At 37.1% G+C, this 134,644-nt stretch overlaps 1 protein-coding gene across 3 annotated transcripts; it reads right to left on the bottom strand.

Annotated features, from left to right (window-relative positions):
* Positions 1-13,424: 13,424 nt before the first annotated feature.
* Positions 13,425-107,975, bottom strand: LOC145980653 (cilia- and flagella-associated protein 61-like). Of its 3 annotated transcripts, none has more exons than XM_083113703.1 (26): positions 107,862-107,975; positions 91,484-91,602; positions 88,267-88,395; positions 85,952-86,086; positions 81,558-81,718; positions 80,293-80,416; positions 78,789-78,921; positions 67,111-67,280; positions 59,948-60,165; positions 58,676-58,772; positions 56,866-56,977; positions 54,726-54,796; positions 52,583-52,768; positions 42,546-42,762; positions 41,039-41,295; positions 38,266-38,460; positions 35,575-35,712; positions 33,981-34,093; positions 30,330-30,472; positions 25,334-25,535; positions 24,524-24,693; positions 21,619-21,819; positions 20,360-20,467; positions 18,663-18,857; positions 14,872-14,937; positions 13,425-13,775 (listed from the first exon to the last, which is right to left on the bottom strand). In XM_083113703.1, exons 2-26 carry the CDS (start codon positions 91,504-91,506, stop codon positions 13,581-13,583), a joined length of 3,759 nt encoding a protein of 1,252 aa, XP_082969829.1. In that variant the 5' UTR covers positions 91,507-91,602; positions 107,862-107,975; the 3' UTR covers positions 13,425-13,580. The 3 variants fall into 3 exon arrangements, with proteins under 3 accessions (XP_082969829.1, XP_082969830.1, XP_082969831.1); XM_083113704.1 differs by having other exon boundaries at positions 107,908-107,966; XM_083113705.1 differs by lacking the exons at positions 81,558-81,718; positions 88,267-88,395; positions 91,484-91,602; positions 107,862-107,975 and having other exon boundaries at positions 85,952-86,008.
* Between the last annotated feature and the right edge of the window lie 26,669 nt (positions 107,976-134,644).

Here is a 134,644-nt window from a genome sequence, read left to right as displayed (position 1 = left end):
ACCCAACTGATATTTTTTATTAAGCATAGAATTTTGATTTGGACCCCAGGAAATCTTATATAATAAACAACAACAAAAAATGCCAAATCAAAAATATTGTAATCAATGCAATAAGAATATAACCAGCCCCAATTGGGCCAGGCACCAAAAGAATTGTAATCCAGACAAATGCAGAACTCCCACAAAAATATGCCCTAAATGCCATAGAAAATATAGTCTGGAATATTTCTCATATAAACATAAAGGTACTTGTTCTGCACAGTCATCAACATTGCCCCCACAACCATCTACATCTGGTCTGAAAAGGAAGCATGAAACACCTGTTAATGCTGGACCAGCAAAGCAGCCACGCTATGCACCACCTATCCATAGCAGTTTTAATGGCCAACTTAGGGATCACCGGTTTGTACCAGAGCCAAAATGTGACATTAAGAATTTTTTGAACAGTATAAATCCAGATGTCCAGGCAATTCTAAATGCACAAAATGGCTCTTATAAGCTGTCCCTCAAATTGTTTACACAATATAAGAAGCCAAATGGCACAAAATTTACACAGCCCCACATAACAGAAACTGTACCGGTATATCCAAATGCAAATTCAGACAAAATAATAAGCAGTTTGATAGATCAATTGAATATTAAACACTCTGAATTTGCTGGAAAAGAGTCTGGATGGAGCCTATGTGGTTCTTCACACAAGTTATATATTAATATTTCTGAATTCAACCCATTACAAGGATCTACATATTTGCCTTTACCTGCCAATATTAAAAACAAAAGAGCCGTGGTTAACATAGAAAATAATGATGAGAAATGCTTTTTGTGGTGTATTTTAGCTGCTTTGTATCCAGTTTTAAGGGATCCTGAGAGAATAAGTTATTATATACAGCATGAACATGATTTTGATGAAGCAATGGAGGGTTTAGAATATCCAATGTCTGTTCAGAATATTGATAAATTTGAAAAAAAGGCCAGGGATATTAATGGTAAACAATTATCTATTAATGTATTTATTTGTTCTACTGGCCGTGGCAATTGCTTGATAGCACCTCTCAGAATCAGTACATTTGATGATGATTCTGCTGTTCCGATTGATCTGCTCTTAATTGAAGGGGATGATACACACCATTATACTCTGATACAAAATCTTGAAGCTTTAGTCAGAACACAACTAGACAAATTTAATAGAACATTTAAGTTGTGCCGAAGATGTTTAACTGTATTTGATGGTCAAAAAATGGTAAATGGGGTTCGGGAAAAAAATGCAGAAATTGCTAAAAACAAGTTAATTGAACATTTAAAATACTGTGGGAATCATAAACCTGTTCATATGCTTATGCCTAACCCAAGTGAAAATGCCAAATTCAAAAAATTTGAAGCCTTGTTGGAACACCCAGCATATATAGTCTGTGATTTTGAATCAAATCTCAAACCCCTTGCATTCTGCAGCCCAGATCCTGATGAATCTTCAATTACATCATACCAGCTACATGAACCTTCTAGTTTTTATTATGTTGTTGTACAGGATGGTGTTGTTAGTAAAGAATATTTATACATCGGAGCAGATGCCATCAAAGAATTTGCACATAGAATAGAAAATGAGTGCCATGACATAGCATCTAATGTCTTATTAAAATCAAAACCCATGTTGCCTTTAACAGAGAAACAGATTGAAGATTTCAACAATACTGAAAAATGCCCGGTATGTGATTCTAAATTTTCAGATACAAATATCAAGGTACATCACCATTCTCATACAGATGGTAAATTCTTAATGGCCCTGTGTAATAGCTGTAATATTAAGATCCAGAGACCAAAATTTGTCCCTATATTTTGCCATGGTGCATCCAATTATGATTTTCATCATTTGATCAGGTACGAGGGGTTTGACAAGCAGAATTTAAATATTTTAGCTGAAAATAATGAAAAATATATTGCCATTAGCAAAATAATTAAAGTTAATAGTGTTCCTATTCACTTAAGATTTCTTGATTCATACAGAATTCTGTCTGCTAGCCTGGCTACACTGGCAACTCAATTATCTGATGATCAATTCAAAATCACATGTGCTTTGTTTCCAAATCAGGACCTGAAATTAATTAGGCGGAAGGGTGTATATCCATATGATTATGTTACAGATTTTTCTAAATTTGATGAGTGTTCTCTGCCACCACAACAAGAGTTTTACAGCAAAATCAGAGCATCTGGAATTACTGATGATGATTATCACCATGCCCAGTTGATGTGGAGCAACTTAAAATGCCAGACATTTGGTGATTATCACAAGGCATATTTAAAACTTGATGTGACCCTCTTAGCTGATATACTTCAGGCATTTAGAAAATCTTCCATGCAAAATTATAAGCTGGATCCAATGTATTTTTACAGTGCTCCGGGCCTAGCATGGTCTGCAATGTTTTTAAACACTAAAATGCAATTGGATCTGATCCAGGATCAAGATATGTATCTGTTTATGGAACAATGTATAAGAGGAGGCATGGTGCAATGTTCTCAGAGATATGCCAGAGCAAATAACAAATATATTCCTGATTATGATCCAGCACTGCCATCAAATTATATACTGTATGTAGATGCCAACAGCCTCTATGGTTATGCCATGATGAAAAAACTGCCATATGCAGGGCTTGAGTGGGTCGAAGATTTCAATATTGAAGATCTTCAGGATTTTGATGACAGTGACTACGGCCTGTTCTTAGAAGTTGATCTGACAATTCCTGATGATTTACACAACACATTTTCTGATCTGCCCCCAATTCCTGAGGTTGAGTGCTCACCTGGCTCTAAACAGAAGAAACTGATGATGACTCTAGAGCCGAAACAGAATTATGTCTTATATTACAAAAACCTCCAGTTCCTGATGCATCATGGTGTTCAAGTGACCAAAATTGGCAAAGTCTTAAGGTTCAGGCACTCAAGATGGTTGAAGCCATATATTGATACAAACACAGTGCTTCGAACATCTGCAATGAGCCAATTTGATAAGACCTTGTTTAAATTGATGGTCAATTCTGTGTATGGCAAAACAATAGAAAATGTCAGAAAACATATTGATGTTAAAATAATTACTGACCCCAGCCGGAGCAAAAAATTGATTGCAAAGCCCAACTTCAATTACAGAAGAATTTATGATGAGAATATGGCACTTTTCAACATGAAAAAAAGATTAAGTTTGATAAGCCTATTTATGTAGGGGCTGTGATATTGGAATTGGCCAAATTACACATGTTAAAATTGTATTATGATGTGTTGAAGCCTTTTTATAATGATCGTGTAAAACTGATGTACATGGACACAGATAGTTTTGTTCTTGATATTCAAACAGAAGATGTTTATCAAGATATAACACAGCCTGAATTGTTTAAATATTTTGATACCACTGAACATTCAAAAATTAAACCCCACAACAAAAAGGTGCCTGGCAAGTTAAAAGATGAGACACTTGGTGATGTTATTGTGGCATTTGCTGGGTTAAGGGCCAAGATGTACAGTTTTGAAACATGTAGTGGCGCTGTTGCCAAAAAGGCCAAGGGCATTGGCAGAGTAACTGTTGACAAAGAGCTTGAATTTGAAGATTACAAAAATTGCCTCAAATTATGTAGCACAATCAGAACATCAGAATCCAGAATTCAGAGTGTGGATCACTTGTTGACTACAAATATTGTAAGAAAAGTGGCTCTGGATCCACATGATAAGAGATGCATTTTATCATGTGGCTTACATACTCTACCATGGGGTCATTGTGATTTGAAAAGTGGCAAACAATGCCCAATTACAGAGCATGATTTGAAATAAATAAACATGCCTATGAACTTATTTGGGTTCAAAAAACAGGCTATTATGGACCTGTCAACACCAGCACCCTCTTCTGATATAATATCTAAACTAAGTGCTTTGTTAATTATTCATCTGAACAGCATACTTACAGATGTTGATGGTGAAACAGGTAAAACATTGTACATATTTAACAATAATTTAAATCATTACCAATTACCTGTAGGTGGTCAATTACAATTTATTACAACCCCCGAGGGTAATGTCAAGATTTCAATAGGCAAAAATATTTACAGGATAAAGCACTCAAACATGATTTCTGGCACTGTATATACTGTTTCTGCTGGTGACTGCTTATATATTGAGGTCCCGGGATCATATGACAAGCTTATACCTTTTCTTATAGAATTAAGAATTAGATATTCAATAATAAATAACCACTAAATCAAAATGCCTAATGATATATTTGGCCATACAAGGCATGAAGATCACAGTGATGAGATTCTGATGCTTGATGTCAGAGTCAAGAAATTAAGAAGTGATTTACAAGCTTTACAAACCACACTCAATGCCAGTCTTCAACTAGAAATTACAAATTTACAATCACAATGCATGGACCCTCTTCTTAAAATTGATTCTGAACTCAAATTGCTGCTTCAAAAATATACTGACTTGGCCACATTGGATAATTTTCAAAGTTTAGAAGAAGCTGTAGCAGCTCTTCAAGCCAAATTTAAGACCCAGGCCACCAACTCTGAGCAATTGAAACAGCAATTGGAAGAGCAGATAAATAATGTCCAGACACAGCTCCAAACAATTGTCAAAAGCATAAAATCACAAGAAGATTTTGATCTAGTGATTTCCACTCTAAAAGAACAGATTCAATCACTCCAGATACCTAATCTGGACCCCTTGAACAATGCCATAGCCGAGGTTAAAGAAAAAATTGAGACACTTGAAAATTTTATGAACAACTTGCCATCTTCTGATGCTTTGAGTGCAATAACTCGGAGTGTTGCCAACATTAAGCTGCAACTTGAAACATATGAAGATTTTGGAAAAATTCAAAGTACCATAACCCATCTTGAGGGTACAATAGCAGCAGTGCAAAGTGATTTGACAAATGTACAAGAATCTCTAGAATCCCGCCTGCCTGGTATTGTAGACACACTTGTCAGTGTCCAGCAACAGATCACAAAGCTTGAAAACCTCAACACTGAATCTGAGCTATCTCATTTTCATCACTTGATCGATGATATCCAAACAAAACTTGAAATTTTACAACAATCAACACCCACTCAGGCAGATATAGCCCTGCTCCAAAATGCTATGCAAAATGTGGCTGATGCTTCTGAATTAAATAATGTGAAATTGGCACTTGAATCTTTGCAAAATACTGTAAAAAATCTGCCTACATCACAGGAACTTAAAAATATTAAGAGAGCAGTGAATCGCATATTGAAATCAGAAGATATCAAGAATATCCAGACAGAGATCAAACAACTTACTCAGACAGTGGCCACTCTACCAACTAATCAACATATTAATGAACTGCATGCCCTGTTTGAGGATATCAGAAGACAGGTCCATGATCTTACTGCTCAAAATTCAAAATTGGCAGTTATTGAAAATTTGCAACAAATTGTAGCTAATATCAAGCAACAGCTAGGGACCATGGAATCCAATCAAGCAAATGCTCTGTCTGTTTTTGCCACCCAGCTTCAATAGATTGTGCAACAATACAAGAAACTTGTTGTGGACATAAAAATCAAGCCAGGCCATGATGATGTTGTTAGGACCATCAATGAGCACCTTGAATCTGTAACAAGCAGATTGCTTACAGGAGAAAAAGAAATAACCGGCATAATTGAGAATCCAAAACATACAGTAATTCTTGAATTGTACAGCATCCCCAACAAAGAATATGATTCACCATTTACACCAGGTGGCAAAATATATATGCTGTCCCCTGCTCAATTTTATTACCAGTTTTTTGTTGGGGGCACACTGAGACCAATCAAGATCAAATATTGGCTACAACCACAGGCACACCACTACCCCACCTTATCAATAACAAATGCTGACAACAAACCAAAAATCACCAGTGTAGAGTTAGAGGATTTTACAGATCCCAATACATTAGAAACATCTTCTGCTGAAGATGATGGCTCTCTGGAATTTTATATACAAATAGGAGACAAACTGTATTTAGAAAATCCTGTAGTATCAGCTGCTGAACACCCCATAGTTGCAATATTCTTGTTTACATACTATGTCTAGAAAAATTATTGTTGATGAATTACACAGACAAGCCAGACATAATTATAAGAGACTGCCAGTAGTCACAAAAGGCATAGATGATTTATGGCAGAGTGACTTGATTGAGATGGCAAGTGGACAGCTGAAAAACTTAGACAAAATCAACAAGGGCTACAAGTATCTACTTACTGTAATAGACACATTTTCAAAATTTGCCTGGGCTGTGCCACTCAAATCCAAGACTGGAAAATGTGTTACAGAAGCCTTCAGGACAATCATCAATCAGAGTGGAAGATCACCACGCTATTTGCAAACAGATAATGGCAAAGAATTTTATAATTCTGTGTTCCAACAATTTATTAAAAGCCAGTCAATAAAACATTACTCGAGTTACAGTGATCTCAAAGCCTCAATTGTAGAGAGATTCAACAAAACCCTAAAAAATCTTATGTATAAACAATTTACACTTCAAGGTAATTATAAATGGCTTAATATTCTTCCAGAACTTCTACATAAATATAACAACTCTGTCCATTCCACAATCAACATGAAACCCTCTGAAGTAACTTCATCTGATGAGCAAAAATTGATCAGAACTGTTTATTATCCTAGATACCAGCCAACAACAAGAAAAGCCAAATACAAGGTGGGTGATCAAGTAAGAATCAGCAAATATAAGCACTTATTCAAAAGAGGCTTTACAAGAAACTGGAGCACTGAATTATTTACAGTGGTTCAAGTTAAACCTGGGACCCTTAACACATATATAATAAAAGATCACCGAGGAGAAATTCTCAAAGGCCGGTTCTATGAAGAAGAACTCAACAAAACTAAACAGCCTGACACATATCTCATACAAAAAATTATAATATTAGATGTCTTATTGTTGGGCCATCAGCTTGTGGTAAAACTACACTAATGATTGATAATTTTTTATTGGCACCCAACTGGTTACACTGGAAAAACAGGCACTTGTATGTTTTCTCTAAGAGCTTGGAACAATTAAAATATCAGCAGCTGATGAAGCTATATGATGGATTGGATATAGCCACTTTTGAATCAGATGTTAAGCCACTTCATGAATGTCTCGATAATTCTGTTGTTGTGTTTGATGACATTATACTGGATAATCAAAACAAGGTTAGAAATTTCTTTACACAGGGCCGACACAAAAACATTGATTGCTTCTACCTGGCACAGACTTTTTCTAAAATACCGAAGCAGCTGATCCGAGACAACAGCAATTTTATATGTGTGTTTCATCAAGATCATACCAACCTCAAACACATACATGATGAATATGCAGGTGGGGACTTGAGCTACATTGATTTTTCCAAGTTTTGCAGTAGGTGCTGGAACCAGGACAGTTATGGGTTTGTCACAATTGATATGACAAGAAAACCCAATAGTGGCAAATACAGAAATAAAATCAACAATTTTCTAGACATTGAAACATATATAAATAACCATGAAAAGGCCAATTATTGATGATCTTAAATTAAGAGATTATCTTGTAAAAAAGATTTAAGGGATGGAAATCAGAGAACCGAGGAATTTATGAACAACACAAACAAACAGAACAGCCTATTATTGATGCTATTAGTGAATTAGGTAAAAATATCAAAACTGTTACAGAGCAAAATCAAAATTTGATCACAGAGCTTGTACCTGTAGCTGCAAGGAACATATTAGATTATCCAATCACCCCACTTTCTAGTATTCATACACCTAGTCCTGTTGCTCCTCGAAGAATTGAAGCTACTCAGGATCCTATTGAATTGGGTCTTCTTGCTCAAAAATATTTAAGCACACCTAAAGACAACAAAGATGAGGTCTTTGGCTTATATGCTGACACAGAGCGTGATGGTAGCATCATACATAGAATTGGCAATTTCAGAGTAACATTTATGGGAGATGATCTCATTGTATATTCAGAATCTCATCTTGGAGAAAAAGGTGGTTTTGTTAAATATCCTGGCACACCTGGATTGTGGGAACTGATGACTAGGAAAAGGCCTGGCAGCTATACAGATCAAGATTATGAGCATTCCAAAGAAATATTAATAAAATCAGATGCTCTATACCAGAACAATGATCCCACACAAAAAAGAGTCAAGTCTAGCAGTGGAGCAAAATACAACAATTTAATCAAGCCCATATGGTCACAGATCAAGACAGGCAGTGGAATCAAACAATACAACACCCTGCCTAAAGAATTTGTGTGGGTTGATGATGTCAGGAAACTTGTAGATAGGTTATTGGTGATAGCTGGGGAGGAAAATGCTGGCAACCACAATTTTTACAATGAAAAGGTTGGAATTATGGACATGATAAGCACAAAATTGTCTAATTTTATAGTGAATGACACTAAGGGGATTGGATATCTTATAAAAATTATTAATACTCTACCACCTAAATTTTGGAATATTTCTGAGGGTCGGGGGTTGGTTAATGACATTATAAACAAGCTGCCATTTGAACTACACATTCCAGGCTATCAGTATTGTGGTCCCGGTACAAAATTGGACCATACAGGGTGGCTCAATAAGTCACTTAACACCCCCGGTACAAGGCCACTGCAGCGCGCAACATGAAAATGGTGATGACCAATCTTTATCAGGCCAAGGGGGAACCACATTGACGCCACCCACACGGTCGGCGGCCATCTTGATGTCCGCCATCTTAAATTCAACTTCAGAATTTTAAATGGGAAGGGGGTCGTGCGACATATCAAAATGGGCTAGAATTTCACGAGAAATGCAATGGTGAAGGTTTTTTCGACGTATCTTTAACCAGTAAAAAGTTATGACTGAATTCTTGTACCAATTAGCTCCTTTTCGAGGTGTTAGAAAAATGCCTTAAAATTTGTTTAGCCCATCGGTAATGCATCGAGATCAAAGTGACGTCTAGGGAGAGAAGTTCGCATGCCATTGCACATTATTTTAATCGGATACATCCATGAAGAGCTGCTCATTATGAATGGTTGTCGCGAACAATTACCAGTGTGACGCTTCCATTGAATTAAAAGTCCTTCACAGTGACAAGGCTAATGTTTATGTTCAGAAGGAAGTTTATAAACAGAATATTCGATGCTTTTTATCTGATAACCCATTTTCGACAGATCAAAGCTGAATGGTTAGTGTTGGTAAGTTAATGGTGTGACGTGCTGTGTGGAACACGATTGGTTAGTCAATTTTCCATCAACGGAACCTTAAATGCTTAGGGCTACTTGGATTTGTTAAATAAACAGATTTTTTCATCCTTGCTTATGGAAGAAGGTACTTTTTACATAGTTTGTTCAATAGGGAAGAACACCAGAACACTTATGGGAACGTTATGAACCTGTTTTTGTCCAAAGTTAGTTATCAGATGACAAGGGTCGCATATTCTGTTTATGAACTTCCTTCTGAACATAAACATTAGCCTTGTCACTGTGAAGGACTTTTAATTCAATGGAAGCGTCACACTGTAAATTGTTCGCGACAACCATTTATAATGCGCAGCTCTTCATGGATGTATCCGATTAAAATCGTGTGCAATGGCATGCGAACTTCTCTCCCTAGACGTCACTTTGATCTCGATGCATTACCGATGCGCTAAACAAATTTTAAGGCATTTTTCTAACACCTCGAAAAGGAGCTAATTGGTACAAGAATTCAGTCATAACTTTTTACTGGTTAAAGATACGTCGAAAAACCCTTCACCATTGCATTTCTCGTGAAATTCTAGCCCATTTTGATATGTCGCACGACCCCCTTCCCATTTAAAATTCTGAAGTTGAATTCAAGATGGCAGACATCAAGATGGCCGCCGACCGTGTGGGTGGCATCAATGTGGTTCCCCCTTGGCCTGATAAAGATTGGTCATCGCCAATTTCAAATTCCATGCCGCAGTGGCCTTGTACTGAGGGTGTTAAGTGACTTATTGAGCCACCCTGTAGATTAAACAGAGGTGATCCTGGTGTTAATCCCCTAGATGCTGCTTGTAGAGACCATGACATAGCATACAACACACATTCTGATCTTGACAAGAGACATGTTGCAGACAAGAAATTAGAAGAGGCTGCATTTGGTAGATTTGTAAGCAAAGATGCTTCTTTAAGTGAAAAAATAGCAGCATTGGGGACCACCATAGCTATGAACACCAAACAAAAACTGGGGTGGGGGTTGTGAATATATATATAATAAACCTACAATGAAGGCCAAGGGTGTTATGTATCAAATACCTTATGCAGGTCTTAAATCTCTTAAACTATTGATAGTCTTTTAACCAAAAAGCAGCGCAAAAAAAAAGCTCTTGTATTGCCAAGGGCCATGGTATGAAATTGTTGCTTAGTACCCCCCAATTAAAAAAATTACAGCAATCCAGGAAAAAATCACTTGGGGCTGTTGGGAGTTTGGCTGGGGGATCAGCTGCCATAGCAAAAACAGTAATAGATGCCAAGAAAAATAGAGCAGAATTAGATGAATTGAAGCGCCATAACCTGGCCATGGAGAAACAAGGCAAAGGTGTTAAGAGAGCCATGAATAAGTTTAAAAAAAACAAGAGCCGCTTACAAACCAAGATATTGAAGCTTTAATCAAGCCACTGGGCATCAAAAATTTTAGAGGTGTGTACATGTCTGATTCTTTACCAGAACAACCACTCAACAAAGAGTGTGGCATTGTTAATTTGGATAAGTACAAAAATCAGGGCACTCACTGGATTTGTTATCTTAAATATTTAAAAGATGAGGCATTTGTGTTTGATTCATTTGGAGGTGTTCCACCTGAAAATTTAGTAAAATATCTAAAATCAGCTAATCTTTATTACAATAATGCCCGTGTTCAAAACTTCAAAGATGTTAATTGTGGACATTTGTGTTTATCTGTTCTTAGATATATGTCTCAAATAAATAAACCATCAATTGAAAATTTTCAAAAGGCCCTGTGGTATTTAAAACATCATGGGGGTATTCCATCTCACCAGCCAAAATTCAATATTGAAACTCAAATTACATGATGATATAGTGTATCCCAAAACAATAGCTCTCAGAGCATTTTATGGCATGTACTTGATCCCTAATATTACACACCACAACAACAAAATTGCAGTAGGGGATCAAAAAATTGTGATCACTCCAGGGCAATAATAATCTGTCCACTCTAAATGCTCAATTACCCAGAGGTATAGTATTAACTCAAAATTCTGTCACTCACAGAGTAGAGATTGTATCTGCTACAGAAACAGTGGATCTGGGTACTATAGGAGAGCTGTTAGGCTTTGAGAACAACACAAAACTTGAAGCGGCCATCAAACACACTGCTATTAATATACCTAAATTCTTAGCCATAGAGACTCTGAATATTCAGTTTAATGTGGCCGAGGGTATGATCACCAAATCAAATGGCATAGGCACTCACAAACAAACTGGCATCATTGCAACATTTAAACCTAATTCTGAATTTATGGAGCCAATCATCTACACTCCATCACCAACATTATATTTTCCTGTGTGCCATAACAGAATAGATTACATTGAGTTGATGGTCACTAATGAAAAAGAAGAATTAGTTGATTTTGCTGGAGCCACAACAACTGATATCATAGAAATTAATATTTAAATAAAAATACATACAAAAAAAATGGAAAATATTGAGAGTTATGAGCTACAATCATTCCCCCCAAACAGGAGGACATTTGCAAATTTAAATCAACCCAACACAGAAATTGAGGTTGATCTTGATGTAGGGGATGGCTTTATACACCCCCACAGAGCAGATCTATACATCAAATTTGATGTTGTAAAGCTCGATGGTACAGATTATCCGGCAAATTCAAATATAAGATTGGTAGACAATTTTGTGCCGCATCTGTTCTCTGAAATTGAGATCAGAAAACATGGTGTTGTTATAAACAGAGTGGATTATCCTGGCATTACCTCCACAGCTTTGGCCACACTAAAATTATCCAAAACCGAGGCTTCTTACTACAAAATAGGTGGATTTGAGGCTGGTGATAAAATTATATCTAAGAGCCAGACAGTGCTGTTCCCTATGCGCCTGTTGCCAGGATTCTTCTCAGATTACAAAGATATTATGTGGAAGGGTGGTTTAAGAATTACATTTAGAAGAGCTGCCAATGATAATAATGCTTTGATGAGGTACAGTACATTAAACTCTACAGGGGAAGCTATGCCTAATACCCTACCTGATGAGGGCAAATGCCTTATTCAGACTATGGAGCTAAGAATCCCGGTTGTTGAATATGAAGCCAGTTATGCTCTTAAATACAAAGCAGATATTCTAAAAAAACCACAAATTCCTTTACAATTTTATACATATCAATGTGTACAGAAGCCTGCCACTGGTACTTATTATGAGTTTGATGCTACAAATTCATTCTCCAGTATACAATATGACATGCCGGATTTTGTGGTGGTACTGTTTCAGACTGGAAGACACAATAATCAAGAAAAAAATTCAAGTAGATTTGATAACTGCAACATCAAGAACATATATCTTAAAAATGGCAGAAATGAGGTATTCCCTAGAGAAAATTATAATTTAGACATGTCCAAGGATGATTTCCTTAAATTATATGAAGCATTTACAGCATACAAAAGGGTCACTACTGGCAATATCGACATGTATTACACACCAGATGAATTCAAAGCACAGAGACCCATGTTTGTCATCAACACTTCAAAAAGAAAACAAGTTGTGGTTAATGACAGGACAAACATTAAAATTATCTGTGAATTCCACGATACACTCCCTGATGACACCATATGTAGTGTTATTCTTATAGGGGAAAAATCATATGTTTATGATGTAAGAAATGAGAGAGTCACAGAGCAATTCTAGAAGGCCTCTGCATATTGCACAAGTTGAGCCTGGTGTATAATTAAACTTAAACCGGAAGTAAATATGTGTGTGTGTGTGTGTGTGTGTGTGTGTGGGTGTAGGTGGGTGTGTATGTGGGTGGGTGTGGGTGAGGGTGGCTTAGTTTTAGGTGTAGCCAAAAAAAATATCAAGAGGGGCATATTTTTAACAAGCTTATGGACAACAATCTGACAGAAGTGCCTTTTGTAAGTGTGGACAAATCAATCTGAGGGGGCTCATCATTTCACAGGAACTTCCCGAGGGCATTTTTACAAAAATCTTGGATTAGACGGAGTACCACACTTGAGCAAAAAGCTCATATGGGCATGTTGAGCAAGTTTTAAGTGTAGCCAAATCTGCCTGAGGGGGGTTCATCATTTCTCGTCCTGGTTGTAGCATCAATTACACTACTAATATTTGCTAATTAACTTTAATTTACTGTCTAAAAGGAAAATTTCAGAGTAATAAAAACACATATACTTTATTTGAGTCACGATTAAAGATGCATATCTAAATTTTACATAAAAAAGTTTGTGCTATGTTCAATCATAAAAATATATTATAATATGTTTATTCATTTACAAAATTTAAAAAGAAAACAGAATAGATTATTTTGTACTTGTAATAAATATAATTTATATCTGTTTTTGTTACAGATGATTTTTTTTAAAATTCCGGTTCATCATATAATGGACTCTTGCCGAATTTTGCCGTAATCTCCTTCATTTTATCAGGCTGCATATACATTGGTAAGTGCAATACATTATCATGGAGATACTTTAAAAAATGTTCTTCTATTTTGGATATTACTTTGCTGTTTCTAATTAGTTTTTCACATTTTTTATGTTCCTCTGGGCCAAACTGAAAAACAGAATACATTATTATTTTTGTACTTTGTGGTATGCAAGAACTTTTGGACAAGGCTTTCGCAGAACTCTGAACACCTTGAATTAGGAATTGGTGAATAATTATTATTTCATTGGTATATATATATTGATAATGGCATATTGGAACAGGTGTTCTTGAGTTTCCAGCCAGGTTAAATCGGCATTAGCTTCCAACGTTTCGAGTACATATGTTGATCTCATCATTGCATCATCATTCCTTGAAGATGAGAGCAATGTATGCACTCAAAACATTGGAAGCTAACGCCGATTTAACCTGGCTGGTAACTCGAGAAAACCTGTTTGAATCGCGTCGCCAGGAAAGCTACAATTCCAATGGCATATTGGTAAACTTGGCAACAAGTTTTACCAGAGTGTACAGAAATTCAATATTCTTAATATTGTTGTTTCTACAGTAAGGGGGGGGGGGTGTTGTGCAAAATTTACAAGCTGGGGTTTGATATCCTCCCTAAGTATGTTGACACATTTTCTTTATGTTATTGAAATGTGAGAGAGTTTGAGTAACAGTTGTGATACTCTTTAAATAAAAGCAAACTAGCTGATTGCTGGACATTGCCTGGGTATTTATTTATCCCAATCTTCTATTAGACAGGAATATAATGAATCCTAACTATAGTGTAAAATGAACTTGGAGTTGAACGGCATTGGGAGTGTCACTATTCATCTCAGCGACCCCAAAAACTATGGACTCCACACTAATGTCAGTCGTTTTACATGTCACCCCTTCCCACCCACACCCCTAGGGGTGCCAGGGGTGTCTTGGAGTTGAATGGCATTGGGAGTGTCACTATTCATCTCAGCAACCCCGAAAACTATGGATTCCACACTAATATTGATCGTTTTAAATTATTTTTACATGTCACCCCCTTCCTACCCCCACCCCTAGGGGTGTCTTACCCCCACTTCATTTCTTTCCATATTGCAAGTGATACGTGTACCAAGTTTGGTTGAAATTGCTCCAGGCGTTCGAGAGTTATGCCGGAACAAACATACACACACACACACACATCCATTTTTATATATATAGATACAGTAGATAGATAAATATTTACCTTCTTCCGCGTTGACTTTTCAAGAACTGCATTCAGTTCTGAATATAATAACACTCCTTCAGATATCTGAAAAATGAAAGCAAATTTTTACAATCTGGAAAACCTGTATTTGGCTAAAAAGGTAACAATCTGTAAAATGTGCTCGTATTTACTTACGTTTTTTTCATAATGCATAAGAAAACAGTTATTTTTGGAATCTCTCTTTTCAATAGAAAACATGCATTTGCATAGAAATCCTCAATTGTAGTTATGACATTTAAAGTTTTCTGGCAGTTGTCCATGTTATCACATTTCACTTGCTTACAAAAATTTTTACAAAGCTCCTTAACCTTTTCACTGCTACGGACTTTCTCAATTGTAATATGCTGTGCTAACTACCTTTTATATTTTAACAGTTTAATTTGTATCATTTTTCCCTTTCAATTTTAACGATTTTAGAGTGTTTCAACAAACAAAAACTGCTAAAAGGTTGTACATATTATTATTTAGCACCAAAAAAAAATACACACATAATACACATAGGTAACTATATAAACGTGTATATATTTTTTGTAAGAACTTTTTTTGTATATGAAATCACTGTATTATTATAAATGTATGTACAAGAAACTGTATCATAAAAGGAAGCACTGCCAAAAATTTGTTGGGAAACAAATTAACATTTATCTATCTAATATACACATAACAATACACACATAATATACACATAATGTTAATAGTTTTTCAAAGTGTGGTATTTTTCAAAGCACGGTACTACACAAAGTGCGACATTACATTTTTTGGCAGTTATAACGAGACTCTTTTCTCTTCTTGGGTTCTATAGTCGAATTGGCACACACATGACATTTTCTGGTAGTTCTTTCTTCTTTTCTGTAGCTGGAACTAATGTCAAAAAACGGGTGTATCAGGATCATCAATATCACTGTTCTCATCTGATTCAGCATGTAAATCATTGTCTGACTCATCACTTTCGTCATTTGTAATAAATTCGGCAATTTCAGCATCGGTAAGATCACTCATACTTGCGTGACTAGAAGCCATTGCAAACAATAATAATGCACAAAGTATACAAAACAATGACCGTTCTCACTATAGATGGTGGTAGTTATCAACAACAAGTTTCACAAACTCACATGGCAATTCTACAACTCAATAAACATAGGCTAATCTGTAGGACCAGTATACTCGCCCATAGCAGAGCTTAGAGGTTTCAGTATACATGAACATAGTTGCTTTGTACCTCCCAAGATGGCAGTAGCTATCAGTGATCAACAAATTTGAACCTGCATTGTGCTGAAGCCAATCTAAAAATAGCGAACTAGTTGGGCGAGTATACTCGTCTGTAGCATATGAGTGTATTATTGCTTGGACGAGTATACTCGCCGGTATCAGTGAAAGAGTTAAATAAAATTATTTTGTTCAGAATTTACCAGGTAGCACTCAAGAGACAAGAATCTCCAGGTTTAAATCTTGCACATATACAATTTTTTTCATTCATTTGTTCACTCAGCCCAGAGTTGGGTAAGACACCCAAAAGAACCTTTACTGTATTTTCGAAAGAATACTTTCACACAATAAGAACACATAATGTTTACATAATTATCACAGCCATTCTCTGAAATGCTTGGTTCATGTAGGGTGACCATACGTCCTGTTTTGACCGGGACAGGACAGGCGTGTCCCGGTCGTCCCGTCCATATTATTAAAAAAATACTATTTGTCCCGTTTTATAAAGGTCTAGGAGTTATCTTGAAAACCAAGTCTAAATTTGAGAGACATTTTATGCCAAAAAAGATGTTTTGTATATACAAAACAATATGTCTTCCGTTATTTGAAGAGCAGTGAATAAGCATGCAGTTTCTTTATGGAATTGCAACAAGAATTAAATTTCCTCCATTTTGACACAAACTGAAAATAAAAATGTAGTGTTGTGTGTCTGATATATGGGGTAAGGTTTTCGGGGAGTTTTATGAACAGTTGGTGAAGAATAAAGCTGTTCTCAAGAAGATTGGTTCTTCTGATAAATACTTCTGGCATTCCTCAATTAACGTAGGACTACCATCAAAGGTTAATCAGAAAGGACAAGAAATACTATTAAGTCACACTGAGATTATAATAATTAATACCTTTTGACAACAAGAGATTATATTTCATTCATTGTTTATGATGTATCATGTATGTGATCCATAACAATATGTTAATAATAACCAGTGCTCGAAAAATCTTCATCAGAGCTAGGCGCCAGCTCTGAAAATCAGGTGCCAGGAAAACCACTTACTAGAAATTGTGCATACTATAAGAAGTTGAGCAACACCGTATTCAAAACATCGCTAAATCATGTGAGAAAGCAGAAAATTAGGGGTTGGGGAACAAAGAGCAAGGAATAGTTACTGATTCTATGAAATGTTCAAAACCTTGATAAAAAAAATCATTTTCTAACTTACGCTGTATTGCAATTTGAACTTAGAATCTTCAAAATTTCATACATGCAAACTTAAAAGAACGGCAATATTACATCAAAAGATCACAGTCGCCAGGCTGAAATTTTAGTCGCCATGGCGACCTAGTGACTGATTTTTCGAGCCCTGATAATAACAATAATTTTATAATTAGGAGGCCCAACCAATTTTTTCAGAAAAAAAGGGGGGGTAAACCGATCTCCTTGCGATGTCCTGTTTTTGGATCCAAACATTATGGTCACCCTAGTTTCATGGTGTAACAACACACATTTGTTGAAACTGGTAGCAGATAAAAGGTGGGTGGCGGGGCTCATCTTCCCCTCCTCCTACACCAGATGCCACTCCCTCAGGGTGTAATTGACAATATGATGTATGCCTCTACATACGCTGCTCACAGTGCAAAACTAACCTTAGATGTAGATTTCTCTGAATTGAATATTGAATACATTTCAGTACTTCTAAGGTTTTCAAGCAAAAATACAAAATATACATGGGTACAAATAAATATTATGATCAGAAATTTCAAGTTTGAAACTGAATTTTTTGCAGAAGACACGAATTTTCTATAAATGTACAACGTGCATTCACTTTATTATTGTTTTTCCCACGTTGATATGACTTGACCTAAATACTACAAATTTTCCTGTTCCTTTCCTTTAATTTTTTTTTGGGTTTCTATTCACCATTTCATGTGGAATTCGAAGAAATGTGAAACTCTATTTCACATTAAAGCATATCTTCTCCTGGCTGATAAATCCTTCAGTTCTGAATTTGCCAGAGTAATGCAAATAAAGTAATATTAAAAAGACCTTTACAAATACTTGTGAATTTTGAACGTGTTACAAGTGTAAGTATGAAAAAGTAATATATTACTTGCACCATGTTCTTCCCCAACTCTGGTTGATTGATTAATTTGGCTTATTTAACTTTGCTTTACTGCCACTTTTGGCTAATTGTGAAGATAAAGATGAGTAATGATATGTTGAAATTTGATGAAGAGATGCTAAAAATGATCACCCATGCCCAGGCTGGGATAATGCCAATGGTCCCAGGCTCGAATCCCATCCTGGGAATGGGTGTTCTTTGTGAGTGTCCCTTCATTAATTTCATCATATCATCTTCTTCGTCACGATTGGCCAAAGGTGGCAGGGAAGCGATGATAAATAGCAACAATCATATCAAATGGAAACTCGGACCCCTGCCATTGTAGCATGCTGTGGTAACCACTCTCCCATGGAGGTCACCCTCAACTCTGGTTCAGCCATTGTTTCCTGTATCATAAAATACCCAGATAATGTAAGAATATACTGAAAATAACAAATAAATACTTACCTCTTGATTTGCGAACAGCTCAAGGTTGCTCTTGTGAAATTCATCAAATCTGTCATGAAAGACGGCAGTGCACCAAGACTCACGAAAGTAATCAAAAAAGTCGTCAATGTATCCAATGTGAAACCGGTTGCACATATCATTGAGAATCTTCTCATGTTTTCCATACAGGCATATCATATTTCCTACGTCAATCTTCTGCAGAAGAAAGAAACAAGCATGAGGTACAGCTTGCCCTCAAGATATGTAATGATTAATGTTCGATCAATATAGAAAACAGGTTGTTTGTAATATGTAAATTGATTACATTTAATCAGAGAGGTATACACTTGCTTAAGGTGGATAGGTGGTATATATTTGAAAGGCTGTGTTTTAGACAACTGAAGATCATATTTGTAGGCATATACCTAGGTACAGTTAACCTCGGTTTTACATTTATCAGGGGACCAAACTGAAACAACTTAAAATGTAATAAACATATAATTCACTTATGTTTTTCATGTGTTCTGGGACCTCCAGCATGTGGCTACATAAACGCAATCCTGAAGATGAAGACAGATCTGTTCTCTAAAAGCACACATACATACATGTGAACAAGTACAGTGGTTCAATATGCAAGCAATTTATCGTACTAGCATTTGTCTGGATTGACTGAGAAAACCAAGGAATGATCTTAGTCTGAAAGATTTGAGCCTGTTGTTTGCTGATGACTTAGTGATACAGGGAAGAAGAAGAAGTACAGAGACAGTTTGATAGTTGGAATGAGGAAATCAGAAGAGCAGAAATAAAATTCAGTGCAGAAAAGAGTGAGGTGCTAATAACAAAAAGTAACAGAGCCAGAAATGAACCAAGAATAAGGATGGACATGGAAGAGTTGAGGGTAGTGGAGAGCTTCAAATATCTAGGAAGCATAATTGAGAGAAGTGGAAGAATATATGAGGAGGTAAGCAGAAGAGGACAAATGGGTGGTGGTCTCTATCAAAACGTTCAAAGATTAATATGGAACAGGCATGTGCCTATGAAATGTAAGAAGGTAATATATAACACATACTATGTGCCGATAATTACGTATGGAGCAGAGACTTGGGCAATGACAGAGACTGACAGAAGAAAGATGCAGGCAGTGGAGATGAAATTTTTAAGGAGTATATTGGGGATGACTAGAAGGGATAGAATAAGGAATAAAGAGATCCAACAGACAGTGGGTGTGGTGAAGCTTCAGGACAGGATAGATCAGGCACAGATGAGATGGTTCGGACACATGAAGAGGATGGATGCAGAAAGACTACCAGTAAGAGCTTACCATGCACAAGGAGTGGGAACAAGGCCAAGGGGGAGACCAAGATGTCAGTGGAAAGAGCGGATAGTGGAGAGTGTTAGAAGAGGACAAGATTTTGGAACACCGTGGAAAGAGAGAAGTTGTGGAAGACCAGAAAAATATGGAGAGCCTTGACTTCTGTGCCAACTCAGCCAGAGGCAGGAAACAGTGAAGGATGATGATGATGACTTCTCAGATGTAGATCTGTGAACTTGTCTAATTCCTCAGTGATTAAATTTAAACTGATTTTGCCCATATGATTTTGTGTGCAGTTGTTAGTTCACTAAGAACCATACTTGAAAGGAAACTCAGCTTTACTGAAGCATTCGCACACACATAAAGAGACATACACAAGGTTTTATCTCTGTTATGAATTACTTGCCTGGCCTGTTAGGCATGTTATAGTTTCAACTGTGCCATGGCTGTTTATATGCATTCTAAAATATCCTGGATGTTCCAAGGACCCTTTTCCTGTCACCATAACATGGCCCTGGAGAGAGAAAGTAATAGAGAAATGAAGACAAAACACTATCAATATTCAAATTTGAGTTTTTAAGTTTATATTCTAGTTGCGTTATGCTACTACATCTAGAAATCTGTAACATAGCATGAAGTCTTGTTTATTTATCTTGTGGAAACAAATAACACTACTGGTTTTCATATTACAAAAATGTGTAAATTGCATTTAAAAGGAATGTATTCCTTCAGATGTGTCTTTATTTTTGCAATAGGAAATACTCTCATTTTGTAAAGACATTCGAAGTTTTATTAATAAGACAATACTTTTACCAATTTATTGATCCCATCGTAGTATTTTGATTTAATTTTTAAACAGTCAGATCAAACTTCACAAGCACAAAAGAAGGTTAGAAAACTATATTGAAGTGCATTTCTAAAGTTTCCTTCCAATCACTGTTTGCAACAATAAATTCTGATTGCAAATGAAACAAACAAAATGTACCTTGAGAACTGTAATGTTTATTTTTTCTTGTATGTATGCATTGCTTGCATTGTAGAATTATTTCTCTTGTAGTCTACAGATGTTACAAGCATAAAAACACAGTTTTTGTTGACGGGTTTCAGGAGAACACACGCTCCTTTCGTCAGACATTTATTTTTAGTTTGTTTAAACGTACGGTAATAACAATGGAGAGCTTTTGTGGTTTAGTCAGCAGGGTGTCTTGCTGCCACGTGGAAGACCTGGGATCGATTCTCAGGGTGGGTGATCTAAGCTTGGAATTTTTATGGCCTTTTTACGTAAAGTGGCTTTGGGGCTCACCCAGCCTCAAATCACCTCCAAAATGGCCCAAGATTGAGAATATGTGGGGTCCTATCCCCTGAAATGTACCTTCATGGCAAACAGCCAGTTCGAACTTCACAAGCACAAAAGAAAGTTAGAAAACTTTATTGAAGTGCATTTTTAGTTTCCTTGCAATCACTGTTTCTAACAAGAAATTCTCATTGCAGATGAAACAAACAAAATATATCTTGAGAACTGTAATGTTTAAGCTTCAGTATAAGTAATGTTTTAAAAATAAATTTATAGTTTACTTTTTTTTGTAACCAGATTAAATCATAGTGAAGTTAACAAAGAGCATACACCATCAAGAAGAATTATACAAATTCACAAAAATTACTTACAAAATCTTCATGGATCATGGCAACTTCCAGTGGTACCTCAATTCCTGGTTTGCTTATCTTCAAGTACTTCAGATTCAGTGGCAGATTGTAATACCAGACTTGAGGCTTCCGATATATCGGCACCATTTTTTTTGGCAGGTCGTGATATAATTTGATGTCCGTGGTGGAAATATCAAATAATCTCCTCACCTCCTGGGCTACCTACAACAGCAATTATGCTATTTGATGATGCAACAATTATACAGCCCTTACCTTAAGAAGTGATTAAAAGTAGAAAAAAAAACACAAACTAAATATGCTTCCTGCACATGGTGTGAGATTTTTCTTAAATCAATATTTACAGCTCTAGTAACTTCATTACGTTACAGGGAGACTAGAAAAGGCTGTGACTGTCCTATACTTCGTCTGTCCAATGTTTTGGATATCCTTGCTTGGGAAGAAGAAGAAAAAACTTATAGGGGGCATTCAATGTGAAAGTTCCCCTGAACCTCATTTTTTAAAAATTAAATGCAATGCTGTAACTTTGTGCTATCTTGTGAGTTAAGAACCTAAAGTTGCCATTTGCGTAAAAATTCCAGTATTATACATAATTAACGTAGAAGGTATTTTACATATTGCTCGTTTATTTTAACTTTTTGATATACTTTTGTTTTGTATTGTGTCCCACCTGCAACATCAAAAAACAATTATTTTCTCCATTTCTCCCTAAGTCCACTAGAATATTCAAAGGTCAATTACCTTCTCTGTTTGTCTTAAATCATTTATTTGACAATTCATTTTTTATTGCACAGAAACTGTAAGAATAACGTTGCTTAAATATCAGTAGAAAAGTTACTTTAATGTAAAAATTGTAGTCCTTGTGTCCCACCCGTGACAATGGAATGTCCCATAGAAGACTACAGAGGTTGTTTCTGATCTATGGTGATGAAATTGCACACCTTTTGCAGCACCATCAAGCGGGAAGAGAACGAAGCTGCGAGTCATGTAGACACGTTAGACCGTTGACTGTGCGTGACAGGTGTGGTCATTGCGTATCGGGAAGAATGCCGCCGAAAATCAGTGCATATTGGGAGGGTTACACAACTGCATTTTCCGACATAAACTACAGTTATAGTGCCATTATAAAACTGTGCAAGGAGCGTGGATTCACTCTGTCCAGAAATGGCATATCACAGGTGTTGAAAGGGGCAGGTAAGATGAGGCATGGGGATTTCTGTGGGGCAGAAACAGGCCAACTCCCATCCTGCCACTAGCCTCACACCAGCTACAATTCAGGATGTCTGGGAGCTGGTCACCAGGGAGAATCCAGCCACACAGAGAAGTATCGCAAACCGGCTACAAAAATCACTGAAGAGTGCACACCATCATTGACCACGATTTGGGTTTGGAAAAGGGCGTGGGGCAAGGGGTGTGTTCATAAGCTCTTGGAACGTCGCACCAACTGTTGAAAGCTTTATGAGCGGCACCTGTCAGGTGAAAAATAGAAGTTCCTTGTTACATTGGACGAAGCATATGTTTATCTTGATGACTGTCACAAGCCACGTGCAATTTTTTATCGATCGACAGGTGCGAGGGACTTTCAAAGATGGTTCACTGAATGTAAGGAAAGTTTTGACAACAGGTTTTATGATCATTGCTGGATACTCGTACAATGGCAAGCTGACCATACATTGTGTTGCCAAAAATACGAAGGTTAATTCCGATTATTATCGGGCTAACGTCCTGACACCAGTTTATCACCATGACATTCCCCATCTCTACGGGAGGGATCAGAATCGTGTGTGGGTGCATCAAGACAAGGCGTCAAGTCACACATCTTGCTCAACCCGCCTCTTCCTTCAACAAATGGCAGAAGAAACTCGAATTCATGTCATTCCTTTCACAGACATTCCAGTGAAGTCACCTGATGCCTCACCGATGGACTTTTGCGCCTTCAGCCTACTGAAACGAGCCTTGTCTCACAGGAGACCCCGCACTATTGAAGGGCTATGGAAAGCCTGTCAGGAGGAGTGATTGAGGCTTCACATGACTACACTTCGTGCCAGTCCCCTATAGTGGAAACTTCACTGTCGGGCAATTGCCAAGATGCAGGGCCACCAAATAGAGCACTCTCGATGGTGGCGACATGGTTTCTCTTAAGGTAGGAGCAGTTTGAAATCGTCACCATAGATCGGTAACAACATCTGTACAATGAAAAGGAAGACTTCAAAAAAAGTCCTCAAGAGGGATTTTTGAACATCAAAATGAATTGTTTTTCTAAGTGAAGTCCAGTGTTGGCATATTCTTACTGCTTTTTACCTCTAGCTTTCACCACATCATGTGGCTTCATCAGGAGAAAAGACAAGAATAGTCCCAAGTTTAAAACATGGGGAGGTAAGTTGGGTATAAAAAGGTTAATATGGTAAAATACGATACAGTGCCTGCCACTCCTTCCTACCCCAAGTCTGGTTGGCAAACTGACTGCTTTAACTTGACTTTGACCATTCTTGTCTTGTCTCCTGATGAAGCCACATGATGTGGTAATAGCTAGAGTAAAATAGTAAGTACCTACATGTCAAAATTGGACTTCATTACTTAGTGAAATGAAGGCATGTGGTGTAAGTTATGCCTTATCTGAATTATTTCTCTTGAAGTTTATGGCTGTTACAAGCATAAGGTCATTTGTTTGTCAAGTAGGTTTCCGGACTGGACCTACAGTTTAAACTGCGATCCAAACCACTTTGCAATGTGCCTCCACAAAGGATCAAACCCAGAACTCCTATATTATTATTAATCATTAACACTTATGCCATCAGGAAGGCAAAATTGTAGACTTAGCTTCATCACCAAAACAATATGATTTTTTTTTGTTGATAGCATTGTTAAAACTAAAAATATGAATTGAAAGAAACTGATATATACATACTGCTTTTCCAATTTCATAGGAATTGTAGTAGCAATGTTTGTAATCATCAGCATAATAGCGCCTAGGGTATTTTGTAAGAGGCCCAGCAGCAAAAATATATGGATCGTTTGTTTTGAACCATGGGTCGATCACAAGACGGCCATCGTAGACAAGACAAGCCTTGTTTATGGCTGTGGAAGGAAAATAAAAAAGTTTTGAGTCTAATATGTGAAATAGTCAAAACGGACAAAGATTCATCATTAAATATGGATCATTTGAGGAACAAGAAAATAAATTGTCAACTGGAAATTACTTACATGGATATTACTCATCCTATTGTCTAATGTTTAATGGATTCTGATGTGAGCAATGTCAAGTTAATTTTAACACTGTTAAGCCTTGTTTCCATGTTAATAAAACATTACAATCCTGACCAAGGCAAACTTTTATAGTATAAAAATGCTATATACCTAGGTCAGCATTTTAATGTTTTATTAACAAGTTAATTTCTAGAAATATCTTAAATTTTTGTTCTGCTAATGTACTTTTCCCATAGTCACCACAATAATAGTTATTATTGAGTTATGGAAAATGATATTAAGAATGTCTTGTCACAGATGAAGGAACACTTTTATTAACCATTTTCTACCCCCTGAGAAGTTTCCTAGTTTTGCAGCTGTAGTGTATGTAAATGGATTGCATGTGTATATTTGTTGTTTTATACCTGCCTTTTTTTTAAAAAATATTTTAAACGAGAAATCTGACCATTTAATATTTGACAGACTACAATTATAAACATTGTTCAATGTGCCTATTTTATTTTAAACTTACCTAAGAAATTTAACCTGCTGACTTTTTTCTCAGTGTAACAGATAAACGCACAGCATTCCTTGATCAATATGTCCTTCTTATTCTCAAATATAATTTTCTGTACTGTCTTATTTTCTTCATCTAGTTCCCAGTTGGCATAATGGAATTCTGTTTCGTAAATAATGCCAGTTTTTTTCATAATTTTTGTAATCATTTCATCTATCTGAAATGATACTTTTTGTTATTTTAATTTGTTTTGTGAAAGATCGTAAAATAATATCCATTATGCTCATGAATATCTCATTTATATTACTGATGGACCAATATGAAAATTTTGCTTGATACTGATCAAGTACCAATATGAAATGTTTAAGTACTAATATATTACCATTTTGACCTGATTGGACCTCCTTAATTAGTGTATGTAACCAGGTGATGGCAATAGGTTTTGCCTTAGAATGGGAAACTGTACGGTCGGTCACAGATAGTTCTGGTTTTTGTGACGATTCCATTGAAAGTCAGTGGGAATGTTACAACACAGAAGTGTTCATAACTGTACCATTGAACCTTGATTATATTTTTCAGGGGATCAAACTTAAATGCAGGAAAATGTAAAATTGTGGAAAATTTTTTAACAACATGTTGCAAGATGCCAAGAATGCAGGAAAATGAAAAATTGGGATTCCACTGTATACAGACATTTACTTTATGAAAGCAAGATGTATATGAATTATACCTTTACATTCATAAAATTAATAACAAAATGCACAAAATTACAGATATACTTAATATGTATACTGGAGTAAAGTACTTATTTGATTTTTCGAAGTTCTGTTAATTTCGGTGAAAACTGATATTCTCTCAGGAACTTGCCATGTTATTGCTATCACCAGCCAATGGACCACAAATTCCTCCCCCCAACCCCCGACTCCCTCACCTGCCATTGTCTATCGTATCCGCAAAATGCACAAACTAGGGATTTTGATGTGTCTCATAATAACAGGGTTCAAACACTCGACAGTCCTCCTAACAAATTGGCTAAAGAACAAAATATCAGAGTTCAACAGTAAAGTAACCTATGTTTCACAACAATGCTGATGGTAATCCCCATAGTTCAAGGTAACAGTGCCACAACTCAATTCTCATAGCCCTAGCCCTAAGTTCAATAGAGAGGTACAAAAAAGGTAAAGTGTTCCCCTGTGCTTAGCACCACGCCATGAAGGCGTATAGGGGTTGTGGGGGTAACGCCTAAGTTCAATAGAGAGGCAACTGACAATCAATGTTAGAAATGACTGCAAGCTGTTGAAAATCTGCCTCAAATAAAATTATTTTCAATTTGAGGATGATTTCTATCAGCGAACTGAGATCCTAACCATGGGCAATCCTGTATCAGCTTTCATTGCAAACATAATCATGCATTTGGTTGAATAGGTTCATGTACAGTCATGTACGAGGGCTGTTTTTTTACAACCTCCGATAGGGCATGAAATCAAAACCACAGTGAATAGGAAAATGGGTTTATTGACAAATGTTACGTATCCGTATCATCTACTTTTCAAGTAAGCACCAAGAAGATTCAAACATTTATCGTACCGATGCACCAGCTTTCCAATACCCTCTGAGAGAAAAAAAAAGAAAAAAAAAGGAAAGGTGTTGCCTGTCGGGTGACCCAGGTCTGCACGGTGTCCCGAAGCTCCTCATTGGTGTGGAAGTGCCGTCCTCCCAACCACTTCTTCATCGCCGGAGAAAGGTGGAAGTCACTCGGCACCAGGTCTGGGATGTAGAGAGGGTGAACAAACACTTCCCAGTGGAATCGTTGAAGAAGGTCTTGGGTTGATGCAGCAACATGTTGTCGGGCATTGTCATGAAGCAAGACAATGCCTGCAGACAGCATGCCTCTTCGTTTGTTCTGGATTGCATAGTCTGCGCAATGTCTCACAGTATGCAGCCACATTGATTGTGGTCGCCGGCTCCATAAAGTCAACCAGTATCACACCTCGCACTTGACCGGAGAGTCAATTGTAGCAGACATCTCTATGTGCCCGTCGTTCAGCTTCAACTCAAGCATTGGTCTTGGCAGTGGTGGTGGTAGTGTTAGGGGAGACACCAATCATGCTGCGTGATGCCCCGCTTCCATAGCCCCTCACGGGCCACCTTGCGGTGCCATGAGAGGTTGAAAAAAAATAGTCCTCATACATGGCACTGTAGTTATTTACAAAGAAAAACAACAGACCGGACTATACTTCCTGTGGCAAAATCCACCTCAGATTCAAATTCACAATTGGACTAGAAAAGCACCGGCGCCCACCCAGCGTCGAATAACATGGGTACCTGGGGGAAACCTTGGGGGGTAAAGACGGTCAGGGGCGTGGTGCTGATCACATCACCCCCACTCACGACCGGATCAAGAAAGTGTGGGGCGTTACCCCCACACCCCCTATACGCCTTCATGGTGTGATGCTAAGCACAGGGGAACACTTTACCTTTTTTACTAGAAAAGCACACAAACTATTTTGAGATCTCGATACAGTGGAACTCCAATTTTATGTTCCTGTATTTTATATTTTCCAACATTATATAATCATTCTGCAAGGTCTGAATGGAGTAAAATGTTTCCCGGATTTTACATATTCCTGCATTTTAAGATTTTTCCAACTTGGTCCCCTGAAAAACGTAAAATTGAGGTTTGACTGTTCGTAACCACTAGATGCAGACAACCTCCCCAACCATGCACCGAAACAAAAGACAAATGGGTGGCAAAACTTTTCTCTTCATGCCCCAGGGTGGAGGATATGAGGAAAGAGATAGCCACCATTCCAGAATTAAGCCTAAAATATGGCTACACAGAGCATAAACTATCCACATGTACAGCAAACCTGAATGCAAGTCTGACATCCTAGCCAGCTCCAACCATCACCCAGTACCAAAAGAATGGTTTGCCTTCTCCTACCATCCCACCATAGCTCTCTAACCTTTCAACATCAAACCTAACATGACAAACTCAGCAAACGAGTAAGTCTTGAAGCTTTCCTGGTGACAAATGATGAAAAGATTATATCGGGCTATCGACCAGGTGAGTTGTAACTTGCTGTAACTCACCTGGTCGATAGCCTGAGAGAATCTTTTCAACAAAACTCAGCAAACACAAATGATGCATCTTTGATAGCTCAGGTGTTCTAGTGCAAGAAACCAGCACCACCTGACAGACAAAAAATATCACAAAACTCATCTCTCCACTAGACTCATTGGCATATGAAATACAATAACCATACAATCAGAAAGATATGCGATAGGCATGTAGATCACACTCTGGTAGGCACAAAAATCAACACATGTCATTATGCACTTCCTACACAAACTTAAAATCGTCACCACATCTGCTGGAGGAGCTAGTACCCAAGGGCAGCACATGATACCGGAAATGAACAGATAACAACAGTTTGCCTAGTGGTATGTCACAATAATGTACATCGGAAGCAACGAGCAGTAACAGAATAAATTCCTGAGAGGATGGTGGTAGTTCACAAAATTAATGGAACTAGAAAGACAGTTTCTGGAATAAGTAAGTACTTTGTTCCAGTGCATTAATTTGCTTTCACATTTTTCATTCCCTCAATCTTAAATTAAAGACTATTTATAGATATACGAGGAACGTTCATTAAATATTTCCCCTGACCTAGTTCTAGTTAATGTAGAATACTGAAATTTTATGTGTAATGATTCATATGTGCGTAGGTCATGAGGTAATTTGCAATTCTGAACTCCTCTTAGTTTTTGTCTTACAAGTACTGAATTGAGACAAGGTGTAGTGATGGATCCAGTGGAGGCCGCATACCGAAGGAAACTTTTGGTGAGATCAAAGTGACCTATGGAGAGGATGCCCCATCGTATGACGTAGTGAAGCACTGGCATCGTCAGTTCAAGTGTGGTCAGACTTCAGTAGAAACAGCCCCCTTCCTTGGGCGACCCCTGTCAGCCATTGACGAAGACACCATTGGGCAAGTGAAAGCCACCATCTTGGAGGATCGCCGCATAACCGTTCGCCAACTAGCTGAAGATGTCAATATCAATGTGGGGTCTGAAGAAAAAATCATATATGACCATGTGCACATGCGGAAGGTGTCTGCCTGATGGGTTCCTCGGCTACTCACACCTTTCCAAATGCAGGAACGAGTTATGTGCTCCCAGGCTAATTTGACCATGTGCCAGGAAAACCAGGAGGAACTTTTTGACAGACTAAACACCCAGGGTTAAACGTGGGTCCATCACTATGACCCAGAGACCAAGGCCCAGTCAAAGCAATGGAAGCATCCTGACTCACCACCACCAAAGAAGGCCCGTGTCCAACCCTCAGCGGGCAAAGTGATGCTCATGGTTTTTTTGGACCAGCATGGAATAGTTATGATGGATTTCCTGACGATGGGTACCACAATTACCAGGATATGCTACACTTCACTGCTGCAGAAATTGTGGAAGGCCATCGAAACCAAGAGGTGTGGCATGTTGACCAAAGGCGTCTGCATCCTGCAAGACAACGCTCCAGTTTACAACTCGCATGTTGCCCAGACAGAAGCACGGTCCTGTGGAAATGAAATCCTTCCTTATCCCCCATACTCTCCAGACCTCGCACCATCAGACGTTCACCCTTCCTAACCATGAAGTCATTTCTGAAGGGAATGCACTTCCACGACGATGAGACGTTGATTTCTGAGATCAAGCCATGGCTTCTGGAGCAGCCTGCAGACTTCTACAAACAAGGTCTCCACGGGTGCATAAAGTGATGGAAAAAGTGTGTGGCCATTGGTGGTTCCTATGTAGAGAAGGACTAATGTCTGTACTAATTTTCGTTTATCTCCGTCCATGGGATCTGGTTCAGGGGAAATCTTTAATGAACGTCCCTCGTATCAACCCCCCAGTTTTGAACATTTGTATGAATTTTTCCCCATAAGCTTCCCACATCAGTTTGAAAATCCTGTTTATCTTATACATACACAATTGCAAATGTGTTAATACGAACCTCACAATTGTTGAAGCATGATACTTGTTCTCCCCGAGAAAAGGGATCTACAAAACAAATTGCTTTCGGAGGGATTTCCATCTCCAGTAACATAGCCACACACGAGTAAGCTTCTAAACAGTGCCCGTATACAACCACAGGATCTGGAAAATAATGCAGTGAATGTACAGGATTATTTGTAATTAGTTACCTAAAACTAAAATTAAATAACTCCATTTATATTATATAATTACATAATTTATTCACTGCGTTAAAATCTACATAACTTCAAGTTTCTTTTAAATGTTTGACATGGCTTCTTTCAACGTAGACTTTCTCGGACTTTGCACATAAGTCTCCCTCTCGGCTTCCACAACATGAAGGCACCCTAGGGTCTCTGTGTTGATAAAACGACCGACCGTACCTGGATTTGACAGTCTTTGCTTGAGGTGAAACTTTTTATGAAATGCCGTTGAATGGTAACTATGTACTGTGTTTTGTGGAACCACAGACAACACTGTGTGCATTCCGCACCTCTGTAGGACTCCATGTTAACTGGTTTATTGGTCATGTAGTCACCTGTAACAGAGCAACTGACCTCTGGTGGCCTAGAAATGAAACTTCATGGTATGACACGTGTTTAGAACCACATTTGAATGAATATTGAATAATGCTTTTGTAGTTAAGCAACTTTAGTTTCAGGTAACTAAATTTGAGTAACCCTGTATATTGCTTATGTTAAACTATAAATGAACAACTTACATATGTGCTTATGCAACATGGTAAGTTAACATGATATGGAAAAGTTAGTTTTAACCCCACCTTGCGCTCAGATAGGCTAATCAGGTCTGGACCCATAGGTTCGTAGGAATCATTAATGTCATCTTCACCTGTACCTGTGTCTAAGGATTCTGAGTATTTGACTAGAAGTCCTTATTCTAAAAGGCTTTGAAAAAGTTTACTTCAATTCACTTTATGCACAGATAGGCTGGCTGACTGTATTTATTCTATAATTCATAGTTAAATCAGAATCATCAAAAACAAAAAGGGGCCATCACTGAACCCAGGACATTTTTATTACATGGTAGTATCATTAGGAAAGTTCTGGATTGAAGTCATAGATGTGTAATTTATTTCTTCGTGTTTTTCTTTCAGCTAGTTTTTCTAATCTTTACCATAAGGGACCTAAAATAAAATAAAAAATAATTCCTTTTTAAAGTATTAAAAATTAACAGTTTTCAATAAAGTGTTATACATAAAGTTTTCCCACATGAAACATGAGAGACAATCTATGGATATGTTAGAGGCATATGACATGCCACAAATGGTACAAATTTTATTATTTTGTTTAGTTGCACTCAGAATTCCCACTCATTTTGCCAAAACAATTCCCCTGAATTTTCCACATAATTTTAAAATAGATTTCCAAACAATTCTGAGGTGTTTTAGAACATTAATAACCACATTTTAAGTGTTAAAAGAATAAAGTTTATTCAATATTGTTTAAAATAAATGAACATAAATACTATTAAGAACTTTTATCCATATCATTTTCCCTCAAGATACTGGTTAAAAAAAAATATATATATTTTAATTCACAAATCCTGGCATACAGAAGAAAGAAAACTTGATTTTCCCTGACCTCTCCAGGTTCTTGTATGTACGTGGAGGAATCAAAAAGTAATGCCTCCTCGTATACTGTTTTGTAATGTGTAGCACGTTGTTGATGTGTTATTACTATGTGATATTTTAGATCATCACTAACACTTGTGCACTTTATGTTTCAGATTGACTGAAGGACACCATGGATTTGAGGCATAAACAAAGAGCTGTGATTGAGTTCTTGGCAAAAGAGGGTTGTCCCCCTGTAGAAATTCATAGGAGGTTAACAAATGTCTATGGGGTCACTGTAGTGGACGTGAGTAATGTCAGATGTTGAGTTAAGAGGTTCAACAAATGATATTGCAAATAAACCGCACACTGGACGTCAATCAACATCACTGACGGAGGACAAAAAATGCCGGGCAGATGAATTGATTCGTCAGGATCGGCGCATCACAATCGAGGAGTTGGCAGCCGTACTTAACGTGTCTTATGGGTCTTCTCAGGCCTTAGTCTGTGACTTAGGATACCACAAAGTGTGTGCTAAGTGGGTTCCCAAAGAACTGACCGCAGACATGCGCACTAGGTGCAAGAAAGTGTCGCAAGAGCTCCTGGCCGCGTTTCAAGCACATCAGAATGACTTTTTCAAAGATTGGGTCACTGGAGATGAAACATATGGGCGTATATGTATGATCCAGAGAGTCAAGTGCAATCGATGCAATGGCGCCATAGTGGTTCTCCATGTCCTAAAATTTCAAGTCTGCAAAATCAATGCAGAAAGTGGTGACATGGTGCAGACAACAAACTCCAGAGTTTTGCCAACATGGATACGACACTTGAGTTCAACGTTGGCATAGATGCATTGAACTGAACGGTGATTATGTGGAACAGTAGGCATATGTAGAAGAGGCTTCAGGCTTCACTATGATGTATAGTTTATCTTGATTGATGCATTATTAAAGATCTGGGATGGCAGGAGGCATTACTTTTTGATACCCCATAGTATTTTCAATTTTTCCTGATTTTTTCAGAATGTTTACCTCATGTATTGATTTCTCTGATTTCTCCAGGTAAGTGGAAACCCAGATACTTGATATTCTCCGCCAAGTATAGCAAGAGCTACATTATGGTTTTTATGTCTTCAAGCAATCAAAGAAGTCCACATCAAATTCCACGCAAAAGGTAAGGAATTTGGAGAATTTATCTTCATTAGATGTTAATGTTATGTTCCTTTAACCACTACTTTACAGGAATTCTTTCTCTCTCCCTCTATCTATCTTCCTCTCACAAAGTCAGTGACTCAGTATGTTAAGTGGTTGACTTTCATATTCACCACTTAAGTTCCCATGTTCAAATATGAGCCTGGGCTTATGTGTTATTTGTTTGTGTCTCTTCAATTTCATCTAATCATCACTTTGCTCATCACAGTCAGCCAAGAGTGGGAGAAAAACAATGCCAAATAACATAAATTCAAATCTCTCTCTGTGTGTGAATTAGTATCCCATCATTAACACATACAGTAAAATGTGTTCAATTTCTCATTGCTAGAGGCATGCATATTTTGTTTTTGACGAAAACATGAAATGTGAAGTAACACACTACAATTTTAATTTTTTGTATTTTTGAAAGGTCCGAAGTACATTTTCCTACCATGTTTTGTCACAAAATGATGCGAAATGAACTGCGAAATGCAAAATAAACTTTTAAACATAAAATTTAGAGTTTATTTACTGACACTTTCTGAGGTCTGAGTTATGCAAATTATGGAAAATTGATTAATCGTGCTGTAAATATTTGAGAAGCAAAAATCAACTCCTTTAGACTTAAATAAACTTAATACTCTGACAACTACATAAATGTGGTATTAGAAGGGAAATGTTAATTTTGTGTAATTAGTATAATTGTTACATCAAATTTAAGGTTTTATGCACCGATTTAACATCAAAATGACATTTTTATATACTGCTTTTGAACCTGAAATATGCCTAGTTTTTGTACCAAAATCTTGATATTTTATTCACCGTAAATATGTGACTCTAGTCACTGCTAATTAAACAGAATTAAACTTACTAGCTTCACTGTAGTTGTAGCTTTTCAGTTTTACTATACAGTCTGTAGCATCCACTTCAGTATTAATAATGAAAACATTGGTTGGAAAATCCTGACATTCACTTATATATTTTCTGGAAAGTAAAATATAATGAACAAAATACCTGTAAATTACGAACCACAATTTTTAGATTTTATCAAAGACATAATGCAACAATTGAGGACTAAAAGTGGTAAATGTTGTAAGTGCCAAAAGCGAAAGTGTTGGGAAATCGTATCGTTCAGCATATCAGCCCATACGAACGTTCACACTAGCGTCTTTTTACATGCCCTTTGAACTACTTAGAGGGCTACCAGCCACTTTTCACGTTTATGACATTATCAAGCATGGCACATTTCACAGTTTAACATGGAAAACGGTGTTTGAATTCTCATGACACTTACAGCGTTTACCAATTTTAGTCTTCAATTATTGTGCTATTAAGATCCCATTGGCTTTCAATAGGATCATTACAACGCAGAAGAGGCTGTGACTAAACTAATTTAAACTCCATGGCGCAACAGCCCTCAAAGGGCCAGGTCCTGCCAGAGCAGCTTTTCATTGGGTGGTGCATTGGTCAGTGCATCGAATCCCATCGCAACTGTTTCCTGGCTTTCGTGACAGGAGCCTGCCACTTCTTGAAGTAGGTACCCAATTGTCCTCACAACACTAGTCAATGGCGAAATTTTGGGGGCACCCACCAGGAATCGAACCCAGGACCACTTGCACCAAAGGGGAGAGTGCTAACTACTTGGCTATGAAGGCGTCTGTGACTACAAATCCTTAGTCTATGTAACTAGGTGACTGTAATGGATTTTTACTTACAAAAAAGAAACTGTATATTTAAATATTTATTTCACAAAGGTAAGCCTTAATTTGAATCAAGAAACTGCAGTGCATTGCTATTATCATTCAATATTAGGGCCTTCCCGATGGCCTAGTGGCAACAGCATCACCTTGTAATCAAGGGGTCCCAGTTTGATACCCGGTGGAGGCACAAGTGGTTCGGATCTTACTTTAAACTGTAGGTCCGGTCCCGATTAGCCTTCCTGTGCATAAACTGGACTTAAAACGACAAATCAAATCAAAATCATATCATTCACTATTGTCTTCCGTTCTCTGTGTCTTCAAGTAATAGGTATGGATAATAAGATGAAGTTCTTGTTTTACTTCTAGAACTACTTTATGCATAAAGCAAAGCAAATGAACATGACAATGGGTAATTCACGTATTATTATTTTTGCAAGCAACTCTGCCACATCTTGCAAAAAAACATACAAAACAAATAAACAGCACAATGCGAGACACTTCAAAAGTTTGTCCGAGTTTTCAACTCCATCTCGGAGTCATCATCAGGGCTGGTCGAGAGACGGCAAAGACGATATGGTCGAGGTTCTGATGACACTCAGTAGAGAGCTCGGACAAACTTTTGAAGTGTCTTGTATCATGCTGTTTATTTGTTTTGTATGTTTTTTTGCAAGAATGTTGCCAGCACGTGGCATAAGATTTTTTTAACGTCTGCTACATCCTTTGAAAATATCTGCAATCTTTTTTTTGTATGTAGAAAATAACTACCTTTTCATCTCGGAGGAATATGTCTCCGGGGGCATCATGGGCTGTTCCTGCGGGTACTGGAACTGTTCACCACAGAAGAGCAACAAGTAATCATATTTCAAGACCATATACCCGTTAATGACAATAAACCGTTCTGACCTGTTAATAAAAAGAAAAAGTCAACTATAATATGTATTAAAACTTCATTGATTGTGTGCTAATAACAATAACAGTAATGGCCAAAGACAGACTGTTCCAAAATACATGCAACTCTAATTTCATTACGTATAACATAAGTAACATAACATAAAATAATCTGATTCAAGGTTACCCCGGACGTAGAGCACGAAGCTCGAGTCGTACGCGATTTCAATTTGGATATGATGTAATGCAGAGGGGAAAAAGGAGGGGGGGAGATCTGACTCGCTTACGACCTCGTGCATTCACAAGGAAGCCATTGACTGTCAACATGTGAGCAGCAAATGGCCGGAGGGATTCTTTTTTAATAAGTTGTAACTGAGGGGTTTTAATTGATTTTAATAGTAGGAAAATTTTACATAGTGTTTTTGTTGGTTTTTTTTGTAAAAAAAAGAACAGGTCAGTTGTGATGGAATCCCAATATTTTATCCTATCCATGTAAACCTAATCCTTGCCATCGACGAAGCTTCGTGGGCAACCGTGAAGCCGATTAACCGACCTGAAGAAGAGGACAGTGGTCCTTGAAACGTTGTCAATTACTCAACACATACTCACTGAACATAAGCAAAAATAACTTATATTTTATTTGATTTACAAACTCCTTTGCAAAGTAAAAGCTGAAGGGTTCACATCACTCTCCCAAAGCAATGTTGCCAAGCATACTTCTGTTTTTGCGAGTTGTGTGTTTGTGTGTGAAACTCCCTCACGTAGGACCACGGGTGCAGTTGTACCATTAACACCCCGCTGATTTCTGCTGCTGGCAATATCAATGCCCGAGAAGACTTTCTCACATTTTATAGTATGTTTGGCAACGTGTGGTGGACCCAACGCTCATTTGTTTCATCCCGTGAACAACGTTCTGTACCTTGTGACTTGAAAATGCCCGATTTCAGTCGAAGAAAATTCAACTGATTGCTGATTCACTGTTTCCCAGCCGCCAGTTGGAGTTGCATTCAGTATAGTGGTGACTTGTTTCATGCAATAAACAAAATTGAAGATTTTGTTAGCCATGTAGAGATAAAGAAACAAAAGTAAACAAAAATCACGACCTTCTTAAGTGAGAACAGGTAGCTAATGTTGTTACACGTGTATGATTATTTTATGGAAGGAAATCCTACCTAAATACAGTGGATTCTCGGTTATATACAGCATGTATCATTTGAGTAAATAACTTTTCAGGTTTATTATTAAAAAATTATCTGAAACACAACAATGAGTCATAGGCAAGACTTTTGTAAACACTGTCATTGTGGCGCTGGTGTAGTGTTAAAGAAAATGGCGACTTTCACAGGTCCCAAGACCTTCCATAGACTTCTGCATTTGGGGCTTTGTGAAAGACAAAGTCTATGTGCACCTATGCTCCAGAATGTGCACCAGCTATAGGAGAGAATAAGAAACACCCTTGCTTTGGTGGACAAGGAGTTCTTGGGAAAAGTGTGGCAAGAACTAGAATTTTGTTAGGATGTGTGTCGCATAACTAGTGGAAGCCACATTGAACATTTCTAGACATTTCATAAAACTTGAAGCATTACTGATTGTAACCCAACAAATATCATTTTTATATTCCATATAGCTGAGTCGAAAAAAAATTCTTAAACTTGTTTACTCTATTATGATACACCCTGCCTGACCCTGTGGCCGAGTGGTTAGCACATCGTGCTGCGACGCCAAGGGTCCCATGTTCGAATCCCACTCATGCTTGGTTGTTTGTGAATGTCCATTCATCATTTCATCACTCATCCCCATCTTCACAAATTAGCCAAGAGGCACAAAATGCAAAGTAAATAAACTAAATCAATCAATCAATGATACACCATGGATTTTACTGGTGTCTGATGCCAAATGACTTTAAATGCATTATTTTTTTTTCTAAATACATAAATATTCTTCCATTTAGATGTATTGAGATCAGGAATATCAAATGTATTTTGTAGGATTGAGGGCTCTACTCTAATACTGGGTGGCCAGAATTAAAGTTACCCAACTCGGAGCCCTCTGTAGCCTGTTTGAGGCATCGTAGAACTCTGAAATTTGGTGAATCCATTATGCAGACCATGGGGAAAAGGATGGCGATAAAAAAAGAAAATAGTTCAATTTTCTGCCACCAGGCTGAAATGTGGCACTGTACTTCCATGATGGGTTGTACAAATAATCACATTAAGTGACTTACCTGAGTTATTAATTAGAAAGACATTTGTTACTGGTTGGAAGTTGCGAGAAATTAATCTCTCGTTTATTGCAAGGTAAAGGCAAATCCATAACCAATTGGAGCAGTTTATGTTGTTATTACAACCAATCATGGAAGTACAGCACCACATTTATACCTGGTGGCAGAAAATTGAACAATTTTTTAATCGCCATCCTCTTCCCCATGGTCTGCATAGTGGATTCACCAAATTCCAGAGTTCTCCGATGCCTCAAACAGGCTACAGAGGGCTCTGAGTTGGGTAACTTTAATTCTGGCCACCCTGTATATCAGAAATTTACATGAATTCAATACATTATATAACTTACCGATTAATCCCAGTCATCACACCATAGACCACATTAATCCATGTTTGTAAACTCAAATGACTCATGTGTTCAACCGAGAAACATCCTCTGTAAGGCATTACAATGTCTCTAAGAGGGTGTGGTCCTTCTTCCCCTGGAAATCCGTGTGGAGAAACCAATGTTATGTTCTTGTAGTGTCCAGGAATCATTGACGGACTGTTGGGAAGGCCAATCAAATTAGTATGTTCGCTTTTCCTCTTTAGGTATTGAATGCAAAGCAAATAATATGAATAAAAAAATTAATTACAGAAGCTAATTTCATATTACTACGTTTAAGGAGAGAGTGTTTGAAATTTCAAATTGCAATTATTTCAAAATAAATAAAAATGAAATAAATGTGGAACGTCACAAAATATTACAGATACTAAAAAATATAAAATATTTAAAATGTTAAAATAAAAACTGCAAAATTAGGCCTAAGTGTCATTATTAGAGGAATGCATATTTCGTTTTTGACGAAAGCACAAAATGTGAAATGACATGCTGTGATGTTCATTTTTCATGTTTATGAAAGGTGTGAGGTACATTTTCCTACCTTGTTTTGTCACGAAATATTGGAAAAGAACTGCAAAATGCGAAATAGACTCTTAAACATGAAATTTAGTTTTTTTTTACCGATGCGACACATTCTGAAGTTTGAATTATCCTGTGAGTTATGCAATTCACGGAAAATTGATTAATTCTGCTGTGAATATTTGAGAAGCAAAAATGGACTCCTTTATACAGGAACAAACTTAATGCTGTGTTAACTACATAAATGTGCTATTAGAATGGATATGTTTATTTTGTGTAATAAGTGCAGTTTTTAATTCAAATTTAGGATTATATTCACGATTTTGAAACAAAAATGTCATTTTTTATACCACTTTTGATCTGATTTTTCACTGCTATAACACCAAAATTTTATTTTATTTACCAAAAATATGTGCCTGTAGTCATTATACATATTTATGTAACCTAACCACTAACAATAATCAAAACAATTTTTTTTTAACAATTCATATATTATTTTCCTGTAGTTTACGGTTATTACAAGCATAAGAAAACAGTTTTTTCTTTGTGACGTTTCAGGAGAACACACGCTCCTTTCATCATGCTTGTAATAACCGTAAACTACAGGAAAATAATTCTATCATGCAAGCAATGCGTACATACAAGAAAAACTATAATTCATATATTTGAATCAGTTTCTAAATTCAAATGTTTAGGACTAATGTTAAAAAAAATCAATATTAAAATGGAAATTAGAAACACTTAATTCAGGAAATCTATTCATAAACTTTTATCCTCTCGCATAATATCAAAGAATCTAAAGGATACAATTTACAAGAAAGTAATTATTTCTGTGGTTTTGGTTAGATGGGAGACGTGGTCTCTTACACTAAAAGAGGAATATAATTAAGCCTTGTTTCCATATTAAAAACACTAAGTTGCTGACCAAGGCAGATTTATTAAGAAATAAAAACACTTAACAAGTAACGTTTCAACCTGTATCAGGGTCTTAGTCTGATTTAGGTTAGTTCTTCGTCTGAGGAAGACCCCGATACAAGGTTGAAATGTTACTTGTTAAGTGTTTTTATTTCTTAATAAATCTGCCTTGGTCAGCAACTTAGTGTTTTTAAAAGAGGAACATAAATTAATAGTTTTTGAAAATAAAATCTCAAGAAAGATATTTAGACGTAGAAGAGATGAAGCGACAGAAATCTGCACAATTCTGAACTGCATTCTGTATTTATTCCCTGATTTCATTAAAATAATTAAATCATGAAGTCTTAGTTTGGCAGGCCATGTGGCATGTAGGTAAAATGACAACATGAAGATGGACCTGAAAAAAATTGGCAAGGATGTCAGAGGAGAACTGATCTTGCCCAGGGCAGATGAAAGAAAAGGAAAAAAAAACAAAAAAAAAAAAAACAGTTCAAAAATGCCAGAGTTAATTTAATCACTTTTATGTAAGTTTCTCAAACTGAGATGCCATGATAGTACAGGGTGTTCATGAAAGTTAAGAGAAAGTAAAAAGAATCAACAAGTAGATGAAGAAGTCAATAAAGAGTGAAGAAATTATACTTGTGGTCAAGAATTTTTGCTATCACAATGGCTGGTTCATTGATTTAGTTTATTTTACTTCACTTTTTCTGTCCCTTTGGCTAATCGTGAAGATGATGATGAAATAAGATAAGATGGATGAAGGGGCTGTAAGTATAAAGTTTTAAGTTAGGAGCCATAACTCTGTTGCCTTTCCACCACAGCAGCAAACAGCACAGCACAGTGCCTGACAAAAACCAACATCGGCACATCGTGCTACGACACCAGGGGTCCTGCGATCGAATCCCAACCTGGGCATGGATGTTTGTAAGTGTCCATTCATCATGTCATCAGGTCACCAAAAGTGGCACAAAAAGCGAAGTAAAATAAAGCAAATAAATAAATACCAACATCGATGAACCAACCACTGCGAAAGCTTGCCGTACCCCTGTTGTTAGAATTAATGACATCTGCATGTTCTGACATTTTGTCTGCCAGCATGCCAGAGCTTTCTTGCTTTCTTCTGTTGTGAAGCAGATGACTTGAGTCCATCGGCAACAGCATCCACATAAGGGGTCCTGGATTTGATACCTGGTGAAGGCATATAATAGTTCGGAGATTACTTAAAACAAGAACTCAAACGTAATCCATGTGAATTAGCACTAAGCGACAAGAAAACCACAGAATTTCGAAAGTAATAATAACTTACTTGATTGTTAATGCTTCCAAAAAGGAAAGTGCAGTGGTTGACGCACCAACTACAACAATTCGAGCATTAATTTGAAGCTTTGGTTCACTACAAAGCTTTAGATTCATGTAATATAGAGCAAAAGGTCCTTGGCTTTCCATAACTTCTTTCTTGGGCCAATTCTCCATCCCATTTTCTGGGTAGTATGTGATTTGTTTGCGAGGCACAAGGGGGATCATATCATCAAGAGCAGTCATCAAACTCTTTCTCTTAGTACCCTGAAAAATAAAAAAATAGAAGATGCCAAACTTATTTCCATTTGATGGAGCAAGAATGGAGGAAGAATTTCTCACAAGAAAATTTTTCAATAAATATGTACGTATTCAACTTCAAGTGAGCCTTTCTCAAGACACCCAAATGTCAAAGTTGTATGCATTTTGGAGACTAACGAAGCTCTGGCGACAGGATCCTTGACCAGTATAATGCTCTGCGGGACTTTGTTGTGTGTTGTTCATATGTGTTTGTGATTGTCCCGTCATTTTTCATCTCATCGCATTCATTGTCATCTTTGCAATGAGGCAAAATTGTCAGAAAACCAGAGTAAAATAAACTAATTCAATTCAAGGAAAACACAAGTCTTAGAGCAACTAAATAATCCTAATGAGATATGGAACTAAATATAAAATTTCTGTTTCGAAGGCAGAACCCTTCAGTTTTGACCACAAGCAATAATTAAAGAATTTAATTCTTTGTGGAATGATCTACATTTTATACTATTCTTGTAGGCTATTGATTATACGGGGTGATCCATAAAAACCACCTGATTTCTATCGGCTACGACAATTCAGTGGCGAGTAGTTACGTGCTGGTGGTGATTGACATATGTGCTTCAGCTTTGAAAGATTCAGTTGCCAGGGAGCGGTGGAGCTTGCATTTTGCAGACTCGCATATGTAGGCTCATGTGCAATCATATGTAATCATTATGGGCTTCTCTGGATGGATGTTCACACACAGTCTATGTTTACCTGTGTCCTGACAGTTCTGGGTCATCCAGGAGATGGTATAACATATGCCAACTCCTCCTTGTGTCACTTCGCGCATGAAATAACAGTCCCCCAACAAATCCTAGCTGATTTGAATGTGCTAAGCAGCATGGAAGAGGTAGAAGAAAATAGTTAATCACTTTGGAAACTACTTTTTCTTCATTGCGCCGGCCCCCGTGGTGGAGTGGTTAGCACATTGCACTATAATACCAGGGGCTCCGGGTTCGAATCCGTCTGGGCATGGATGTTTGTGAGTGTCCATTCATCAATTTTGTCGTCATCACTCATCCCCATATTTGCAAATAGCCAAAAGTGGCACAAAAAGTGAAGTAAAATAAAGCAAATCAATGAAATCAATCAATCAATGTCTTTCAGTTGCAACTACAAAAAATGGCGACTTGAAAAATTTACATTTTTTCTTGTGGTTCTAGACTTGTGGAAGTTAAAACTTTTGTTCATAGATATTTATCATACATATATCATACCTTAGGTTTGACGTATTGTGGATACAGAGAATAGTAATAGTGAAAGTAACCAGAAAGTCTGGATATCTCCATGAAGAAAAATGTTACGGCACGCTGGAAAATTGGGCTCAAGATAAAATGCTGAATGTAGCCATGTTCACCAAATTGAAGTAGCGGTGGGAACATAAATCTATCTGTTTCGTAGTGTGTTCTGATGTAAGTAAAATTCTCCTCCTCACTGAAAAGAAGAATGTTGAGATTCATTGTATTAATTTGATCACATTAGAAATTGTATTCATACGTGCTTCATTGAAAACAAAAATACTTCTTAGAAACTAAACTAAACTAACCTTTCACGTTTCAAAGATACATTGCAATGCCATGAACTGGAATGAAGGTGTTTGTTATACCTTCAAAAATAAACAGCACTGAAGCGCATAAAATCTTGTTGGATTTGACACACATATTATGTTTGTATTGTAAATGACAAAGGTTGCCTGCAAATGTTTTTTTCTCAGGGTGGGGACAGAGTAAGAATTCATATCTTGTCCTTCAGTCATAGAAACTTTCAGTCATATTTCACTTTTATTATTATTATTTGGTAAAGGTAAAAGGTTCTTGTGCAATAGCATCATGCCATGAAGGCACATTTTGGGGGTAAGGGCCCCACATACACCAATGAGCCATTACATTATGACCACCTACCTAATACAGTGTAGGACCACATTTAGCCTGCAGAACCGCAGCCACTCGGCGAGGCATCGATTCAACGAGGTGGCGGAAGGTATCCTGGGGTATCTCATGCCACAAGCGCAACAGCAGAGCCTCCAGTTGGCGTTCAGTACGAGGTGGTGGTGATGTAGCACGAACATGCTTCTCCAAGTCGAACCACAAATGTTCAATGGGGTTCATATCCAGGATATTTGGGGGCCACAGCATTAAAGCAAATTCACTGTCATGTTCCTCGAACCAGTCCTCCACAATCCCAGCAGTGTGGCATGGTGCATTGTCCTGTTGGAAGTGGTCGACACCAGCAGGAAACACTGTTGACATGAACGGATGGACTTGGTTCCCAATAACATCTAGATACCGGAGAGCTGTCAGGGATTGGTGTAGCGGAGTAATGGGCCCCAATGTGTTCCATGGATACATCACCCAGACCATCACACCTCCTCCACCGGCCTGTCTCTGCCCAATCGTGCAATCACGTGCCATAGACTCCGATGGAAATCAGCGTATACACGTTCGGACATCTAAGTGATGAACCAGGAATCTGGATTCATCAGACCAACTAACTAACTAACTAACTCCCTAGCCTTCTTAAACCCGAAGGTTCATGGCTGCAGCAACACAGGCCTTCCATCTTTCCCTATCTTGAGCAAGTTCTATATACTCTTTTCCATCCCTACCGATTTCCCTTAGGTCCATCTCAACGTTGTCCCTCCATCTTCGTCTTGGCCTTCCTACAGGTTTCTTACCATCAGGTTTCCCAACAAGAATCCTGTAAACTCCTCTTTCCTCTCCCATTCGTGCCACATGGCCTGCCCACCTAAGTCTTCTTGATTTAATTATTCTAATAATATCTGGACATGAATACAAATTATGTAGTTCTAAATTATGTAACCTTCTCCACTCGCCTGTCTCCTCATCCCTTTTAGGTCCAAAGATTTTCCTAAGGATCTTATATTCAAATACTCTCAATTTATGTTCCTCTTTCAATGTAAGGGACCAAGTTTCACACCCATATAATACTACAGGCAAAATTACTGTTTTGTATATTTTAACTTTTAGTTTCTTAGATATTAAACGAGAAGACAAAAGTTTATGAAGAGAGAAGTAACATGCATTTCCTGAATGAAGCCTACTTTTTATTTCCTCTTTAATATAAATTTCATTTGTTAATATTACTCCTAAGTATTTGAATTTGGAAACTGTTTCAAACGAGTTGTTATCAATAATTAGATTTTGATTATTACCTAACACTTGGTTTCGGCCTGTAAGCATATATTTAGTTTTCTCTTTGTTAACTTCCAAACCTATCTCTTTAGCAGTTTTGAAAAATATTTTAGCATTATTCTTAATTGTATTCACATCATCCCCCAGTAAATCTACATCATCTGCATATGCTAACAACTGAGTCACACCATTTAATTTTAGTCCTTCTTTAGTTTCTTTTACCTTCCTAACAGCATATTCTAAGGCAAAATTAAAGAGCAATGGAGATAATGCATCTCCTTGTTTTAACCCATCATGAATTGTAAATTTGTCAGACATATTAATACCCACACGAATTTTACTTTCTGTTTCACTGGTGCATATTTTTATCATACTAACAAGCTTCTTAGGTATTCCAAACTCTACTAATATATTATATAATTTATCTCTTTTGACCGAATCATATGCTTTTTTGAAATCAATGAATAGCTGATGGACATTTTGATTATATTCCCACTTTTTTTCAAGTGTCTGTCTGATGTGAAAAATTTGATCTGTAGTTGATCTGTTACGTTTAAATCCACATTGATAATCACCTATAATTTCATTAGCATATGGTGCAGAGGCGAAGATATAGTACAAGCAATGCAAGCACTGCTTGCATAATTCGAATATCATTTAATGTACTTAATGTTCTAACCGTATTTAGTTTCCATCGCACTCGATTTCGCGAAAAAATGCGGCCGCAAACTCCCCCAGCAGCTCTGTAGCAAGCACCAGCCTCAATGCTTGCAGCCGTTCTGTGGGAAAATAAGGCCTCCGAAGGAGTCACATGGCGAAGCGTGAAATTCTGGTGGAACCCGTCCACAAAGCTTCTACAAAAAGCTGTGCTTTCCGAGCTTGCGTGATTCCCGAAAATAGCCGAGTTCAACCGAAAGCAGAAGGATTCATCTATGGGTACGTTGCCAGCAAAAACTAGTAACGAATATTTGTCTTCATGAACACGTAAACAAGATCGCAAATATAATAATAATTGTTAGTCATAAAATAACTAAAAGAAGTTATTATCACTGTTCTAAATTCCATATATATCATATTATATTACAAATTATTTTAGATTTCGCGAAATGTAAAACGCGTAAAAAAAGTTGACATTGGGAGTTGGGGCAGTGGAATTTCTGCACCCCCGTGAAGAGTTTTCTCAGGGAGGGAGGGAAGATTGGACGGACCTTGGTCCTGCACCCTGCTTCCTGGTCGGTCCAGCTCAAATTACGCCAGAAGTGTTGACCGCTACCAGTGTTTGCAACTGCCAAATTATTTACGCAGTAATTCAAGTGAGCTCTTTTACAAATTTTACAATCAATAAATTGACTGCTTTTGAATAAAACTTTGGGTGAAAATAAAGCTATCTGAGAAAGAACTATCTACTGATATTTGTACATGGCATAGAAGTAAATCGTATACATTCTGCATATTATGAGCACAAGAATATGTTTTAATGATTGATTGATTGATTTGTTGTTTTAAGTCCACTTTATGCACAGTAAGGCTAATCGGGACTGGACCTACAGTTTAAAATGGGATCTGAAACACTTGTGCCTCCACCGGGTATCGAACCTGGAACCCCTTGATTACAAGGCGACGACACTACCACTGCGCCATCGGGGAGGCCCGAATATGTTTTAAGTTCTATTATTATGACGCAAGTGGTGTTCCCAGGATCTTTTTACGGTCCCCATTTTGTCATCTTTTCCTTCCTTTGACGTTTTTTCTTAGATATACTGGGCCAAAAGGGGGTTATGTCTACCATCCACCCCCCCCCCCTTCGCCCCGGGCACGCCATTGATTGACACTTTATTACTTAAATATTAATGTACATACTCGTTCTGCTGAAATGATTCGGATTCCTCCGCGTAATTTTTATCTCCAAACAGATATATCTTTTGTGACGGATAAAAAAAATTAAGGAAATAGGTTGGTATCACTTTCTGTTGTTTCAGAGATTTTCAAAGTGATCTTGTGTGGATGCTTGCAGTTGTGGAAAGCGCGTGGGATAGTGTGAGTGTTTGTTGCTTCGTGTTTTGTGCTGTGAATTTATCGGAATGAACGCGTATTTAGGAACGGTTGATGTGAAGTGCGGGTGTATTATTGAGCAATTGAAAATTGCTTCGTTTAGCTCGAGAGAGATACCAACACCGCATTTACCGGATTTAAAAACAAGTTAGCCCAAGGGGCTTTGTGCGACATTTCCAAAGGGTGGCATCCAATGGACCAAGAGTTTGAAATTTATTGTGGTGAGTACATCGTCTATGCCAGTGTTTCTTTGCTTTGAAATGAATTTTTTATTGTTTGTGTTTAACTTTTTATTTAGTGTTTAAGTTACTCCAATGCAGTTTTTAGGGTGCCCAAAAATACTAAATTACATCATGCAGCGTAAAATAAACAAATGATTCCCATTTTTTTTTATCTAAATCGGTTTGGTCACCGTTTGACCATATTAAATAATAATGAACAAATAAAGGTACTAATAAGTAAGTAAGAAATTCCGTCTCCCTTTAGTCGTATTCGGAAAGTTCGCATATGCAAAACGTTTAATATCATATGAATAACGTTACCTGGATTTTTTTAAAAAGTAAATGTGACGTTTGCAGATCATATGGTTTATTTTTAGTACAGTCACTTTATTACGATATTTTGACAAATCCAGCGACTGGGTAAATGAGACTATAAACCTTGAATCTTTCCCCTCGGCATGTCGTTGTACTACATGTTTTGTTGTACTGAAACATTGCTTGCCTCCTTCGTAAGACTACGCTTCGCTACTGATATGGTGTTAGTCTTGTTAAAAGAATGTTAGACAATATTTTGTATGTTGTTGAGAGTAGAGAAATTCCACGGTAATTATTGCAGTTCATTTTATCACCTTTTTTAAACACAGGAACAATTATGGATTCTTTCCACTGTTGAGGGATTTCTTCTTTATTCCATATTAAACAAATTAATTTATGAATTTGACATATTAATGAATTTCCACCATATTTAATTAACTCAGCTGGTATTAAATCAATGCCAGGTGCTTTGTTATTCTTTAGCCTTTTAATAGCATCTTTAACTTCAGTCAAGTTAGGTTCTGGAACTAAAGGTTCTGCTCTGTGGATTCATCGGACCAGGAGACCTTTTTCCAATCATCCACGGTCCAGTGTCCATGATTTTGTGCCCACTTTATGTGCTGCTTTCGGTGGAGTGCAGTCAGCATTGGGGTACGACTGGGCCTTCGAGTCCACAGTCCCATGTTCACCAGAGTTGGATGAACTGTGTGTTGTGAAACATTGTCCTGGTCACCACTGTTGAACCTGTGGGCGATTTCTCACACTGTGGCCCTGCGGTCGCTCCAAACAAGGTGTGAAAGCCTCCTTTGGCATCAATGAGCTGCTGTTGACACACAGCTGGATGTTTGTTTGCCCATCGTTGCACCACTTTCGATATGTGCTCACATCAGCGGCACTAGAGCAGCCAACGAGCCGTGCGGTTTCAGAAATGCTGGTACCAAGGCGCCATGCCATCACAATTTGGCTTCTATTAAACTGGGAGAGATCGGCCGCTTTTCCCGTTCTGACGCCAGAGACACTACTAACAGAGCCTGTAGACCTGCCCAATATATATCATGCTGCCAGCCTGTCACGTGTTACTCTCTGTGTTCTAGGCACGCTTAATGTTCCCAAGTTGGGGTGGTCATAATGTAATGGCTCATCGGTGTATACTTGATCTTGGCGTATTTGGAAGTGATGTGATTATTACCATACTCTGGCTGCCTTTACCCCCCAGGGTTGCCCCCAGGTACCCATTGATTTGAGGTTGGGTGATACCCGTAACAGTTTTATGTGGGGACAAGGCTGAAAACTTCCGACCTTAGATAACCCACCCTAGAAATTGAACCTGGGTCTTGATCTTCCACGTGGCAGTCAGACACCCTACTGAATAGACCACCTTGGCTCCTATGATTATTTGACAAATAAAGTTGAAATTGGCTTGAAAATTCTTTGACGTTTTTGACAAGTTCAGACTATTTAAATAGAAATTGGATTTGCCTTGCTTCATTTCTATAAACCTCTCTCACTTCACTAAGTAATAGAGTCCAACATGATTGGATATGACAGTCAGTCAGTCAGTTAGTTGCCAGCCAGACATGGAGTAGGAAGGAGTGACAGGGCACTACACTGTCTTTTACCTTTTATCGTCTTTTTAACCCTAACTTACCTTCCCATGTCTTAAATCTTGAATATTCTTGTCCTGTCTCCTGATGAAGCCACATGATGTGGTGAAAGCTAGAGAAAAACAGTGAGTACATGCCAAAACTGATTTTTCTTACTTAGTGAAATGATGGCATGTGGTGTAAGTTATGCCTTATCTATCACTTCATTGATGACCACTTCCCGACTTTTCTTCATCCCTTATATCTCTAGTTATGGCAGTCAACATGATTTTTGATGTGTCTTGTGAAAATGATGCCTCAATATTTTGTTGAGGGCCTCTCCGATGGTGCAGTGGTAGCGTTGTTGCCTTGTAATCAAGAAGTCCTGGGTTCGAGGTGGAGGCACATCATGGTTCAGATCCCACTTTAAACTGTAGATCCAGTCCCGATTAACCTTACTGTGCATAAAGTAGACTTAAAGCAACAAATTAAATAAAAAAAATGAAATATTTTGTTGAACATGGCAGTTAATTGCTGCAACTTACAATTACAACCTGTAAATCACGGAAAACAATTTTATGTTGTAATAGAATATCACTACAAATTTCACCATTCAAATTACATGAACTCTTTCCAGATATCTCAGGAAGGGCACTCTCCCCTGTCCTCCCTCTGTGAGTTCAGAATATTTATAAATTTAATACATAAATTTTGCACTGGAACTATATTATGTCATTCTACCAGAGCTTCATTTAAAAATATTTCTAATTGCAATGAAATAATCATTTAATAACGGAATTCATTTCTTCCCTCAGTGTTGTTGTAAAAATTATGAAAATTATACATTTTGCATAATTTATAGGATATTTATGCTCCATAAAAGTGTTGTGTGCCATTACTGCAGACATGCGCACTCCAGAAAAGTATTGGCCAGTATCGGTGATTAATTCCCATTGCCATCTGGCAATACTTATACAGCTCTACCAGAGGACATTGGTATCAATATGTTATAAGCCTTAACCCCTTAAGTGTGGAATTTTCTCGGCAAGCGAATACTGTTAAATGGAGGTTTTTAGCAAATTTCAATTTTATCACTCCCTTCCTCCTCTGCTTCTTCTTTTTTTTTTACGATTTAGATTCACTTCCACTGCTTTTAGAGGTGAGCAACAAGTGCAACTTGATCTTCCCCAATGGCACAGTGGTAACACCTTGGCCTTGTAATCAGTGGGTCCCAGTTTCGATACCGGTGGAGGCACATTGCACAGTGGTTGTGATCTTAAGCCATGTAGCTCAGTTGGTAGAGCATCTAGCTACCGCATGGAAAACCTGAGTTTGAATCCGGGGCAGGTGATCTGAACCAGGAATTTTCCTAGTTATTTCCCTCTTTCTACATGGCTCTGAGGCTCATCCAGCCGAATACATGGATACCTGGGAGCAATCCCGGGGGGTTAATGCTGATCACATCATCCCAACTATGGCTGAGATGAAGAATATGTGGAGCTCTATACCTCCACATCATCTCTGGGGCATGTGCGTACATGCAAAGGAGTACCTTTACCAGTCCCGATTAGTCTATATGCACATAAAGTGGACTTAACACAAAACTTCAAACAAGAGCAAATCAATGTTCATGCAAATTTGGTTTTTGAGCCATATTTCAGTTTCTATTATGCATGAATAACACCACACAACAGCAGACAATGCTTCTTACGTCTAACCTATATCCTCTTTCTCCTTGTTCTTGTTTTCCATCTTCGCCCTTTTCTGCTACGGTTTTCATTTTTACTACAGCTAGCATAATCTCACCTAACGTAATTGTTATGTTCTCAACATCTGGAAGTGTATATATACACGCCACCTGCACTTGAATCTAGTCAAAGCAAACACAAAACATATACATACACACCATCCATGCATAGGCACTGCCACATAAGGGCAAGAGAGGGAATTTGCTCCTCCCTGGCTTTTTCCGGAATGTTCGTTCTTGATTCTGCAAGATAGGGAAAATGACGACAGCAAGTATTTGCAGAAATGTATGAGAGTTCAACCAATTTGTGAGCACATAGATGTGATACAAACACGACCTAGCTGCACTTCACGGCAACAGTATTGTACAAATTACCCATCAGAAAGTGTATAGAATAGTACTTTCCTCGGCAAATATTTGTCCCATGCCTCGATTCACTTATTGGTGCCTTGGATCTACAATTTACCCCATTATCGGTAACTGCTAATTTTCACCCAAAAATACCTCAGACTATAGCCCTTCGATGAGTACAGCAAGTTGTGCTTTATTTTACTTCGCATTTGTGCAACTTTTGGCTAATTTGCGAAGATGAGGATGAGTGATGATATGGTGAAATTGATGAATGGACACTCACAAACATCCATGCCCAGGCTGGAATTCGAACCCGGGACGCCTGGCATTGTAACACAATGTGCTAACCACTCTGCCACGCGAGCCGGTGGTTACAAAATTGACTTATTTTCCTGTAGTTTACGGTTATTACAAGCATAAGAAAACAGTTTTTTCTTTGTGACGTTTCAGGAGAACACAAAGACTATGTTCTAATAATGAGGATATCAAAAATGAAGAAGAAAGGCTCTTTAATATAGCAAAAGAAAATGGCTTTCACACTAACAGAATAAACCAAATCAAAAAACAAGTTGCAAGAAAACTAAAGGAAAAGAGAAATACAGACAAAGATGAAAAATCTGTTGAAAAGAAATTTGTGTGCATTCCATTCCACAAGGGATTCTCACATAAAATTGCAAAAATTTTTAAAAGTTTTAATTTCAAAATTGTTTTTAAAGCACCAAGAAGTTTGGAATGTACATTTAATGAATTCAAAATGAGAAACTCGCTACCAGATGTGGAAACCACAGGAATATATAATATAAGTTGTTCATGTTCAAAAGATTATGTGGGACAAACAGCAAGGAAAATGGCAATAAGATGGCACGAACATGATTTGGACATTATAAATCTAAACCCAAGAACAGGTTTGTCAACTCATATCATCGAAGAGAAGCATTTGATTAAAAAGAGAAGGGTTTTAAAAAGATTAACGGGAAACACAGAGTTGAATGTCTGGGAAGCCTCGTTCATTGCAGAAGAACACTGGAATAAATTAAATAATGAAAATGGTAACATAGATCCAGTGTGGAGTTTTCTTTTTCACAAATGGAGTAAGCCACCATCTTTAAAATTTAATGTGACAGAAAACATCAAGAGACTTTGTGAAAACAATGATGAATTTGAATTACCTGATGATATTTGGGATTCATAATTTAAAAAATTCTAAAATAAAAATAAAATAGACTGCTTTTTTCACAGTTAAGTTGCTATATTACAACAATGTAACATTGACAACATCCATTATATAACGGATTCTTTTTGTTTAAAAATTACTAACCATTGTTATAACTGTATCTTTAGTCAAAATGTCTGATGAAAGGAGCGTGTGTTCTCCTGAAACGTCACAAAGAAAAAACTGTTTTCTTATGCTTGTAATAACCGTAAACTACAGGAAAATAATTCTATCATGCAAGCAATGCGTACATACAAGAAAAAAAAAATACAAAATTGACAACTGTTCATTCCTATATACTCAATAACCTGGAGGCTGATGCTACAAGCTGGTTTTCCTAAATAAGCCAATGTAAAGAAAAGATTCCCTTATGCCGTACATGTTTTTCCATGAGTTTGCCCCCTCCTGCCAAAATTTCTCGTGGTGCCTATGCATCCACACTCAAGGGATTAATTGTTACTCTGGTGGTACTAGCAAAAATTAAATGTTTGCAACCCTACTTTCTATACCAACATGCTATATTTGAATACCCACAGTGCGTATGTCTGTTTCTTGTGTAAATTATTAATAATGCATGTAGAAATTTTGTTGATTTAATCAGTACAAAACATTATGTTTACCTCACAACAGCAATGCCAACAACTTTCTTCTCACATAAAGCCACAAAGGATTGGTAGCAGTAGTCATTGTCCTCAGGGACTCCCAGTAGAAAATCTGATCTAATTTTGTCATTGTCCTCGATTCCAATCAAGAGTTGCTCTACTGATGCAACATCTAAAAACACTGCATGTCTAACAGTTATTCCACTGAAACGTCAAATAACGATAATCATGTTTATTTATCAGCAGACCTATTATTATTAGGGTATGAATATTGACAACATACAAAATTACAGTATGTACTTAAGTTTAAGAAACAAATAAATGTAAAATGGTGAGGTGATATGTACAACTAAATTGAAAAAGGGCATTTATGTATCAGAATAAGTTTATTAGAGTACTGCATTGGACAACTTTCACTCGATCGAATCTCTCACGCCTGAGCATGATTCACTCGAATATATAGAATATCTTCTTCTTCTTCTTCTTCGTGACCCTTACCGCCGGGTATATGGCAGTTTTGGTCAAAGATCTGGGATGTAGAACACTGGTGAGTAGAGGTACTGTTGATTCAAAGTCATAGTAATAGTTGTGGTCGTAAAGAAATCGTAATATTACACTTCACTGTACTTTAACACTGATCAGAAGCTTGCACATGCACACAAATTTCAAAATTGAATATCACTCTGTCGGGCAAAACTATATAATATCCACATTGTACGAGGGGAAGGAAGGGAAGGAGACGATAATAGGGAGGGTATGGATACAGGAAATGGTACTTTGGCTTTGTGTAATCTGTTAAAAAGAGCGTGTCTATGTTTATTGAAGAAGACTGCATAATATTGAAATGTCAACGGAGTCATATGCTTTGGCGATGTCAACAAATAAGCTGAAGCAAAATTGTCTCAGGAGTTGGCTATTTTGGATAGCAACAGTGAGTGTAGCAATAGCATCCTGACTACCAAGACCTATGCGAAATCCTAATTGTGTGGATGGGAAAAATTGGCATTTTTCTAGTGTCCAAACGATTCTATGTTGGAGGGTACGTTCGAATAGTTTAGCCATAACTGGTATCAAAACTATAGGTCGATATGAAGAGGCTTGCATGGTTATATATAGAATATCAAATATCATTTCAATGTGGTAATAATCTTATAAATATATGTGTGTAAAATTAGCGCCGGTAGTTTCAGCCCATAATCATCTATTCATTTTCATATATTCCTATGTATTGGTAAGTTACACTAAATTACATTTTATCATGGAGGTGATGACTATATTCACTTGAGTTTCAATTTTAAAGGCCCACTACCAAAGACAAATTATGGTTTGTACGTGAACTACTGGGCTTCGAGCTTATATCGATCGTTTGCCTATTCTAGCATTATTCACTCGAGCGAAGAAACACTCGATTTCGTATGATATCTACATGTAGTATCATCCATGCGAACTATTAGACGATCGAGTAAAAAAGCCTTGATGCACCACTCTATTGTTTATACCTTCAACATGCTCCTAACTGAAATAAAGTATAAGTGGTAACAAAGGAAAGTATGTCCTTATGTGAGATAAACAAGAAATGTATAAAATATATATATGCTCAGTTGTGGTAAAATAAACTATATTTAATAGTTTAAGTTTTTAATTGGAATGTCAATTATTCTTTGTATTTAAACAGTTAATTAGGGCTTGCCTGTAAGTGAGATATGTGGGACCCGTATTTAGTGAAATCTTTTGCAATTATTCAACCCTGTAGCATATTTTTGTAACTAAAGCCTCAAAATTGCACACTAGACTCTTTTTGTCTTTTTCTAACTTATCATTTTACCTCCACTTTGTATGATGTTCCTGATAAAGACCTTTGTTTAGAAGATTGAAACGTTGAACATGGTCTTTTTATTAACACATTACATTTTTTATTACTATTTATTGCATTAATCAGTGAATATTTACATCCTAAACTCAAAACACTATTCCATGACTAAATATAATTTAGGTCTGCAATAAAATCGTCAGTGTGCAGTTTATGGTTTACTAATATTTCATGGTGCCTGTGAAAAATAATGCAAATTTACTAACATTTTGTTCATTTTTTTATAATTCATAATATGTAATGAGGAGGAGGATAATGTACAATTGGACTTAAATTTATTACAAGTCTCACCTCAAAATTGAGCAGCGATGCGCAACATATATATCATGTGGAAATGTTCTTTGTGGCTTTGGAATGACTCTCTGTGAAGAAAAGGAAATGAAAACAAAGATTAAAATGTATCCATTATATGACTCTCTGTGAATAAAAGTAAATAAAAATGAAGATTGAAATGCGTCCATTATATGAAATTGGCAATTTTGCTGGTAATTTTATCAATCTGATATTTCTACGCAGTACAGTCAATAAGTTCATGGACTGGCTGCATTGTAACGCTGTGGTGCACTACTGCGGATAGGTTGCACCATAGGATGGTGCCGTGTCAGTTCTTCTCTCATCGCAGCAAGATACAGTTGTGTGCCATGCATACAGTGTAAGCAGAACTACAGTCTCTGTTGTGAAGAGTAGTCGAATGCAAGCGATGAAACTCGAGAATGTTGCAGTTTGAGCAACGGGCAAATGTCAAGTTTCAGATGATGAAGCAAGTGTTCGGTGATGACGCCTTGGGCCGTATGGTGCTTGAACTGTTTTTTTGACTCATTGGGAATTGTTCACATAGAATTCATCCCATAAGGAGCAACTGTAAACAAGAATCACTACAATTCAATTCGTTGTAAGCATCCTGAGCTGTGGCATAAGAAGAGCTGGCTGTTGCTACACGACAATGTTCCTGCACATCGCTCTGTGCTTGTCCAAGAGGAACTGATGATGCAACAGGCCACCATTTTGCCTCACCCTCCATACTCACCTGATCTCACATCATGCGATTTCTTTCTCTTTCCCTGCTTAAAAGCAAAGCTATGTGGGCATAGATTTCATTCGGCCAAGGAGATAATCACTGCCACAAGAGAAGCTGCACACGATCTTCCTGCCAATCACTTTCAGCAGTGTTTCCAACAGTTATAACTTTGGCAGACTGCATAGCGGCCAACGGCGACTATTTTGAAGAACAATGTGGATCTGTGTAAGTGTACACAGTGTTGCATGGCTGCCTACACTCAAGGCTCCAGTCCACGAACTTATTGACTCTAGTAGTATAAATAGTCTACAACCAAATTATGAAATTTTAAGAATCATATGATTTTGTAATTGTTCTTGTAATATATGAAGAAAATTGAATCTGTATCTAGTATGTCATTCTGTGCCAGTGCTCTATTACTGAGCCACCGAACCAACCTCACAGTCTCTGGCTTCACACAGTTTCCACATTGCCTTTAATGTAATAATTTTACATGCAGCTCCTGAACCAGTTACCTTCCAAATTAGCCAGCTTCTGTGGCAGAGTGGTTAGCACACCGTGCTATGATGCCAGAGGTCCCAGGTTCGAATTCCAGCCTGGGCATGGGTGCTATTTGCATGTCCCTTCATCATTTTCATCATATCATCATGTCATCACTCACCCTCATCGTTGCAATTAGCCAAAAGTGGCAGAAAAGCGAAACCAAATCAATCAGTCAATCATCTGTCAAATTACTTAGTAAGATGGAAATTTCATGTTCTTAGTGGAGGCTTGATTTCCATTAAAAGGATCATTGCCCATTGTACTTAACATGAACATGTATAGCATTCCATTTCCATGTATGTAGATCCATTTCCATGTATGTAGAAAAAACCAATTAGCACAAAAAAGTGGAACTGTTTGTTGGAGTGAGAGATTATTGTTTATGTAATAAACCCCGTTTGTTGTTTCTATGTTTAAAAATATCTACTTGGACAGGGCTAACATTTGGTGTATGACTTATGTATGTACAGGTTTCGGTTACAAAGTAACGCCACTCTTAATTCCCAGTTGCGCCGTTCGTGGGACACCCTGTAGCTCACTTGTTTATCAGTAATAGTGTTTCACTAAGGTAAGTGACCCTTGATAATTACTTAAGAGATTCTTGTGTCTTTCAAAGATACATTACAATCTCATGATAAATGTTTGCATCACATTTTATAGTTGCACTATAATTACAAAGTGTGTCCATTATATGCTATAAATTGTTCACAATTGCTACTGCCAATTTGATTGTCAGTAAGCATAGTTTCAATATTTCTGATGTTATATCTATACTTAGCAGAACAGAACTTCTTTTGTTTATTTTGTGAAATGTTAGTGTCAATTAACCTATCTGTGTATAAAGTGAACTTAAAACGAAACTCAACTTACAACAAAGTATTTTTGCATAGTAAATGATGGGTAATCAGTTGGAACCAGTATGATGCAATAATCTAAATCAGGAAAGCATTCAAAGGCACCTTCCAGAAGATATAAGGACAGCCTAGGAAGAAAAGAAAAACAGAAATATAATTCAAATGAAAAATAAACATTAGATCACAAGTTTTGCATTTACAATACTACACCCTTAACCTTTAGCTTACAGTGGCCAGCTGATAGGATTTTCCTTCCTTACAGATGTCATCTTACACCATTAAATCATTTGAATTTGAGCCTTAAGAACTACAGAGATTTAAAACAGAAGGAAACACTGATGTCTAAGAAGGGGCCATTGCTTTGTTAATATAATTAAAACACTGGTTGGATTATTTTGGAATTTCACAATAAATTGTATGCAAATTTAGGACATTTATTGCTATTATTTTAAAATGCCATGCTTATTATTTCTTTCACAAGTTTATGTTTTTGAATTTTTGTGTTCATTATCATAGGCTTGGAGAATAAAAAATTAAGGTAAAGTTTCCCATGCATATAGCACCCTACCATGAAGGCAAAGTTAAGGGATGGGGGGTAGGGCCCCGCACATTCTCAATCTCAGTAATTTTGAAGGCCTTGTGATCAGTACCATGCTCCAGCCACCTTTAGCCTGCAGGGTTGCCCCAGGTACCCTGAAGCTGGGTGAGCTCCAGAGCCACACTTTATGCAGGGACAAGACCAGAAAAATTCTGTCCTTAGGCCACTCACCCCGGGAATTGAACCTGGCTCCACTGCATGGCAGTCAGATGCCCTACCGACTGTCCATACAGCACACACATATCCAAGAGACGTCTTCTGGATATTCGTGCCAAAATTGTGGACATACATAGGATATCTCGGAATGTCCAGTAGACACCCATAGGACGTTTCCTGGATATCCATATGTCCACGTGGGTTCACGTGATAGTGACATTATCTGGATGTTTTTATTTCATTGTGGATAAGAATATATTCTGGACTAAAATTGTACTTAATCTGGACATTATGTTGATATTTTTTGCACATACTTTGGATACGAAAGGAACATTCCTGGACTAGATTTACACATATCAAAAACCTTGAGAACACACATGCTTATAACAAGCACTCGACTCTCTCTCTCTTTCTCTCACTCACACATATGCACTTACGCACTAAATTTACACACACGCATCTACACATCCGAAAAGTACTTTGTATTCACACACATAATTCATAAGTAGAGCTTATTCTTCATTACCATGCATGGCAATGCCTTTATAAAAACTGCCGTTGTGTTCGAGACAAGACACAAAGGAAGCTTCGTGACAACTTTCACCTGCTTGGCACACATGCGTGACTCTCTGAAAAGACAAGGAGCCTACGGACGACGTAATTCCTGTGGGAGATGTTTTAAGTTACAATTTTTTACTGCATCACGTAATTAACTTGAGACTAGATACTATGAATAAATCTTTAGATGGATCAAAATGTCAAATTTGTGATAGCACGTGGACGTAATACCACATGTCCCATGAATATCCAAAACGAGACATCCTATGGATATCCAGGATGGAAGATTCTCTGGATATCCAGGAAGGGGTATTCCATAGATGTCCTATGGATATCTAGAGCTGGATATCCACAATATCCATGGATGTGATCTGGATATTGTGGATATCCTATGGACGTCCCTTGGAGATGGATAGACCACTCCGGCTCTCTCATACAAACTGTGAGTATGTGTCTACCATATGACTTCTACATTAACAGTTTCACAAAACTTATCACATTTTATAAAACTTGCCTCTCATCGTAATCTTCACTCATGGCAAACAGCTGGACACAGAAGACATTTGGATCACCCAAACATACTGTGGATCCTATGGTTTGTTTATATTTAGCTGTAAAATAATATTAAATATTCAGGTACTGGAAGTTTAATTTTGTTAATGCATTTATATTTTACATGAATCTAATTGAAATGGATTTAACGACATTGGGAAAATATTTATTTTCATAATGCATTTTAGAATCTATACGGAAAGTCAAATGTAACCTGTTTGCAGCATTGAGCATGGTATTGAGTATTTGTATTGTCTGTAGAAACAATTTGAAAGTGTTTCACGTATCAATGGCAGGACAAGGAAATTATGAACGAAGAAATTAAAAGCAGATGTCATCTTTGATTACCAACTAATACAAAACAATTATGATTTAGTTTTCACAAAGGTGGAAATCTGACAGAATAGTAAATAAAACTTAGGATAATTGCAGTGAACCTCAAGACATTTTCAGTATTTTCCCACTTCATTCTTCGGTTACAGGGATTCTGGCTTTATTTAATACCCTACCCTCCCTCCTCCCCTTGTTGATCTTCCCTGGAAAATACTGACATCTCGTGTGATGAGAAATTCGTAAGTTCAAATTTTTGGCTTTAGTGGGAAAATTTCTGCCTTTTTCTGACATATTTTTATTTTTTCATGACATAATTACCTACATATTTTACAGTTTATAGAACATAAAGTCCCGGGCCCTAGACATTTCAAAATGCTGGAAAATGGACTTTGATCCTGTGCCGTATTTTCCCATGGTATCTGGTTTACCACTTGTAAATCAACTTTTTTCATATGTATAGATATTGCCAGAAAATTTGAAGTTGTCTGACTTCTGTTTATGTTTTACTTGCATGCCTGCATACCTAATTAATATATATAAATATATACCGTAAAAAAGAATCGTTGCAGTAAATCAGGTCAAATTTTCACTGCTTTGATCATTCTTTTCCCGAGTTCTTCATATTACCCCTTGATATGTATGGTTGGTTGATTTGGTGTTTTAAGTCCATTTTATGCACAGTAAGGCTAATTGGGTCTACACCTACAGTTTAATGTATGGAGGTTGTCTGACAGGAAAGGTGCTAAGTCCTCGTTGGCAGTGGCTACCGAAATTAATAGAAAATAATGTAAAACAGCTTTGCGGAAAACGTGAGTACCTTAATTAAGTATGTAGTAATTCCATTATAAATCTAAATTTCTCCTGATTGTACAATCATACAAGCAAAACGCTTCTAACTTACGTGTCGGTTTGGTGGAACTTCCTTCATCAGGTGGCCTGAATGGTGAAAGAGCATTTACAGACACCAGAGATGCGAGCGTATCTTGAAATGCAACGCGATGATACTTATTTAGTTGACGAAGCAGCTTTAGAGATGGCTTACTATAAATTAATTCAATGGGGTCAACGTCTTGATAAAGCATTTTTGTTTCATTCTCTGTGATGGTACATAAATAGTTTCTGAAAGAAATGGAATATTTCTTTTACATTAAAGTTTTGACTTACATTGTGCTTTCTACAAAAATGTTTACTGAATTTAGCGCTAAAGCTGAAAACTAAGAATGAGACAGACTATACTGAACGCAACTCCAACTGGCGGCTGGGAATCAGCGATCAGTTGAATTTTGAAGACAACTCGCAAAAACAGAAGTACGCTTGGCAACGTTGCTTCTGGAGAGCGATGTAATCCCCTTTAACTTTTACTTCACAACTGAGTTTGTTGACACCCATTGGAGCACACACCCCCGAAAATGACTGGGGGTCAGGATGCGCCAGAAATAGCCATGAAGGTCAACCGACAGTTGGAGTTGTGTTCAGTATAATTGTATTCTATTTTGTATCTCCAAACTAAAAGGGGTGAGATTGGGTGTTACGTTATACAACCAACAGTTAGTAAAAAATAACCCATGGCATAACAGCCTGTCAGGGTCAGTGCCTACCTACCGACTGCTGGCTTCAACCCCACCAGTTCAATCCAACCAGGTACTGGGTGATGTATGGTGTCAACATGACGAACCCCCAGATGTCGTACGTTTTCTGTGACTGGGTTACGCTACTCATTCTTAGCTCCCCAATTTCCTCAAGATCGTGGGTGGCCACCGGTGTCATACACAGACCGAAATTTCAGGAAAAGTTGTTACACTTCCCACAGGAGACTCCATCCTGTAGCCAGAACCCAAAGCTTTCATTTTAGACTGCACGGCCATGGTGTGGGATCCAGTAGTTAGTAGATTAGTGCTGTATGAAATATGCTAACAAAAATAAAATGACTTTGTCAGCTAATAGCAATAAAGTACACATGAAGTTGTTCCATTCCTGGTAATGTCAAACTAAAAGAGTGTGGATTAGGTGTTACGTTATATAGTCAACAGTTATTAGATTAGTTTAGATAAAAAAAAATGATCACATTATTTTTTTATTTAAAATTATGAATCCCAAATATCATCATATTTTTGGACTAACAAAAACTCACAAACCGGGAATTCCAATATGACCTGTCATTGCAACTTTCACACATCCTGCATACAAACTATCCAAATATTTAGTTGAATGGCTTGCTATAATTAAACAACAAACACCATTCAGTGTTAAAAATGCATATGAAGTGAAACATAAACTAAAGACTATTGTTTGGAATAATGAGTATCGTATTGCAAGTTTTGATGTTGAACATTTATATCTTAGTGTCCCAATAGAAGGTGCCATAGATTCATTACACAGATGGCTTATTGAGATGAAGGTTAACCCAGTAGAATCATGGGAAATGGTTCGATGGTTTACTGTGTGAAAAATACAATTAATTTATATTTGATTGCAAAATCTATCAGAAAAGCAATGGTCTATCAATGAAAACCCAGTATACGGAATCATCTCCAGCATTTTCCTTCATTACATAGAATCTCCAATTGTTAATGAGATAAAATTATTTTCCTGTAGTTTACGGTTATTACAAGCATAAGAAAACAGTTTTTTCTTTGTGACGTTTCAGGAGAACACATGCTCCTTTCATCAGACATTTATTAGCGGGGGAAAAATACATCCATGCCAAATCAGAACATTCGCGTATAACAATGGATAACATATTTTTAAATTTTTTCCTGAGAGCACAAAGACTATGTTCTAATAATGAGGATATCAAAAATGAAGAAGAAAGGCTCTTTAATATAGCAAAAGAAAATGGCTTTCACACTAACAGAATAAACCAAATCAAAAAACAAGTTGCAAGAAAACTAAAGGAAAAGAGAAATACAGACAAAGATGAAAAATCTGTTGAAAAGAAATTTGTGTGCATTCCATTCCACAAGGGATTCTCACATAAAATTGCAAAAATTTTTAAAAGTTTTAATTTCAAAATTGTTTTTAAAGCACCAAGAAGTTTGGAATGTACATTTAATGAATTCAAAATGAGAAACTCGCTACCAGATGTGGAAACCACAGGAATATATAATATAAGTTGTTCATGTTCAAAAGATTATGTGGGACAAACAGCAAGGAAAATGGCAATAAGATGGCATGAACATGATTTGGACATTATAAATCTAAACCCAAGAACAGGTTTGTCAACTCATATCATCGAAGAGAAGCATTTGATTAAAAAGAGAAGGGTTTTAAAAAGATTAACGGGAAGCACGGAGTTGAATGTCTGGGAAGCCTCGTTCATTGCAGAAGAACACTGGAATAAATTAAATAATGAAAATGGTAACATAGATCCAGTGTGGAGTTTTCTTTTTCACAAATGGAGTAAGCCACCATCTTTAAAATTTAATGTGACAGAAAACATCAAGAGACTTTGTGAAAACAATGATGAATTTGTATTACCTGATGATATTTGGGATTCATAAAAAAAAAAAAAAAAATCTAAAATAAAAATAAAATAGACTGCTTTTTTCACAGTTAAGTTGCTATATTACAACAATGTAACATTGACAACATCCATTATATAACAGATTCTTTTTGTTTAAAAATTACTAACCATTGTTATAACTGTATCTTTAGTCAAAATGAAAATAAATGTCTGATGAAAGGAGCGTGTGTTCTCCTGAAACGTCACAAAGAAAAAACTGTTTTCTTATGCTTGTAATAACCGTAAACTACAGGAAAATAATTCTATCATGCAAGCAATGCGTACATACAAGAAAAACTGTTAATGAGATAGTTGCGGATATCATACTCTACATCAGATATGTAGATGATGTGCTAATTATTGCTAAATATGAGAACACCATCATGGACGTATTTAAATTGTTAAATGAATCACATCGTCGCATAAAATTTACTTATGAACCCATGAATAACAATGTAATTTCTTTCCTTGACCTGAAAATTAAGACAACTGACACAACAATTCAAACATCAGTCCATAGGAAAAATTAGCAAGGGAAAAATACATCCATGCCAATTCAGAACATTCAGGTATAATAATGGATAATATATTTTTAATTTTTTTCCTCAGAGCACAAAGACTATGTTCTTCTAATAAGGATATCAAAAATGAAGATGAAAGGCTTTTTAATGTAGCAAATGAAAATGGCTTTCACACTAACAGAATAAACCAAATCAGAAAACAAGTCTCAAGAAAACTAAAGGAAAAGAGAAATACAGACAAAGATGAAAAATCTGTTGAAAAGAAATGTGTGTGCATTCCATTACACAAGGGATTATCACATAAAATTGCCAAAATTTTTAGAAGAGTTAATTCCAAAATTGTTTTTAGATTACCAAGAAGTTTGGAATGTACATTTAATGAATTCAAAATGAGAAACTCTCTATCAGATGTGGAAACCACAGGAATATATAATATAAGTTGTTCATGTTCAAAGGATTATGTAGGACAAACAGCAAGGAAAATGGCAATAAGATGGCACGAACACGATTTGGACATTATAAATCTAAACCCAAGAATAGGTTTGTCAGCTCACATCATTGAAGAGAAGCATTTGATTAAAAATAGAAGGGTTTTAAAAAGATTGACGGGAAACGTAGAGTTAAGCCACCATCTTTAAAATTTAATGTAACAGAAAACGTCAAGAGACTTTGTGAAAACAATGATGACTTCGAATTACCTGATTGATTGATTTATTAGCATCCATTCAACTTTACAAAAGTTTGGAATTGTCACATTGTACATGTACATTTAGAATACATCTATAAAATTATAGGCATAATATAATATAAAATACAATAGATAGTATGAGATACAAGATATCATATAAAGAGAATAAATGCATGCTCAATGTTATTTTCTTGAGACAAATTGGCTAAAAATATGTTTTCTATATTCAATGTTCGCTTCATTTGCTATGACATTATGTACACACATGTATATATATATATATACACACACAAACATAAATTGAGCATTAAATAGTCACCTATACTTACATCTAGATAAATTAAATCGAACAGCAAAGGAAAAATAAAAAGATAATGATGATAGGGCAGTTCTACTTTGTTATATTATTGTTGTTATTCCTGTCACTTACGGTGTGAATGTACTCTTGCACTGTGTAAAAACAATGTGCCTTTAGGAATCTTTTTATATGTAACTTGTATACTGGCAATGACTATGTTTTTGAATGCATTTGGTAGCATGTTAAATAAGCATATAGCATTATATGTTACCCCTTTTTGGTAGAATGTGGTATTGTGTAATTCCATATGTAAGTCATTCTTTCCCCTGGTGTTGTAGGTGTGGTAGTCCTTATTTGCTGTGTGTGTATTTTGACAAATTTTCATGCTTGTTAGGATTTCATATAGGTATATGCATGGCACTGGTAATATCTGTAATTCTTGAAATAATGGTTTGCATGGTGCATCTGTTGGAGCATTTGCCAGAATTCTAACAGCTCTCTTTTGTAGTCTGAATAATGTAATGCTTTTGTTCATGTTCCCCCAGAAAATGATGCCGTACCGTAATACAGGGTGAATGATGCCATAGTATAGTGTTTTTGCTGCTTCTAGATTTACTACATTTCTTCCTGTTCTTATCGCATAAGAAAACCCACTAACCTTGTTTGCTGTAGCTTCAATGTGTAGATCCCACTTTAAATTTTCAGACAGTTGTATGCCAAGAAATTTTATGTTAGATACATATTCTATGTCCTGATCTTGAAAGTTAATTTCTGGAGTTTCAATGCTACAGCTGTTGATTCGAAATCTAATTGCATTTGTTATTTTAGTGTTTACCACAAGACCATTTTTTTCTATCCACTCCGAGATGTGCATGATTGTATTCTTTACGTTGTGTTTTAACCGTTCTGTGTTTGTTTCTGCTATAAGAACAGTTGTATCATCAGCAAAGAGAGTTGTGTTTGCATCTTTACAGTTTTGTGGAAGGTCATTGATGTAAATTAAAAAAAGTAAAGGTCCTAAAATGGATCCTTGGGGTACACCATATGTAATACGTTGTTTCTTTGATCGATAATTTTCCTTGTTATTAACCTCATCGATGTGAGTTATTTCTACTATCTGATTCCTGTCCGTTAAATATGATTTAAACCATTCTTTTGCTACTTCCCTGATCCCATACTGGTCCATTTTTTTTACCAAGAGTTTGTGGTTGACAGTGTCAAATGCTTTTGTTAGATCAAGAAAGAGCCCTACACAGTGTTCTTTTTTATCCAAAATTTCTCTAGTTGCTTCTGTGAATGTGTGTATAGCAGATTGTGTAGATTTTCCTTTGCAAAAACCATGTTGTTGTTCTGAAATGATAGAAAATTTGTTAAAAAATGTTATTAATCTATTGTACATAACCCTTTCGAGTATTTTTGAGATGACTGGGAGAAGAGAGATTGATCTGTAATTACTCATTTCATTTTTTGACCCATTCTTGTGAAGAGGTTTTATTATGGCAGTCTTTAGTTGTTCTGTATATTTACCGGTAAGGAGACTTAGATTAACTGCATGACATATTGGGCCACATATGTGTGTGGCACATTTTTTTATTACAATGTCAGGTATCTCATCTATGCCAGCAGAATAATTGTTTTTCAAGCGACTTATTAAGCTAAATATTTCCTTCTCGTCTGCTGGGAGTAAGTATATACTAGAAACTACTGTAGTTATATTACTAGTTTTATGATTTTGTTTTTGGATGTGTTTTGTTATTTTTTCTACTATCCCATAAAGTATTTATTGAAAGTTGATGCTACATCTTGGGGATTGACCACGCTTTTGCATGTTTTAGTGATATGTTGTCTTTGTATTTTTCTTTCCCTACCATACCTAATTCAGTTTTTGAAATATGCCACAAGGTTTTTTGTTTGTTATTTGAGTCTAGGATCATATTGCTATTTTAGTTTTTTTTTGCTTCCTTGACTGAGTTTTCAAACTCCTTTCTTTTTCCCTTTAGATATGAATTGAATGTTTCACTTTTGAATTGGTGTCTGCATTTATTCATTATGATGAAATCTTTTCAGTTTTCTTTGATGTCGGGTGTTATCCAATTTGATTTTGTTTCAATGCATATTTTTTTTGTTATTTTGGGAAATGCTAAATTAAATGAGTATGAAATGGCAGACAGCAATGTCTCGTATGCTTCATTCACATCAGTTTGGTAGTATAGGCTATCCCATGATTCTCTACTTATTAAGTATGATATTTGGGATTCATAATTTTAAATAAAAAAATAAAGTGATGAAATTTTTTTTATCTGAAATAAAAATAAAACAGACTGCTTCTTTTCTCAGTTAAGTTGCTATATTCAATGTAATATTGAAAACATCCATCATATAACGGATTCTTTTTGTTTAAAAAATTGCTAACCATTGTTATAACTGTATCTTTAGTCAAAATAAAAATAAATGTCTGATGAAGCGAAAAACTGTTTTCTTATGCTTGTAATAACCGTAAACTACAGGAAAATAATTCTACAATGCAAGCAATGTGTACATACAAGAAAAACCATTAAGGCTTAACAGTGTTAACAATTCTACTAACAGTTAAGCAACATTTTTATTAAAGTTTCCATGCAACGAATTTTAAAAACTAAACACTGTTGAGAACTTTCTCAGATTTATAGACATAGGTGAACAATTTTTTGTCACAGGTGGAACAGATAAAGCATTTCCTCTTTACTTAATAAGAACTTTATTTTAATTTTTGTTAATTTTCAAATGATGACAAATAAATTATTTAAGACAAATAGATGAAGTAATTGACCTTCGAATATTTTAGTGGAGTTGAGGGGTAAATGTAACAGTTAGAGGATAAATTGATTTTGTGTTGCAGAAGTCGCCATGGAATGCCAAATTTTATATTGGTACTTTATTGTTATTGATAAAATTTTCAAATCAATCCATCCCTAATATAAAAAAGCTTGGTAAAATTATTGGCAGTTTTATGGATAAACTGCAATGTGCCATTTCTTGTTCTATGTTTTACATTTTTAGTAGAAAATAAACATACTTTTTCTTGGAATCTTTCTGTTTCACAGATATTGTGGGCACAATTGGAGTAGAATTACCATCAATTCCCTTGACAAGACCGAAGAAAGGAACCAAATCAAAATGTTCTTTTAAAATACCAATGTTCACATTTGTAGTCAAGCACATTACTGCAACTGCTCTTGAAAGTACCTATGGAGAAATTATAATTTTAAATGTAGTACAATTACATTTCCGATTTAGTCTGCAATAAATATTTTCGTAAGTGGAAAAAGTTTATAACTACAGTGAAATCTGACTTTATGATCTTGCATTTTACATTTTACATTATGGCAAAAGGTAAAAAGGTAAAGTGTTCCCCTGTGCATAGCACCACGCCATGAAGGCGTATAGGGGATGTGGGGGTAACGCCCCACACTTTCTTGATCCGGTCGTGAGTGGGGGTGATGTGATCAGCATCACGCCCCTGACCGCCTTTACCCCCCAGGGTTTCCCCCAGGTACCCATGTTATTCGACGCTGGGTAGGCGCCGGGGCCGCTTCCACCGTTAGAAAAGTTCCCGGATTTGAACCGGCCGGGGATCGAACCCGGGACCTTGAGTATGGTAGTCAGACACGTTACCGACTGATCCACCACGGCCACCTTATTGCCTTACATTATGGCAATAAGGTGATTTTTTTTCACAGATACCTCTTTGTGGAGTCCACAAAAATGTGCACTTCATAGAGTCTGAATATCCTGGAAATTATGCAAAATGCATAATTTGCATTATTTTTGCAACAACATTGTAGGGACATGTGAAATTTGTGATTGAATGATTATCTAATGTATTTTGAGTTTTTAAGCCAATTTTATGCACAGATATGCACAAGTGGATGTGGATGACGTTAGATGGCTTACAGAATCGATAGTTTCTTTGCTCGAGCGAATAACGGTCAAACAGGCAAATGATCGGTGTACGCTCGAAGCCCAGTAGTTCACGTGGAACCGTAATTTATCTGTGGTAGTGGGCCTTCAAATATGCTTCGTGAAGTGAAAAACACAGTGAAATTAAAACTAAAGAGAACATAGACATCATCTCCATGTTAAAATGTAATTTAGTCAATCTTACCAATACATAGCAATATATGAAAATGAATAGATGATTATGGGCTGAAACTCCCAGCATGAATTTTACACATATATTTGTACGATTATTGTCACATTGAAATGATATTTGATATTCTGTATAGTAGACCCAGGGGGGGCCACTCCGCGACTTGCACGTTATTGGCTAGAGCTTGTGACGTCACCAAGCGGACACGAGCGGTTGAAAGCTATGCGTAGAATGTAGCAGATGGCCCATGAAACGCTGTGTTTTCATGCATCTTTTGATATTATACACCAAAGCTGTTAATTTGATTTGACAGCAAGAGATCAAATACGCGATAGAAGAATACATTTATTCCAAAACAATGCATAGTTTATTTTTTGCGTGATATCTTGTCCCTGCAGGCTGTAGTCCACTGCCGGCTTTTCTTTCCAGCTAACCTATTGCATTTATTTTAAATGTCTCATTCTAAGGAAAGTTCTTGTCCGGGCATATTCTGATATGTCTTTTTACTGAATGTCCTGGAATTTCCCTTTAATATTTTTACGCTACTTTTAACATTCTCCAGTTGATCGCCACGATGAGGATAAATTTGTTTTTGTTATTTATCGTCTTCTTCCACTTTTGGCTAATCGCGACGAACAGGATGAGTGATGATTAGTTTAAATTGATGAAGGGACACTCGTAGCAGGCACGTATCCAAGGGGGAGCTTAGGGGGCTCGAACCCCCCCAAAAGTTTTCTGTTTACAATAGATAAAATGAGGTATTTGGTTTCTTGTGGTCGGAAATAAAATAATGTGACGATAATTTAAGGAGAGGAATAATTATCGAGTCAAGCACGTATCCAAGGTGGGAATCAGGGGGCTCCAGCACCCCATTCAGGAAATTACGCTACATAAAATTACGTTCATGGCTTCTTAAATAATATGATGATAATTTGAGATAAATAATTTTCGAGCCAAGACACAGAATGTTCTAGAACCCTGTTATTGTTAATAGTGCGCACCCAAGGTGGGATCAGGGGGCTGGAGCCCCCCTTAATTTTTTCAGTTTACACTACATAATTTTTTTTTTTTTTTTTTGGATTTGATTTATTTTATTTTACTTCGCGTTTTGTTCCTCTTAGCTAATTTACGAAGATGGGAATGAGTGATGAAATGATGAAAATGATAAATGGACATTCACACACAACCATGGCCGAGTGGGATTCGAACCCGGGACCCTTGGCGTCGCAGCGCGATGTGCTAACCACTCAGCCACGGATGCCGGCTATTAAATCTACATGGAAATAGTTTCTGCAGTATGTTTGAGTTGATGTCTGTGCTAAAGCATTTATTTGGAACAAACGATTTGAAATATTTTTTCAACACCAGGAATTTTACATTAGCTAATAATTGAAAACAAGCACACAAACTGTATTTTTGAATGGCAGAAAATGAATGATAAATGCATGCCAAAGATGTTTGTTTGTACATATAACATGTATGTTTTACACATATGCAACATGGAGCGACATAAAATAAGAAAATACATATGCAAGATTCTAACACTAAATTATGTACGTATTCAAAGTTTTTTCATTACATATATTATATACAAAACATATTATTTACATACATCACATTACAAAAAACAATTATATTACGAGCGAAGCGAGAAAGAAAATTTTTTGATCCAATTTTTGCAATTTAAAACAATATTGATTTAATAAGGGACAAATAATATCACTTGGCGCTAAGGCATTCTCTCTTTCACATTTTTTTTAAAATTAGATTATTTGGCGCCCATGGCCGACTCCCGACGCCCCCTAGCTACGTCTCTGAACTTGACGAAACTGAGAAAAGCTGGCACTGCAAGCGAAGCGAGCAAGAAAATTTTACGAAATGTATTTTTATTTGTATAAAATTTGAAATAGAAGGGGGCAATTTCTCCTCTGTGCCCCCTGCAGGTGCCTTTGGCCATCAATGTTCCCCCCCCCCTAGAATTGACTTCCGTCGAAGGTTGGGGGACAATTCCCCTGCCCTCCCCTGTGGTTACACCACTGAGTAAGTCCGAAATTTGGAGGAACAAATTGAATCAATCCTGCTACAGCAACTTGTTTTTTGGGAAGCGATGATGACTTTATTCCAGGCGATTTTCTTCTATTATTATTGCACGTGGCAAGAGCACAAACAGGATGATTTGTTCTCATTCTACCGGCATTCAAGAAAAAGTGTGTATAAGTAAATAATAGACCCATTTATCTCAAGCTTCCGTATACGATAACGAAGTAAGTTCCATTCTGTCCGCTTAATGACGTCATAGCGCACACAGCATCATGGGAATAAATCTCGGAACCTCGGGAATGGCATACCTTATAAAGGTACCTTGTAGTAGACCAGCCAAGATGCAAAAAAGCTTTAAAAAAAACCTTTTACCTGCATGGAATGTTAATAACAGGCATCCATGCTAAATCAATCAATCATGGGTCTGACAGAAAAACTAGGGTGGATGCCACCAAAATTTTGACCTTAGGTCATTTCAAGGTCATATTCTAGCCTTAAAAGGTCAAATTTTAAAGTCATCCAAATATGTTCGTGTAATATATCAAACGAAAGGTATGGATGAAACAAACTGTTTGGCGATATTTTTAGCTCAGAATATTGATATCAGAAGAAGCTCTTGTAGGGCAAAGTTAATCATGTCAAATTTGTATACACTGGAGTCATATATAGTGAACCATCCAAAAAGCAAAAAAAGCTTTTAAAAAATTTAAGTGCATGGAATATTAATATCAAGCATCCATGCAAAATCAATAAGTCGTGGGTCTGACAGAAAAACTGGGGTGGATGCCACCAAAATTTTGCCCTTAAAGGTAATTTCAAGATTCTGACCCTAAAAGGTCAAATTTGAAACTCGTCCAAATATAGTCATGTAATATATCAAACGAAAGGTATAGACGAGACAAACTGTTTGGCAATATTTTTAGGACAGAATATTGATGTCAGGGGAAAGTTCACCTTGTCAGACTTGATTTATATTTCATGCAGGTGATTTTTTAAAGGTTAGTCAGAAAAATACACAATTTTTATGTCGTGTTTATTTATAATGTCAAGAATTAAATATACTAATGAATCGTTTGAAATAATAGATTTTATATATTATTAGAATATATTTTACAAAAAACTTTTGTGCATGTAATCTGTATTTGACTCAAATAATGTTCAATGGGATGGATTACAACAGTTTATACAATCGCAGCCACAGGCATTTACACATTTCATATTGATTTTGAAGCAGGCTCATCTTGTAGTCTTGCACTTCGTTTTGCAAGAGCAGGTCACAAATTCGAGGCAGGACACTGGTATAGGAGGTAGCCTTGTCCACTGAGGTTTGAGACAACCTAATTCCCATTTCTAAGCATCTGGGGGCAATGTCACAACAATAGTTTTCCTCTCTGATTGAAGCCAAATCTTTGCCTGGTAGTTCGCACATTGCACATGAAGCTCCAGAGCATCACGTGTTGGGAGGAAGCAGTTCCAGGCTGTCTTGCCCTTCGTGAACATGTTTAATCTTCCAATGTTAACTGTTTTCACCCCTGGACTTCCATAGAGGTTGCAAATCAACCAACCTAAGCTCACCTTAACGTCCAATTCCTTCTACCAGGCATTGGTTTCTCAAAAAAACATTTTCCTGCAGTTTTTTTCCACAACCACTGAATGAAGAGGTTGTATCACAACCTGTAACTGCGTGGAAACTCAGTAGGTTATTTCTCACAGCATCAGGAAGTTTTTTTGCTACTTGATGGATGGGAATGCACTTCTGTTTCTTTGCAGCCCCAGAAACCAGCCACACTTCACTTGCTTTAGAGGCAGTTAAGTGCAAAAGAAGCAGCATGACATCTGTATCTCTACACAATAATTCATTGAAAGTCCATATCCAGTGCTTCAGAGGCATCAAGAATCAACCTTCTGTCAGTTTCTTCATGATTAACATTAAGCTTGAGGTCATCTTTGTGTCTTCGGGTTGATTTTGCACCAGGGTGGTCCACGGATTCACCTCCAGGTACATGGGAGAATAAATTCGGAAACATACATATATATCAAATATGTATGTGTGTGTGTGTGTGTGTGTGTGTATATATATATATATATATATATATATATATATATATATATACACACAGGGAGGTTATTGCAGCATGCCACCACAATACCGTCGGCCGCTTGCCGGCCCAGTCATGCAACAGGTGCCGGCAAATTGCGTAACAGATAGCCCGTCACACAAACCGCTTGTTTTGTAATGTTTCCACTTTTCACAATTATAGTTACAATTACAACTTAAATAAGCACGTACCTTGTCGTAAGGATGCTGGAAAAGGTGTCCTCTAAAATACAAATATTTCTGACACTTTATTTCTGCCCATATCGCTTCTGACAGCAATGACTCATCCAACATAAAGGATTCAATTTTTCATTCTTGTCTTGCCTTCGAATAAACAAAACCGTGACTCTTATTTTGCAGATAACACAAGATTAATCCTTTTGAACACTAGAGTCAGTGGCGTGCCCAAGATTTTCGAGGGGGGAGGTTACGTATACATTATTATGCAAAACGAAAGCGCAGATAAACGAATTATTTAACAGTGTCACTTAATTTTAACGTGTGAATATTTTTGAAGTAAAGTAGCGATCATACACTGTGTGCGTTTTTCTTTCTGAGAGCGCCATTTGAAATAAGCACTTTTCCCCTTTTGCTACTATGGGATAAACTGAATATAAAAGGCTATAACTGCTCAACAACTGCATCTTTTTAAGAAATTTAAATTCTAAATGTAAGAATGAACAAAAAGCAACATTTTATGTAAATTCCGACAATTGTGAGTCCAGGGGGAAACGGGGGCCAAATCCCAAAGTTCTATTTTCCCCGTAATTACGCAAAATTTCTGAACGTCGTAATTTCCATATTTATTTTTTTCAAAGTTGCGGCAGGAGCATTACATATCCTCATAGAGTAGTCTTTTGTTGTGCTTCCCTCAAAATTTGGTCCATCCAGTGTCTATAGAGCCGACGCTAGAAGCGAAATTCCTCAGATGTCGCAAGAGCGTCAGCGGCTTATCGGAGTAGTGGTAAGCCGCGAGAAGCCTCTCAATACTACGCGAATGCGACAGCTGTCGGCTACCAGTTGTTTAGACGTGTTCACTTCGGTTTGCGTTTATCAGTACTCGTGTTGTTTATACTGTGTTATTGGTGTGCTATTAAGTGCTAGTGCTTTATCGTGTGTTAAATTGTTATTCATTCATTAGTTATGCCACCAAACAAATATAGCCTTGAACAAAGAGTTTTTATGTACGATACTTACGTGAAAACGAACTCTTGCAGAAAAGTAGTCAGGCGATTCGCAAGAAAATTTCCTGGCAATCCTGTTCCGGACAGACATACTGTTTACAACCTCGTTAAAAGATTACGAGAGACAGGATCTCTTGAACCTAAGAAACGTGTTTCCAGACGACGTGTTCTTACGGAAGAAAAGCTAGACGAAATTGGTGAACGACTTGAACATACTCCAAAAAAATCCCTCCGTCGGCTTGCTCAGGAAACAGGCATTTCAAAATCCTCAGCACGAAATGCCACTAAATTACTTAGATTAAAACCCTACAAAATTACAGTGGTTCATGAATTGCAACCGCGCGATCACACGACTAGAGTTCGATTCTGTAACTGGATGCTGGATAATATTGTTGCTGGCAGAGTAAATCCAGAATTAATCATATTTTCAGACGAAGCTTGGTTCGAATTGAATGGCCGAGTTATTTCACAAAACAATCACTATTGGAGCGCAGAAAAACCTGACCTTGTGCATGAAGTTCCGCTCCATCTTGCAAAAATTGGTGTGTGGTGTGGTTTGAATGCGCACAGAATAATAGGGCCTATTTTTTATGAAGGTACTATCAATGGTGAAAGGTATCGAAGAGACATACTACAACCTTTTTTTGAACAATTAACGGACATTGAATGCCAGCAGTCATTTTTTCAGCAGGACTCTGCTACTGCTCACACTGCTTATGAATCACTTAATTTTATTGCCGAGATTTTTGAGGACAGAATTATCAGTACTGAGTTGTGGCCCTCTCGTAGCCCCGATCTTACTCCTTGTGATTATTATTTATGGGGAACATTAAAAAACAAAGTGTATCAGAATAACCCGCGTACAATAGAGGATTTAAAAGAAAATATAAGAAGAGAAATTACCAGAATCACACCTGAGGAGCTTATGGATGTTCAGAGGAATTTCATACGCAGATGCCGGAAATGTATTGGTGTTGAAGGAGGTCATTTTCAACATCATTTATAACACCGAAGGTTAGTGATCATCATTATTATTAGTTTTAAATATAATTTTACACTTTCGGTTTGCTTTATGCGCCGCGATGCTGTCTTCCCTTTCTGTCAACCGAGGATAAAGTAGAGATGTCTAAGAAAGATTAGATGTCTGAAATAAGGTTGTAATTGTAACTGTAATTGTGAAAAGTGGAAACATTACAAAACAAGCGGTTTCTGTTACGGACTATCTGTTACGCAATTTGGCGGCACCTGATGCATGACAAGGCCGGTAAGCAGCCGACGCTCTCGCGGTGTCTAAGAAAGATTACATGTCAAAAATAAAGTGCCAGAAATATTTGTATTTTAGAGGACACCTTTTCCAGCATCCTTACGACAAGGTACGTGCTTATTTAAGTTGTAATTGTAACTATAATTGTGAAAAGTGGAAACATTACAAAACAAGCGGTTTGTGTGACGGGCTATCTGTTACGCAATTTGCCGGCACCTGTTGCATGACTGGGCCGGCAAGCGGCCGACGGTATTGCGGTGGCATGCTGCAATAACCTCCCTGTATATACTCTATGTGATCAGAAGTATCCGGACACCCACCTGAAAATAAAGTATAAGTTTGGGCAACCCTCCATCGGGAACACTGGCAGTGAATACAGTGTTGGACCACCCTTGGCCTTGACGACAGCGTCCACTCTCACAGACATACTTTCAATCAGGTGCCGGAAGCTTTCCTGAGGAATGGCAGCTCCTTTCCTCGCAGAGCGCCAAAATGAGAAGAGGTATTGATGTGGATCGGTGTTGTTTAGCACGAAGTCGGCATTCCAAAACATCCCAGAGATGTTCTATGGGATTGAAATCAGGACTCTGCGCAGGCCAGTCCATTAGTGGGACGTTGTTGTCGTCAAACCACTCCTCCACAAGCCTTGCAGTATGGACGGGTGCTCGGTCGTGTTGAAAGACACAATGGTCATCCTCGAACTGGTCTTCGACGGTAAGCAGCATGGAACCTGTTAAAATATCAACCTAAGCTTGTGCCATGACATTGCCATGTAAAGCAACCAGAGGGTCAAGCCCCCTTCTGGAGAAACATGACCACACTGTAACCCCGCCACCTCCGAATTTCACTCTCGGCACTATACAGGCTGGTAGATGTCGTTCACCAGGCATTCGCCACACCCACACCCTACCATCGGATCGCCACATTGTGTACTGTGATTCATCACTCCAGTCAACGGTTTTCCACTGTTCTATGGTCCAGTTTCGACGCTCCTTGCACCACACGAGGTGGCGTTTGGTATTTGTCTGTGTGATGTTTGACTTATGGGCAGCTGCTCGGCCATGGAAACCAAGTTGCCTCACCTTGCGCCAAACAGTAATGGTGCTTGGAGTAGATCCTGATGCAGTTCGGAATTCCTGCATGATGGTGGCGATGGAAGATTGACGATAATGCTGTATGACCCTCTTCAACACTCGATGGTCTCTGGAGGTCAACATGGGAGTTTGGCCTGCACGCTTTTGGGTTGTACACATCCCTTCACTATACCATTGGAAACAGTAGACAGAGGGATGTTTAGGAGGGTGGAAATCTCACACACAGACTTCCTACACAAGTGGCACCCAACCAACTGACCACGTTGAAAGTCTGCGACTTCCTCAGACCATCCCATACTGCTGTCTCACACTGTCTGCAGACTTCTGAGTTCGCTGACTATGTGTTCCATGCAGTAGATACCCGTACTGTGTTGCCCTCTATGATAAACACACGTTTCGCGGTGTGTCCGGATACTTTTGATCACATAGAGTATATATTGGGATCGATGAACAAGTTGGAGAATCATTCTGGAAGCAAAACTTCAACATACGCGTATATTTACAGGACTCCAGTGTATACAAATTTAACGTGATTACCTTCAAGAGCTACTTCTGACATCAATATTCTGAGCTAAAAATATCACCAAACAGTTTGTCTCATCCACCCTAGTTTTTCTGTCAGACCTATGACTGATTGATTTAGCATGGATGCCTGTCATTAACATTCCATGCAGGTAAAAGTCACAATTATGCTCTTTGGCTGGCCTAATATATTCAACCCAATTGCACTCGAGCGTGGGAGATTCGATTGAGTTTGAGCAAGCAAAAGTGGTCCAATGCAGTACTCTAGTATCTAACCTATGACCCATTGATTATAATGTGACAGTATTACCACTATGTCATCAGGGTAAATCTCTCATGCTAAATTATGAATATTTTAAAGCAAAACTCTGGTATAGTTTCAAGGGAAAAGTTATGTACGAGGGATGTTCCAAAAGTAAGTTTCGTCATTTTTTTCACAGGGAATCTTTATTACAAACAGAAGAACACAATGTCATAAAAAAATGCAATCTTTTGGCTATTTTTCCACATAGTCGCCACCGACATTGATACATTTGTTGTACCGGGAAATCAATTTCAAGAAATCCTCCTGGTAAAAATCGGTGCCCAGTGATTTAAGGAAGTTCTTCACAGAGTGTTGCACCGCTTCCTTGCTTCCGAAGTCACTCCCGATAGTGCTGACTTCAACTCAGGAAAAAGGTGGAAGTCTGATGGGGCAAGATCGGGGCTGTAGGCTGGGTGATTCAATCTCTCCCATTCCAGATGACAAATGTGTTCTGCAGTGGCCCTTGCTGTGTGGGGTCTTGCATTGTCGTCCAAGGACAAAATCCCTCGACTTAAGAGCCCTGGTCTCTTGCATCGAATGGCAGACTTCAGTTTGCTTAGTGTGTGGCAATAGCGTGCCGCACTTCCATTTGTGACCACGTTTCCAGCACACGTCTTTCTGTCATACTGATTTGCACTCGAATGAGCTCAGGCACGTCGGTCTGCTGCTTATCTCTATTCTTCAGCACTCAGCACATGCGCCATCGCTCCTCTGCTGTCGCTCCTCCTGTCGTGAATTCAGGAAAGATTGTCTTTTGTTATGGCAATGTGTTTTCTCACTTTGTAATACAGCTTCCCTGTGAAACAAAATGACGAAACTTACTTTCGGAACGTCCCTCGTATTAACATTTATAGTTATTCTGAACTACTAAGACTTGTTACAATTTTCAGTCATTGTTATTGGTTCAAAATGGTATCAGCTCAACCCCAGTACCAATACAGCATGATGATTTAAAATTTTTTTCCAGTTTCACATTTTCCTGAATTTTATGTTTCTTCAACTTAGTTTTGCAAAAAACGTAAACATTTCCACTATAAATGAATAAATATAGCATGAAACATTCACACAATAAATTAACATATTAACTATTATAGGATATGCACAGCCTTAGCTTTCAATTAGTCATTTGAATTACAAGTTCAGAAGAATAATAGTCTTCTTGCATGCACCTATTATTGATTTCTATAATTACAGAAGATTTTAGATGCAGATAAACACATTTTTTTATTGTTAACTTTTATAAGAATAAAAAACTTATTTATCTGCTTATAACAACCACAAATCAGAAAAATAAAAATAATAATACCCAGAAAGAGGAAGCATTTACTGTTAAAATGATACAAATTTCAAGAAAATTTAACAGTTTCAGAGATATCGACTTGCTTACATTTTGTATTTAATTCCAATATGGAATGAAGATCATTGCAATTTTAAATCGTTTATTTATGGACAATTAATTACTAAGCTGGAGAATGATAGAAGAGTTTTGTTTACTACAGTAGTCAATAACTGAGATGCCACTTGGATGATCAAGATTACTGAGTGGTCAATTCACAATCTTATTACAGAAGGCACAGTCATGGGCTATTATGGGTTGTAATAAACTCATGGACTTTCAATTGTCTTTTTACAATCCACAACTGTCCGTGACTACAAGGTTCGAGTCTCAGCATGGACATGGCTGTTTCTTTATTTGCTCATGAATAAGCAAGGAACAGAAAGTATTTAGGAAATAATTTGATTCATAATTACATTATGTGACTTATGCACCACATCTTTTGTTCACTAATTATCTACAGAAGTGGTGCTTGCATAACTTTGCCATCTAAGCAGGATCATCCATTGGCATAAGGTTGATTGTGCAACTTTCAGAATGAATGACATATTAATGAGTATAGTGCCTACTAAATCAGGATAAAACTTATTTAAACCTTTCAATAAATTTTGAAAAGGCAAATGACATAAAAAAAGGGCTGAATGTAAAGTCAGAAATTAATGCACAAGAAAAATAAACAATGAACAAGTAACATTTTGCACTAACTTCTCAGATCCAAATGCCTAATCTTAATTCTAATATTTAATATAAAATTTCATGCACCTCAGCCACAACAGCTTTATTTTCTTCAGATTGTTTTCCTATCATCTCGGCCATGTAATATTCTCCATACAATGTTCTTAGCTTTTCTGTTTGTTTGTCCACTATGGGCACTAAGTCATCATGGTCTTCTTCTCTACATTTATACATAAAAACATTATTAGGGAATCATAAATTTTATGACAGACCTTGTCCTACAAAGTTCTTTGGAAACATGTGATGTATTCTTTTTTTCAAGACAAGCATTACATCAGATTAAGCCACAAGTCATTTTGAGATTACTATTTCTACAGTGTCTAAGAAATTGACAATTACCATAGATAGATGTGTACATTGGATCTATTAACATACTACAGATAGCTCCTTTGTACTTAGTGAGTACTTGTACAAGGCGGTGCAAAAAGAACGCATGTATTTGGAATAAGTGTAACGTCGTTGATTTTCAAGATACAAATGTTTTATTAACACAAAACCATCGGTAAGAAATGCAGTTTGAATTGGTATACAGTGATGATTTAAGTATGAAGGATGATGTCGGAAAGATGACGTCCTTGTTGCTGTACTCACACCTGGAGCCTGTCCTCAAAGTTCCGCATTGCCCTTGCCAACATTTCGTCTGGCACAGCTGCAATTTCTTAACAAATGGCAACTTCCACCGAAATGTGAGATTACGTGCTGGGGAAACATTTGACGCCATGGTAAGCCTTGCTGTGTGAGCGTAATCTCACATTTCGGCGATGTCTCTTGGCCCCCATGCTCCCCAGATTTGTCTGTCTGTGACTTTTTTCTGTGGGGGTTACCTCATGTCGAAGGTCTATGTTTGCAAACCTCATACAGTCGACGAGCTGTGTGTACAGCAACAAGGACGTCATCTTTCCGACATCATCTTCCATACTTAAGTCATCACTGTATACCAATCCTAACTGCATTTCTTACCGATGGTTTTGGTGTTAATAAAACGTTTGTATCTTGAAAATCAACGATGTTACACTTATTCCAAATACATGCATTTTTTTTTTGCACCACATTGTATTTGATTGTTCACCCTTTGGTTCCAAACAATGAGTAAGTTGTCCAGATTAGATTATCTTCTTCCATGTATCTACTAAATGCACGGCCATGAAAATTGGTGGCTGAGCAGAATTGTGCTGGTGCCACATATGCAAAAAGCAAAGCAAGAGTGACACAAAAGCTGCTGGTTCCCGTGCATTGTGTGGCAATGCCAACCATGCATTACCTAATTCAAGCATCAGATCAACCTCTCTCCGGCACAATTTTGTTTCAACCCTGACCTTTCGAGCAAATACTGTCAGTTTGCATCACATGGATTACAAAGACCAAATCTAGAATGAGATCTTTCATTCTCTTAAACCCTTGAACACACAGGCTTGTGCTCCAACGTGGCAACAGCACAAATTTCTGCCACCAGTCTAATTTCATGGCCTCGCATTTAAACCAGTATTTTCATATTTGTAAATAGTAACTAATTTATAGGAAGAATACTTACAAAGCTAGGCGTACTTTTGGCTTTGGTATATGATGCTGTCTTAAGCATACATATAGTGACTGAGCATTACATCTATTGTCAATTTTCGGCATCACATGGATCATATTCTCAGATAATAATCTGCCTGCAAGATAAATTTTTAGAATAAAATGGAAGTTAGCTGATTTTGATAACTTCTAATATCTTTGTTAAAGCTAACAATTGAAATTTTTTATTTGTAAATTTATTGTGAAAGATTCTATACACAGTGCTCATATTAGAGCCAGTTAACTGAAACACGTTGGAATGATACAGTCAATCCTGTTTGATATAGCACTGACCAGGCAGTGAATCCTCAAACCTAAGTACAGTTTGGTGTGCTCAAACTTCCTTTACTTTAACTCACTTTTAAAAATTGTCATATTCTCCCATGATGAACCAACTTTTGTCACATACATGTACATAGAAATTGCCAGAAAACTAGAAGTTGTCAGACTTATGTTTTTGTCTTATTTGCATGCCTGAATTGGTGTTTTAATTTATACTAGCTGATTACCTGGCGTTGTCCGGGTGTTTATTTATCCCAATCTTGTATTAGATAGGAAAACAATGAATTCTAACTATAGTGGAAAATGTAACTAATTTTAAATGTGATCGTGAATGTCACCAATTAGCTTAGCGACTTCGAAAACTATAGATTCGACACCAATCTAAGTCATTTGTAACATTTTATTTTTCACCCCCTCTCACCCGCCATGCTGATAGGTGATGAACTTGGAGTTGAACCGCATTGGGAGTGTCATGAAAACTATGGATTCCATTCGCAACGCAGCCTGAATATTAGACAACCCAGAAACACTATAATTGTGCAGATTGCATAGAGTCACGGATGTCTGTTTGTGCAGAATTTAATATCGGTGGTTCTCGATTATTTTTACCTCTTCCCACCCCACCATAGGGGTGCCAGGAGTGTCTTACCCCCACAGTATATTTTCCCAGACTGCAAGTGATACGTGTACCAAGTTTGGTTGAAATTGCTCCAGGCATTCAAGGGTTATGCCGGAACAAATAAATATACACACCCACACACACACACATACATCCATTTTTATATATATAGAGATTATATCTAATTAATATATAATAAATACATAAAATAAACAAGAATTGTTGAAGTAAACCAGGTCAAATTTTCAGAATATGCCACTGATGTGTAGTAAAGGAAGCACTTTGTATTTGTCATAATTCCGATAAGAAATGAACTGAATTGTAATTAGCATACTCACATTTTTTAATCTTGGGAGGATATACAAAAATGATGTTCTGAACAGACATCCACTCTAAATATATTACATGCATGAGATCTTTCAGGAAGAAATATTCGTATTCAGGATCCCAGACCAACAAATGCACGAAAATAGAATTTTTTGGTGAAAGATTTCCAACTCTGAAATTATTCAAGACAGACAGGTTATTAAATTTGTATGACATATGGCTTAGATAGTTTCTATGCATAATAAAAATTTCACAAAACATACGAAGGGTGGTTTCAAATTTAAAATGTGTAATTCAAGTGAAAAAATATATAACCCTACATTTGCTTGCCTCACTTGCAAATTTCTGAAAAATGTCTGAAAAAGTAGAGAAGAGTGAATTAAAATGCCCAAGTCCTCACAGTTACTATAGTATTTTGTTGATTAATATAGTAATTTGATGCAAAGTTTTAAATATTCCTACTACACTTCAATACTTTGCACTTATTCACATTAATTTCCATCCCATTAGACTTACAAAAAAGTGTAACTTTATTCGTTTCTTTAACGACATCACTAATTGTGTTTATGTTTTTTAAGATTTGTATATCATCTGCATATTAAAGGCAAATACTTGATTTTAAACAAATAGTAACGTCATTGATAAAAATAGCAAATAAAATTGGGCCTAGTGGCGAACCTTGTGGTATTAATCCTATGCCATAAACGCAATTACTAATCGTAATCAGTTGGATGTTGTGTACTTTGATCTGTCCAAAGCTTTTGATTCAGTGGATCACCATTATTTACTGCATAAATTAGCTAACAGATTTAATATAACTGGAAACACGTTAAAAATAGTGAAAGACTATCTAAGAAATAGACAACAACGTGTTATACTTCCTGGAACTAATTCTAACTGGCTTCCTGTTATATCTGGTGTGCCGCAAGGAAGCGTTCTTGGTCCTCTGTTATTTGTATTATATCTGGATGATCTCACAGACCTCTTTAATTCCCCCATCTCAAGCACAATTCTAATGTTCGCTGATGATTGCAAGATTATGAGAGAAATAAAACAGCCATCAGACATCCAACTTCTCCAAAATGACATAAATAGATTCTCAGAATGGTGTAAGCGATGGAAACTGACCACAAACCCTTCGAAATGATCCTACATAACAATTTCATTGAAGCAAAACATTCTTGAAGGTAATTATACACTCACCGACATCACTCTAACAAAGGAAGCACAACACCGAGATCTAGGTATCCTCATAGATTCTAAACTAACTTTCAATAATCACATATCAACCATCACAAAAAAGGCAATGCGTATGCTAGGCTTACTTTACAGATTCACCAAAATCCATAACCCGAAAACACTTTCCAGTTACTTCAAAACTTTTGTGTCCCCCATTCTAGAATACTGTTCACCCATCTGGAACATGGCTGCCCCTTCTCATACCTCCAAGATCGAGCATGTTCTCAGCTTTTTCCTCTCTATCGTTAGATATAGAGTGCCGGCCCTGAGAAATCTACCTAAGAGAGATCTTCTTATTAACTTAAACATAAATACTCCAGAATCACGTAGATACGTTGCAGATATGAAATTACTACATAAGATAATTAATCGAAACCTAAGATGCAGCATCCCACTCCACGAACTCTCCCTCAGAGTGTCCAGACATAAAACACGAAGCAAGGAAACTTTCCACACTGCAACTCCAAGACTCTCACTCATTCAACGTTCACTATTTCATAGGCTACCAAATCAGTTCAATGTAATCTCAAACCAAACCGATATATTCAGTTCATATCCATCTTTCATCACCAACATAGAAAAAATTGTATATAAGTAATGCTTTTGTAAAACACATCTGTTTACCTTGGAACTGTCTCGACTTGTTTATGTTTATATTTATATTTTGTTTATTTTATTTTATTTTATCTTGTTTCGTGTGTTCATTTTAACACTAGTGTACTGTTTTACTGTTGTTTCTTTCCGGTTTAAAATGGCTTCTGCTGTACTGGAAATTTCAAGAAATAAATAAATATTCAACATCCTTTACCTGAATCCAACAACACCTTAGTACAAAAACTGGGAGAAAGCTTACATATTAGCCATGACGGCAATCACAACTCCTGGCCACTTGGTAACTTTCCCAAACAACACCATCTTCACCCTCTTTCCCATTCTGAACCCTCCCTTTTTCTCATGACCCCCACCACCACCACCACTCACAATATTCAACAAGCCTGGTCAAAGAACCATGCTTTTCCATACCAACTTGTATCCACACTGGACCTGGCAACTTTGCAGGTTGAACACTCACTTCCATTTATTCCATTCTTTACCTTCAACTGAAGATTTGGCTGTGAAAGTTTTGACTTTTCCAGTATATGGTTAGTGTTTCCCATTCCCTTCTCATTTGTTATTTATCCCATTTGAGGACCACCTTCCTTTCACTATATGTATGTATGTATGTGTGTGTGTGTGTGTGTGTGTGTGTGTGTGTGTGTGTGTGTGTGTGTGCGTATGTGTGTGTGTGTGTGTGTGAATATCCCTTCCACCACGAATTTTCAGTTCACTGAACAGTGAATTGTTATCCAGGCTGTAGGAGAAGGTGGCTAGTCAGGCATAAGCAATTCATGGCCAAATGCCTAGGGTTACCAGACATCCGGTTTTTTCCGGACATGTCCTACATTTAAGCATTATGTCCGGTGTCTGGGAGGAATTTGAAAAATATCATAAATGTCCTACATTTTGAGCGTCACATAATATTAATTATGGAAATATGTAACAGAAAAAAACATGTAAGTTACAAGTCTGTGGACTGCGCTTCCTAACTCAATAGTGAAATTTATTTTGATCAGTCATTGCCCAAAAAGGAAAAAGTTTGTCCTGCTATTAAACAAAGAGGCAAATGGAAGCAATTAATGAACAAAATTTTGGGACCAATTTGTGAAGATGTCACTGTTCAATGCCTGAGCGAAATTTCTTGCCTGATGGAACAAGGTGTTCCCCATTCTTATTCAATATAATTTGATTGTAAAGCAAGGGTATAGAGTTAATCAGGGTGTTTGCCAGTCAAGAAAGTCATGGAAATCAAGGAAAAGTAAAGATATCTTCAAGTAGATCAAGAAGTCAATAAGAAGGCAATAAATTATACTTGCGGTCAAGAATTTTTTCTATAACAAAGACTGATTGGCTGATTTAGTTTATTTTATGTAACTTTTTCCTATCCCTTTGGCTAATCGTGAGGATGATGAATGGTGGTAAGATAAGCTGGATGATGGGACAATCACAAATATATAGAGACACAAGCCCCACATAAGATTATACTGGCTGTGAGTCCAGACGCCAAAACCTCGCTAGTCTCCAAAAACAATTCACGAAGCATTAATAGATAAAGGAGGTCTAATTCTCTTCTTAAATATATCATCAGTTTTCATCTTAACTGACCCTTTGGTAGGGGTTTTCATTAAATAAATATATATATTCTTAATTACTAATTTCCAACTTTACCTAAGTAGGGGTCGAATAATTAAACGTTAATAAAAATGCAAGAAAAGGTCAAGAGAAGTCCAGAAAAAGTCAAGAATTCTGTATGAGTTATTTTGGTAGACACCCTCTTATTGAACTAAAAACTACTCAAGATGACACTTCTGGAACAATTTCAAATTACGGTAATTGCTGAATATTTGTTTGCCATTGCAGGTCATAATGCAAATGTTGAGAGAGTACTCTCATTACCATCAGCACAACAGACTCACGATAGTTATGATTTTTTCATAAAGTCTGCAAAATGTTTGGTACCGGTCCCTATAATTTCAGAGATTGATTGATTGATTTAGTTTATTTTACTTCGCGTTTTGTGCCTCTTGGCTAATTTGTGAAGATGGGGATGAGTGATGAAATGATGAAATTGATGAATGGACATTCACAAACAACCAAGCCCGAGCGGGATTCGATCCTGGGACCCTTGGCGTCGCAGTGCAATGTGCTATAATTTCAGAGAGTTTGACTGTCCACTCTAACATAAATATATTTTGACTAAACCTGAAATTTTGAGAAAATTTGACTCGTCTGAGAAGTATGTGGTAAGAGTTGCATTGTTTATTATAATTGCAAGTTTTGAAATTGTGCATAAATATTCATAAAAAATATTTTTTAGGACTGAAAAGTGTCATTTTTCAGTTACTTTCTAATGGGTTCTATAGAAATATTAATTATTTATTGAGAATGTTTTGTGTCTTACATTTTCACTTAATGTCCTACATTTTGGGACAGCACGTCCTACGTTTCCCTTATAGTGATCTGGTAACCCTAAAAATGCCACTTACCACATTGGTGTGAAACCAGTGTCATATGTCGCTTGTCACTTGGGTGTGAAATATTCCTTTAAATAGTTAGGCATTCCACTTACCTGTATATTTTTTTTATCCATTCTGGCCATATGGAAGGATCAATGCAGGGTATGTTTGGATAATTAAATAATGAAATATGAGAAACAATTTTTCCATTTGCATTAATCTGACTGATAGATAAGCATGATTTTTCCCTGAAAAAACAAATCATATCTATTTAAAATGTTTTCTTGAAATATACAGTTCTATAGATCATCTCTAGTTGTAAAAATGTATTAATTGTAAACAGTGATATGCACTAAGGAGCAAGTCTAGCTGTGATAGAGCAATTGATCTCTTATTTGGTGAGCAGAAAAGTATGCCTGTTATTTCTCTTGTAGTCTATGGTTCTTACAAGCATATAAACACAATTTTCGATGAAACATTTTGGGAGAACACATGCTCTTTTCATCAGACATTTATTCAAGATAAATAATTTTACAATGCAAGCAATACATGCATCAAGAAAAAGTATTCTGTTATGCATAGGAAACTAAAGCAAAATAAATATAATGCCTTGTTTTTCAAGAGAATTTCATCCAAAGAGTGGATTCTAACCCATCAAAACCCCTTTTAGTGCATCTACGATGCTTGCATGATTATTTCTACACAAGTGCAGCAAGTGTGAAAAAAATCAAGAGTTACTTTACTGCAACCCGACAACATTTTCAGTCATCTGAAATACACAGCTAAAGTTTGTATTGGGTTATTTAGCATCTTTTTCGTGTGTATTTAATTGCGGCAAATCATGTTTGAATTTTGAAGTGAAACTTCATGGAGGATTCACGTATTTGCAGTTACAGATAAATAAAATTCAGATTTCGTGCCAAATTATCACTTTTGTTGAAATTATTTCCTCTGTGTTGAAACAACACTGCAATCTATGCACTTGTGCAATCTAGTCAGTTGCTACCTGAAGTACACATCACTGGTTATGAAAGGTTTTGTACTTGCAAGTGGCTGTCCCTTAACTTACTCTTCAGTCCAACGTTTTGGACCCATTTTTGGATCCTTCCCCAAGGGTCTCAGGAATTCAAACATAAAAAAAAAAAAAAAAAAAAAAAAAAAAAAAAAAAAAAAGTTAAAATAAGGTTAAAAAAAAGGTAAAGTGCTCCCCTGTGCTTAGCACTACGCCATGAAGGCGTATAGGGGGTGTGGGGGTAACGCCCCACACTTTCTTGATCCGGTCATGAGTGGGGGTGATGTGATCAGCATCACGCCCCTGACCGCCTTTACCCCCCAGGGTTTCCCCCAGGTACCCATGTCATTCGACGCTGGGTGGGCGCCGGGGCCGCTTCCATCGTTAGAAAAGTTCCCGGATTTGAACCGGCCGGGGATCGAACCCGGGACCTTGAGCATGGTAGTCAGATGCGTTACCGACTGAGCCACAGCGGCCACACTTAAAATAAGATGGATAAGAAAAGAAGGGAGGGTGGTGCTAAAACTTAAAAATTTGGTTAACCATGTTATGAGGTATGGGCTCCAGTGTAACCAAATGGTTAGCACTCTCGCCTTTGGTGCAAGTGATCCTGGGTGGGAACCCCCAAAATTTTGGCTTTGAGGAGGATTGGGGAGCTACTTGAAAAGAAGTAGTGGGCTCTGGTCTCCAAAGTCAGAAAACAACGGCAATGGGACTCGATGTGGTGACCATGCGTCACCCAAAGAAAAAAACATTGTCCTTAGAGTGCTGTTGCGCAAGGAGTTTTTTATGTTATGAGGCCATGTCAGTCTACTCTTGTTTATATAGGGTTTGGCATGAAATACCGGCCTTCTTGAAAAATGAGAGGAGGTGCAGCTATAGAGGGAGGGGTGAAATGGCAGAATTCTACAAGAATTAATAGTTTGAGACCAAATGAGTGAGAATGTCTGACAAGATGAGGCAGGCTGGTTTCTCGTGCCCAGCCCTGTAGTTTGAAGCAATACTATGCACACTAAAAAATATGATCAAATCAGAACCCACAAATAAAAGCAAACATAGGACATCTCACAATAAGAAAAACACCACCGATTCATCCACGATTCCAGTAGCCCTTGTTAGCCTGCAATAATGCAATTTCCAGCATATTAAATGCATTCTAGAACAACACCTATCACACATGCCTCCCTGTAATGTTAACTTTGAGCAAACACTCAACTTAATTACTGTTAAGCTATCAGTGCTAATTTTTATAAACCATTTTACATAACAATTTGTCAACACAAATTAAACTGATAAAAAAGAACTTAAATGCTCAAAACACTTGAAAATCCCACTTCAAAACATGTTTACAAAAACAGTTATACGTTAATTTCTAAATTTTTGACATTCAAGAACACATAAATTAGTTTTACTTACAACATCAATGGCAAATTAATAGATCCAAAGATATTTATTGTTAGGGGAGTAATAAGGTGCTGAATTTCATCTATATCTGAAAGTTCATTCCTTCTCCAATCTGTTATTGGAACTTCAGGTGGGTCTGCACTTAAATTAAAAAGAAAAAGGCAGCTTATACATACATAAGTTTCTAGCATGGTAATGAACTAAGTACAGGAGAACCTAGATTTATTCTAGGGATCCTATAACCTTTCAATGCCTGCTGGTCCCTTTTCAGAACAAGCAGCAGGTGATTAAATTTCTCCTAATTTCTTCAGAACAGCTCTTGATATTTCATTTACGTTTTCTTTTTTCATATATGAACATATGGAGGTATGGCACTTGAATTTCAATGCAATACAAGTAATGAAGATTTCTCAAAAGCTGTTGAAAAAAAAGACTTGAATTCAAGAGCACAGGCTTTGTAAATATGAGGATATATGAGGACATATCCACTATGTACTAAGTGTTTGTCATACAAGCAGTGGTGTAACCAAGGAGGGTTGGTGAGGGTCAACTACCCTTTTGGCTCAGTATTTCTAAAAAAAAAATTAAAAAAAGAGGGCCAAAGGCAGGAAAAGATGGGAAAATTATGGCTGACTACAAAAAAAGTGTATGTAATCCCCCCCCCTGGTTTTGACAATTCTGGGCATGCCATTACATTTTAAGTTTCAGCTTTCCACCATACTTCCACAAGGGTCTACAGACTTAGACAGACTTTACACCAAAGTAGGGTTACCAGATCGCTATAAGGGAAATGTAGGACATAATGCCCCAAAATGTAGGACTTCAAGTCAAAATGTAGGACACGAAATATTTACAATAAGTAATACATTTTTTTTTAAAACACGTTAGAAAGTAATTCAAAATTGGCACTTTTAAGTTTCAAAGAAAATAAATATGATTTCTTAAATGCAAAATTTCTTGTACTTATAATCAATACTAAACAGTACATTTCTTACTAATGTTTTAACAGGTACTTCTAGAGGAGCCCATTTTTCTCAAAATTTCAGGTTTTGTCAAAATATATTTATGAGAAACTGAACAGTCAAACTCTGAAATTATACTGAACCAGTACCAAATATTTATGAAAAAAAAAAAATTCGCTCACGAGTCCGTTGTGCTGATGGTAATGAAAGTAGTCATTCAACATTTGCATTATGGCCTGGAATGGCACACAAATGTCCAGCGATTACCGCAACTTGAAATGGTTTCATCTGGGTTAGCTTTTAGTTCAATAACTAAATATTGAATAGGAATGGGAAACACCTTGTTTCATCAGTGTAAATCAGAAATTCTACTCTGACACTGACATCATCAGAATATGCCCCCAAAACTTTGTTCATTTGGAGGAGGGGGGGATGACTGAATCAAAATACATTTCACTATTGAGGTTGGGAATGTACAGTGATATCCTTAGATTTGTAACTTACATAATATCTCTTTGTTCATCTGTGAACATGCATTTTCCTAATTAATATTATGGGACGCTCAAAATGTAGGACATTTATAATATTTTTCAAATTCCTCCCGGATGCCGGACATAAGGCTAAAATGTAGGACATGTCTGGTAAAAACCGGATATCTGGTAACCCTACACCAAAGTGACAAGTGACACATGTCACTTGTGAATGAACCAATTGACAGCAATTGTTCATACTGTAACAGCATTGACAGGCCATAAAAGCTTAGACAGACTTTGCACCAAAGTGACAAGTGACACATGTCACTTGTGAATGAACCAATTGACAGCTATTGTTCATACTGTAACAGCATTGACAGGCCATAAAAGCTTAGACAGACTTTACACCAAAGTGACAAGTGTCACATGTCACTTGTGAATGAACCAATTGACAGCTATTGTTCATACTGTAACAGCATTGACAGGTCATAAAAGCCTACATTTGATTAGTGAAGTCATCAAGTGACATGGGCCACTATGACTATCGCTTGTTGCTTTGGTGTAAAATCTTCCTTAAGGTTCAGCTGGACCTTTGGCCAACACTAGGACAGCTTTTTTCGAAATTTTCCTCTCCTTTCAGAAAACCACTGTTGGCAAGATATTCACAATAGTTTTATGGCTACGTAGTCTATTAAATTATTGATAATATCTATACAACAGGGACCTAACTCCACACCCCCTATACGCCTTCATAGCATGGTGCAAAGTACAGGGGAGAACTTTACTTTTACTTTACTTTATCTAGACAACAGTGAAAGCAGACCACATGAAGATTCACCTGAATACTCTAGAAGAAATTCTAAGCAGATGTAATTTTCAGATTAAAAATATCATAGTGGCTTTTGAAAAGAGGGGAAGTTCGAGAAGAAGCTGCACTCCCATCGATGAAAGGTCTAGCCTCGCCTAACTCCCAGCACCAGACCTGCCTTTATGGCAACGACCTTCGAAGAAACTTGCGGTCAAGCAACGAATTAGGCCTACTGCTTGTTCCCTGTTTCGGCAACAAGCAGGAACCTTAGAATCCATCCTTCCCAAAGCAGCCAGTGGGAAACAGGATTTTGTCAAAATGTGCCACTGTGAATAGTGGCCGGGAGTTAGTGTGGCTCAGGTATAGGAGTGTTTGTAAATGGCTGGTGTGGTTGGATCTGGGAGTGATCACTTTAGAACATAACACTTTCAGATAAAATTTGACTAACCATGTGCTAACATATTTATACAGGTAACGTTCACTTTAGCCATGTACTTTTCAAGGCAGCCCGCAGGATTTGTCTCAGAAGGGGCAGCAGTGCTTAAATTGGTGGATATGTGGGGTGATGCTTTCCCCCAGTTAAGAGTATTGTCATAAAGTATCCCAAGCACTAGCATAATTTGCATAGACACTTAATATGCTCTCTTTCACGGCATCCCTCATCCATGTTTTGCATGCTACAATTTCAAAATTTAAATTAAATTAAATATTTCCAGATATCTCAGGGGAGGCAAGTGCCCCCTGGCCCCCTCTATGGGTGCCATTGGTACTTTTACTTTACTTTTTCCAGCTTTCACCACATCAGGTGACTTCCTCAGGAGGGTGGACAAGATTTGGGCTAAAACATGATAAAAGGTAAACACATTGTTAAAAAGTAGTCAGATGAGTTAGAAACAAGATAACAGTTGCCCTGTCATGAAATCATTCTTCCATGTAGGCAAAACACACTATATATTAAGGATAGAAACAGGAAAAGGGATACTTACTGTACATTTTTTCTAGCAGCCATATGTGAAGTATGTATGCACAAATCTGCTCTCTAGTTTTACTATTGAAGGAAGTGTCACATTTATTCTCCAATCCTCCCTACTTACTCGGTTTTCACCTGTAAGAAAGAGCTAATAATCAATTTAGAATTGCTACATTGTAAATATAGAAGTTGCATAAGATTTGTGAGAATCCAAATGCTTCCTATAAGTCATAACTAGAGCTGAATTGATACAGATGCCAATGTATTGGTATTGGCCAGTGCCAGTTCTATTGGCATCAGGAAGTTTCAGGTGAAATGCATTCACTGATACCGGCCAATACTTTTCTTTCTTGAGTTTGGGTATTTCATGAGGTTGCATAAATGCCACATAACATTTTTTTTTGGTCTAATTATCTTGGCAATTATGCAAAATTTGAAATGTTTATTTATTTTGCACCAGTATTGTAAGAAAAAATTGATTTTGTGATTAAATGAATGCTATTTTAATATTCATATTTGTGGAATAAAAGATGTGGTTGATATAATTAGATGTAAGGGAGTTACAACTTTTTCCATGTAACTTTTAATTGATACAATTTTCAAGGATCGGTATCAATCTAATCTTCAGAAAATATGCAAACTACAATTCTGTTTAAGTGACACTACCACCTGCTTTTATGCCAAGGTTTCAAATGCAGTGGGGCATCAGCATGGACGTTGCCAGAAATTTTTGTAGGGAGGGGGGGGGGTCAGGCTATTGATAATTATTATAAACTGATAGAAATAAACCAATGTTGTGCTGAACTCTTCTACTCGATCCACCAGATGAATGAATAACTATTATTATTATTTTTTAACATTTCATACAGTCACTGTATTGAAATGTATAGTTATTCTATTTTGTTCGTAACATTTATGCACAAAACTTAGGGGAAACTTTTTGTTGTGTGAACCCTCATATGAAAGTCGAAGTTTTGAAATTTTGGAAACGGTGGAACTGTTTATTCATTGAATTAAATGATAGAATTTATTTGATCTAATGCAGTTTTTACTTTGGTAATTCTGTTCGAATGTTAACTAAATGAACCTCATTTCTGTTATTAACAATAAAAATAACAATTTTTCTTCTTTTTCGTAACTTGAAATGAACAATGCTAATTTTCAGGGGTCAGAGTACCACTTCGACTCCCCCTCCTGATGCCCATGTGGATCAGTACTCATAATGTACTTGTATACTCCAATTATACTGTGAAATAAATAATGTAATAATGACATTTTCAGTGAATTAGACCACGGTTATAAATGTTATTGTTCAAAATAATAAATGTTATTCTAAATAATAATAATAATAATATATATAAATGGTGAGACTCGATCCACCAAACGAGTGAATACCAGCACAAATATTTTCAATTATTTCTTTTGCATTTTATGCAGTAGTATCTGAAATGCATTTTGATATTAACTTTTGCACGTCTCATTCAAGAAAAGGCTTTAAATGTTACGTTTTTTTTCATAAAGTTTGTTGTGTGACCTCTCACCTACAACTGTAATTCTTAGAGTTTTGAAAACTGTGGAACCATTTGTTTTTTGGATGAAATGGTAGAATATAACCTTGTTCCTGTATTTTTCACTCATTGTTTTCCATCCAATGCGTTTTTACTTTGATTATTCTGTTCGAATACTAACAAAATTAACTTTATTTCTGTTGTTAACAATAAGAGTAAAAAACCTTCGACTTTCTTGTATCTTTAAATGAACAATGTCAATTTTCAGGGGGTCCACCGACCCATTCAACCCCCTCCCCTCCCAATGCCCATGCAGTACATCACTAATACTGACTAATATAAATGGCACCAGTTTGTTTTAAATTGCTCAACTAAACTTAGCTCTGTTGCACAACAATACTTTGAGGTTAAGTTCTGTACAGTAGTTTTTAATTGGGTGGATGAGTTCAATGGGTAATATTGCTCACAAGTACATCTGTGCAAGCTTGTGCATATCAAAGTTAGATTCAGGCCCACTTTAGGCTCAAATACACCACTCTGGAATCAAAACTAGCATGCAATGGTCAAATGGAGTTCATATTAAACCACATTGAGCTCCGTGGTCTCATTCTACACCCTCGATTTCCCACAAATTTCTAATATTTTCCTCACAAAAATTAGTTTTTAATAACAAAGGGTGTTTCTACGTGCTACGAAACTTACATTTTCTTAATATTAAAATTCCTTATGTATGTAACGTCCATACGGTTTTTTAGGTCCATCAGGGATTCATGTCACAGGCGCATGTCTGCACATTTTCTTTTTCTTCTTATGATTGACTTGTGCAATGGGATAATTTGCGATTGCGATATGTTAATTGTGTGATATATTGGTGGGGTGTGTAAATACGTTATCTTGTGGAAGTTGGAGAGCAGGATACGAAGCAAATCTAACAACTTAAATTCGACCAATTAATTAACCAGTATAAATAATTTGCTTACGAAGCAAGTCTGTGCTAATTCATAAACCATATGAGGTATTCACACCATTGTCAGGCGTGCTTTCCAACTCGGGAGTGAGGAAGTGCAGTGAAACGAAAGTGTAGGAAATGCGAGCCTCTGCACAATAGATAAGTCAGACAAAATTACATGCAAACCATCCTGTACAGTTAGAATACACGCAACAAAATGCCATCGTGTATAGAGTGTAGGGAAACAAAGTTGGCATTTAAGAAGGCACAGCTTGAACTCTCCTCCAAAAATGCAATTATCGAACTCCTAGAAAGCGACATCCAAGATCTTACACAAGAATTAAGAAACCTCAAAAATGCAAAGACAAGCGCAGTATCATAATCAACATTGAGTGAAGTTGTTAAAAAAAGTCATAAGGTACGTCCGCCAACTGATAGCTTCACCCTTCCTGCCACACACGTCAACCAATAGCAGTGCAAAATCGCTATAATCTCCTAGAAAATGAAGAAATGAGCAATGGAGCCCCACACACTAGTGAAAAGAGAAATGTGAATGTATTAGGAAATTTGAAATGGAAGAACACAAGATTGACAACTGCAACTAGGAAAGGAGATACTACCAACTCACATCAAAGAGAGTCAGTAATGCATAGATATGAGGAAATTAGCCTGCCGGAAACTGAGCACAGCAAAATGCACCCAAAACCAAAGAAAATAATACTTATCTATGCAGACAGCCATGGCCGAAATCTTGCCACATACGTAAATAACATTGTAACAGGTGTCACCTGCAGTGCTATAGTGATACCTGGAGGGGGAATATAGCAGGTCACCAACAGCACTGTTATAGATTGTAAGGACTTAGGACAAAATGACAATGTCATATTGATATGTGGAACCAACAGCATGTCAAAGAATGAAGGATCTACCATCACCAACACCCTAAAGCATGTCCTCAGCCATCTAACCCATACCCAAGTAACAGTAGCAAACATTCCCTTACGTCATGACCTCGAAAGAACTTCATGTGTAAATGATGCAATCAGAGCTGTAAATAAGGACATAGGAACAATATGCAAACGTTTCAGAAACTCATCATTACTAAAGCTGGACGCACTGCAGAGAAACCTGCACACAAGACATGGATTGCACTTCAACAAGACAGGAAAACAACATATTGCTAAATGTATCATAAACATGAGCTATGCAAACAGTCCAAGTGCAAGAAATAATACCCCTAAAATGGACAGGAAAAGTCTCAAATGTGAAGTGTGTAAATGGTGAAGATATTAAAAATAGTGAAAATCATAATGAATTGATATATGATGGAAAAGGAAAAGAGGTGAACGATGGAAGAGGTAGTGAAGTGGTGAGCGATGGAAAAAATAGTGATGTGGTGAAAGATGGAAAAGTTAGTGAAGTGGTGAATGATGAAAAAAGTAGTGAAGTGGTGAATGAAGGAAAATATAGTGAAATAGAATTACGAATGTTTCAGACAAACTGAAAAATGATTTTTTTATGATAAACGATAAAGATGCAAGTAAAATTAAAGCTGTAAGGGACATTAATTCACAATCTACATCAATGCTAAACAATCAATCTAAACCAGTAAAAAACAGGGAACACAAAGACGTAAAAATAAACAGTGTATGGGCAGGGCAATGTATGGCAATGTCTCTGAATATTTTCCACCAAAACATCCAAGGTATAAACAATGACAAAAAACTACAAATAGAATCACTGTTAGCAGATAAACTAGCAGACACAGACATAGTCTGCTTCACAGAACATTGGCTAAAATCAGGAGAAATTTCCTTCATAAACTTCCCAGACTTTTACCTAGCTTCAAACTACTCAAGATGCAACATGGGGAGAGGGGGGGCATGTATATTTATAAAGAAGAACATAGTGGCAAATGAATGCAAAAAATTTGATCATCTCAATATTGAAAAACATTTCGTATCTTGCATAATTGAATTACCTCTCTTTAAAATAACAATAATATGCATGTACAGAATGCCGGATAGCGATTTAAATATATCAAAAATGTAGAAAACATTCTAAACCACTTCCAACAAACCAATAAAAAGGTAGCATTAATAGGTGACTTAATTATTTATTTTCTGAAATAGAATATACACCATAAACTCAGCATGCTTTTAAACACCTTCAACTTGGAGGCTATGGTAAAAGAACCGACCAGAGTGACAAAAAAAATCCAAAACTGCTTTGGATCAAATACTTTTAAACACACTACATTTTCAATGTTCAGTAGAGATTTACGACACAGGTTTTTCTGATCACTTTGCACAATCATTTAAAATTTCCATTCATTTCTCTGACAAAAGAAATGTCACTGAAGCCACAACTGAATACATAAAGAAAATAATTTTTAATGACAATAATTATGTCTACTTCAACCACTTACTTAGTAAAGAAAACTGGAAAGATATATATGAGTGCAGTACAGTAAACCATGCATTTGATAAATTTCATAATACTTTTTCCTACTATTATGATATAGCTTTTCCAAAACAACGAGTTAAGAAACAAAAACAAAAAGACAAATCATGGATCACAACAGGTATAAAAACAGCAAGCCAAAAAATGAGAATATAAATGTATATATAGAAAAGTCCTCCAAGCAACAAAAAAATGCACAATGACAAATTAATATCAAACAACTCTAAAAAATCCAAAGCTATGTGGGATGTAATAAACAAAGAATTAGGCAGAAACAACAGAGTACAAGAGAACATCACACTGCAGCACAAGGAGTTAACCATAAAAAAACCCAGGCAGTGGCAAACATGTTCAATAAGTACCTCACTGAATTAGAGATAAGCAAACTAAAACCATATAAAACCTATTCACAAATAAAGGTAAAATCCTGTAGAACATCAATGTACCTATAACCAGTCACTGAAAAGGAAATGGGAAACATCATTTCAAATATGAAAAGTAAATGGTCCACCAGTCTGGATGATATATCCTCGACAGTCATAAAGACAAGTCTTACCAATATCCTTCATCCATTGTGCTATCTAGTCAACCTATCCTTCTCCACAGAAGTTTTCCCAGACAAATTAAAGGTGGGAAAAATTAAACCAATATACAAAAAGGGGGATAAGCACAACATAAGTAATTACATACCCATAGCATTACTCTCCACCTTCTCTAAAATCATAGAAACTACAATGAACAAACAATTGACAACCTTTTTAAAAAAGAACAACATAATCTCAAATTCATAACATGACCTTTGGAAAGGCAAATTAATAAATACAGCAATATTTGAATACATAGAACATGTCAGAACACTCTTAGACAATAGAGAACAATATGTTGGACTATTTCTAGACTTAACAAAAGCTTTTGACACAGTATGCATGACCAACTCACAAATAAACTAAACCACTATGGTACAGTCATGTTCAAAAAATCTGTCACATGGATTTTTTCTAAGTCCAACGTCTTACGAAATTATGTTGGTAGCTCTGAAACAAGGAAGTGTTGTGAAATATACGATCCTCCAATCAGAGTGAAGTTCGATTCTGAGGAGCATCCGGCGTGACTCACGGTCTTGTCCACAGGAAGTTCAACCAATGCAGCATTTCCAAATATGAGATAACGTCCCCATTGGTTAAATATTGTTTCAATAATGCGAATTGGCAGAAAGATTGCGCAAAAGTTTACTTTGTCGTTTTAATGCTTTTAATTGTTTCAAATTAGTATTAAATTGTCCCAATTATAGTTCATGAGCTTAATATAATGTATTCATGTATGTGTTTGACAATCATATATATCACTCATTAGAACAATTTTCACATTGTTTTCACTACGTGAGATGGCATTTCATTGACATTTACGATAAAATAGTGGTTTGGGTGTAATAACAGTTTTCATTAATTAATTTAGAGATGCATTTTTATTTGTTGAGTTAATGATTAGGTTAATTCGTTATTTCTCGTGAAAAGAGGGAACCACAGCTGAAAGAAAATACACAACTTGTATTATTGAGGTCAAGAGTTCGTTTTAACATCACTTTTTGCACACATAGGCTAATCAGACTCGGGATACATTTAAATTGGAATCTGAAACATTATGCGACCTGACTGGAACTCAGAAAAGGACACACCGATTACAAGACGTCGATACATTACCACTTGGTCTGGCGAACGCCAATAATAATGAGGGGTTGTGGGAGTGGGAGAGGGGTGACGGAAAGTAGACAATAGTATTTTTGGGGGTATTTAATGTTATATTTATACACATACAAACCTAAGAATATATTTATTTTGATACATGTGTGTCGGGGGTGGGGAAGGGGGAAAAGAGAGGGACAGAAAGATATTGGGAGAGATGGGACGAAGAGGTGATTGTGGAAAATGTTTTATTTGACGTTCAGTAATAAAAACAATCAAATCAATGATGATTATCTTATAAATACCATATTTAATGTAAATTTGTTTTAACAATGGGGGCGGGGAGCTGTTTGTTTTACGTTCAGTGCAGGATAACAAGTGGACACACATAGTGGTTCGTATCTCACTTTAAACTGTAGGTCAAGGCCCCATTAGCCTATCTGTGTATAACGTGGATTTAGAATTCAGTAGAAAATAGCGTCGATCTAGTATTTTGGATTTTAGATGCGTTGGGACCACTAAAATTTCCAATTCTTATAATAAGAAACCTGTCCTCATATTACCATTTTGAAAGAGAGAGAGTTAATTGTATAATCTTTCGTTGTTAGTTTCAAAGAAGACTAATTCAAATAGTAACAATGGGAACGAATAAAGCTTACGAAAAGTTTTTGCCACCGTGCGGATTTGAACCTACGACCATTAGAGTGACAACCCAGTGTGATAACCACTACCCCATGAGTTCGTTCCTTCTTATGGCATGATTATGAGATAAGACCAATTCGTTCAATATGCATTAGAAATATAATCCCCACCCGCCTCTTTATAAACAACGCACCCAAACGCTCCTTTGTAGCAAATGAAATAAAGGTGGTATGAATGTCACAAAACATTTAAGCAAAATCTACTATATTTACGACGCAATCGTTTTACATGGAGAGGCTACAGCTTCGAGAATTGAGGTTGTGACGTGGCTTCTTGTAGTGGTATGGTAGATATTCGTATGGCAAGGTTCCAGCGTGCACTAGCCAGTAATTTCCGAGAAAAAAAACTTCAATGTATTTTATGATGGTAAAGTTGTTCGGTGATAGGCTATCAGTATTACACGCCGAAGATTATAAGTTTGACTTCTGTTCGATTACCCCTATTATTATTATATATAGCAACTAAGTATTGTATTTAATTAATAATTGAAAGAAATAAAAATGTTGTATATATTTTTTAAAAAATAACACTCCTTTCTAATGATTTTCTAATGTTATTTTTGACATTAATTTTTCAGAATTTGTTTTGTGAATTTCTCATCATTTTACTAGGATTTGCATAAAAATGATCCATGTGTCATATTCGACGAACTTTCATGTTCAGCGAAAGTTATACATTTTTATTTTAGGGAAAATTATCAAGAAACAAAACAAATAAATACTATTGACATCCTTTTGTGAATAGTATTTATATTACATTATTTTTTGTTCACTATGCATAGTTGTATTCTTGTAAAAAGCATGAAAAACAATATATTCTCTACATTTCGAAAAGCAAATAATATACGAATTTTCGTAATAAGTAAAATGCAATAAATAATTTTTCGGTTTAATAAGAAATAAAAATCGCAGAGTTAACCGAACGGTGAATCAAACACAGAATTTTACAACCCATAAAATGCCTTGTAGCCTTTGCAATGAAGTGATGTAGATTCAAGTAATAAAATTTCATGCAAAATCGTACGTTATAAGATTGTTCAAATATATTAAATCAATGTGTCCATAAGTTATTATACTGTCAGCCATTTGGCACATCTCGTTACAAAATCTCAGCACATCACCATTCACTAGTTAATCGAATTGAATATTGATTCACTTCACAGTTCAATGTGCAACAATAGTTTCGACTCATATCACGTGATGTAAACTCAATTCAATTCTCTCATTGTATGTAACTTGTATGTTGAGCTCATGTAGAAATATCAATTATGAGCTCAAAGCTAAATTTGATGCTACAATCGCTTGATCAACTCTTGCGTCTCGCTGCCAGACATTCTACGTTCCTGTTTGCTCCAGGTCGCTTCTGCATTTCATTATCATTGCTTTTACCTCTGTTTCATTCTCATCGTCGTTATAAACCTACACAATTTCTACTGTTTATAGTAGACAGAATCTACTGTTATCAATTGTAGTACTCTACTGTGTTCCTCGGAAATCTACTCAAAATCAATGATTTCCTACTGAACACTTTCAGTAGGCCTTAAGTGTAATTACAGTTGAGGAACTACAAGTGAAATATTCTCTTCAGTACTACATGTAATATTGCATTTAGTGTGTTTGAATTTCAATTTGAATTCAAAATTTTGGGTGCGTCAGCACTTAGGCTATTTTGCACCTGTCACTTTATACGGGGTCCAGCCCCTTATCAGAACTAAAATAACATAACTGTAACGTCGTGTTGTAACTAAAATATTAAAATATTCAGAATTCGGTTAAAAGCTGAGGCTGTAAAGAGGCACTCAGCACCCACAAGGACCAAACACAGGAAAACACAGAAAATTATACTGGCCATGGGGCCAGTCGCCAGAACCTCGTTTGTCTGCAAACTGAAGTCCAGGGTGTACTACGTGGAAGCAACAATTGTGTGTACATACTTCGTGGAAGGTCATCCCTTACACCCTTGTAGTGTGTTTAGCTCAGCATGTTAGCTGTAAATATAACTTTTTATTCCTCCTCACTAACAATTTGTTTTTATATCTATTTAAAATTTAAACCAACCTCACTTCCATGTAGTACACTCTGAACTGCATTTTGCAGACTAACGAGGCTCTGGTGATAGGACCTACTGTTAGTATAATCTTTGTAGGACTGTGTGTGTGTTGTCCTTGTTTGTGCTGACTGTCTGTCGCTTTACAGGCTCAGCTTTTAACCCAGGTAAGGATATTTTAGTTTTCAGACACGCTTTTATTTTTGTCATGATAAGGGGCTGGATCCCGTATAGCGTGACGGGTGTAAAATACCCTAAGTTTTCATGCACACAAATTGTAATTCAAATTTAAAAAATCTTAACATAGATGATTCAAAACACCTATTAATCTACTGAAACCAGTACAGTAGAGAAACTGCAAGTGAAATTAATTTATTCAGTATAGTGTATAATATGTTAAGTTTAATATTTTGGCTGTAAATATTAATTTCATACCACCTTATTATTTTTTGTATTTATATATTTTTGAAATCTGAACACAGTAGATGTTTCAAAACACCTATTGATCTACTGAAAACAGTAGACAAAAGTTCCATTGGAGTAAGTAGAAAAGAGTCATGAAATAATACCCAAAGAATTCAACCATTATGAATTAATGTTACATATTTTTTTTTTATTTCACTTTCCAAAACCTAGGAGCTCAAAATAATACATGGCATGCGATTTACTAGACAGTCTGCTTTTCTGTGATTGATTCGTCGTGCCCAGTCGGGGATAACTTCCGTTCAAGGTAAAAGGGGAAGGGGAAGAAATCCACCACAGTACCATGACGTATGAAGTAACATGTTCACATCCAATGCAACTGATAAGGGTTCACCTGACCTTGGAAGTGTGGGAAACACGTTTCACGCTGGTTTCCAGAATGCTGTGGCTAAATTTGGAACTAACGGTGGAATAAGAAATAGTTTCTAACATTTAACAATGACATTTCGCATTTACAAAATATGAGATATGTAGACTTTGATTTATTTATTATAGTAGACGGTAGAGAATTACTTACCACGAAAGTCAAGTTCTAAATTGCAGACATCAAAATTTACTCCAGGTTGTAAAATACATTTGTGATAGACAGCAGATAGGTTAATAAGGTTTACAAGGTTGCTAACGACTCTTAAGACAAACGTTCAATGAAGGTTATTGAGTGAGAAAATGGGAAATTGTTAAAAATAGCGGCCTAGTTGAGTGAAGATCGAAAGTTCGAATCTCTTATAGAACCGGCTATTTTTTTACACTAATTTTTGGTGCGTAATACATTTAATATATTGTCGACATTTATAAGAAACAAAATATGAAATCTCTCCTCCTCCGTAACGGTGCGGTCTAAGACTCTGTGCTTTGGATTCCAACTGCAGCGAGATGGCATGGATTCGAGTCGTCCTGGGTTCTCGGCCTGTTATCTGTATAGGACCAGTGGCAACCCACCATCGTGAGGAAATTGGGGAGCTACGAGTGACTGGTGTAACCTGGTTTCAGATATCTTCTATAACGGCTGAGGGTTCGACGTGCTGACCAACATCACCTCGTTGCCAGTTGAAGATAACTCTAGGTAGGATTGTGGAAGGGAGACTGACAGTCGGGAGATAGCCCATGGCCCGTCGAGGTTTTGAAATATGAAAACTATTCCATCCGTAAATCTAATTTCTCGTCATACTGAGATTTCTTTTCAGTATGACTCCTGCAATACTAATTAGTTCCTAAGTAGGATAATGAGATATTAAATTATGAGTTCACTGTTTAAAAAATTAGCATTAACACATTTTTATATTCACATACCTCTTTACAAATTCCTGAGCACGTCACTACAAATGAACTAATCTAGTGCACACTAGAGCCTTGGCTTATAGATATGGGGTATCCTACAATTACAGTCAAACCACAACCTCAATTCTCGAAGCTGTAGCCTCTCCATGTAAAACGATTGCGTCGTAAATATAGTAGATTTTGCTTAAATGTTTTGTGACATTCATACCACCTTTATTTCATTTGCTACAAAGGAGCGTTTGGGTGCGTTGTTTATAAAGAGGCAGGTGGGGATTATATTTCTAATGCATATTGAACGAATTGGTCTTATCTCATAATCATGCCATAAGAAGGAACGAACTCGTGGGGTAGTGGTTATCACACTGGGTTGTCACTCTAATGGTCATAGGTTCAAATCCGCACGGTGGCAAAAACTTTTCGTAAGCTTTATTCGTTCCCATTGTTACTATTTGAATTAGTCTTCTTTGAAACTAACAACGAAAGATTATACAATTAACTCTTTCTCTTTCAAAATGGTAATATGAGGACAGGTTTCTTATTATAAGAATTGGAAATTTTAGTGGTCCCAACGCATCTAAAATCCAAAATACTAGATCGACGCTATTTTCTACTGAATTCTAAATCCACGTTATACACAGATAGGCTAATGGGGCCTGGACCTACAGTTTAAAGTGAGATACGAACCACTATGTGTGTCCACTTGTTATCCTGCACTGAACGTAAAACAAACAGCTCCCCGCCCCCATTGTTAAAACAAATTTACATTAAATATGGTATTTATAAGATAATCATCATTGATTTGATTGTTTTTATTACTGAACGTCAAATAAAACATTTTCCACAATCACCTCTTCGTCCCATCTCTCCCAATATCTTTCTGTCCCTCTCTTTTCCCCCTTCCCCACCCCCGACACACATGTATCAAAATAAATATATTCTTAGGTTTGTATGTGTATAAATATAACATTAAATACCCCCAAAAATACTATTGTCTACTTTCCGTCACCCCTCTCCCACTCCCACAACCCCTCATTATTATTGGCGTTCGCCAGACCAAGTGGTAATGTATCGACGTCTTGTAATCGGTGTGTCCTTTTCTGAGTTCCAGTCAGGTCGCATAATGTTTCAGATTCCAATTTAAATGTATCCCGAGTCTGATTAGCCTATGTGTGCAAAAAGTGATGTTAAAACGAACTCTTGACCTCAATAATACAAGTTGTGTATTTTCTTTCAGCTGTGGTTCCCTCTTTTCACGAGAAATAACGAATTAACCTAATCATTAACTCAACAAATAAAAATGCATCTCTAAATTAATTAATGAAAACTGTTATTACACCCAAACCACTATTTTATCGTAAATGTCAATGAAATGCCATCTCACGTAGTGAAAACAATGTGAAAATTGTTCTAATGAGTGATATATATGATTGTCAAACACATACATGAATACATTATATTAAGCTCATGAACTATAATTGGGACAATTTAATACTAATTTGAAACAATTAAAAGCATTAAAACGACAAAGTAAACTTTTGCGCAATCTTTCTGCCAATTCGCATTATTGAAACAATATTTAACCAATGGGGACGTTATCTCATATTTGGAAATGCTGCATTGGTTGAACTTCCTGTGGACAAGACCGTGAGTCACGCCGGATGCTCCTCAGAATCGAACTTCACTCTGATTGGAGGATCGTATATTTCACAACACTTCCTTGTTTCAGAGCTACCAACATAATTTCGTAAGACGTTGGACTTAGAAAAAATCCATGCGACAGATTTTTTGAACATGACTGTACAAGGGGGTTGGTAAACTCATGGTTCAAGTCCTATTTACAAAACCGCAGTCAAATCGTGGAAATCTTACATACAAAAAACACTTCAGTATCTGCCTGCCTTTCTAAACCTTGTAAAGTATCATGTGGAGTCCCCCAAGGCTCGATCCTGGGATCGATACTATTTATCATATACGTAAATGACTTGTCATCAAACTTAGAGCCAACCAAAACAACTTTATATGCTGATGACACAAGTATAGTGCTGAGTGGTAAAAATGAGCAAACACTTAATCCAAACATCAAACACACAACAGAGAGAATTTCAGAGTGGTTCAGCAGCACAAACTAACAATAAATAAAAACAAAACAGTAGCAATAAAATGCCACCACCCAAGAAATAAAAGCAACAACATATCAACTGTAAACATAGAAAATGAAAACATTAAATTTGAAAATTCCACAAAATTTCTGGGCATATCGATACAAGAAAATCTCAATTGGGACATCCATATTAACTATCTAGCAGGAAAATTAAGCAAAATCATATATGGCATAAGAATCATGAAAGATATTACAGAATGGAGCACAATAAAAACCCTATATTTCAACCTGTTCCAATCACAACTAACGTATGACATTATATTCTGGGGAAATGCAGCAAACAGCACAAAAGTATTTAATCTTCAGAAAAAAGTATTAAGAATTATGATGGGAAAGAAATGGAATGAACCATGTAGGGAAATCTTCAGGGAACTTGACATTCTACCACTACCCTGCCTCTATATACTTAATTTATTATGGCATGTAAAAATGGATCTGTCAATGTTCTCCAAATACAACAAGGAAGTGCATCATTACAACACGAGAAATAACTTCAATCTTGCAGTTCCAATGCATAACACATCACTATTTGAAAAAGGTCCAAAATCCACAGGCATCCAACAATACAACAAGTTACCATATCATATAAGAACTATTGAACCAGTAGCCAAATTCAAAAACAAATTAAGAAATCATCTATTGTACCCTTGCGTTTACTCAGTGAGTGAATTTTTGGACATCTAATCCATCAACTCGGTTGTGGGTTGATGGATTGGAGGTTCATGGATTCATCCAAAAGAGTGCTGGACCCAATTTTACATGTTGTACCTGTTATATCACATGAGTGCAAATTCAGTAATGTTATTAGTAGAGCCCGGAAGTTTGGCAAAATGCCTCTTCTTATCTACTGGATATATTGATAAAAATGTTCCGGATATACATTTTTTATGTTGTTTCGAATGTTTTAGAAGCCTTTTCATTTTGCCTATTTTGCCTATTTGGGACCCCACTGCCTATTTTTAATTATAATGCCCTTTTTTTGCCATTTTCAATGAAATTGGACCATTTTTTTTAAAAAAAAGTGTGTATATAAATTATTTTTATCCCAAAAAACGTTGTTGGCATTTATTTTTCTTCCGTTTATTATGTGAATAATTTTCGCCTTATTTAAGTAATATTGAACTCACGCATGTTTCAACTTTGCTGAAGGAGAAAAGTGTGAGAAAAAAGTATTTCATGCTGAGTTAGAATATTGCCTTTCGGTTAACATTTCCTTGTGCATGATTGACTGCTGAAAACCTGTTGCAGAACGTCTGCACAATTACGTCATCACGTCCAGCGTCCGTGTCAGGACGTTATTGACAAACAGCACTAATGCCCAAGAGCCTTTGCATGGATTCCAAAATCAAGTTCTCTATCTTTAGTTTAGTTCTGCACTTTGGAGGGAAAGAATCGTGTAGTTGTCATAATGCCGAAATTTAGTGTGCCATTAAGTGGTAAGTTACATGGTTACGTGCCTGAATTTGGTGAAAATTGAAATGCTCTTCCCGATGTAGATTTTAACATTTTGCTAGAAATTATAGATAAAAGTAAGCGACTTCCAAATGTGCCTTTTTTCGGTATATTTTGCCTTTTTTCTCATTTTTAGTGCCTATTTTCCACATTCTAAATGCCTTTTTGCCTGCCTATTTTAACAAAAATAAATGCCTGAACTTCCGGGCTCTAGTTATTAGTCTTACCTTTATATTATCTCTCAATATTTAATGTTTTAATCCATTACAAAATAGTATTTTTATATTGTAACTTTAACATGTCTTACTGGTGTTACTTTTATGTATAGACAGTAAACCTAATACAAGTACACACCTCCAAGCATAAATCTGTAATAGGATAAGGTATCATTTCATTGTATGTATATTACATTATTATATTTCATTGTATTAGTGTATTGTAATGTTTGACTGACATGTCCAATATCACAGCATGAAAATGCAAATGTGATTCATGGATGAAATAAATCTAAATCCAAATCATGCACATTTCTTTTTGGCAACTGCAGGCCATAAAGGGGAGGGTTGTATTTTCTGAATGACTTGTGGGATGGGATAATTTGCGACTTCTTATTTTTATGATGGAACTAGTATTCTGTGGAAAAGGACAAAAGACTTTTGACATACAACTTACTTCTCTTTCAAATTCAACTTCGAGCAGCAATTCAGTGCCTGGCCTTGGAAAAAAGAGGTAAGTTACCTTCTGAGGTTATATTTTAGCCTTCATTTTTAGGAACCTTCATGTGTCAGTGCAGAAAATAATGTTGGGGGCAGATGGCTCAGCCAGTTACTAACATGCGTTCCACAGGGACTCTATAGAGAAAGACGGGGCCGCGATAGCGGTAGCAGGTGGTAGGTTAATTACCCCAGGGGCGGAGACCAGAATCAGCGGGAAATTTAGACAACAATTTTCATGACATTTCTTGGGGTATAGCCCTGAAAAACCGACATTTACATACATCCATCGATATGTGTGCAATGAAATTAACATGGCCGCAAGTAGACTTCCACCTCACAACTTCAAATGGCTACATCTCAACTTTAAACGGCTGTACAGTCGTAAATACTTGTTTCCGCGATCCAGAATTTTGTTCTTCACAATTGTAAACACACAATCTTCATAAGAAAAAAAAAATCCTTGCAAAATCGAGGGTGTAGAATGCAACCACGGACCCCCACATTGCATTGTTCATTCTTTAGTTCTTATTTCTATTCTAAGTTCGTCAAGTTAACAAGAGCAAAGACAATGGGAAATGAGACCTAACTGCTCTCAAGTAATGGTCAAATCTTACTCTGTCAGAATTTCATGAATTTCTTATTTTTGTTGCAAAGATTTATGTTTGCATGTGTCAATAACAACCAAAGGCTCTACAATGATGAACACTCTCCTTTCCTCATGTTCAATGAGTAAAAAAATCATATAATAATGAGACCCCAATAAACTTCTCTAATTTGAAAGTACTCACAACATTCACAAATATATTTTATGTAGAAACAATAGTACAAGGAGCACATTTGTGCACAGAAGAATGTAACATACACTCATATGATGTTTTGAAATACAAAATTTTCTATTACGGTCAACTTCAGTGTAAAGCTACTTCACAGGTAGAAAATACATTTCATACTTGCCATTAGGTGTTAATGACTAATTTCTAAAACACAAGCATATACATACACATTCAAACGCACAAGGTAAAGCAATTTCAATCATTTAAATATAGTGCCATATAGTGCAACATAATGTATTCACAGAATATAACCCAGCTATTCACAATTTAAATTACCACTGTGGCGCTAGTGTTGCAGCCACTATGACCAGTAGCACTAATTGGGTGCCAAAATGGGGGTGGGAGAGCGCAAGCACAGTTGACTTTCTCTTGATAGACAAGGCTTCATTAAGAGGACATAGGGTCAATTGCCCCCTAATTGCTGCCACTGACTATGATATCTAGAAAAGTGTTGCCAAATGAAGTGAGATTGAGGTAAAAATTTAAGTAAAGAATTTAAGGAGAAATTTCATGTATATATCAAAATTGGGGGAGGGAAATTTATAGATTCGATTTAAGTGATATGATATGATTTATGATTTATTTCATTTCTTTGACCATTGTACAGTGGTTGTTTTCCACACATTGTATGGAACATGTCAGTACATTACAATTAATAATTATTTTCAAATAGGTACAAGTATGATGATATTATACATAACATTTAAAAAAACATTGACTCTCCTTGTTCTTGCTAGTGTTAGTTGCAAGGTTTACATTAATTTACATACATATAATAGATAAAATCAATACATACATAGACATGTCCTAGGAGTTCATTTAGGATGTGACAATTTGCAATTTATTGTCAGGCACTCTTTCACAGAATAAAAACAATGATCTGATAGGTATTTTTTTACATGCTTTTTATATGAGGTAGCTGATTGTGTTATTTTTATATCACTTGGAAGGTTATTGAAACAGTGAACAGCCATGTATTTCGGTCCTTTCTCAAATAATGTGGTGTTGTGTGATGGTATCGTGAGGTTGCTGCCATTTCTTGTATAATATTTATGTGAGGAGTTGTTACATTTGAAGGAATCGTCTAAGTCAGTTTTTACATACATCATCAGATGAAGTATACAGGGTGACTGGTAATTAGATGTATTCCCTGAAAGGGGTTAAAGTAGAGACAATTTGCAATATATTTGACCATATGATACCCCGTCCGAAAATTAGTAGTTTTCGAGATAATCGAATTTCAATTGTTTTTGAAAAAAATGACAATTTTCCACATAAAAAGTTGAATTGAGAAAAAACTGCTCATTGTATGGAACATATTTCAGCGTTTGCTGATAGCTAACAAATAAGTGGTTAGTTGAAAAAAAAGTTTTTCCCAAATAACAATCACATGTAAGTAACGGGTGGGTCTAAACTTACAAGTGATGATAAAAAATTGCACTCTTAGTTTACTTGGCAACGTATTAATAAAACAAATGATATGACACGAAGCGTACAAATTACGTAAATTACTTCCTTGATTCATCAGCTATCCAACAAGGTACAAATGTTGCTAACATTCACATTTGTGTACAAGAAATAATACTTCATTCATCTTCATGTGTATGGAATCAATGAACAATACAATTAAAGAACATTACACGTCTTGCTCAAAGTGGGCACCTCCGTTACGAATGCATGTTTTTACGGATCATTTGGTCTAGTAACTCGTGATGTGATGGTGGCCTTGACGTGTTGACCAGCTGTTAAGATCCTCTCCCTGAGCTCTTCTTGCGAGTTTACCGGTGTCTTGTCATGTGGCTCCAAATGTAAAAGTTGCAAGGCGTCAAATTGATCGGGGGATCGAGCTGGGCAGTCATCATGCTGGTAAATCATGTCACGTCTTGTAGCTAGAGGCACATCCTCCAACAACATTGCCATCCCGTTCCTCAAAAAATTTTCATAAGTGATGCCATTTAAGATTTGGGGCAGGAAAAATGGCTCGATGAAATGATTGTTGATTACGCCCATCCATACTTCTGCCTGGGCGTGCGACAGTGGCTGGATGAAAATTACCCAAAGAAATGGATTGGCCGAGGCGGACCGATTCCCTGGCCGGCTCGATCTCCCGATTTGACGCCTTGCGACTTTTACATTTGGAGCCACATGACAAGGCACCGGTAAACTCGCGAGAAGAGCTCAGGGAGAGGATCTTAACAGCTGGTCAACACGTCAAGGCCACCATCACATCACGAGTTACGAGACCAAATGATCCGTAAAAACCTGCGTGCCTGCATTCGTAACGGAGGTGCCCACTTTGAGCAAGACGTGTAATGTTCTTTAATTGTATTGTTCATTGATTCCATACACATGAAGATGAATCAAGTGTTATTTCTTGTACACAAATGTGAATGTCAGCAACATTTGTACCTTGTTGGATAGCTGATGAATCAAGGAAGTAATTTACGTAATTTGTACGCTTCGTGTCATATCATTTGTTTTATTAATACGTTGCCAAGTAAACTAAGAGTGCAATTTTTTATCATCACTTGTAAGTTTAGACCCACCCGTTACTTACATGTGATTGTTATTTGGGAAAAACTTTTTTTTCAACTAACCACTTATTTGTTAGCTATCAGCAAACGCTGAAATATGTTCCATACAATGAGCAGTTTTTTCTCAATTCAACTTTTTATGTGGAAAATTGTCATTTTTTTCAAAAACAATTGAAACTCGATTATCTCGAAAACTATTAATTTTCGGACAGGGTATCATATGGTCAAATTTATTGCAAATTGTCTCTACTTTAACCCCTTTCAGGGAATACATCTAATTTCCAGTCACCCTGTATACAAGCATGGTGAGGGTAATATGAATAAGTTTTTAAACAGTCTTCTGCAGGGTGTATTTCTCTTAGCTCCTGCTATTATTCTGACAATTTTCTTTTGCAGCACAAAAATTTTATTATTATTAGTGGAATTTCCCTAGAAGATTATACTGTATGTTAATAAAGATTGAAACATGATGTAATATAGTATTTTCAATGTTTCTAAGTTTGATATTGCTTTCAGTGTATTAATGGCAAATATAATTTTGCCTAGTTTTGTGGAAAGGTGATCTATGTTTGGGGTGTAAGAGGTGACCCTTCCACATAGTATACCTGGACTCCAGTTTGCAGACTAACAAGGCTCTGGCATCTGAACGTACAACCAGTATAATCCTCGTAGAGCTGTATGTGTGTTGTCCTGTGGTTTTGTCATGTGTTCTGAGTGCCCCTTTACAGCATCAGCTTTTAACCCAAGTAAGAATATTATTTTCCTCTGACATTATAGTTATGTTAGTTATATTTTAGTTATGGTAAGAGGGTGGAGCTCGTATAATGTGATGGGTGCAACATAGCCTAAATACTGACGCACCCAAAATTTCCAATTGATTTAAGTTCTTTCAAGTGTAAAATCCACTTTTTTTCCTCTTTGTCATGTAAATTATTCCCGTGAAAGACCATAATAATCAAAATTTGGCCTAGGAACAATTAATACCTTCCATTTTTATACCTTTAAAAATCAAAACACAACTAGTATAAAGCCAACGGTAGCTGTTATCCAGTAGCATATGCTCCATGTTACCACATTAAACCAACTTTTCTCATATATATTTTTATACATTTAACGTAAATATATCAAATATTGCTTATTATATATTGTGCAAGCTATTGAAAACAATCTTTTAAATCAGAGTTTAAGTAAAATATTTGAAGTACTTAGGGACAGGTTTGTGTACACATCGCACTTTCTGTCATTTTATATTATCCTTGTCTGACTGAAGATGTTTGATACCTGGTAGCCCAAGTAACCAGAATCATTGTGCCAACTAGAGTTTTTACATGGAAAAGGCAACAGTTGTTACCAATGCTTGCCCAACCATGGAAAGTGAGTCAAAATCAGTTTTAAAAATTACTTTCTCCTGTTAAGATAACTTTCAAAAGTATGCTGTAAATACTAGAGTGTAAAATAAGTGTCATGTAAAAGTGTTTCCTTTCGAAAATTTTAGTCAGAGCACATATGGAAAATATAATATTTCATTAATGAAAGTAGAAGCAAATCCTAACTTGCAGTCACTCACCAGTCCTTTGTCAGCTTCCATGGATGAAATATGTGTTGGGAAATGCTTATGGCTTGTCTGTTTAGTTGTAGCAGAAAAAGAACATTATTACAGATATTCTTGCGGTGGTGATTCAAGATCTATGTATGTAAAATAAACAATGTTATGTGCAGACTAAATTCCATGAAAGGTGGAAAACTAAGTAAACTATAGAAAGTGTCTTGTGCTACCACTTGAAGGTATCTTGAAAACAATGGTACCATGTGAATGAGAAAGTACTGTGGATTTATTTTTAATTTTACACAAATAATTTCTACTAGAGTTTATATTTGGTTGCACAATAAATTATATATATGAGAACACAAATCTATCTATACTTTAGTTTTCAGTACGTTGGCCAAAAGTAAAAACTATGTGTTGGACAAACGTTGGAACCACAGCCAAAATTACCATTGCCCAACGGTGTGTTCTTATGTTTCACCAACCATTTTCAGTACTGTCGGGCCAACAACTCTTGGTTACTTGGGTACTTGGAAGAGTAGCGCAAATACCCCCAGACAAGAAGTGAAATTACTTAGAGGGTGTTCATATCAATTTTTTTATTTACATTTATGTTCTGAAGTCCTTGGACAATAGCTGCAGTCTAAAGTTCTGATGTGCACATTACAATCTTTTAACAAACAAACTAACAATAGCTGTGATATTGCAACATATCATGAACTTTCATTGTGAGTCAGATTAAGTGCAGTAGCTCACCTCTGTACTACTCAATTAATTACTACTGTACTTAATTGTCCATCGGAAATAGAAGAGCTCACAGAAAAATACCATCAATGCTAGAATGGATCCGAAGATAAGTATGAAAAAGTGCATTTGAAGTTGCTTCAGTGTGAAAGATAACACAGTTTCGCATTTCACAAAACATGACTCACTACTTGGCCTTCCCTTTGACCATTCAAACCACAGCTGAATAATGCCTGATTCAAGAAAGCGCCTTGTCAAGATATTCATTCTTAGAAGATAGGGTAAAGATTTTGGTACACACATGGAATCAAGAATTATTCCAATTGTCTCCCTCATGATATGATAAGGCTTGGGACAATTTGAGCATGAATGGAATCGGTTTGCTCTTTCCACATCAATGTAACTCGAAACCAAACCAACGCCTTCAGTTTCTACCTTATCAATAGAGTAGAAATAGTCAATCTCCAATGATCTGGAGAGCATGTCCAGGTAAGAATGTGTGTTGTTCTCTAACAGTTCTTTGTGAAGATCTTTTCCAAACAGTCTGTATTTAAGGTTGACCATGTCTTTGAAAGTGTCTATTTCAGGTGGGTAGTGAGGAAGCGTGAGGAAGTTAAACAAATTTGCTTCATAGAGAACAGTTATTATAATTGAGAAATATGCCCAAAGGAACCAGATGACCCTTAGTACTGAAGATGAAGGCTGACTTACTGAAATTTTGAGAAGAATGGAAAATGCTTCCAGAACAATTTGAATGAAACTTTTACCAACATCATTAACTATGCATTCATAAGAGTATAACCAAATGATTACAGCAATGAAAGCACCAATAACAAACATCCATGTTTGTGGTAAGAAAGCTAAATACGTTGCCTTCCATATTGGTATCGGTTTCTGCTTTGAAACAACAACAACAAGTGGTTCAATTTTGAATGGAACAAGAAATCTGAAATCCTGGTATCTGTCGTAGGTCATTGTTACTTCATCTAACCCAATGTGAGCTCTAAACTTAACAATGTCTCCAAAAACACCTGTCCATTTCCCATTCTGTAACTTTACTCCTGTAAAGTTATGTTGATGGTACAATATTGGAGTGCAATTCATGTAACGACATAAATTTTCGTACAGGCGTCCATATGGACCACAAAAAGGACATTTCTCCTTCTTCCACGGAGAGTCTGAAATGAAAAGCGATTTTATGGGAACACCAGATGAGACAAAATATATCTGTTCAAGGTTTTTCATAATCTCAGGTGAAAATGCCTTTTTCTGTAGAATTTCACTCGCCTCTCTAATGTGTGATACCTTGCCATCAGGTTTTAAGAAAGATACTTTCCAAGAGAAATATACACAATTCTGTGATTCATAACTTGTAGTATTACCGTCTTTCGAGCACACGGTTTTAGAAATGAGTACATAATTAAGCATACCACCGGCATTACACCTAACACGGAATAAATTTATCTCTTGTTCTTTAAGCAGTTCCATTGTCTCTCTCCTAAGAATTAAAAGGAATTTAGCAGCTGTATTCCAATAAAAATTCCAATAGGCCTTCAATATTATGTTCCACAGTAGGTCGATATCTTCCATTATCACAATTATCGCATCGCTCGGTATGAAATGTTTAGAGTTTCTGAAATTTTTCCCAACATGTTTGACATCAGGGACCGAGAGTCTTATTTGGTGAAGGAGAGGAGTAAAACTCATCTGATGAATCATTTCCAGCAAAGGATCCACATTTGAATTAGACGTTGTATCCACAATAGTGAGAGGTTTCTTGGTATCAAACTTCTTGGCAAGTGCCACAGCGACCAGGGACATGACATCACTATGGAACGAAGTCTCCGTTTCAGGTAAAAGGCCAATTGGAGCCTCTGTGGTTACAAGTACAAGCACCAGAACCAACAGACTTATTTGGACTTTCATTGCTGTAAGGTGTTTCGAATAAATTCTGAAACAAATAAGAACATTCAAAAGGTAAACGACGTTTTTAAAGCATTTCTTTAAATTTCTCAACTTCTTCAATGGAACATTTATTTTCAGTATTGGTTACAAGAACTCCATTTATCAATCCAGAAATCTCAAATTGAACACATTTATTTAGAACAGGCATGCACAAAAATCTAATATTTTGAAACCAGATGATTCTGTGGTTTTCTAAAGTAAACAGTTCCATGAAATTCCATTCATAAACTCCTACCATAATTAATTTCAAGTATAATGTTTGTATTTGGTCATTTTACATTGCTTTCCTTCCACTTTTGGCTAATTGCAATGATGAGGATGAATGGTGATAGAATCACAAACGTGATAGGCCCTATTGACACAACAACTATGTTCCTCATGGAGGATCATATTGGCTATGTCTCCAGGCAGAGCCAGTCCTGGTGAGGGGCAACTTGTGAATTTCCTGCTACCGCTATACATTCTACGAATATTAACACTTGCTCATCCAAAGTCCGACTGCCGCTGTCGTCTGTCATTCTAGGCAGACAGTTATATCTAAATTTCCAAGCCCAGTGACTCTTCTACTTTAAACACAACACTGTAAATGACAAATAAACAATTACTAAAATATACATTTTGGTACGTGTACTGTGATATTGCAAGGAACAGAGTTGTTCCATAGCCTCTTGAGTGCAAAGTATTAATAACATAAGATTTCACCTGAGTATGAATGAAAATCATATTACACACACATATATATATAACCTTACTTTTCAGTAATGATATTTTGCTTGTAAAGCTGTAACCAAACTTTGCATTCTGGTAACTCAAGGGTCTTGACGATGAATAAGGAGTGAATAATTCCACTACACAGGTATGAACACTTTCAGGTATTTGAACAGTATTGCCAAGCATGCTATTGCTGAATGAAACATTATATCATAGTAAGCCATCATAAAGAAAGCAACATTTAATAAACAAAAGTGGTAAGTGGAATTATGTTCTAACTAAATTGTCAATAGACACAAGTCTCTCCACGAGTGCATATTAGATATATATCGACATTTTTCCAATTTTTCCATTTTTTCCCTATGACAGGGCAAGATAATTTAATTCCATCAAATTTCATCTATGTGCTTTAAAAAAGTATCACACTGTCTTTAGCATTAACTTCATCATTATCCAAAGAAGCTCTTACTTGCTTCAAATGTAGTATATTAAATTTGTATTCTTAGAAACATGATTGCCTAGGCATATACTAATATTCCAAAAACATCTGTACTGTGTGCCTGGTATCATTTTATCATATTATTTCTCTTCATGTCATTGTTTTTTGCATAAATTTCCAAGGCCAATTGTCTTTGATGTTTATTATTATTACTTCTCTTGAAGGCAACACCAATAATAATAAGAAATGTTATAATGATATTTCTTTTTGCCGACTTTATTGTAATTTCATGTATTATATTGCATTAGGTAATATTGATAACACTTCAGTGCACAATTTACAGTAATTTAAAACAATGTCTTATATTTGTTATTTTGTCTAGCATGAAATTGAAGTCATTTCATATATTGTTTTAGGAAATGAGGGAACATATACAAGAGCTTTCTACATAATAAGGTACTCAAAACAAAGCAATATCTGCAATATTATTTTCAGTTAATACTACAGTGAAATATTGCGTAGAAAAATGGAACACTGGACCAAATGAACTAATATTGATAAGTGTTTTGAAGGAATAGAAACTATTTTCATATGGGACTTTTGTGTTGTGGTTACATAATCAAACATCAAGGTTAACATGCAAAATATACATTAAAAACCATCTGTACAATATATTTACAAAAAATACTCCTTAAACCTTTTAAACTGTTCGCACATTAACAAACAAATTGCTGTCCATTCGGACACTAGCAAAATCCGAATCCCTGCAGTCATTGCTACAAACTGCATACTTTGCAAAACTAAAAAAACTCTGTGCCAACCTCCTTGGTGGAGTTGTTATCACAGCATGCTACGACACCAGAGGTCCCGGGTTTGAATCCCAGCATGAGCATAGGTATTCTTTGTGAGTGTCCCTTCATCATATCATCATCGCGATTAACCTAAAGTGGCAGAAAAGCTACGATAAATAACAAAAATCAATTAATCAATAAACGAAGAAACCTGTTTATTAAACAACACCGTAATAACCCAACAAACATTTCCTGTATTGTACCAACCCTTGTACAATACACGAGAGACATTTGCACAGTGAAACTTCAACATTATGATGCAAATGTCCACCATAAATCCTTTGTTCTATGGTGTACAGTATTATTTGTTAAATCTTCTACACAGTTACATCCAGTTCCCACAAAAATGAACACAAAAAGAACTCAGATACCAGCCTCAACATTACAGCAAGCAACAGAAAACCAACCTAGAAACTTTACCTTACAATGCTGACAAGCAAAGAAACTTATATTTTAAAAATACATATATATCTAATACAACATTTTATAATTACTTTTCTTCATATATATCTTATTCGTTTCAACAAGAACAACAAATGGGGCTACACGCCCATAACTTCTTAAACACACTCCGCAACATCAACATCTTAAAACACATCCAACATATTGGAACAAATATATAAGTTCTATTGCCAGAAAAGCGACACTAAATAACAGAAACACAAAATAAAAATACAAAACAACAAGAAAATAATTGTGCCATTTTAACATATAGAGTACACATGTATATGGTGGGTTATAGCTATACATTTTAGCTAAAGACTTTAGATGAATAATTGAATAAGTTGAACAGAGAATTAAATGTCATTTCTGATCATGAATTTTAGCAGCTTGAGATCCCATCTTTGAATTCAACGATTACCACTCCACCGGAAATAGAAGAGCTCAAAGAAGAACACGAACAAGGCTAACATTGATCCGAAGACTAGCATGAAGAACTGCACTTGAAGTTGTCTTAGTGTGAAAGGCAGAACAGTCTTGCATTTAACAAAACAGTATTTACGATTGTACGAGTATCTTCCCTTCAACCATTCGAACCAAAATTGAATAACTCCTGATTCAAGAAAACGTCTTGTTAATGTATTCATTCGTGACAGATAGGGCAAAGATTTCTGTACGCACATTGTATCAAGAATTATTCCAATATTCTCATTCAGGACGTGATAAGGCTTAGGGCAATTTGAGCATGAATAGAAACGGTTTTCCTTCTCTACGTTAGTGGAACTTGAAACCAGACCTATTCCTTCACTTTGTACGTTGGCAATAGAGTACGAATAGTTGACCTTGAATGATTTGGAAAGCATGTCCAAGTAAGAATTTGAACTGCTCTCTAACAGTTCTTTGTGAACATCCTTTCCAATCAATGTGTATTTAGAATTGACCATGTCTTCAAAAGTATCTACTTCAGGCGGGTAGTGAGGAACCGTAAGAAAGTTAAAGAGATTGGCTTCATAGAGAGCAGAGACTATCATTGAAAAATAAACCCAAAGGAACCAGATAACCTTCAGCTTGTCGGATGGAGGATAACTTACTGAGATTTTCAGAAGAATGGAAAAAGTTTTCAAGATTATGTGAGTGAAGTCTTTGTGCGTTTTGTTGTCCACTCGTTGGTAACAATATACATAAAGTATTGTAGCAACGAGGGTTCCAACAATACACATCCAAGTTTGTGGCAAGAAAGGTAGATATATGGCTCTCCATATTGCTATCGGTTTTTGCTTCGCAACAACTACCAGAAGTGGTTCAATTTTAAACGGAACAATGAATCTAAAATCCTGGTATCTCTCATGGGTCATTGTTATTTCATTTAGTCCAATGTGATAATTGCGTTCAAAAATGTGTCTGAAAATACCAGTCCAGTTTCCGTTCGGCTCCCTCAGACCGGTGAAAGGGTGACCATACCAGCAAGATAAACTGCAATTAATGTAATCACAAAAATGCTCATAAAGTCGACCGTAGGGACCACAGAAAGGGCACTCTTCTTTTTCCCATGGATTGCCACTAATTTCAAGATAATCTACTGAAACAGCTGCCGAAATCAGCTTTTCCTTTTCAAGATTCTGCACAAAATTAGATGTAAAAACTTCATTCAGTGTAATTTCACTTATTTCGTTGAAGTACATTTCTTTGTATTTAGAGTGTAAGCGAGATACATTCCAGAGGGAAAAAATACAGTTCTGTGGTTCATATTGCATAACCTTATCTCCTTTCGAGCAGACAGTTTTTGAAATAAGTATAGAACTGAAAACTTCCCACTTTCGACACATTTTCCAGAAATGTTCGAATTGGTTTTGAGAAAATGTCTCTTCCGCCTTTCTGAACAGAACGAAAAGAAACTTTGCCGTTGAATTCCAATAGAAACTTCTTGAGGCATGGAAAAATATCTTCCCTGTGTGTCCTAGATCTTCCATTACTACAAGTATAGAGTCGCTTTGTCCGAGATATTTAGAGGAGTGAAATTGATTCGCAGATACCTTGGAATAAGATTCTGAAGGCTTCATGTGATGAAGAACAGGAGTAAAGTTCATCTGGTGAACCAATTCCAGCAGAGGATCCAGGTTCATTTGGAATGTCGCATCGACAACTGTGAGAGGCTTCTCGTTGTCAAACTTCTTGGAGAGTATCAGATTAACCAAGGGCAGTATGTTGTGGTGGAATGAAGTCTGTGTTGTAGGTTGAAGTCCAATCTTATCTCCCGTTGTACAGAAAGCAGCTATCAGAAGCAACAGGCCCACTTGCATTTCCATTGCTGAAAGTAAAACAGTACATTCCAGGAGCTAATAATAGATATTAAGCAGGCACGTACAGTACCTAGAAATACTTCTGGAGGGTGGGTTGCATGATAACCAAATGTCTCAACTGTAATGCTTATAAATAATAATAACACTACTAATTTTTAATAATACTAAGAATTATAATTATTATTACATGAAATAAGTGATAATGCGGCATAAACATAGAAATGTAACATTATACTCATTCATTACCTTACTTATGTTATATCTGGTCAGAATCACTGAAATAAAATGCAAAGTAAATAAAATTTGGTTATTCATTGAGGATATTATTGATTGATTGATTTGATTTATTTTACTTCGCGTTTAGTGCCACTTTTGGCTAATTTGCGAAGATGGGGATGAGTGATGATAGGATGAAATTGATGAATGGACCTCACACACATCCATGCCTAGTCCGGAGTTTAAACCCGGGACCCTTCGCATCGTAGTGCGATGTGCTAACTACTCCGCCACGGGGCCGGCTTAATATATTATTTACGTGTTTTGGAACCATTAAAATTCGGACTTAAGAAGCAATTTTCTTTCGAGTATTTTTTTACCCAGCGCTCGTCCTGCCGGGTTAATGTCACGTACACAAACTGCGTTGCTTTTCTTTGAAGTAAAGGACCATAGATGGCAGCATGCAAGAGTAACAACGGTTATAAAAAATGCTGCATAAATAAGTTTGGAAAGTGGGTAAGAGATGGCACCACCCAGGAGAACTTATACGATTGTAAATAGAGACAACGGAAAGAGCAGATGTGTTGAAATAACGATTGTATATATTAATACTAAGTATAAGGAAATAAATAAATAAATTTAAAATAATAACAGGATATAAATAAGGAGAAAAGGGGAATTATCATTCAGTAATGACATAAGCGATTAATATACAAAAGTAAAGAAGTCGAATTGCAATTTCGATTTAGTGTTTATTCCGGTTCCCACGAACTGAGAGTTTCGTGCGGCTTTTGGGTTGTTTTTCCCAGGTGTAGCGCCATCTCACGGCAGGCACCCAAGCACTTTTGGTAGGCGCATCTATTGCAGCTCCAAGTTAAGGTAGCGCCGGCCAGGCGGCGATCTTTAACTAACCCCTTTCTCTTTGTTTGTCTGGGAGATTGATTTTATTAATATTTCCGTCAATTTGGATAAGATCAACAAAGAAGCCCAGAGAAGAAAACATACACAACATGTAATAATTACAAGAAGAAGCAGCCTTAGCAATTATAAGAAGAAGAAGCATTATTAATTATAAGAAGAAGAAACCTTATTAATTGCAAGAAGAAGAAGTTTTAGCAATTATAAGAAGAAGAAGCCTTAGTAGAAGAAGAAGCCTTAGTAGAAAAAGAAGCCTTATGAATTACAAGAAGAAGCCGTATTAATTATAAGAAGAAGAAGCCTCAGCGATTACAAGAAGAAGAAGCCCAAAGAAGATTGGCTACAATTAATAAGAAATAAAAATAGAAGAAAAATATTGTATGAAAAGATTTCCAAAGTTATCTAATATTTGTATATGATTATTCAAGAATATATTACGAATTGTACCCTCCGTAGTGGGTTAAATCGATTGTTTCTTTCCATATATTCGTAGTGTTAGTCACCCTGATCTGTACCCAGAGGTATCTCATCGTTTCTACCCTGTGCTAAGCTGGCAGATGCTCACGTGAGAGGACGTGGCATTGATTAATGGCGACCAACGTGTGGGGCTCGATACAGACCAGAGGTTGAAATAACGTGAAGAATAAGAATTTGGAAAGATAAGTAAAGCAAAAATGGAAGAAGGAAAATATATATGTTGCGGCGAAGAAGGAAATAAGGAAGAAATAATACAGTGTAAGATGTAAAGAAAGGAAACACTGGTTATGTGAAGGAATCCGGAAAGAAAAATATGAGAAGATATGTGAAAGGGGAGAAGGATACGAATGCAAGGAATGCAGGAAAGTAAAGTTAAAGGAAAATGAAGGAAAGAAAGAAGAACAAAATACGATGGAGATGTTGATGAAAATGATGATGGAAATAAAAGAAAGTCAAGATCACAACAGCAGAAGGTTGGAAGAGAAAATAGAAGAAAACAGCAAAGAAGTTAAAGAAAGGTTGGAAGAGAAAATGGAAGAAAACAGCAAAGAAGTTAAAGAAAGGTTGGAAGAAAATAATCGAAAAATAGAAGAGATGGCAGAAGTATGTGAAGGAAACAGGAAAGCATTTGAGAGAAAGATAGAAGAAATGATAAGGATGTCAGATGAAAGACATGAAGAAACTAATAGAAAGATCGAAAAGGAAGCTTCAAGAGTGAATGAAGAATGCAAGCAGAGGAGTACGAGTTTAGAAAACAAAATTTTGGCAAACAAGAAGCAGATAGATATTAACATCTCTAAAATAGATGAAGTAGAAAACAGATCAGAAGAAATGAAAATTGTGACAGAAGAAACAATAGTAAAAGAAACTTTGAAATTTAGAGAAATGATAATTAGAGAGCGACAAGAAGTTAGGGAATTATTAGAGGAGAGTAATAAGAAGATGCAAACCATCGAAAGTAAGATCGACAAAGGAAAGAAAGAGAAGGATGGAGATAGAAGAAAGGCAAGCTAGAGGAAACAATTACAACGAGAGGAACGAGAGGGGAAATTCTGAGTTAAATGAAGAGCGAAGAGAAGCAGTGGAAAGGAATAATCCCTAAACTAGAGGATATGAGAATACAAGATAAGCTAATAGGTTTCAATCGAGAAGGAAATGATGGAAAAGAAGAGTATGAAAAGATCAGAATAAAAAAAGAAAGTAGTAGCGACGAATCGACTACAGAGGAGGAAATAAAGCATAAAAGGAATCATCAGAGGAAGAAAAGGAAATGGAAAAGTAGTGAAGAAGGGAGCGACAATGGAAGATGGTTGGACAAAGTAAACGGAAGTAATTTGGAAGAGGTAAGATATAAGACAAGAATCTCTAAGCCTAATGAATTACAACACTTGCCCCAAGTTTAATGGAAATATATCTGACAAGTGTCCACGGAAATTCCTGAAGGAACTAACAACTAACGTGAAGCTAATGAGGATACCAGGAAATATGATACTGGACCTAATCGAAGGATGTTTTGAAAAGTCTGCGGCAGGCTGGTATCAGTTAAATCAGCACAAGTTTGGAACATTCGAACAGTTTAGTAAAAGATTTTTGAAATATTATTGTAGTGAGGAAATTAAGGAAAGGCAATTGGAGACATTGAAAAGAAAATATATAGATTGGTCCAAGGTTGAGAGTTTGGAAGCACACACATGGAAACATTAAGGAGCTTCCGAAATTTGAATGAAAAATGGAACGAGGAAGAGTTGGTTAGACAAATGATACAAACACTACCAATATGGACGCAAAGAGCGGTGGCTGTAGTAAAGATAAGGAAGGTGGAAGACTTGATAGACTACCTCAGAACAGATGACATGCTGAAAAAGACTCAAAGGTTATGGGATAAAGAAAAGGAAGGTAGATATTATCCTAAGAGGCATCATCCTGAAGAGGAACAACGTCCAGAGCAGAAATTCCGGAAACAAGAATTCGGGATTAGGAACATAGAAGTCAGAAATGCATATAGAGGCAGAGGAAGAGGATTCTTAGGAGATAACGGAAACGGCAGAAGGCGAAATAATGTTCAGGAAGAGCAAAGAAATTATGATAGAAGGAATACAGGACCGTGGAGAGGAAACCGCGGATATAGAGGAAGAAATGATTATTGGCAAAATGTGAATCAAAGAAACTCAGAACGAAGGATGGAGATAAAAGAAAGGCAACCTAGAGGAAACAATTACAACGAGAGGAACAAGAGGGGAAATTCTGAGTTAAATGAAGAGCGAAGAGAAGCAGTGGAATTAGTCAGAAGTCAAGTGCAGAACGAAGTAGGAAATGCTGGATGGCAGCAGATAAATGAGGAGTCGAGGAACGTGGAATCGGTGCAGAGGCTAAACTTGTAGAGCTCTCGCAGCAACTCCCAGGTGTGAGAGCAAAGGAAAATGATGAATATATGAAGGGAGAACATACGATAAATGAAGACGGAATTCTGAAGTTATTTTTAATTGGAGAGCCGAGTTTTGAAAACTTAAAACCTGGAAGATCTTTGTATGTGGAAGCAGAAATAATAGAAATTAAGGTTAAATGCTTGATCGATTTTGGGAGTGTTGTCGAAGTAATGAGCTATAAATGTTGGCAAAGAATTAAAGAGAAATACCCACAAGCAAAATTAGACGCTTCTGAAACGGACAATGTCAGATTAGTTATGGCTTCTGGAAATGAAGAATACAAAATTCAGGGCACGGTACGCATCATGATGAGCATCAGAGGAGCTAATTTCGAAGTAAAATTTCTGGTGATAAAGGGTTTGAGGTGTGATATAATCCTAGGAGTACCTTTCTTAGAAAATTACAATGGGCACATACACATAAAAGAAAAACGGCTAAATCTAGAATCAATGGAGAACATGAAAGTAGATATCCCTATGGAGGATGAAATAAAAGGTTCCGAGAGCGAAATAGGCATTAAGAAGCAAAGTCTTGTATATCAGAAACATGATGCAGTGTATAAGAAGAAAGACTACGATGATATAATTGAAAATGGAAATGTAAAATGTGAATATGAAAAAGAGGTCGAAATAGAGGACCATAAATACAACGCATCGTAAGAAGAAATACAAGCCAAAGTGGATGAGTGTCATTGGATCTCGAAAAATGAAAAAGAAGATATAAGATATAATTTGTTGAGACATAGGGGAATATTTAGCCAACGCCCAGGAGTGACGGATGTATACACCTATAGGATTGAGCGAGTCCAATAGCGTCAAAGCAATATCCTATACCCTTTGCAAAGAGAGAAGCTGTAGAAAAGGAATTGAAGAAAAAGTTAAGTTGGGGGATAATAGAGAACTCCAATAGCGTACACGTAAGCCCAATGCACGTGGTAGACAAACCGGACGGAGGTGTGAGGCCCGTACTCGATTTAAGAGAGCTAAATAAACACGTGCTACTTCCCAGAAATCAAGTAGAAAGAATAAATGAATTACTACACACTTTTTCAGGCAGCATATACTTCACATCATTTGATATGACTTTGGGATACTTTCAGGTAGAAATAGAAGAAGAATCTAGAAAATATACAGCGTTTCGATATGGATCAAGGTTATTTCAATTTAGAAGACTCCCATATGGTCTAAATTCATCAGCATCAGCTTTTATGACGGCTCGAAATAGAATATTTAGTATAGAAACAAGAGAATGGCTTGCTATACAGGGTGATTCTAAAGGTATAGTACAAACGAAAACCACAGATACCTCCCATGAAATAGAGATGAAAGTTCCCCTTCCACTTTGCCGAGAGATGCCTCCGTGAGGAGCTAGACAACGCCGAAAACGTGTGAAAATGAACTTCACACCTCTGTACAGCCAGTACCAGTGAAGATAGAAAGGCGGAACAAACGAAGTCAAAAGGAACACCAAAGTCGCCCATCCGAAAAACACTAGGCGGCAGCTACGCAACGCATGCGCATGGGGTTCCACAAAGGAAATAGGAGTGTCCCGCAAGACAAGTGAAGGGAAAGAGTAGCGATCAACAACGGTAGGGAGAAAAGAAGCTATGAAGCATGAAGTAACAATTGCACAGCGGGAAACAAACACATGCAGCGCGTGGGGAGTCCCCAAACACAGTGGGGAGACACCGCAGCAAGAACAAAGCACGGTTCAACAAAAGAGAAAGAGGACCGGACGGGGAATGGTACCTGTCAAGGAGACAACAAATGCGGGACGAGGGATTCCCCGTAGCAGCACCGAGGGGATGTCACACAGAGGTCGTGCGCCAGCAGGACAAACACAGCAACTTCGGGCACAGGAGGTTTATTGCCACGCAAAGGTGCACTTACAGATAGGAATAGTACGTAGTACGTAGTCGTACCCCGGACTGACGTTGTTACAAAAGTTGCTCAAATTGACGACCACCACATTCAATGCAGGCATTGCAGCGTCGCAGGAAATTCTGGCGAACCCTATCAAAAATTCCTGGCATGGTACACACCTCGGCCGATGCTGCAAGTATCCGCGCTACCAATGTTTCCTTGTCAGGCACCGGGGTCTCGTAGACGAGTGTTTTCACATGGCCCCACAAGAAGAAATCCATTGGTGTGAGGTCAGGCGAACGGGCGGGCCTGGGGACGGGACTCTCTCTGCCGATCCAGCGCTGTGGGTAGGTACGGTGCAAAAGGGTTCGCACTGTGCCATCAAAATGTGCAGGCGCTCCATCCAATTGAAACCACATACGATGTCGCACGTTGAGGGGTACATCTTCTAGCAGCTCTGGAAGGACTGATGCAAGAAAGGTGCGATAGAGGCGGCCATTTAATCGTGGTGGCAGCAGGTATGGACCGATAATCTGTTCATCGATGATACCTGCCCAGATATTCACTGCAAACTGGGTCTGATGGTGCACCTCGACTGCTGCATGTGGATTTTCATAATCCCACACATGGCTGTTTCGGCAATTGAAGATGCCCTCACGGGTGAATGTTGCCTCGTCCGTGAAAAGCACATGGCGCAAAAAACGGGGAACGTCGGTACAAAACTGCAACAGTCGTTGACAGAATTCTACACGTCGTGGGTAATCCCCAGCCTGCAACGCGTGGACTCGCTGTGGATGATAGGGATACAGCAGATCATCATGAAGGACACGCCACACTGTCGACTGTGATACTCCCACTGCACGTGCAATGCTACGGGTACTAGTGGACGGTTTGTCGTCCACGCGAGCAAGTCGACCGCCGCGGTGCGCACATGTCTTGGGTGATCGACATGATGGCCTGCACGTAACACACCCGATTCACCAAGGGTACGGTGCACGTTCGAAAACAACCTGCCGTCGGGTTGTCGCCTCTCCGGATACCGTCCGCGATAAAGGCGTGCAGCTGCTCGGCCATTGCCATCTGCAAGGCCGTAGACAAAATGCATGTCCCTCAGTTCTACAAATGTGTAGCGTTCCATGGTACGGTGAGGATAGTGCCAATTATGGAATACTGTACTGCAGTGCACAGGTGGCACACACACACACACACTGGTCACAACGGCTTCGAAACAACGTACTCAATTGTCGTACGTCAAGCACACCACCACCGCACCAGCTCTTTCACTGGCACGCTCCCTGACGCTGCACTTGCAATCAGCCCACACGTCCGCACGGCGCTGTGGTACAATCAGCTGACGTTCCTGAGCCACCCGTGCCTGTGCTCTTCACTACCTGACCACTGCCGTCAGGCGGGGCCATGTACTCTGGGGCCTTGTCATCGTGGAACACATGTAGCGTCCTTCATTCTTGCCCCATTCACCCACAACACGTACTTCGTCCGTCTTGCTCGAGCCGACGGGGAGCACTACGTACGATCGTGTGGTGTTTGTGTACACCAATGTGGGATATCCCAGCAGTTGAACAGACGTGCATACCCCCACGTAGCTTCATTACACGATTGTCCCACGCAGTTTATCTGTCCAGCCTTGCTCGGCCCGGTCTCACACCCACGCGGCAGTGTGCGGCTGCGGTGGTGTGAGGCCACGCTTGGTTTCGGAGCGGAAGGCTGCGGCCGAGGAGGGACTCGAGTTGTTCGGCTGGGGTTGCGCTCGGAAGCAAGCAGCCGCGTCAGGTCTGGGAACGGTGGACCTGGTGATCGGGATGGAAACATTGCGACCTCGTCCATTAGTGTCGTCCACCGTACGGAGTGGTGGGGTCCGTACGACACTCCAGCAGCTTTTCGCCCGCTCCCACCCAGCGATGTGCCTCCGGCTTCATTTCTAAGAGGCTGATTGGGCCCCATCACGACGTTTGTTACAACGTCAGTACGGGGTACGTGGTCCTATCTGTACGTGCACCTTTCATTAGCAATAACCTCCTGTGCCCGTAGTTGCTGTGTTTGTCCTGCTGGCGCACGACCTCTGTGTGACATCCCCTCGGTGCTGCTACGGGGAATCCCTCGTCCCGCATTTGTTGTCTCCTTGGCAGGTACCATTCCCCGTCCGGTCCTCTTTCTCTTTTGTTGCACCGTGCTTTGTTCTTGCTGCGGTGTCTCCCCACTGTGTTTTGGGGACTCCCCTTGCGCTGCACCGGCAGCGCCGCCATTTCTGCCCCGAACCATGTACGCGTCTGTTGCCTGTCGAGTGTCACGGACCACTTTGCTTGTATTCTCGGTGTGTTTTTACATCCTACGTCGTCCTCCCGTGGTTCTGCAACCCCGCACTACCGCAAGAAAACAAGGATGTCTAAGATAAAGAACAGATACAAAGTTATAAATGGCATCGTTTTCCAAGTTAGTTATGAGAATCCGAACCAAGTAAGGATTAGTGTACCACGAACTTTGATAAGAAGAGTACTCGAGATCGTGCATGAAGGATCTGGCCACTTCGGAGTTGACAAAACGCTGAGATTAGCTACAAGATTTTACGTATGGAAGACTATGAAGAGTGACGTTGTTAACCATGTTAGAAATTGTACAATTTGCATACAAACTAAACCTTCAAAGATAAAATTTAAGAAAGAAGAATTACATATTATCGCTAAATGGCCATTGGACATGGTTTCGATAGATCTAATAGGACCATTACCTAGGACTAAGGGATTTTTGTACATATTGACGTGTGTGGACATATGTAGCAAGTTTATCATGTGCTATCCTTTAAAGAAAGCCACAACCAAAGAGATAGTCAAGAAGTTGGATGAAGGATTTATCAAACATTATGGTAGTCCAAAGAAAATGTTGACAGACAACGGGACTCAATTTACTTCAGAGTATTTCAAGGAGTATACATATTTCAAAGGGATAAAATTGATTAATGTAACAAGATATCATCCAAGTTCAAATCCAATTGAGCGTTACAATGGAGAGATTGTGAGGTTACTCAGAATGTACTGTCATGATCATCATACAAGGTGGTGTGCAGTAATTAACAGGATAGTTATGTTATTAAATAACTCGATATCAGCTGAGGCAAATATGAGCCCGACAGAGATTTTCTTGGGATATGAAGCAGAGCCGATGATTTTCGATGATTTAGAATGGCCAAAGAAGGTTATGGAAAGAGAAACGAGGAAAGAATTTTTCAATGATTTGTATAACAAAAGAAAGAAGAGGAAATATATTACGAATTGTACCCTCCGTAGTGGGTTAAATCGATTGTTTCTTTCCATATATTCGTAGTGTTAGTCACCCTGATCTGTACCCAGAGGTATCTCATCGTTTCTACCCTGTGCTAAGCTGGCAGATGCTCACGTGAGAGGACGTGGCATTAACAACGGCAAGAAAACAATTTGCAAACAGAACAAATATGTCAATCAAAGTTTCATCAAAAGATGCCGGGAGTGTGTGAAAGCAGTTGGCCACCACTTTGATCAAATCTTGAAACAGGTTAGTTCTCGTTATGCCATATAATTGTCTTCATGCTAAACATATGCGCGTACAAATAAGCGGGACGTTACGGATCGAAAATCCCGGCATCTGCGCCATGCCGCGCCGTCTGCAGTAACGCGCTATCTCGGCCCCGAGCCAAAATAGACGCACTGTACTTGTGGAAACAAATGTCAAAGCGTTTGCTGTTATTCAGTTTCTTCAGGACACACGCACGCGCCTTTGGAAAGATTTGCTTTTATTTGACTTTTGTTATTTCGTGTCACTTTTCTTCCACTTTTGAGTTTTGGCGATGAGGATGAGTTATGATAGGATGACATCAGTGACGTAGCAGCCGCTCCAGCAATCCTTTCAATGCGGGGTGGGGGGGCGTAATGTTCGTTCTGAGCTCTTGAAATTTTCTATGATCCTGGAAATTCAACAGATCCTTTGAGAAGAGCACTGAATAAAAACAGAATTCCTAGCTGGGAACATGCTTGGTCGAGTTTCAGGCATAGGAGGGAGGATGCTTGTATGAAACAACATGGAAACAATACAGTGGATGAGGGCGATGATTGTGTAGATGAAAGTTATCTTAACCGGGGATAGCATCCCCTGCGTCCCTCACTTTGAGCACTGATCATCTATTTCTAAAAAAATCTTATTTTTCTTTGTTTCATGAAAAGTCTAAGAAATAAATATTCAGTCCGATATCGAAAAGAAATGGCGTCGTTAAAATTATGATTAAGATTATCAACGTCAAATAACGTCTGTGAAGTAATTATATTTTGGGGGTCAAGTCCTTTCGATTGACATATCATTGAGTGTCGCATTTTTAGCAAATAGTCTCGTCGCCACTCTATTACCTCTCTTTGAAGTCTGGAGTCTGCGCTATTTCATTCTATACTCTGTCCCGGCAATCTCTGGAGTGAGCGAACAAAAACAAGTCTCTGCGCAAGTGGTGACTCGAGAGGGCTCTACCAATTAACGCGTGAGAGGGAATGCGATTGCGTGGAGGAGGAAGAGGGTCTGCAGAAGCGTGTTCTGCTTCGCTGCGCTCACCAACTTTCTGCCGTTATGTGCTACCTTTCTCCAGAGATTCACGGGATAGAGTATAGTAGATTCCAATTGACCCTGTAATGTTGAGTCAACAATGACAATCTAAGGGCTCAGTTCAAACCATAAAACTGAAATGGTAAGTTTTCTTGAATATATTACTCCTTATTAGTACGTAATAGAAAGCTAATGCGAGCGATTGAATATTGACCTGGCGCAACCAGTGGATGACTTTTGCGACTGCAGCCGGTGCCACCTCAAAGTCCAAGAAAGGAGTGATTACTATCCTTTAAAAATTCCCAGAATAGTTTTTTTTTTTAATATCAGTGCATGCATACATGTAATCTAATTGTTTGTCTTTCTTTTTTAATTTTATGAGGCAAAAATACAGAGGATCATGAACTAAATATTTGGCCGCATAAAGCTCCTTCCTCCAAGAAAGATTCCTTGCTGCACCACTGCGTTGAAGTCTAAAACAAATCCCTTCCAGTTATTTATCACTGATATTTATTTATCATATCATTCCGATTTCGTTTCCATAAGCTATTACAATGAGTCGATAAAAAAATGGGAAGCCAGAGTACTTGGGGTAAAAGTTAATTAATTTCTTGTACAACTGTATGGGGATGACTAGCAGGGAATCCCCTAAATTTTTTTTCGCTAAGGGGCTCCCATTATATTACTTGCAGGGGGAGGGGTTGCACGGACATCTACGCTACGCCAATGGATGACATTAATGAAGGAACACTTACAAAGAACACCATTCCCAGGCCAGCATTCGAACCCGATACCCCTGTCGTCGTAACAGGCCGCGCTAACCACACCTCAACAGAGGTCGGCATACCTCTGGAGAGCTGGGTAGAATTGCACTTCTCATACAGAAGTTTTGCAACATCACGTACAAATGAAACTTTTGAGAGCTGTTTAAAGAAATTACAATTCAATAGGGAATAAATGGACCAACAACCCGTGACGCAACAGCCCATTTGAGGGGCCTGGCCTACCTACAGACTTCCGGCCTCACTCACCCGAGGTGGGAGATCATCCAACCTGTTACGGAGTGACGTGTGGTCAGCACGACGAACCCACAGTCGTTGTAGGTTTCCATGACCGGATTACGCTACTCATTCGTAGCTCCCCAATTTCCTCACGATGGTGAGTGGCAACCGGTCCCATACACAGGCCGAAATCTCAGGAGAAAAGCTGTTGCTTCTTCCACGAGACTCGAACCTCCGCGCGTCCCATAGCGGTAGCAAAGAGCATAACATCTATACCACATGACCACGGTGCGGGACAGATGTAATTGCTCTGCCTTTGCTATCAGTTCGTCATGCGTTGGGTTGGGTATGCAATGATAGTTAAGTAAGCAAGTCAGGTTTAATGGCTCTCAAAGTAAATAGTAATTTCGTTCCATCCACGGGTTTTCTGTCCTTTCCTCCGCCATGTTGGACTTCTAGTAAGACCCTTCCACATCTTAGTTCATGTGTACGTACAGTACAATCTCAACAACAGATCTAGGGAAGAAAAACTCGCGGTTAGGAAGACATTGGTTAAGGAGCATTGAACAGAAGTTATCAATCGAAAACTACTGTATGATAACCAACTTAAAATTAGTAACAAATCCTTTCATCTTACATTATTTAGCTGGTTCTTTCTTCTCTGCTCTGAGGTGCTGGACAAATTACTATGTTTATTATTTTACGTACCCATATTTGAGTAAGCAAAGAGCATGGCAAGGGCCCCCTAAAGGCTTGCTCATCCCCGATCCCCCCGCACTGAGCGATTTTGCGATTTATAGATCCGGCAGTGGCTCTGTGCCCAGTTTACAGTTTTTCGTTAGTATTCGTAATTCGTAGTACATACTAGTATCTCAGGAAACGCTGTTGCAACTCATTTCTTGTTCATCATCCATTCATTCATGATTAATTAACGAGAGATAAATATGCTTACTGTGTCAATTCAATTCTCAAGATATAAGTAGCGTATATTGCACGAAATGTAATGAAAAATTAATTATTAAACGTTGTATTTCCCTATCTTTACATCCGCTTAATTTATTTTTCTATGTACTAGTAGAATGCAACAATGATAGTTACTTCAAAAAAAGCTTTAGTTTCCAAGGATCAAAATCACGTGCGTGTGTATTTTTTAACTATATTCATATACTTGTCTTGGCATGGGCGTTCTTGTGTGTCCCTTCATCAATTTAATCTAATCATCACTCATCCTTAACGCAGCGATTAGCCAAAAGTGGCAGCAAAATGGCACTAAAGCACGAAGGTACGAAACATGAAATATGCATATACTTACCTAGGAAGTTTTCCATATTGAAAATTTCTGTAAAAATGCTTACCACATTTCTTTCTTCTGGTACCTCAATCAACTTACAGGCGAATGGAGAACGGATACTTACTTCTAACCAATTTATAACTTTGAACACAAAGAAGATAACACGGAGCACAATTTTTGAGTATGTCATCATAGAGATAGCAACATTTTATATACAACTTATTTGGGAAATGTCCACTAAGTTTATTAACAATATTCATAAGTATCTTATCAAATTATGTGTCAGATATGACAAGGTTACAATATGGTGACAGCAAATAATTTAATTCCATCAAATTTCTATCCATGTACATCAAGTTATGACAATATCTATTGTACTTTTCTCATTAGGATCCACATTTTGTTTAAACAAAGGAGCACTTACTTGATTGCTAACTTAGAATATTGAATTTTTTTTCACATGTGAGCTACCCGAGTTAGGTTTTGAATGGTCTCAGATTGGAATATATCCGACAGGGGGCAGAGGGGTAAAGGCAGTTGGAGAGTGGTGCTGGTGCTGATAACATCACCTTCACTATGGCCAAGATAGAGAGCGCTGGAATTAAGATACATATCAAACGAGGTATAACACGCTCTTTTTACGACTTGAAATTTACGAGGTATCCCGAAAATCCGTAAAATAGGATGGTATACATTAAGCTTGTAATATTTCTGTTTTCCATTTTCTTTATTTGGCCAATTTGTTTTTATTACTTTACGAGCATTATTATTCCAATTTGATAAATTAATTTAATTATTTTGTTATTGCCTCAGTGAAGGTGAACGACATTTGAATCAATATACACGTAATGTGAAATACTTACAATGTAGAAAGTATTCGTTTGATTGAAAGCATTTGTTTAGAAAGTACTCGGCAATATTGCTACTTTAACGTAAGGTGTCTCACAATGGAGGGATTCAGTTGAATAACCCAAGCACGGTTAAGTAAATTTCATGGTAATCTGCATACTTTAAGAACATGTGGTACGAATGTATGTGTTGTATACTATAATATTTTCCTTATTTCTAGCTCGCTTTTCCGCCACTTTTGCTTAAGCGCGACGACGTGGATGAAATTGATGAATAGAGACTCACATAGGTACATCTATGCCCAGACCAGGATTCGAACCTGGAATGCTTGGTAGCGAGATCGAATACTCATTGAGCTCAGTCAGAGAGTTGTTGATATTGGAAGTTACGATGTTGGTTCACCCGCTGGGCGAGTTTCGTCTCTTTCAGTGCATGATGCCATCTGGTGAGTAAATGTTGCAGTCAGAGGGTAGGAAACACACAGCAGGTGTTCTGTTTGTTGAATAAGGTCTTCCGGGAATGCTTATTAAACTCTATTTACGGGTTAACAAGTGCTGGCACTCTTCACTACACAAAGTCAGCAAATATTAAAAAAGAACACGCCACTAGAAAATTTGGAACTAATTTAGTAAGTTACTTTTCCATTGCTCATTCCAATAATCAAAGCAGCTTTGTTTTTGCGTGTTCGAATATAACGACTGTAATGTCCAAATCAGTAACACAATTCATAATGTGTTATTTTCTTTCAGACCGGAAAAATGATGTCTGACTAATTAATTTTAACGTATATTAACGTGCATCCTAATCTTGCATCAAAGACAGTTTAGTAGTAAATGATTTGTAATACCGACACAGCATTATAAAAAGAAAAGAAAAGAGCTTCACCACACTGTTTTCCCAAAAATGTTGGTTTAAAATCTGGAGAGATTACGCGGTGAAGTACTGTAGTTGCGCGGAATACTGAGAATGATACAGGTTTATCATCATCACTGTTTCTCGAAATGTTGACTGGGCTGTCCGCCCCCTATGGTCTGGGCGGGGGGGGGGGGGGGGGAATCAGCACATTCAGGTCTAGCTAACCATTCACGAGCCACGATTTGGCGATACCTTAGCCAGAACACCAGCGCCTTCTGGCGGTGGAGCTTCGAACCCAGGTTAACAAGGAAGAGACTTGCTGACTTGAGTGACGTCAACAAGAAGCGTACAGCTTCATAATGAAAGCAACATTTAATTAACAAAAGTGGTAACGTTTTTTGTGGAATTATGTTCTAACTAAATTATCAATAGACACAAGTCTCTCCACGAGTGCATATTAGATATATGTGGACATTTTTCCAATACATAACTCTAAGACAGGGTAAGATAATATAATTCCATCAAATTTCATCTATGTGCTTTAAAAAAGTATCACACTGTCTTTAGCATTAACTTCATCATTATCCAAAGAAGCTCTTACTTGCTTCAAATGTAGTATATTAAATTTGTATTCTTAGAAACATGATTGCCTAGGCATATACTAATATTCCAAAAACATCTGTACTGTGTGCCTGGTATCATTTTATCATATTATTTCTCTTCATGTCATTGTTTTTTGCATAAATTTCCAAGGCCAATTGTCTTTGATGTTTATTATTATTACTTCTCTTGAAGGCAACACCAATAATAATAAGAAATGTTATAATGATATTTCTTTTTGCCGACTTTATTGTAATTTCATGTATTATATTGCATTAGGTAATATTGATAACACTTCAG

This window comes from Lepisma saccharinum, chromosome 28, assembly GCF_977018435.1.
Source record: "Lepisma saccharinum chromosome 28, izLepSacc3.1, whole genome shotgun sequence".
Classification (NCBI taxonomy): domain Eukaryota; kingdom Metazoa; phylum Arthropoda; class Insecta; order Zygentoma; family Lepismatidae; genus Lepisma; species Lepisma saccharinum.
This window is presented reverse-complemented; position numbering and strand designations above follow the sequence as displayed.

What these genes read in the sequence shown, in the direction of transcription:
- LOC145980653 (XM_083113703.1), bottom strand. Translation starts at nt 91,506, where the DNA reads ATGGCTGCTAGAAAAAATGTACA. An exon ending in CCATGATCCATGAAGATTTT is followed by an intron (nt 20,468 to 21,618) that starts GTAAGTAATTTT and finishes TTCTCTCTCCAG; the next exon opens with GGCCATGTTATGGTGACAGG. An exon ending in AGCTGTTCGCAAATCAAGAG is followed by an intron (nt 14,938 to 18,662) that starts GTAAGTATTTAT and finishes TTCATTTTTCAG; the next exon opens with ATATCTGAAGGAGTGTTATT.